At 40.7% G+C, this 106,558-nt stretch overlaps 4 protein-coding genes across 5 annotated transcripts; 1 reads left to right on the top strand and 3 right to left on the bottom strand.

The window, feature by feature from the left end:
* Positions 1 to 2,140: 2,140 nt before the first annotated feature.
* On the bottom strand, positions 2,141 to 11,628 carry ccnt2a (cyclin T2a). 2 transcript variants are annotated; one of them, XM_054615399.1, is made up of 10 exons: positions 11,441 to 11,628; positions 10,701 to 10,782; positions 10,455 to 10,583; positions 10,060 to 10,120; positions 9,420 to 9,482; positions 8,811 to 8,856; positions 6,370 to 6,533; positions 6,053 to 6,123; positions 4,445 to 5,723; positions 2,141 to 4,287 (listed from the first exon to the last, which is right to left on the bottom strand). In XM_054615399.1, the coding sequence occupies exons 1-10, from the start codon at positions 11,596 to 11,598 to the stop codon at positions 4,214 to 4,216; spliced, it is 2,127 nt and encodes a 708-aa protein (XP_054471374.1). In that variant the 5' UTR covers positions 11,599 to 11,628; the 3' UTR covers positions 2,141 to 4,213. The 2 variants fall into 2 exon arrangements, with proteins under 2 accessions (XP_054471374.1, XP_054471373.1); XM_054615398.1 differs by having other exon boundaries at positions 2,141 to 5,723.
* Positions 11,629 to 12,510: 882 nt separating this feature from the next.
* acmsd (aminocarboxymuconate semialdehyde decarboxylase) lies at positions 12,511 to 18,804 on the bottom strand. The gene is made up of 10 exons (XM_054615335.1): positions 18,633 to 18,804; positions 16,494 to 16,538; positions 15,620 to 15,716; positions 15,488 to 15,537; positions 14,349 to 14,585; positions 14,093 to 14,186; positions 13,506 to 13,601; positions 13,220 to 13,392; positions 12,941 to 13,039; positions 12,511 to 12,690 (listed from the first exon to the last, which is right to left on the bottom strand). Exons 1-10 carry the CDS (start codon positions 18,687 to 18,689, stop codon positions 12,628 to 12,630), a joined length of 1,011 nt encoding a protein of 336 aa, XP_054471310.1. The 5' UTR covers positions 18,690 to 18,804; the 3' UTR covers positions 12,511 to 12,627.
* Positions 18,805 to 23,147: 4,343 nt separating this feature from the next.
* Positions 23,148 to 82,714, top strand: LOC129105050 (transmembrane protein 163-like). Its single transcript, XM_054615919.1, has 8 exons — positions 23,148 to 23,343; positions 29,520 to 29,639; positions 69,313 to 69,356; positions 70,770 to 70,861; positions 73,017 to 73,113; positions 79,784 to 79,895; positions 81,717 to 81,858; positions 82,654 to 82,714. The coding sequence occupies exons 1-8, from the start codon at positions 23,148 to 23,150 to the stop codon at positions 82,712 to 82,714; spliced, it is 864 nt and encodes a 287-aa protein (XP_054471894.1).
* Positions 82,715 to 88,922: 6,208 nt separating this feature from the next.
* LOC129104864 (alpha-1,6-mannosylglycoprotein 6-beta-N-acetylglucosaminyltransferase A-like) lies at positions 88,923 to 104,669 on the bottom strand. The gene is made up of 18 exons (XM_054615724.1): positions 104,583 to 104,669; positions 104,344 to 104,428; positions 103,560 to 103,625; positions 103,091 to 103,276; positions 101,611 to 101,817; positions 100,994 to 101,070; positions 100,628 to 100,717; positions 100,417 to 100,479; positions 98,557 to 98,726; positions 98,307 to 98,435; positions 97,913 to 98,046; positions 97,661 to 97,794; positions 95,666 to 95,809; positions 94,570 to 94,716; positions 94,266 to 94,379; positions 94,048 to 94,122; positions 93,798 to 93,955; positions 88,923 to 89,124 (listed from the first exon to the last, which is right to left on the bottom strand). Exons 1-18 carry the CDS (start codon positions 104,667 to 104,669, stop codon positions 88,923 to 88,925), a joined length of 2,268 nt encoding a protein of 755 aa, XP_054471699.1.
* Between the last annotated feature and the right edge of the window lie 1,889 nt (positions 104,670 to 106,558).

Genomic DNA, 106,558 nt, shown 5'->3' on the forward strand with positions numbered 1-106,558 from the left:
ACGCTGGGCTAACCCTGGCGTTACCTGCTGCATTGTTACCAGGTGTACTGCGGCCTGACCAGCCAGGGCCAACTGATCGCTGTAAAACAGGTCAGCCTGGATGCCTCCGACCCCGACAATGCAAAGAAGGAGTACGGTCGTCTGCAGGGGGAAGTGGAGCTGCTCAAAACCCTCAGACACACCAACATTGTGGGCTTTCTGGGTACCTCCCTGTATCAGCATGTGGTTTCCATCTTCATGGAATACATCCCAGGAGGATCCATTGCCAGCATCCTACACAGGTTGATAACTTACCCAAAAGAGTCTGTTGAGACATTGAGCTTTGGAATATCTGAGGGTTCAACAATAACTGGTCGGTACTTATGCCCTTAACACTGTCCCTTTTACTGCCCTTAGGTTTGGTCCGCTGCCAGAGCGTGTCCTGGCTCTATACACCCATCAGATTCTTGAAGGGGTGGCCTTCCTTCATCTGAACAGGGTGATTCATCGAGACTTGAAGGGAAACAATGTAATGCTGTTGCCCACTGGGGTCATCAAGCTCATCGACTTTGGCTGTGCGCGCCGCCTCAGCTGCCTGAACCACACCGCTAGCAACAGCGGAGATCTGCTCAAGTCCGTCCACGGCACACCTTACTGGATGGCACCGGAGGTAGATGCGTCGAGATGGTTTTATCATCCGTTTTTCAAATATCAAAGTTCGGTTCATATTATCGTCACCTAACGCAAATTTGCCCTTTTTATGCCTAGTTCACACCACACAACTTTAGCCGTGATTTTCCTCTCGCTGACATTTCTTAGAGCTCCGACAAATGACCCGCATCAGAGGCAAACTAGAGCTTGAGCACTGTGTGAACTGTCCAAAGACACTAGACAAGGGGCTAGGCAGTGAATTACAGACACATTCCAGATATCTAGCATGCTAAATATCTGGAACTATCAGGGGGACTGTTTAGGATCTGCTGCTAGATATAGTTAAGGCTCGTGGAAACAGGCTATTTGTTGAGCTAGCGTGCCAACGACAACATCCATAAGCATGATTACAGGCAGAGTTCTGTGGATGTATGAACAAAAAAGGAACCTTGTCACAACTTGTGTGTTCTCATGACAATACACAGTTTGGAGACAAGTGCATCGGGGAATCCTCCAGGTGGAAGATCTTGTAGTGTGTGTGACCCTGACGCTGGTCAGTCATGTAGCGTGATGCAACGAGGACATTAAGACTCTTGATTACAAGAAAGCAAGTTGTGTAGCGTTAACAGTGCAGCAATCAGACAACTTTGGAAGTCTTTTAGTGTAAACTTGGCTTTAATCTTACCTGACACTTACCATCTCTTCCACTCCTCAGGTTATCAATGAGACAGGATATGGCAGGAAGTCAGACATATGGAGCGTGGGTTGTACGGTGTTTGAGATGGCCACAGGGAAACCACCGCTGGCACACATGGACAAGATGGCTGCCTTGTTCTACATCGGGGCTCAAAGAGGGGTGATGCCCGCCTTGCCAAATGGGTTTTCGGATCACGCCAAGGATTTTGTAAAAATCAGCTTGACAAGGTGAAATCCCTTTCATCCTTGAGTACCCTCTGATCTAACCCTAATTTAATTCTTATGAAAACTTGAGTTTAAGTTTGTAACTTATTGAGTTAAAGACTTTATTTAGTAAGTAAGGTCCCGTTATGGAATAATTCTCTTATCCAAATGTTTTCCTCTCAACTTCAGTGACCAGAGACTGCGGCCGTCTGCAGACCAGCTGCTGAAGCATTCATTCATCCCCCTACGTCAGACTGGAACGCACTCAAAGAGCTGCTGTGCTCACCCAGGGGGACTGTGTGGTTAACAAGTTACACTAAGAATGTTTTTGAGTTCCAACCAATTCAGACTTTTTCATTTCTTTAATTTAGATTGATGACTCTGAAAATTCAAGTATTCTTTTGGGATCCTTTGAGGGCATGCAACCTATCCCCAGTGATGCACTAGTAGAATGGTTGAGAGTATTAAGTTATCATAAAGAAGAAACTGTAGGAATAGCATACTTAAGCTGACATTGAAGAAACTACATGAGAAGCACTTTTATCCTTATTAACTTTAATACAACCTATTAAATGTGAACATAGAATATTTTCTATAGTAATCTTATAAATGTGCCAATCTTTGTACCTTAAATGTAACTAGGTCCCTTTGCTTTGTGATATATGTAGATTATGATAAAAATGTGTCTAACCCACATTGCAGCATGCTGAGAATGTTAACTACTTCCTGTTGGCTTTTCCACTGAGTTATTGAGGAATCAACGTGTAAAACTGTGACTAAGAGACATGTGATAAGAACTTGGCATTACTATAAGGAACTGTACACCAATGTCTCCTACTATTAAAATCAACAAGTTTCTTTATTCCTAGACTATAGAAAACATGGATAATGTAGAATAAAACGACAGCAACAACCAAGTTTTATACCGTGTCAGGGTAGTGGCGACTTTGAAGTTTATTTGTAATATTAAAGTGGAAAGGAAAAAAAAAAAAAGTTGTAAAGAATGGGTTATGCTTATTTGTCAACCTCTGCTTTTGCTTTGCATGCCCGACTGTAGGTCCCAAATGGGTCCAAATGGTCTCAGGCTTTTTAAGTATTTTGATTAACCGGGTCAAGAACAGAGAGGGTGGTCAGGTCAACATTTGGGAACAATATAGAGTTTAATGTATGAAACCGTTGTGAGATGTGTCCGGACAGGTACATGGCTGTAAATGTAAATTAAGACATCAGTGACAAAACCTAAAAGGGCGTTCAAACTGCAGATACTTGAGGTTTCCAAACGATATTCAGCAGGTCATGTTGCATATTTCCAATTGGTCACTGTTCTGACAACTGTTGCTGGGATGGAACTAAGCCAACAAGGGTCATTTTTTTTTCTTCTTCTTTGTAATACTATGTTAATGGCTGATTGAACAATACTTACATGAATCCCCAGCTGACATTTAAGGGCTACAGCTTCATGTCATAAAATGATGTCTGATGCACTTCAAAGTAAAAAGGGTTATGTAAACTTTTATAGCACACTACTACTGTCTTTGTCAGTTATTGTTTTCTTTTTGAGGCAAAACCTTTGGCATCCAGCTTAAGGTCTACTTATAGGTCCCCAAAAAATAGTTTTTGGTACAAATTGCATCGCTCTGATGTGGTAAGTAGGTGTCCGATGTGCCTGTGTTACTGAGGGCATAAACTGATATTCCCTGTGATGGAAAAGCACAGAACAGCGCCCCCTATAAGAAGGTTGTAAGAAGCACACACCACTGGAATGCTGCAATCATTCACCCGATGATGCCCAAACCGTTGATCAACAAAATAAAAGTATTTCATAGGTATTATAGTTATCTTGTTATACTTACAAGCAGCTCCAAACCTGAGTAGTCATGGTATAGCTTTTTTTTTTCTTCTTTAAACATACAAAAACGTATGTACATTTATCTCCACTTTCTGTAAACAGCAAGTACGCGTTCTCCTTTTAAATCCCTTTGATGATTGAAACATGCAAATTATACGCACAGTACTGAAGTATAAAAAGAAATCACGACGAGAATGAAATTGAGGAGATGAAACTTTACATCTAAATAAAAAAAATTTGCATCCATCAACAGTACTAAATGGAATGCCAGCAAACATAACTTGAACTCATCTCCAGCTGGCCACTGGCTTCCTCCATACAACCGCAGAAATGTGATTCAATTAAATTACTTGTTTAAAAAAAACAAAATGAAAAAAAAAGTGCACCTTCCATGCCTCTTATAGTACTTGTAATACTTTTTTTCCCATGTGGAGATCTGAAATGCAGGGAAGACTTCCCCCCCCTCAGCGGTGAAAACACACCCACTTTTTGCACATTCCTAGACTCATTTGAGGAGGAAGGAGAACTAAGCAGCAATTCAACACTAACAGAAAGACAGGACTGAGTGTCACAGCCCAGAGATCTGACAGTCAGGAAGCATAATTTTTTTTTTTTTCATCTTTCTTGTCTCTCAGAAACTGAGAAGTCCAACATTACTTATCTTCTTCTTTTTTTTTTTTTTTTAGATAAGTTTTTTTCTGCCTTTCAGTAAAGGGTTTATCATGACACGAGTTATTTCCTTAGGGCACTTAACAGGGAGGTGAGCATAGTCTGAGCTGTGTGGGTAGTCTGTTGCCATTTCCATGGGCTGGCCATGGCTGCAGAGCGGTGGACTCAGTGTCTCTGCTCTCCCACTTCATGTGGCGATTCGCTAGGAGGAGGGTACTGCTGAGAGGTCCGCAGCCCACCTGGGTATGACAGGAGGGGAGGAGGAGAAACAAGAATAAGGAGGAGGAGGAAGGGAGGGGGAGGGAGGTTAGCCATAGAGCTGCAAGCCAGACGAGACACACTGCAGTACAGGAGAGGAGCGAGGAGGAGAAAAGGGGAGAGAAAAAGATGTAGTACCTGCAGCACCAGTGCCACCCTTGGAGATTTTGCTCACTTTGGAGCATGAGGTGGAGAATGAGGAGGAAGGGTGGTGGTTGTGGCCGGCCTCGGGGTACACCCTCTTGCGCGATGACGATAAAGAGGTGGATCCGGGCGGAGGGAGCGCCATGCCTTCCATGCCGACCAGCCCTGGGGGACCCCGTAGCAGGCCTGCTCCACCGTTCCCGCTGTGCGTGTGTGGATGTGTGTGACTGTGCTTGTGGTGGCGGTGGAGGCTTTGATCTGCTCCACGGTGTTGTTTCTCCTTGATCACCAGAGGGCTGGAATGTTTGCTCTTGATGTTGTTGGCCGCCACGCCTTCATCTGATGAGCTGTGGCGCTCCGACGATGAGACTTTTATCTTCATCTTAAGCTCATCTTTGATTGGTTGTCCACTTCTATCCAGCTGGGAGCTGCCACCAGACCCAGGGACGGCCAGGCGGAGTTTGAGGGAGCCTTTGTCCCGTTTGTCACTGTGGTGACGTCTATCTTGCCCTGACGCCGAGGAGGAGGGGACTTTGATTTTCATCGGGGAGGCGGTGGTGCTCCCACCACCACCATGGGATGCTTGGTGGGGCTGCGAATGCTTTCTATGGTCTCCTTGGCTCGCAGAAAAGGATGATGCATAGGTAGAAGAGGAGGAAAATAACATATCCCCCCTCATATCACAATCCATTATTCCCCCATGCTGTTCCTGACTGCGTTTCTGCCCAGAGACTGCCAGCTCCGCAGCATGTTTCTCTCTGTATTTGTCCAGAGACAGCTTCTGAGCTGGAGACGGTTGCGGTGGAGGAGGCTGAGCTGGCGGGGGGTAGGTGGACTGAGGTGGCTGCTGATGCTTCCCCGAACCACTCCCACCAGCTCCTTTTTGTTCCTGTTTGACAGGGATGAAGTCTAGCGTTTTGTCAGTCCTGTAAGCCAGAGAGGAAGCGGAGGTCTGCAGGGACAGCGTGGGCTCTTGGAGAGGGATGTTGAGGGGCTCCTCTTTTATACAGGTGGAAGGATACCCTGCTTGGCTCTGGTTGCTCAGGGGCCACTCACTGTGGCTAGCTGGGTTATAAGTCCCAACCAAGGCGTCCAGGGAAAGGGCACCGCCTCCGGACTGGCCAGGCATGGCCACGGGGAAAGCGCCGCCCGCTTTGGAGAAACTTGAGTTGAGTGGTGCATCGCCGTGATCTTGAAGCATGGAAGGCCCGGGAAACGAGTTGTCGTTCAACTGAGAGCTGTCGCCCTTGGGCTTTTTGGCAGCTTGTGTTGCCTAGGGGAGAGAAAGAGATTTGTAACGCTGTTAAGAGTTTGGTTCCAATTAACAGTATGCTCTCTGAACAGGGTTTAACAGTGGGACAATCAATATAGAGGGTAGGTTTTTCTGTATATACGTGTGATGTTACAATGCCATCAACATTGCCATACGGTCATTTACCAAATTGGGGTGTAATTCATAGCTCATATACCTCAGATTATTTAAATTGTTTTCAGAACTTTTTTGGTGACACTATATACTTTGATACATCCTGAGCTTATAATTAAAATCAAATGGGCATGTCAGACACGTATTTCCAATCATGAAATAGCAACGCATCCTACCCTCCAGTTGCGTATCCTCTTTAACCGGCTGGGCGTCTTCTCCAGAATCTGCAGAAACTCGTGGGTCAACTCTGCAAGTACAAAGTGTGAGTGTTATCATTAAACCACCTCAAACTCTGCTGCTACAGACACAACGCACCCTTTTATCTTCTCCCCCTCGTTAAAATATGTGAATTGTATGACCTTTCTATGAGTAAACAATTTGACAAAACAGCCATATATGACACCTTCCTAAATATTAAGCAAGATGCGAGAAATCGCTGCAATGTCATTTTAAAAACACTATACAAAAGTAAAATGCATTGATTCAATTGTACCATCAAGCAGCTCGAGGGTGACAGAGTTGTCCACGTACTCCCACCAGTGTTTCCCATCAGTGGAAACTGGGATTTCCCAGTTGGACCACTTGCACGCCAGGTGGATGCACACGCAGGAGATCACTGTGGGCTTGTACTGGAGGCAGAAGGTGGTGAGGTGTAGACTGCATAGTCAGTGAGGGTATGCGCGTGTGATGAGTGTGTGTGTGTGTGTGTGTGTGTGTGTGTGTGTGTGTGTGTGTGTGTGTGTGTGAGAGAGAGACAGAGTGAATATTTCACATATGTGAGGTTATAGGAATGTGAGGGTATAGGAATGGGAGTGAGTCAATCCAGGCCAGGCGATGTCCCGATTGGTCCAACATATGTAGAAAAAAGAAAAGAAAACACAAGAGGGAGCGGACAGTTTTAATCTACTGCAGGCATTGGTTGCAAAAGATGAGCCATCATTTGATGGTGTTCATACATTAAACTGTCTCACAATGTAACAGTTTGTCATTTTAAAACCAAGTCACAATATAGGTGATGTCCTTTTAGATTCATGTAAGGACATAATTCACAGAGTGATTCAAAATAATAAGCATTGAATAGTGTCATGTGAGAACCTGTTTGGTGGTAATGTCGAAACAAAAAGGTAAGGAAATGGGGAAGGGGCCATGTGTAGTAGCAGAGTGTAGTCCCATTGTGCAACACTGAACACTGGGGCCACACATGTGACAGTTACATCATTGGAGAGTTAACCCACGAGGGGCTGCTACCACAACCCTTTCTGTATGAGTCTACAAAAAATAGTGGGCCCTGCAGATCAATGGAAACAACATGGCACCAGTGCTGACGGTGTGAGGGGTACACTGAAGTGGTCTCAACACTGACAGCCTTCCTAGATATAAATATCAAAGCTAATCTGACCTATTATGATTTAAAGGTAAAAGTCATAATTTTATAAGTGTAACATTATCCTGCAAAAAGGAAATTGGGTGGAGTAATACAAGCTTAGATCATAAATTACACAGTTAAACATATTCATATAGTATCAAATAAAATTAGACAAATGGTCGCCACCCAAGTACTTGCAAACTGCTCCTACACCACAGAACTTTGGTTCTTTGATATTTTACCTGTGGTGAACCATGTATGAATCAGTCAATATAAAACAAGCTTCAAGGTTTTCTTTTAGATTGAAAGTAGGTTCTTATACAATTATAGATCAGAGACTTAACCAATGAACAATGTTTTAAATCTTACTGGATGAAAGTAGAAATTCTGGAAAAACCTGATGACATGACATAGCTAGATTCATTGTCACTTTAACAACAGCATGAAGCCCAATAAAACTAAAAACAAGAACTAGCCATAACTTTTCCTTTCATCACTGCATTTAAAAAACACATTTGGGAAAGAGCTGGATGGCAACCTTGTAACGTGAGACAAGCACAACGTCTGGAGTCTGGTCTGTCAGATTACAGCGGCCTTACACAAAACTATCAGTCACAGCCAACATTTACAATCATTTGGCTGCAACATTTCAAGATGAATTAAAATAAATCAACTAGCAAGAATATTGAGCTATTTGAAGAACAGTCACGCTTGCACTCTTGGTAAGTGCTAGCTCAGTGCAAGACTTAAGCCACCGCTCAGAGTCAGCATCCAGACATTGTCAACTTATTAGAATATGTATTCCATTCTACCACTGTCAACTGTAACCAAACCCTTTAAGGACCCAGTTTTACAAGACACGTCGAGAGGAATATTTTGTCCGAACTTTAAAATAAACCATAATCACCAAATGCATTTTTAACAGTACGAGACATACTCAAATAGCTATACTCATTACATTTTCTGCAGGTCCTTAATGGGTCGCGATTAAGTTTTTCTTGTCACATGTTTTACATGAGCTACATATACGAAATAATGGGTAGAAAAGCTAGAAAATATGTTCATTTAAGGACAGGAAAATATTGCAAAAGGTGAGAAATATTTTAGGAGATAATGCATTTTGAACAATGGATATGAAAAAGAACATTTAAAAAATGTATTTGTGGTACTTACCGGAAAGACCTCTACGAGAAATGTTTACATCTGTGAAATCTTTAGCTGCTATTCAGGCTACCAAAGTGTCTTTCTTTTAGAATTATGCACTTTTTCGCAACCGAACAAACATGTGGGTTTCAAGCGCACCACTACACTTCACACCTTGCATTCAACCCATCTGTGCCAACACGTGGTCCCTTGTACAATACACCGCACTGCGACTGGGGCCGGTAACGCTACAAGCCACCCTGTCCCGCTCCCTTTGAACGGGGGAGGGGAGCCGCGGGGAGGAGGCAAGCATCCCAACAACCGCCAGCGCAACTAGGGCCCGTTGGACACTGAAAGGGTACCCTGCATTACAGGAAGCTATGGTGTGCAGTCAAAGTGCAATAAAGGAGGGGCAGGATAACAACCTGTTGGTAGCCATGAAATAGGAAGTCTGTGCCAGATCCTTGCTTGCTGTAGGAGAACAGACAGAAAAAAAGAGGGTAGGGAAAAAGGATTATCATTTTTGAAAGCCCAAAGCACATTATCATCATCATTAGGTAAGGAAGTGAATTTTGCACTGATTAAGCCAAGGCCAAGACAAAAAAAAAAAACTATGCACAGATTCTTGCTACATTTTTGACACTTGCAGCAAGCTGGATGATTGTTATGAATTAAGCCAGAACCTACAATTTAACAGTAACAACCATAACCAATATTTAAGGGGGTTCGTTTCTCAGATGCAAAATTAAATGGCAAACCCCCACAACAAAATTAATAAATTTCAGTCTTGGACTTGGCCCAATAAGCATCAACCAATGTTGTTTAAGTGTTATGTCATAGAATGATGTCATAAAGGTCATGAAAAGAGCAAGGTGTGTGTGTGTGTGTGTGTGTGTGTGTGTGTGTGTGTGTGTGTGTGTGTGTGTGGTCATGTAACCATTAAGTCAGCAAGGTTTTCACCCCCCTCCCCACCCATGTTTGAGGTGGGACAAATCAGAGCAGAGGGCACAAAGAGCAAAGAAGGAAGCCTCTACCTCGCACTAGCTGGGAACATTTCACCACATCAGTGTGTGGGTGATCAATAGTAATTTCAAAGCCTGGAACAAAATACATGACAGGTGAGTTCAACACAGAGACAGTTGGGAGGTGACATGTCATTTTATGATTGAACGAAAAATGTGAAAACTTGGGATGCATTTTAGGGCCGTCAATTAAGATTGTAGTAGTGGGTTTTGATTTGGTAAATGTGAAGAGTGTAACAATTTGATCTATTCATATATGTACGGTACAAAATAATCACTTTCACTCTGGGTTAAAGTATTGTATTTACTCAATAAGCGAGCACAAATTAACATAAAACATTGCCCAGCAGTGAAAGAGACTAAGTTTGTGAAAAAAGGACTTATTGAAAAATTCCACAGCCGAATCAATACCGTATTTCTTGACTAATTTCTGTAATGACAGAATGACATGTCACCTTTACATGATTTCTTGAAAATATGCATATGACAAAATACCCATACAGCAGCTGATAAAACATTTGACTTAACAGGCTGTGACGTATAAATTCAACAGTGATCAATAACGCTACTCCCTTAATGATAAAGATAAGCCAAAGAAAATGATAAAAACGCTATCTCTCTCAAGTCATCCACTCCAGTCACCACTACTTACCCAGGGTCTGCAGCACTATGGATTCAAGTATCACCAGCTCTTGAGCTTGCTGGAGGTATGCCTGAAGTTTGATAGACAGTCATTACAACACAATTGTAATGAGTCTATTAATCTATCCCCCTAACAACTGATTTCAAATGGCCAAAAACTCCAAACAGAGAGGCTCATTTTACTATTTACTATAGTTTGAAAGCCTTGTGAGGTGTAGTTGTGTGGGGTTTACACCAACATAGGGCCATGGCATTTAAAATTAAGCCCTTTGTAGAGGGCAAAGGAATTTGGCACAGCTGGTTTATCATAGGGGAAACCATGCCCACCGAGAGAACTGGAAAGTCAGATGTAGAAAGGGAAAAAATGCTCTCAACCATACAACATGTAGATCTTCTTGAACTTACATTACTCTTTGTGTCTAGGGGTTGTTCTTGGGGATTTAGGCAAGCGTGTGCCACTTTGATCACATGTTCGAGTTTCCGCGGTTGCTCTTCCACTTTCGCGGCCAAGAATAAGGTGGTTGGAGATATTATCTGCAGACACATCAAGACATTTCTCATAGTCACTTAAATGCAATTACTTTAACATTGAACCTAACACGTGATTGTGGGTTGCATGTCAAAGGTGGTATTATGGAACAGAATACTTACATTCCTATGGAATTTGGTGAAAGAGTGGTGCATATAAAATCTATGCATGTAAACAATGGCTGTATTTATTGTTAATTGAGAGCTGGAGTTTGGGTCAAGGGGAATAATTGAGTGAGTGTAACTGAGAACAACCTCAACAAACTAACTACATGTCATTATATCACAAGTCACTGAGCTATACACACTAAACACGTGTTCAGAAGAAGTTACATAACAGAAAACACAACACAACAGACAGGTTTCAACAGTTAAGGACCCTGTGAACAGGCTGGTTGGTGCTGGTTGATGCTAGCCTGGTTTAGCAGCCTAACTGCTCTCTCACAGGACACCGTGTCTGACGGTCCTCTCCGGCCTACGACCTGTCAGCAAACATCTGGTCTGAGGGTCATTGAGGTGGAGACATGGACACATGGAGACACTTAGTGGACGAGGAGCTCCGGACAGCTGCACACTGCCTAACGGCCTTCTGACGGCGGCCACGGCTATGAGAGCTAGCTAGCGTGCTAGTTAGCTCATAGCTTTAGCTTTAGCTAGAGACGGACCAGGGACTGTTGGTCCGGGTTAAGACCTGCGCAGTGGAACAGGAGGTTAAGAAACACGGAAACAAGACGTGCAGGCCGAAGATCCACGACTCCTGCTGTTAAACGAGCCCTCAGCCCTCCACCTAAAGCTGGCGGTGTCGGGCCCGCAGCGCCGTGTTGCTCCACAGCTCCACAGCTCCACCTGCTCACTAAGGATACACGTTGAGTCTCTGGCCCATGTCCTGGATGAGGTTGGCCGCTTGCTGTCGGTAGGAGAGCTCCCGGTCCGGCTCGACTCCACAGCGGCGGGACGGCGTGTTCTCCAGCTGCTCCCGGGTGAAGAACCATTTGGACGAGGATCCCCGGCACGCCGCCATCGCACTCCAACGCTCAGCATCGAGGAAACGGATGTGACGTCGTGTCGCACAGGAAAACACGACTTCTTCGGTGGTGGGCCAGCGTGTGATTGGTCGGTATCGGTCCTGTGGATCATCAGTCTGTCCCTACAGGAGATGCTATTTCTGTCATCATGTTTTCACATTTTATACAACATGGCGTTTGGTTGGGATCAATGCAATGTAACAACCTCACAGTCTACAGCTTGTTTCTATCCTGTGTAGACTGTAGAGTGAGAAATGTGCATTTCCCAGGGTTTGGCTTCAAAGTTGAGTTATTTCCACACAGTCAGTCACTGGATGCAGGATGTTGTGGTGTTACAGATGGAATGCTTTATCTCTATGAGCTGAGCCAGAGATGAGCATAGTTATTTCAAGTAAAGCTCATATTAGTGCAGTTTATTTTTTTTAGCGACTCAAGTGTATTCATTTTCAGGAAGTGAGGGATCACATTAACAGGATAGAACTTGTGGGGATTACATGTAGAAAGGCATCTGGAGCAATGTGTGTTCTTTGTCATACTCGGATTGACTGCAAATGTGTCCCTGAACAAACTGAATGGGAAGAGTTTTTTCTTTGTTATGCTTTTGGGACCTTTGGCAATTATCTTCTAATCAAACTAACAAAAAGAAACTCCCTTTTCACTTGCTAAAATAAAGTGTGGATAAATAGCATCAAACTAATTTTATTCACAATCCACAAAATGCTGAGAGCAAAATACTTTCTACAAAGAGACATTGCTGTTGAGTTTCTCAAATGTGTTTTGGTTTTTGCGCTTTTAGTGCCACAAGCCGAATGCTGTATAGTCACATTGTATTGGAGAAAAGGCAGACATCTCCATAACTAAGCAACTCACACCAAGACAATCTAGAGAAATGAATAGCACTATAAAGGCAAGAGCACAAATAATGATTTTGGTTGAACTGTCCCTTTATTCATCCAAATATGAATATTTGTTGAACACATTTACACAGCATCCCTGGGTGTGGCATTGTATATGAGATTTCCATGTCACTCAAATTGCTCTCGTTTCAGGTCCAAAAATTCCACTGCATTTCCAGCCAGCAATTTTTCCTGCAAAACAAAAAAAGTACACACAATATTGACAACTCGATTGGACTTGCAGTAAGCAATTACATTTTGAGAGCAGAATCAAAGATATTTAGAATGGCTTTAAACATTCTCCCAAATACTAATAGTGCTGTGCCCTTTGCACTACGTCTGATAAGCATGTTCTAACTGGCTTTGCGTTATAAAGTTAATTTATGGAAGCAATACTGTGGCAACAGCATTGTCAAAATGAAGGACAGGAAAATATTGTTACCTTTAGCGTGTCATCAAATTCATCCATGGACTCGATCAGTGATCCAGGCTGCAGCTCTCCCAGCGGGAATGGATAGTCTGTTCCCAGCATCACTTTATCCTGAAACAGGAATACATGTGTTTTAACTTGAAAAGCTACGCTATAGTCTAAAACATGTAGTGAACATGTGCAGATGTATACGTCCACAGTATCTACCCACACACCCAAAACTGGCAACACTCTTCTCAATTTGTGTGTTTGTTTGTGTGTGTGTTGGATGAATGATGGATACAAGCTCACTTTTCCAATAACATCAATGAGCAGCTTCAGGGAGATGGGATCGTGAACTAGGGAGTCGGTGTAGAAAGAACCAAGGTATTTCCTCGGACTGAACTTGTTGTCCACTGCACACAGGTCAGGGCGAACTTTGTGGCCGTGTTCAATTCTGCCAACGGTGAATGGAAAAGAGCCACCTGTAAACAGATGAACATATGCATTAATGGTCAAACAACAGTATGTGTAATTGAGCATGAAGTAAGAAAAAAAATCCTCTGCTGTGACTCTACAGCTAAAATCTGATATTCACCTCCATGTGCAAAGCAGACTTTAAGTTTCGGAAATCTCTCAAAGATGCCTCCGAATATCATCGAGCAAATAGCCATAGTTGTCTCTGTCGGCATGCCTTTGAGATGTAAAAGACAACAAAACAAAACATTTATTTTCAAAAGTGTTGTGTTATTATAAAACAGCATAAGTTGGTTAGTATGCTTTGTGACAGAAGCCAAATCTAAAAGTAGAGCATTATTGGTCCACAATGGCCAAAATCACAATCCGTCAAATGTGATGTGAAAATTACAATAGTCAAAGTAAATCCACACCAAATTGGGAGTTTTAAATTTGAGCCACAAATTTGACCCCACTGCCACTATAGCATACAATCCTGATTTCTATCAGGCTTTAAATCTAGAGCCCACGCTTCAAAAAGCGTTTTGAGCTATTGAGCCATTGAGCCATTTTCTCATGTTTGCCCTGTTTTTCTTTGCACAGATAACTAAACATGGTTCCATTTCAGTCACAAAAAGGTTGTTTTCAACAAGAAAAGTGTGTTTTATTTTCTAATGACTTGAGGGAGGGGGTATTCAATGTCTCCTGTTCCCACTCCATCTCCCTCACCCACCAGCCAGGGCAGCCAATACTTAGCCATCCTCCCATCCGTCTGCATGTCCCACGGGTGTACAAATATGGAGCAGCCCAGCTCCTCAGCTGCCTGCATGGAAAACACACCGCAAGATCAGTAATTCTACGTGAATGAGAGCTTGCACCATCTGAATACAAAGCATAAACTAAGTCCAACCAGCAAACAATCTATAACTACCAGAAACATGATGGAGTCATATTAGCATGTATACTGCAATATTCAGTGTCTCACAGCATAGAAAGGAAAGAGTTCAGCGGCGTTGAGGTCCCAGTCGTTGATCCGCGAGCCAATCTGAACCCCGGGGAAGCCCAGCTCCTTCACGCAGCGCCTCATCTCCAGCACGGCCAAGTCGGGGGCTTGCATGGGCAGAGTGCCCAGGCCCACAAACCTCTTGGGGTGGCTTCGCACCGTCCGGGCCAAATCGTCATTCAAAAGGATGCAGAGATCCAGTGTGTCATGAGGCTTGGCCTGTAATCCAAATATAAGATAAAAATAAGTAAATATATCTGTGAAATGTAACCATCTCTGTGATGCCCATTTCTACAGTGCATTATAAACATTCTTGAGTATAATTGCCTTTTTTTGTAACGGTCATAGCGTAGTCTAATTGTCATAGTTGTATTGCATTATAATCTTTTTATAAGGCATCATACCACTGTTTAATGCATTATAATGTTATTATAGGTTACTGTAATTGATCATTGTTTGCTATCAGTAAAGTAAAAAATAATTTTACACCTTTAAGTGAGTTGTTCTTGCATTTTAATGAGATTTTTTGACTTTTCTTAAAGTAAGCAATGCCCATTTATAGTGACTTATAATCATTATAATACATTATAATGCATTATGACAGTGATATATAATCTATTACAGCAATGGGAATTATAATACACTTTGATCCTTGCAAAAAACTGCTGGTCAGTGAGTGACCAGCAGTCATGAAGTATTATGATACTTGACCTTATTAGTCCTAATGAAATGCTTTATGATTATTGGTATAAAGCATTATAAATATTGTGTTTGTGGGTTTATAAATATGATTTATTCAGTGTTATAAGCAGATTGTAATGCATTGCAGGTATGCTTATAATGCATTTCAGACATGGACGTCATAGAAAGTATTACCAAATAAAATTTGAATAATATATTCTTCATCTTAGTGTTAATGCCTCTCTGGCTGAAGAAGGATAAAGAAAGTTAGGCAGCTTTGCAGAGAATAAGCTGCTGTCACGTTTTAATTCAATTTGCTCTAAGTTTCAGTGAGAATGGAGAGCTGCAGCTCACATTAATTTGGTGGCACAATGAACAACACAGCAAAAATACATAAGAATTGCATTGTTTTTGATCCATGTTGAATAGTGTGTGCTTACCCAGTAACTGAACATCACAGGAACAGTAGAAAGGGCCTGCACTGTGACACCTGAAGGGGTGGGAAACAGAAAGGCATCAATGAAATGAAAAGCTGTGGTACTTGTTGGCGTCTCACATGTCTGTGCATGTACCATGTTGATCCATGTCCCTTATGCGTGCGTCTGCATCCCAGCAGTTCTCTTGAATCACTCGGAACAGCTTCCCATCCTTCATCATGTTTGCTTCGCCCTGAAACACAACAAAATGATCAGGAGTCACATCCTCCTTGTTGATCTGACTGTGATTAAAAATGTCCAGACACCTTGGTAGCATTCATTTCTCGTGTTTAACCATTTCATTTCCAAATTTTTAAGCTGACTTTTGGGGACTTCATAACAACCACATGATGGCAGCAGACAGCTGATTCATGGAACACGTATGAGATATAAACTGCCTTTTACACCTGACACGGCATGAAAATGGCACGACGGACAAAATGTCTATGTAAAGGTGAATAGGTATATTCAAATGCAGATACAAACAACACCTGGACAGTGTTTTCCCCTGTAAATGGCTGTTATCAATAAAAAACTTGGGTGCATCTACTCTTGTGATACAATGTGACCTGGAATCCTCAGAGATCCTGTTTGAACATTGGCATCACGGCTCTAACAGATGCTCAACACCAGACACGGTTTACAGTTGAATGCATCAATGTGTCATAGTCAACCATTCGTCCTTATGTGCGGTCCGCTGGTGCCAAGAGCTCGACCAATGTCGGCTGCTGAAAGTTTCCTGTTCTGCTGAGCTGCGGCAGTATTTGAGGGGAATCTTTCCACTGATGCAGTGGCACCGTGCTGAGTCCTGCAGCTGCTCACATGTCGAGGACTTGAAAAGGTCCACAGGGTGGGGGGTGCAGCCGGGGAAGGTAACCCGTTGTTTCCCGAGCATTGTGTGCAGTACAGTTGCATAAGGGCTTGTGTACCCTATCTGTGCATGCATACAATAAAATAAACAACAACTCACCTTGCAGTGATGATGAAGCTGGACAAACCCATCATATCCATACCTCTGAAACACATGCAAAACAGGGATTATGCTTGATTATTGAGTGTTTTTTCACATTATATCCTGGACAACACATTGTGTATTAGATTATATCTCTAGTGTATTTAATTTAAGATGCCAAATCTGTAGAAAAGTAAACATAGTTTGGTATCCCACACACGTCCTGCTGTGGGAAAGCCTTGATTGTGTTATCCCATCTGCAAGGGTTCAATCTTCATCCTAGAGGACTATACACTCTGACGCCCTGGATAACTCAAACTGAGTGCCATCTGAGGCTGTTGAGTCTTTTGCATACAGATGAAGTCGCAAACATGGAGAACCACTGTGCGCACCATAAACAAAATCCAAACCTTCATCAATAACTGCCTTAGACAAATACTCCGTATCCACTGGCCCGACACCATCAGTAACAAAGATCTGTGGCAAAGAACCAACCAGCGACCTGCTGAGGAAGAGATCATCAAAAGACGTTGGAGATGGATAGGACATACTCTCCGCAAACCCGCCTCAAATGTAACAAGGCAATCTTTGAAGTGGAACCCCCAAGGAAAAAGGAAGAGAGGACGACCAAGAAGTTCCTGGCGCAGAGAGGTGGAGGCAGACACCAAGCGGATGGGCTACACGTGGGGACAGCTGGAGAAGTTATCGCAGGACCGGGATGCTTGGAGAACCCTTGTTGACGGCCTAAGCCCCAGTAGGGGTAAAAGGCGATGATGATGATGAAGTCGCAAAGGATCAATATAAGCGATGCAGCCAGAAATGCCCTATTACATATCCCCACACATTCACAGCACTGGGTGCATTGTTGAGTGTCAGCTATTAAACATGTGGGGTGTCTTCTATATACTGATACTTTTTGAAAAGTATCAGTCTTTGTCATTAAGTAGTTATTTTTTGGAAAGGTGCTTCAAATGAAATGCAAGCATCAACAGTGGAGTTTGTAACAAAGTTAACCCTGATGTTCTTTTTGAGGTTCTGAGTAACCAAGCCTAATTGTTATTTCATGACTTTTTTAGACTTTTATGATAACTTATCCTCAAAGTGAACAGAGGACATGTTTCAGAAGTGTGCTGCATAAAATGATGCATTACTTCTGTTTCAAGGGGTCAGAGACCCAAGTTGTAATCCTACAATTCTATAACAGTCTAAATGTATCTAAATGACAAAAAATTAGCAAAGTACATTCCTTTGTCTGGGAATGAATTTTTTGGCAAACAAATGGAATGGAAAGGGGGAATTTTTTTATAGGAAAAAATGTTAATTTTGTAATTATTATTTTTAGTATCACTATTATTTATTTACATGCAGCAGGGACCCAAACAATAATAAGTGATTTTACAAATATAATAACCAAAATAATCACATTCATCATATGATATGGATATGCAGATGACCTCAGTAACACAACAAATCGAGACTTACAGAATAAATCCTAGATCTGTCACTTTTGATTATATTAGTCTTAAGATTGTTTATCAAAAGTCATGCGGTAGTGGTGAAATCCAGTATTATTTCAGTGTAACACACAAAGTTTTGATTTGTGCCTCCCCCTGCAAAAAAATATCAAGTGGCCTTCAAAGCCAAAACATCTCAAATAGCAGATAAGCTACTTCCTAACTGATTATACGGCAACATGTGCAAGACAGGCCTGACTTATTATGTTACTGTATACATTTCCTTGGAAAAAAGAAAAGAGAAAGAGCTGTCCGGCACTGAACATGTGGAATCATTAGCCAAGGTCAGGCCTCCATAGTAACAAAGACATACGAGCAGGAACAGATAACAGATATAGGACAGAGCAGAGCAAGGCCAAATCCACCTATTGATTAAAGTTTAACCATCCATAGTGAACACAGAGTTATTGAGTGAGCTGTTAAACTCCCTGTCGACACTCAATGGAGAAACACCTGTACACTTCATTTTACTGGTTTTTAATTGCATTGAACTGAAGGAGAAGCACTGCCTGCTGCAGAACTGACACACAAAAAAAGAAGAAAAACCCAACCAATCACACATTGTGTGGATTTACTCTGGAGGCTCCATGCTGTTATAAAAACCTCTCAGATCCTCAATGAGCTTGTGTCTCTCTGTGCCTACCTGCTTCAAATCGGGCCACTCCTTTGGTAAAATATGATTGTGAATATCAACCTTCATCCTTATGATTACCCTCTGGAAAAAAAGTGGAGGTCTGCAACCAAAGATTACTCGCTGTGAGCGCAAAATCCAGCAAATTAACTCTCCCCCCTCCGCTCACTCAGCCAGAACCCAATGACCGACAGGTGGCTGGCTGTTGTTGGGACACCCTGGTCATTCATTACCTAGTCTGTAAGACAAGCAGAGTAATCATTAGTCTGTGGATGCTATTAAACCTCTTAAATATAGTTGATACCCTGAACCACTAAGTTAAATTACAGCCTCAAATATGATTCACTCCCTTACCCAGTTCAACTATGAACACACACACACACTGGTTTAAAGCAGCATTTCTGTGCAGCTGACTTAAAGTGTTTTGCTGAGTCAGAGTTTTTTGCTTATAGTTCCATAATGCATGTTAGGATGAAGTAAAATGATGCACTTGCATTATTATTACCTCTGGCTTTTGCTTGCAGTAAATTAACTATAGGCTGCTACACAGTTGAAGATCACTGACCCACACAATGTAGAGCAAACTAAAATGTGCATTTTCTAAAGAAAATGTGTTGGTGAGATTGCAAGCTGTTAGCTGCCTCTGCAAGCTGCTGGTAAACACCAATGTTTTAAATCTTTTACTGCCACCTACAGGTGAAACTGTATCAAACACTTCAGACTTTTTCAGCATCCCCATGTGTCCCACTTTGCTGAATTTGGTTACCATGGAATATCATATTAAAGAGAGATGACAGTTAATAAGTAGCATGCTAATTTTAGAGTTAAAAGTTGTGTTTTTTAAATGTTTTACCTGAATAAAGTGAACAGAATACATCAAAGCAGAAAAGAGAAAATAAATAGCCTTTTTAGTTCTCCAGTGTAACCATATTTTTTATTACTAAAGTTGGAATCTCGAAAATGAAATGCCAATATAATGTCACCTAATAATAGTTGTGATGCAATTGCTGAATGAAGCGCTATCTTAAGGGGACAGAAGCAAAGTTGAAGTGGAGGATTCTGATTGGCTGGACCCAAACCGCATACACTCAACCTGTGAAAACATAAACCTGTGCAACAAGCATGTACGTGCACTCACGTAGATGTGTATGTACGCAAATACAAAATCTCATGCACAGATACTCACTTGACGTACAAGAGGGGCCACTGCTGTTGCTACATCCATTAGTGAGGGCACCACCAATAGTGCTAAGAGAGATAGAGATGGTCCTGTTTCACATGAGATCTCAATAAAATACAAACCTAAACTGTTTTCAAATGAGATAAAACTTAGAAAGCTTGTCATAAAAGTACTCAGCAAAGGAGACACCAATTGGTAATACGGCACACAATACAACGTCGCCGAAGCTTATTAAAATAAACTCTACAATCATAGTTAAACAGGCCCTATTATGCTATTTTCCGGGTGCATATTTTTATCTCAATTTACAGTTACAACATGTTTACATGCGTTAATGCTCATAATCCGCCTTGTTTTTTCCATCAAAGCTGTCCTGCAGCACCTTTTCTCACCCTCTCTCTGAAATGCTCCGTTGTAGCGCTTGCTCCTCCCACCAGAAAGCAAAGTATGCTCTGATTGGTCAGCTAGACCGCTCTGTTGTGATTGGTCTACGTTTCACATTTCAAAAAACTCTTCCTCCGGAGCTTCAGCTCCGTCTCTCTCTTTTGTTGTTTGAGGGCGGGCCAAACTAGCCAGAAGGAATTTTCCGTGACTTCCGAAACATTATGACCTCATAAAGTTACGGAAGTGAAGGAGAGAATTCAATCGACCTGTTTCAGGCAGCTTAGCAGCAGTGATTCTGAGGGGGGGGGTTACTCCTTTTAGGCGTGGACTTCAGGTTTTACACTCTACGGACCTTTTACATGTACAAAAAAATATATATAACACATTGGAAGAGGGAAAAAGTGGAAAAGCATAACAGGGCTACTTTGACATAAATAAAGCAAATGCACATTAACAACACAAAAGGGCAAGGACCAAAAAATGGGCTATGGAAGATAGGTGAGAGTAATATACGATATAAACATAAACAGATTAATTATGAATTAATAAACATTAATTATTAGCCGTGTGGGGTAATGTCACAGTGCTGCTGAGCTCATGGCAGGTAGCTACATGTCTTGCTGTCAGTTGACAGTAGTCCTCCCTCTCTCCCAGTGGGGAGTAGCAGGATCATTTTTATTATTTCTGCAAACATTGGTCTCTAGACTTCGATATTGGTTGCAGTGAGTTAGGAAGGGCAGCTCTGTCTCAAGTTAGGTTGGGTGATTTCGAAATTCCCCTAATGACTATATCTCTTTAACAAAAACAACGATATACAAGATTATCGTCCAAAACAAAATCTTTCACTCCATACTAATAATGCTGGTTAATCAGACAACCTTATCTCCCCGATGTGAACACAGGGCGCTGCTGGTTTTTCCTGGGTTGCCAAAATTAACATAAATTCAGGTTTAGGTCAGACTGGCAGAATTGGTCTTATTCATAATTTATCAGAGGCTCCAATGGTGTGATTCCCAGTCATATCACACGCTACCAACAATTTACTGAAATGGTGGTTCCTGTGGTCATCTGAAACCTGTTAACCTTTCACTTGGTACATTCTAACAGCCAGATTGTCTGATTGTTTTTGTCAATCTCAATCTATCCTAAATTCAACCACAACATTTAATTTGTCTTTGAGGTGCTGAAGATACTGGCATCATAAAGAGCGAGCCACTTAATGCAGCATAGTGGTGAAAATTGGTACCATCAGATTGCACTTTCTAATGAAACACAAGATCCATTATGAATTCAGACAAGGGACAATCACCACATTCACTGAAAAACTATATATTAAGAGAGCAAAGCTTGAAAGGCCCATCTTCAAGCATAGAGGAGTCCACTAGAAGTAAAAGACATGCAAAAATGAATTAAAACACAGCCATTAACAAAAGTCATGTTGAAGTTACATCAATGATGGGAAATTCAAATTTAGGATTACTTGGGGAAATTAAATTTTAGTAATATAAGCACACACATACAAAAAAAATCCCAATTGGATCCCTTAGGAGTTTTTCTCCTGCATTTATTATCACTTAAACCCACCACAGATGATCTGGCAAAGCAGCAGCTGGAAAAATGGCAGCTTTTTCACTTTTTGAAGGGGTATGGAAAGAGATCTTTCAAGACAATGTTTCAGCTCTGTGTCACAGCTCAAAAACACGTCGCCATGCCCCGAATACCAGATGGATTCTGATCACAGGTGTGCAATTTGCATACCTGATTCAATATACTGTTATCAGAGGGAATTTCATCCATGCATTGTCAGGCTTTTTGCAAGTTTTCATGGCCCGTTTACACTAATTTCAACACAACAATTCTTAATCCAACAGGATGGTTTGACCTCCCTCATCTCTACATTATCTTCTCTCCGACAGCTCTCTGGCCCACATTGTTCTAATCTTCCACTACAAAACAACAGACATACATAAATACATAAACACATATGGGCAAACAACTATAAATAGTGCTCCTTTGCAGGGATTACAAAAAATGTGGTGTAATCCACATTTTGTGACAAATGTGTAGCTGATAAAGTAGACAAAAGGATACTGGTATATCATGTTATTGCAGTAACAACAGATGTAGGCTCATAGTAGAAAGTGTAAACAGCTTCACATCAGTGTTGCCAGATTATTATCCAACCCGCCCAATTAAAAAAAAAAAGCACATTAATAACTCTTCCAGAAACCTGGACATACAATAACAACATTAGCTGTGTGCAATAGAAAACACGCTATGAGAATATAAATGCATCAAACTGCCTAATATGACCTAAAGAAACTTTAGTGATTCAGGATCGATGTCACTGATTCTTTCATGTGGCCTGCATGAGGAAAAAAAGGTGCTGAGGTCTGAGAGGAGGAGAGAAGAAGGAGGAGGAATGGGAGGAGGAAAAGAATGAAGAAAAAACAAAAACTTGCTGGCACCGCCTGACACATTCACAGCGGATCTGAGCGACTGATCGCATCGCCGCATCTACCCGACCTGTGTCCAGCTGTCTCCTCCGACCTGTGTCCAGCTGTCTCCTCCGACCTGTGTCCAGCTGTCTCCTCCGACCTGTGTCCAGCTGTCTCCTCCGACCTGTGTCCAGCTGTCTCCTCCGACCTGTGTCCAGCTGTCTCCTCCGACCTGTGTCCAGCTGTCTCCTCCGGGCTGAGTCTCTGCTCCTCGCCTGCTCGCTTCTCTACAGAGGGAGTTGTCTCTCTGATGCTCCGGAGGATCAGTCCTTTATCTCCCATCTCCTCTGCGGATCTGAGGCAACACACCGCTGGATGGCTGCTGCACTTAGCGAGCCGGCGTGAATCTTTTTTTTCTTTCTTTATCATCATCATCATCATCATCATCATCATCATCATCATCATCAGCATCACTCTTTAATTGCCTGAACAAACTAAAACTAAAACCAGCAACAGCAAACAACAATGACAGACCCGGCCAACCAAGAGTCCTACCCTGTCCCGGACCCGACTATCGTGGACCCCTGCCCGGCGCGGAACGGCCAGTGCGCCCCAGAAGGCTTCACCAGTAACCATCACCAGCAAGCCAGATCCCACAGCCAGCCAGAGACGCTCACCACGGGCCATGAGATGAAGATCACAGACAGCGTGGAGGGAGAAGGTAACTTCATCTACCTCTGTAATGTTTGGAACAGTTTGTGTGTGTGTGTGTGTGTGTGTGTGTGTGTGTGTGTGTGTGTGTGTGTGTGTGTGTGTGTGTGTGTGTGTGTGTGTGTGTGTGTGTGTGTGTGTGTGTGTGTATTTGTTATCAGGGACCCAGATGGGAGGGGTATTTTTATCCATGCGAGGTAGCCTATTTTTAGTTTGATTTGAATAATTTATGATAGTCCTACATCAGCAGAATTCAGATCAGTGTGAAGCAAGAGTTGAATTCAAAGCGTAAGTCATTTATTCATTCATTCCAATTGTACACATTGCATTGCCTCTGGGGAAGGAAATTGCCCTGAGAATTAAATTGTTCCTTAAAACAAGGCACACAGACTTGGTCTGCTTTTGAAGCTAGATTCTGATACCAGTCACATGCATGCCAAACCTCTAAGGGTGCTTTTGCATTTGCTTAAGCAAACATGAGTGTGAGTGTTGGTGACCACCAATTTAATCCCATTCATCTTCTAATATGCATACAACCTGTGAAACATTCCACAGTGTATAAGAGGGCCTCAGTTATACAATCAACCCTCAGCCTGTTCTCCAGTTTGTATAAGCTTCCAGTTAATTTAAAGTAATGTGATGCATGTTTACTGGATCTGATTTCAAGGGATAATTGACATGTTAATTAAACTGTGTAGCTTTCAGTAGCCTTATGATACTAATATAAATGAGCGTGTCTTGAGCAATTATTAAAAAACTGGAATGGTTATTGTATTTAAAGTTGTGACAGCTACGTTGATTGGATTTGGCTTATTTTTAAAGGGTGGAATCAACCTACAGTATCTAAAAGATGCATTTAACTGGGATGTTCTCAATCCTAAAATTGATTTAAGACCATGGTCTTAAATCAATTTTAATTGTCAAATTTAATTGTCAAATTTCTTTAAGATGGGCATTCCATTGACTTAGAGTTGCACTTTCACAAAGTGTGGACACCAAGGTTACAATAATGTAACCCTAGTCCCATAAGCAGAGGCAGAGCCCTCTACTGGCCTCTATGGGTATTACTCTCCTCCCATCACGAGCATGCCTTCGGTGAAAAAGTGTCCAAGAGATCGAACTCTACAAACGGACAAGACATCGACCACAAAGCAGCTGTACATATGTCCTTGACACTTAACCAGGCAGCAACCTCTTGTTCTGAAGAGTGAAGCCAATGCAGAAGTGTCTTAAACTTGCATTCTGTCTACTGGCAAGCAGGGGCCGAAGCTTCTGGTTGCAAAAAGTATGCTTAATGCAGGGCTGCAAAAATAATCAAAGATGGTGATGGTCAAAACGCCGAACTCAAGGCTTCAAAGCATCAGTCCACAAACCAATGGGTGACGTCACGGTGATAAGGTCCACTTCTTATATACAGTCCATGTACATACCCCACTGAAGAAGGCCGACGACGCTGCCAGACTGCATGTAGAGTTTGCGCTGCGACAGCAAGAAGGACTCTACTAGCCTGCCTTTGGACTTGGGTGATGCACTCTCAAAGCCATCCTGCCAGGAGTTTCTTGGGTCGGGCTTGTTTGGTTACAGCTTCCCAGAAGCACACCAACAGCTGTTCAGTGCACCTGATGGGGGCCATGTTGTCAACATAAACTGCCATCGCACAAACTGGGCTTATCAGATGTAACTTTTCCTCCCTTTCCCCGTATGTGTTGGAAGACAAAAAGCATTGAGATGTATAACCATCGACCTGAAAGAACTCCTTAAGTTCTTGGTAACAAAGAAGGGATATGGTCTAAATGCAGGTATGCACGTTCATAACGAAGCAGCTAGCAACTGAAGTGAACCGACAGGGTGGTTAGCTTACACATTTACTTAGCTGAGGTTAGTTCAAGCAGCAGAACTGTCTTGAACAACGACACCGTGGAGAGTAGAGCTTCAGATGCTCAAAGGGAACCTTCAACAATGCTGCGATCACCAATGGCATTTCCCGCTGCGGCAAGGCCCTCACTGTCAAGATGCTCCCTCCCATAGTCTTTTTTGCATTGTTGGCCCGCTCCAAGCAGGATCCTCCTGCTGACTCAGAGTCCCCTCAGCCGAGGAGGCCCTGGGAAGTTGAGGCTGCCGTAGACATGGAGGCTCTATCCCACTGCCACTCACTCTTTCTCACTATTGTGTCGGTACTCTTTGCCTCAGCTTTCCTCTGAGGTTGAGCGAGCAGTAGATGACAACTGAGCTGGGATTTCTCCTTGTCCAGATATTCAAAGCACTGAGTGACAGATGAAATCGGTCCAAAGAGCCCACCCGGGATGATGCAGCATCCTGGGGGATCATCCTGGTCTATCCCGGAAGTGCTGTGAGCCCCAACTACACATTGTGATAGCCATAGCCATGACACTGCTGTTGATGCAACTCCATGAATCTGATTATTCATTTGGCCGATGCTACGGTCCAGAATGTTAGTCTGAGATGGCAAGCGGGGGCCTCCAGGGTTGGGTGATGCTAGCAAAAACAACCTTTAACACAATCAGGTATTTAGCAGCTAGCTATGCCCCTAGTTGAAATTGTTTGCCAAAAGTTGATTAACATAAAAAAAACTTATAGATGTGTCTTAACCAATGTAAGTCTAATGGAAAAAGTCCTTTTCGGCCCAGTGACACCTCGTGAAGAACTCGGAATTCTGAATTCCACAGTTGGGCCAGTAAGAAAAAGGGCTTCAAAGCCCGGTGCTCTTCCTAGGGGTTTGGAGTAAGCTCTAAAAACACTGGATCCTTCACCTCCCATAATGGAACTTAACAGTTTGTAACACAGAATTCTGTTAAAAAGCTGTAGTCTCTAAACACAACCCAAGGTAACCAGTAACCCTGATGACATCCATATGATATCACCAAGGTTTATTTTATCAGGCTTTACAAAGCTCCTCTAGAACCAAAGATCTCATTATGCAATGGTTTTAACAGGTTGAGTAGTACTAGTCACCACTCCTTCTCATTATGTTAGAATGTTATGTGTAATAAGTAAAAAAGCAGAAATTGCAAAAATACCGGTTATCTGTTCATGGCAAAAGCGCCCGCTTTAAAGATTACGATGAAAATGTAAACATAGGATGTAAATCTGTAAGTCTAATGTTAAGATGTGACAACCAGAACAGTCAGAAATGATAATATATCGTTTTTTAAGGTAAAGACAGAAATAATTTCACAAAATTTGTCCACATGCAGCGTTTGAACTAGTATGTGCAATGTTCATACAGCGCATTTTATTAGAAATATGCTCAAGTCCTATTCTAGTTTTCTTTATCCATTTACAAAAAAATCTGCAGTCTTCTGAAAATGCTTATTCATGCCCCTGGTTTCTATCCACACATCTAGCTACCTGTCAGTTAGCAAGACAGCTAATGTTGGTTCGGGGCTGGTTTTCAGATTATTGACAAAAAGTAATGAATCAATCTCTACCATGTCACAGTCCTCTGAGGAATTTTATATTCTATCATTTGGTTCCTGGCAAATGTGCAGCCTGATGTTAAAAATGTTTTGGGAAAAGAAAGGTGTCCCAGACAAGTGTTGACACACACACACACACACACACACACACACACACACACACACACACACACACACACACACACACACACACACACACACACACACACACACACACACACAAACTCGTGTGTGTTACAGAGAGATGAATGACGCTGTATTGAGCACATGCCTTCTGTCTGATCCCCCAGCCAGGGATCATGTGAGCAACGTAATATACCCATGCTGTCTCACTTCCCCCTCTGCCACACACACACACACACACACACACACACACACACACACACACACACACACACACACACACACACACACACACACACACACACACACACACACACACACACGCAGAAAAGCTTGTTAGATGGTTTATCTAAAAAGTATTTTTGATAAAATGGATGTCCTAAAATATAAGCATAAAATTACCCCATAGTATAACTTCTATTTTGAAGTTTTATGAACTGAGTTTTTGAATCTGCAGCTTTACACAGCTATAATATTTGTTGGAATATTCCACTCACTTAAGCTTCACTTGTGATCTGATCATATCTGGGCTGAAAACAATGCTAATGTCCATATAAAAACACTCACTAATATTGTTATCAGAGCGTGTCCAGTCATCATGATATAAGGCATGTGTTTTGCAACCAGTCAGCCTGTCACAGCCAATGGATCCAACCAACAAAACAAACTTTTAGTTCTGCCTGCGTGCTTTTTAAGTAAAAAATTGACAAGAAATGATCTTATGATTGGAAGTGTGTAATTGTGGCTCTAAAGTGTTGCTCCATGTGACTCTCACACACCACATGCACAACACAATACACATACCTTTTCACTTTCATGTATGCACCTATACTAACAGTTGTAGATACAAATTGTCTCAACCAAACTAAAGTCAGTTGAGGACTAGTACATTGCTTGGAGTGCAATGGTCTGGCTGTCCATCAAAAACAGTTGGCAGCTCACACTGGTGGGAAGCCAGTCCCAAGTCCAGGTCCCTCTGGACACTCTCCTACACCCACACTAGAGAAACAGTGGGAGTTAACAACAGCAAGGACTGCATGTCTGGTGAACTGTCATCCCGGAGAAATGCAAATATGCAAAGGAAAAAAATGAATAGAGGAATGATTATTAGTATAATTATACCATTGTTAAAAGGGCTGATTTATACAAGATTGTATTTTTTAATGGCACGAATGGTAAGGGTACAAAGAGTACTTAACGAGAACGTTACGGTATTAACAGGTACTGCCCCAGTAAAAAGCTTATCAAAAAGAATATGGATTGACAACATCTCATTGAAATTAATGTTGCTACTACGAAGAACTTTTGTGTGGATTTTGGCAGTCCCTGTGGCCAAAAGTGGTATTGTTTCCGAGCACTGGATTACCTTTAGAAAATATCTCGTTATACTGCAGAAGGGTCTGACCCTGGCTGTTCCCCCTGCCTCCCTTCCCTCCAGCAGCCCCAACAATGCGACCTGGGTCCCCTGCAGCGTGGTGTTGGTGTTGGGTCCCAGCAGGATTTAAAGGAGCCTCTATGTATGTTGTTTCGTCCTATTTTGCAGGAAACAGACCCATCAACAAGCATTAAGGATAACTATATAGAAATAGCCAATATTCTCGCTGATGGTCTCCTTTAGTTATGTAAATCAAATGAATGCATCAGTATTAAATTGAAAATGTTTCATAACTGGTTCAAATTTTTTACAAATACTTTAAGGGGGAACTCCACTCATTTTACACATGAAGGTCAGTTCTCAAGTCACGGGGAGCACTACTCAGAACTGTTGTATAAAGTCTTCTGTGGCTCTGGAGGAGCTTTGTCAAGCCTGTGAAAAAAAATGTATTTCACAATATACTCTTAAATCTCTAATCTCCGATCAGCTTGGTCCTCCTAACAGAAATCCTAAAGCATAACAAACCGCACGTTGTCAGATGTGGGCATGTACCAGACAGGAAGGGGAATCATGGGAAACGTAAGATCGAGCATTTTTGGAGCTTGACCAAAAACTAGGAACTTAAAGTCAGGCTATGTCTGCCTCTGCTGCTTTGATTACGACACTTCTTTTAAAATCTGTCTTTTTTGGGGAAGGTTTGCAACACTAAAGCACCATTTTTCTCCTTAAATTCTTCAAGGGTTTCCTCTAGATGAAGTGATGTGACAACCTGAAAAAAATTATAATTACAATGAAATATTTACAACAAAAATAACCCAGTTTGTGTCACATTGGACATGGAGAGGAGAGGTTTCTGCAATATTAAAAAATATATATTTTATTTTGTTTATTTGTTTTTTTTAAAGGAGGGATCGAAGATGCAAAGGTCTTCTTTGTGGAAACCTGTTAAAGTCTCTGTGCACAGCTATTCCTCTCCCATGACCTGTTATATGCTGCATGACCGAGGGTCCTCAAAAACGTAACACTGGCTCTAGACAGGAAGATTGGTATTTAGCGTGAGATGCTGCAAAATCCTACACACTGGTTTACTTAAGCGCCCCATTCCTATGTGATACAGGTGTTCAAATGACCACTTGTTTGCTGCCTGATGAGATCACACAATAAAACACTGAATAAAACATACATTACAAAACACAGACACACAGAAAGCAGGAGATGTCCTTGTAACACGGTGTGTTTGTCTCACTGCAGGTCTCCTGGAGAGCAGCATGCGCCTGAAGCCCCACGAGGCCCAGAGCTACAGGAAGAAGGTGCTCTGGGTCTCCTGGTTCTCCATCGTGGTCACGCTCATACTGGCGGTGGCAGCATTCAGTAAGTATTTAAAATACTCATTTATAGGCATGCAACTTGGGCTGAAGTGCTTCAAAGTACCTTGTTAACAGTGTGTGTGTGTGTGTAGTAACAAGACTGACGGTGGCAGTTTCTTTCTCACTTCCCTGTTGACTAAAGGGAGATGTTGTCATCTAAAGGTCTGTTCTAGTAATGGTTCAAACGTCTTTCAATGTGAGGTTGGAAAAATGCATATGGTCTGTGTTACATTGGTTTAGAATGGTAAAAAAACAGTTTTATCTCTATATTTGAAGTCAAATGTCACAAATGCTATATTTATATTTATTTGAACAAAGTTAACCCTAACTTACTATAAATTTAAATGAAATATATACGTTCAGCTTAGATTGAATGTTAGCAAAATTTGATGATGGTCAACTGTCCAAAAAAGCAAAAGAGTAGATCAGAGCAATTAATGTGAAAGAAGAGAAGTTGTGACATTTGGGCAAATGGTTTCTGGTGGTTCAACCGTTGTGTTTGATGGAGCATATTACACAAGTGAAACAGTGGAGGAGCGTGAAAGGGACATATTTCTCGTCCAAAAAGTGGCACAAAACAACAAGAGATGCTGTGAAACCGTACTGTTTACTGTGCGATGTAGAAGCTCTTATCACATTTGAAATAACAAACTGCAGACTAACAATAAACCTCTTAATGCGCTGCCTTAGGCCTGTCCTTTCAGTCACAGTCAATTAGCCCACCTCCTTAATTATTTAACTAATGATCCAACACCAAGATTTATCAACTGTTTTCCTCGCTCTAAAAGGATAGGAATCCATTCCTAAAATGTTCATACTTCCATCCTGAAAAATGTCATGTTGTACTTTCCAGGTTCGCTGTATTTTGTGTGGCAATAAGACTGATTACCTGAAGGTGAATTTACCTGAAAATATAATCTCAAAGTTTGGGGATTTACAGAAAGAGAGCAAAGATATGGGAATATATTATTGTCAATCTTGAATTAAGTATGTAAGGGGAACTACAACCATTTTAAAATTCATACATGTTATTCCTTTGATCTAAGACAAAAATATTAGTAATCATGACCAACTCTCCGACTTTGCCAAATCCAAAAACTAGATTTGCTAAAACTCAAACGTGGGATCTCATCAAGTATGAAGTCTGCTTCATATACAATTTATCTGGAAAGAAGTTCTAAATGACACTTGATGAACTGAGACTGCTACAGTAGAATGAAGCTTAATTGGTTAAAAAAAAGAAAACAACACAAAATCAGTCTTCCATTCATTGTCTATAGAGCAGCCAAACACTTTATACCTAATGACATTACAAGTTTGATTCTTCCTCCTCTGGTTTCTGGCTGTGAGAGAGAGTAGCTCATGTTCACAAATATGGATAAAGCTCTCCTAGGCCATGGAAATAGCATATTGGAATTTTTAATTAAGGCAGTGTCCCCCTTTAAGGTAAAGAGAAGAGAGCAGAATAGCACATCCCCTAATGTTTTATGTGTACAGTCTGATGTCCATGATGTTTCTCACTGCTGATATGTGGTAAACTGTGCCCCAGTAACCCCCTCTGATGTTGTGAAACCATGTGGCAACAGTTTCCTGCATTATGTTGTCTTATGATATGGAGGATGTCTTCGTTGTGCCGTGCTGTAGTGAGTGCAACCCATGGTGTTGCTTTGTCATCCTGGCTAAGCATCAGTTTCCATTCACGATATGTCCCAATCTATTCAGGCTTATAATTAATGTGCTGACTAAGCACAAACTTGATTTTTCTTCAAGCAATGCAGCTGCGTGGATTCACACTCTGAAAATACCATGTATGTTTAGTCAAAGCCTTCTTTTCCAATCTAAAACAATACTAGTTTAATTTGAAAAAAATATATCCATGCAATAAAATATATTGACCCAACCATAAAGGAAACTGATAATAATAAGTAAAAAGGTCCAAATATGTCACCCTTGATTCGGTCGCCACAGCATTAAAAATATGAATTTCCATTTTAGTTAAAGCTGCTCATATAAATATGGATTCACATGACCACTTGTATGTGAAGTTTTAGTGACAGAAGTTTATTTTTGCTTCAAGGTGTTATAATAGCATTTGCTAGCTCGTTGTTTTGTTCAGCTACATGCAACTTATGGGGGGCACTTTTTTCTTAGAAGATAGCAGAGACACACAACTAAGCTAAAGATGGTGAAAATGGGACTCTGTAATATTTGTCTGGTGGCCAAATGACTCAGAATGGAAGATAATGTTCCTTTTAGAGTTCGCCCAAATCAACTTAAAGAAAAAGAAAATGTGTCAGTGTGTTGTGTTCACAGATTGTTCCCATGGCCAAAAAATAATGGAGCAAGATGATAAACATTTGTGATGATGATGAATTATTTTAAGTTCTCCATATGCTACAACGGGAAAGATCATTTTTTGTGAATGACGTTCCTGTTGATGAGTCATATTTTTCATTCTCTTCAAGAGAAAACCAGTGCATGGAAGCATGGAAACAAAAAATTGAGAATCTTTGTCTGTGTGTAGGTGAACATTGTTTAACAGAGACAAAGAGTCCAACACAGAGACTTGAACAGACGATGACCCACAAAAATGTGAACTACTGGAAGCGAGGGAGACAGCCTGGCTACTAGGAGACAAAAAGGGAAGGAACAAGGGAGTGTGTGTGTGTGGGGGGGGGGGTTAAAGGGAAGTGTAGACAAGCTACCCTCCGCCAGTCATAACTGCAGCCTCTAGAGGACGGGTCGGCTGCACTGGGTCAGGAAATTAATAAATGAATGCGGCACTTTCCTCTTCCTCCGCCACACAACATGGAGAGGGGTAAAAAACAACATAAAAAATACGAGAGGCTGTGCGCTAAAAGAGGAGACAGCTTAGTGAAGGGGAGCATAGCGGAGAGACAGATGGAGATGGAGGTGTGGAGTGGAGCTCTGAAAGGTGCGATGGTACCAGGGGGACGAGGCAGGATGAGTCCTGGCAGGCGGCGTTGGGGATTTAGTGGTTGTGATGGCTCAACTTTAAAGACGTTTCCTCCCGCCTGTGCCCTAGTTTCTCTTTCTTTCGTCAGCTTGTTTCCTTACCCTCTTTCTTATGTGCTGTCTCAACATATCCCTCCTTTTTTTCCCCCTTTATTTTTTCTATATTAGTACTTAGATCCACTAAACTTTATGCAGGCAAAGTCAAAAGATGGTTTGATTCTCTGCAGCCGTCCAGTGTGTCGATCGTTTGTTATCGAGTTTTCCTCTGCTGGAAATGTTTTAGTAAAGCAGGGTAAAAACTCTTTCCCTTTTCCCCCTTTATTCTTTTCTATATCCCTTTTTTTCTGTCTCTAAGGAAGCAGCCTCTGCTCTTCCGTGACCTTTAGCAGTACTTTAACATTTAGAAGGGATGAGGGTTCAAGGCCGATCCCTTTCTGCTCCACTTGAATGTCTCGATCCTAACTGGCTGCTCCTCTTTAGCTCACAACCTTTCCGTGAGGAGCTGTCTTTTGTGCTCCCTTGGCTATAGCCATTCAGCTTTGAAAAGAGGCATGAGTCTGCAAGGCTTTATCTGACATATCAGGCTCAGAGAGCGAGCGGAGGCCACGCTTCAAGAGGTATTATGTTGGTATTAATACGTAGTCGCGTTTCCCTGATGTATTTATTGGTCACGTGAGCAAACACAGACACCGATCTTGATGGTACGCTCTTTATGTTGTCCTTTCTTACAAATAAAAATATTCATCATTTGAGGAAAACATGAAATGACAACTTCAAATGGTTCTGTACTTTAAATTAGATTAAAAGAAAAAAGAATAAGAAAGAAAAAACCAAAAAGAGATGCAGCAAAAGACACTACCTCCCTCCCACATATGCTTATTTCTGTTGTTTTATGTAAATAAGTAACAAATGTTAGTCACAAATATTTAATGCAGTTGGTAATTGAAATCTGGCATTCTAGCATACTGCATGCCTGCCAGCATTATATTATGTTATTAATTAGGGATTCAATGTCACTGGCAGTTTGGATTTTTTTTTTTCCTTAGGCCTACTTCTTTGTGCCCTTTTCTGTTGAAAATCCCTGTGAAATATGAAATATAAGCATTACTGCACAACAAGTTATGTGGATAGTTATGTGGATAGTCTGCTGACTGGAACTACTACAGTTACCCTAATATTTGATGAGTTGGGAGTGACCTTCCTCTATCTGACCCCCCCCCCCCCATACCAGAATGATAATATGTGGATCCAGACCTTTCCTTTCCTCAGCAATGTCTACCTCTGTGCTGAACTATAAAAAGCCTTCTTATTATAAATCCCAGCCTAAGGAATGTGAGTAGCTCATTAGATACTGTTTTATTATTAGGTATAACGTTTTTTTTTTCTTTTCGGAATTGTGTTTATGTAATGCATTTATTGTGCTTGCTAAGTGGCCCACAGGAAAATATGTTCCATATTCAGAAAGGGGCATGGATAGTACACCAACAAGGATGATTTTCAGATTTCCATTACAGACTGTAGGAGCTGGCCTGTGCACTAATAGGTTACCGCACGATCAATCAGTGGCACTGCCAACAAGCATTTCATGTTTGAGCAATGAAAGAGGGTGGGAGTATAGGGAAGGATGGAAGAGAGGGACAAAGCAGAAGGAGGGAGGAAATGGGAGGGAGTGTGGCAAAGAAAGAAGGAACAAGAAGTACAGTGGAGCAGGACGGCAACAAGGGGAACACGGGCAGTAGAAGAAACTAGAAGTTGAGCGTAAAAGAGGAAGAAAGCAGAAAGGACTGACTAAGTGAAGGAATATAGAGAAAGTTACAGAGAGGAAATGGCAAAAGAAGGATGGAAATAAGGCCAGATGGAAGAGAAATGATTAAGCACTGTAGAGCTAAAAGACACAGCAGGACAAAAGAAAGAAACCAAGAAACCACTTGGCCAAGACATTCCTCTCTTTTTCCTCTCCTTCTTGTTTGCTCTCTCGTGTCTCCGCAGTAGAGATGTAATTGCTGTGATTCAACCCAGATACATAAAGTACACAGTTATAAATAAACCATCATGTTATGGATATCTATCTGTGCCGAGACTTTGTAGCTGGAGATGGAAGGAGCCGGGCCCAGAGAGTGTATTAAAAGTTTGACACGTGGTAAGAAGGGCACAATAATGCCCTTGTTTGACTCGTAGACGTAACGGACTACTGTCACACTTGATAGTCTGGTTGTATCCAGTAAGTAAAGTCCCAGTTCAGTGAGTGAAACTTTCTATTTACAGTGGAGACATAATCTACATCTATACTTCTAGCTTTCATTTTGTGTTTACGTCTACCTTAGACTTATTTAGAAGCTAAGCATTTTTGTTTTTCAGCCTCCATTTTTGTTAAAAAACAGACTCGGCTTTTTTTTTTTCTTCTCTCTTTTCCACTCAGTAGTTGTATTTTTCTTGAACAAGAGTCTTCACCAGTTATGAAAGCAGTATTATATGATAAACCAGCATTTTTTATTTTATCAATGGTGTGAACCCGACTCGTCCTGGACGTGGAACAGCGGACCAACTCTTTACCCTTGCAGGTCTGTTAGAGGGTGCATGGGAGTTTGCTCATCCAGTCTACATGTGTTTTGTGGACTTGGAGAAGGCCTTCGAGTTTCCGGTTTGGGGACCTCAGAATCACATCCCTGCTTTTTGCAGATGATGTGGTTCTGTTGGCTTCTTCAGAACGTGACCTTAAGCACGCACTGGGGCGGTTCACAGCCGAGTGTGAAGCGGTCGGGATGAGAGTCAGTACCTCCAAGTCTGAGGCCATGGTTCTCTTCCGGAAAACGGTGGATTGCACCCTCTGGGTTGGGAGGGAGTCAATGCCCCAAGCGAGGGAGTTCAAGTATCTCGGGATCTTATTCACGAGTGCGGGTAAAATGGAGCGGGAGATGGACAGGCGGTTCGGTGCAGCGTCAGCAGTGATGCGGGCGTTGTACCGGACTGTTTTGGTGAAGAAGGAGCTGAGCCGAAAGGCAAAGCTCTCGATTTACCAGTCCATCTACGTTCCAACCCTCACCTACGGTCATGAGCTTTGGGTAGTGACCGAAAGAATGAGATCGCGAATACAAGCGGCCGAAATGAGCTTCCTTCGTAGGGTGGCTGGGCTCAGCCTTAGAGAGAGGGTGAGGAGCTCAGACATCCGGAGGGAGCTCGGAGTAGAGCCGCTGCTCCTATGGGTTGCGGTATAAAGACAAGAAATGTCAACAAAAGCAGCAAAGGATTTAAGGAAAATCTGTTTTGCAGAGGTTTTATGCATTCAACATTTGTAAGACCTCAAGGAGGCACATTGTGTGATTTGTGATCAACAATCAATGTAAAGAGGAACTTTGTGGGGTTTCAAGAAAACACCAAGAAAGCTGCCCTAGCTTTAAGTACTTGCATTAGCTACTTATATACTCAGTGTCGAAAACATCTTTAGTGAAGGTTGTCGTTTACTCAATGCTCAAATTTACTTCTGATGTCATGCAATACATATTTGGCCATTTATATGCACCACAGAGCAGAATTGCTACACAAATGACTTGGTTGTTTGAACTTATGTTTAAACACATTTTTTATTTTCCCCTTAGAAAGTAAGACTGGCTACATTCTAGCCAACAAGACCAAAACCTACAATGAGCTGGTCCCTTTAACACATATTCTCTGTGTCTGGTATAGCTTATTCCATCAACGAGCCGCACCAATTTGTTGGCATTAATCACCCCATAGCCCCAACTACTTATGTGCGGTGCCATAAACTCAACTAGCGCACCCAATATGTTTCAGTCCGTGGGTGAAAATAGTCCCCAAGAAATCCACTATTTACTCTTTAGTGAGTAACATTAGCTAAAAAAAACTACTGTGCTCAGCTGTTCTTCCTCATCCTCTTCCTCTTTCTACCTCTTACATAATTAAACTTTATACATGGGACTCATTTCAGAAGATTAATGTCTCCAGAAGAAACAAATGAGCTTGAGGCTACTGAGGAAAACACTCAGGGACCATATAATGGATTGTTGGTTTTTGGTCTTTTCGTGGGATTTATTGACAATAAGAAAAATGATGGAACGACAGCAGCCTTACGATTTGAATAAAATGCGACTTGAAGAGTTTTCAGAGTGACGTACATTTAGATAGACTGTGATTCACACCATTAAATAATGAAAGACTTCTGCTAGACAAGAATGAACACGTTTGGAACTGAGACAGAAGATGTCCGCAGCCGTGACAGAACACATGATAATAATAATAATTTATGCCAACGCTGTGATAAAGTGCTGTAACATTACCAGGATTCATTTGTGGTCATTAGAGAATCATCTGCTGACTCCTTTGCTGCTTCCACTATCTCATTTGCTGGATCTGAAAGAAAAAAAACATAGCCAGGGCCAAAACAAATGATAAATCACGGAAGGCCGAGTGTACACAATAGAGATGTTTGCATTCAGCTGCATGTGGTACCTGCAGGCCATTCATCATATCTGGACGGTCACTGCAGAAACACAGTCGTACCAATAACCACCTCCACCCCCCCCACTCCCTCTCCTGCTCCAATTACACCTCCCAAATCCCTCAGTCCCGCTCATTTTCCCTCCTTTCTTCCTCTCCACCCAAACCGCCTGTCACTCTCCATCCTTCCCTCCCACCCCCCGCTTTAATCGTACACCCAACCCCACCTACTGTCTGTCTCGGGGTAGAAAACACAATCATTTATTCATTTGTTTTCCCTCCCGTCCCTGTGCAGTCTATTTCTAGTGGTAAATACCTAGTTACCAACAGAGAAGGCCAGGGTTTGTGGTGTTAAAATTAAAAACAAAATAATGTACTGCCTGTTTCTCTGCAATCATTTTAAAAACGCTTTCGCTTTTTTGTTGTTGCTTTGCCTGTGTACCTATTACCGTACATACAATAGGTCTTTTAATGTTGTTTCACCTTTACCAGTTTCTATTTATATGTGACTTTCCAGGTGTGTATCATTTTTGTGATTTTGGGCTGATTCTAGTAATCGGATAAGACTGAATCCCCCAGACCAAATGGTCATTATGTGTCATTGTGTTTTCACTCCAACCAGCAGCTTTAGACTCTGTTGGTCATTTCCAAAATGTCAAAAATATTCCTTTCGGACTAGGAATCTATAAAGACTGTATGATCCTGTCAATTTGAGGTCAGTTTTGCTGATAAAGCATGCCTTGCCTCTTATCCCAGCTTTCATTCCCAATTACATTACTTTACATTACATTACAGTCATTTAGCAGACGCTTTTATCCAAAGCGACTTACAGTCAGTAGTATGTTACATATCATTCACCCATTCACACACTGATGACAGGCTACCATCAAGGTGCCACCATCAGACTCTAACTAACATTCATCATCAGTCCACACCGATGGCCTTCAGGAGCAACTTGGGGTTAAGTGTCTTGCCCAAGGACACATCGACTGCCGAAGCCGGGTATCGAACCAGATTGAAATGACTGGAGCATTTGTCATTGTACTACCTGCTTTGGCTACAAATACATGAAGGTGGACTTACAGCAAAGGCACACTTAAATTACCACATTTTTCAGGTCAATTTACATCCACAATATAAATAAAGTAACAAACATACTTATTTTAAGCCAAACCATGATGTTTTACTGTGGCCATAGGAGGTGTGTCTTTGTGTGGGTGTGAAGGAGACATCCTGAGTGAATAAATTAGTTTTTGTATGTATATGTGTTGGCAAAGAAACAAGCAGTTCACTGACTTTCCCCTTCAGACATCATCTTCTTCATAATTAAATGTTTGTTTACTTCAGCATTCTGGATCCATCCTGAGGCACAGAAATTAGTATACCGATGGCATACTTGCCAAATTTCAACATATGCCACTTCAACTTTCAATGGAACAAAATAGTTTCTTGTCTTTCTGTTTAGCAGCTAGGCACCTATGAGGATTACTTTTCCTGACACCTTTGTCCAGCTGCTACTATTTATTCTGTGTCTGCTGGAGCTGATTTCTTAACCAAGGTAACCAGTTTTAGAGATACTGTCCTTTTCAGATTTTTGTCAATAGCTGTCAAATTGTTTTAGTACACACTCCAGATGAAATGAACATTATTTTGGCATCTTGCAATTACACAACCTCTCCCTTCAAGAAATATAAATGCGAAATGCAATACACATGCTACACCAATAATTGATAGACACATAACGGTTGATGACGATATGCTGTCTAATTAGAGGCAATGTCACAACTCATGACCTACCTTTTCACCAGCTTTTGTGCAAATCCATTCATAACATTCATGTTTAAAAGACGAACAGACTAAAGGAATTGGACTAAGTACATCATACTTTATTACATACATCATATTGTATATATATTTATATAAACTGCAATTGATTCTTCTTGTGCCTCTAGAAAATGTATATAATTTGTTTGGTTTTGCTTGCAGTCAATGCAACGTGTGAATGGCCCGTTAACGCAGCAGCTACGATCCCCATAGCCGGGTATGTATATATATATATATATATATATATATATATATATATATATATATATATAATAAGTGCATTCAGCCATGAGGATACAACCCCAAAATCCCACGAGTCATGCAGCAAGATCATCAACTTTATCAACTATCCTGAACTGCTTGTAATGCTATCAGATGGAAAGGGTGTTATTATCTGCCAGCTGCAGAAAGAGAAAGCCATTATCACTCTAAAAGATGTCTATTCAAACTGGATTACTATTATCAGATGACCTAGGAATTTGCAGTGAATAATCAGCCCTGAATCCCTACTTTTTAAACAGGAATTACAGACGTGCACGTTATAGATATGGCAGATCAAATCACTACTCCTCCTCACAGATAACTCCTTTGATTACATCCTAATACTCCACATGCCTGCTCAGTGTTCAGTGACTACCCCGGTCATTTACTCTTAAGCAGAATGGGGCCACAGACTGGCTGTTGACTGGTATGTTAATCTTTAGTGGTTAAACGTCTCATTCTTTGCTCATTGTGTGCTAAGAAGGACAATGCTGTCTTTTAAAACCCATGATTTCACATGTGCTGGGACCGTTATTTCCTTTTTCTATGCAATAATGACTAGCAATTGGTCTGTGTAAAACGTACTGGCTTCAGCAGCACGGAGTATCACAATGTAGTATCTTACTGTTGACAGATTGGGGACAAGGGTACTTTGACTTCTCAGGGATTGAGTGGGGTTACTGAGGTGTTAGCTGCTAAGCGTAGCTACCTCTCTCAATGATGTCAGTGACATGATATTTTGTGTTGTATGACCTCTATATTATGAGAAGACCTCCACAAATAAATTGAAAAGAGTTGATCTTGAGCCATTTTCGAGCCTTTCCTCATAATCCATAATTTCTTTGAAAGCAATTTGCCTCATCCAAGACAGCCCAGTCTGTGTCACCTGTAAGGTGACCAGACGGCCTGCTTTGTCCATGAATGTCTGGGATTCAAGCTGGGTATCTCGAGTCCTTACAAATATCTGTCAAATGCTTAAATGTTGAACCTTCACTACTAGTTTTCATCACAACACCTTAACACTGATAATGCAGATTTACAGTCATCTAAAATATCCAATGAATGAGTTGCCTTTATGTCCATATCTCATGTTTACTCTTTAGTCTTGGGTCATACGTAATTATGGTTATGGCCTTTGATTTGGACCAACTGAAACATACTCATTGATTTTCTGCAACTTTGTTCCAGTCGTCACTTTTTATAATTTCAGATAAATCCACTGCACCAGAGTCCCTGTAATATGCTAATCAGAAATCCACTCACCATTACTAATATGTGTCCTTGCAACCAATTTGTTCAGCTCTTGGAAAAAAAGGATGAGGGGCTATTGAATATTTAACTTGTTTATTCTTAATTCATTCTAAATGTTTTTTTGTAATACAGTACAGTTATGTGTTAATGCGTTAGGGCGTTTGAGTCAGTCACTTGTAAGATGTAGCGTGACTGCTATCTATGCAGCGATGCCGCATTATAACTGCATAGTTTTCTGCAGAAGAACCACACCGTCACAGAGAACGGATCCACTGCTATTCACACTCTGAGAAGCTCCTCCGAGCGCAGCAGTGTGTTTGTCTTCAGCGTTCTCAGTTTCTCACACCAGATGCTTCATTCACACATAGATGTGCCGCCCTTGCACGTTTCAGGCTAAAGATATGAATACATTTGTCATATCAGGAGAATTGCAGACACTGAGATCGGGTGACCCTTATTTGAAAGGCTAATAACAAATGTAAAGTTATCTTTTATACTTGCAACAACTCTTTCATCGGTATTGCATTTAATGAATTCAGGACATGCAAATCTTAAACATTAGTGACTGAAGTGTCCACTAGGTGTTTACTGACTGGCATATGTGCATGAATCTACAATATATACATATGTATGTGTATAACACTGGGTGTGTTTGTGCTCAGGCCCTTGTTCTGTATGTCTATGAAGTCGCTATAATGCTGAGGATAATGTCAGAGTTATAAATCACAGCCTTAATGTTCCCCAAGCAGACATTTTTCTTCTTCTCTATTAAAGCCTTTCCACAATGTTTTTTCTTTTTTTTCTTTTTGTGAATTTCGTTTGCATGTCAATACATTTGTCTAACTTTTGTTTCGCACAGAACACAAATATTATGTTTTGTTTTCTGAACAAGGTTGATTTTTTGAGCTTTCGTACAGCAAATAATAAAGGCATCAACCAATCACATTGCAGGTATCGGGTTGAGTTGAGCCTATATTGATATAGGCTCCGTTGTCCGAACCAGTACAGCAAACTTTATTAATCCTTCAATCAAAAACTCCTACTGTTATCATCTTTCAGAAGAACAAATCAGGATATATAATATCCCTTTTTTCAGTTTATTCTACTTTTGGACTTTTCTCCACATCCTGTAGTGGATCATGTCTAGGCCAGGCCGGATTGAAGTCTTATTTTAATTGCAGTTTTTCCTGTTGTTATATATTATATTATACTTCCTATACAATCGTCCATTCATGCATTGAAATCCAGAGGCCTGAGGGAGGTGAACAGAGGGAGGTAGACCATCTCTAACTTTGTGAGATCTATCAGTGACTTCACCATTTAAATGCACGTTGCAGAGTACAATCTAGTCCAGGACTACGGCAGCTGTAAGGTTGTGTATCATTTTGAAAAGGTTCTGTACTGCTGATACGACTCTGGAGTTTTGTAACCGATACCAAAACAATATTTTCTCCGTTACCTCACTTTCAGGAGTAGAATTGTATTTTTTCATTGCCATATTTAAAAGAGGTGACACAAATAGACACTAAAAAACTAAAAACTAAAAAAAGCACATACGTGACTAAAGAGAAAGTTAACAAGCCTACAAATCTGAACTGACATGCAGGTCATTCAATGATCAAACCCTCAGTTGATTTCAAGTTGGGATGGATACAAAACAGAAGAGTTTTACTTTATCAAAGCAGAAATCACTCAGTTTGCACCAGTGCTCATTCTGTGGTTGTCTGTAAATGGTATGGGAATAATGTTGGGCTTCCTCTGTAGTACAAAGCCTTTGAACGAGAGTGTGTGTGTGTTTGTGTGTGTGTGTGTGTGTGTGTGTGTGTGTGTGTGTGTGTGTGTGTGTGTGTGTGTGTGTGTGTGTGTGTGTGTGTGTGTTTGTGTGTTTGCATACACCTGTGCTGTGCTGTGAACCCTTGATGTTAAGGGGACACCATGTGGTCATGCACGGTTAGTTACACAGCTTCACTCATCGTATCTTGTGATTAAACTGAATCAATGATGAATGCGGGAACAGGCACATATAGGGACACATATGCGGGTTGTGCAACACGCAGCTAGCTAATGTAGCTTACAGCGTAAACACAAAGGAATTGTCCTCTCCGATCCAAGACTTGTTTTTTAAAACGTACATTTTTTCGTGCTAGTCCCGCTTAAATATTGCATCTGACTGTTATTCATAGATAGAAAGTGTTTAGTGATGACTTTACTTGTGTGGTAATTCTGACCTTCTCAGTGTCGCTGCTCACCCTTGTACTCATGCTGAATGGATTTCTGTTCATGTTTCACACTACATTAACTGTCTGATCCCACCTGTAGATTGTGACAGATGGTCAGACGTCACAAACCATGCTGCTTTGTGGCTTTGGCTTGGTTAATGACTCAGAGTGACTCCATGGCCGCTTTTCCAGTCAGGTCCAGCTTGGTTTTATTAGAGTACATGATTTGAAAGTGGCAACAGACATTTTGCTTTTGCTTTAACTTATCATTAGGAAGTAAATGATTGCATAAAGTAATGGCTATCGAATGATAACACCATTGGCATTAAGATTGGTTCCCAATAAGCCTTGCCTGACACTGGGGTCGTGATCTTCCCGGAAAGGAAAGCTAGATTTATGGCTAAAAGGCATAGGATAGTGCTTGAGTTGCATCTACACTTATGAAGGTAATCAAATCATAACAGAGAGGCCAAGTAATCTAAACAGCGAAGACGGCAACGTTTTTATCACCCCCACAGCTTTGTGTTTGGGCGGCTGTGGCGTAGTGGAGAGCAAGGTAGTTCTCCAATCAGAGGGTCGGTGGTTCGATACCCGGCTTCGGCAGTCGATGTGTCCTTGGGCAAGACACTTAACCCCAAGTTGCTCCTGAAGGCCATCGGTGTGGACTGGATGATGAATGTTAGTTAGAGTCTGATGGTGGCACCTTGATGGTAGCCTGTCATCAGTGTGTGAATGGGTGAATGATATGTAATATACTACTGACTGTAAGTCGCTCTGGAGAAAAGCGTCTGCTAAATGACTGTAATGTAATGTGTTTTCCTTTGCCTTTATTACACAACTAAGATCGTGGTTTCTGTTCAGATTTGTATTCTAACAGTTGTTTTTTGCTTTGGACAGTACCAAGTATGCTAGCGGTAGCCATGTTGCCTACTGTGTTGTTGTTAGTGGCTAGGTTCTGAAGAAAATGAAAGCATATCTGTTTTATTTGCGACAGCCGCATCAAATAATACCACTTGGATATGCTAGAGGGTTATGATCTATTCCCACTTTGATACTAAGAGCACAGCATGATTGTTTAGGATGTTTTTGGTGGTTTGAATCAGGAAGAGAACCATTCTCCTCTTTAATGTCACATATTTTTGCCCATGTGTATTCATTTCTTGTATTAATACTATATTTAAATCATTTTTGCACACAGGAAGCTAAAAATGTAAACTCATGTGTTGAAATCAAGCAATCCAAACTAAGCAGTATGAGCATCCCCACATACGTACATATATTCCTCATAGAACATTTGGGTTGAAGTTTGGTTTTGCAGTTTATATTATGTATTTATGTACGGATTCAACTTCAAAAATGTACTTGTTTCTACATTTGGTGCTGCCAACATGGGGTCAGGATCTACCTCACTGCAGTAATGCTACACTATTGATCCCCTTCTCAACAATAATTGTTTTGAAAATCCTGCAGGGCTGATACAGACCAAGTTTTGAAATTTGTTTTATTCCAGTTGAGGACCTACGTGTCCATCAACTCTCTGTGCTTTTGAACTTATAAATAAAGATGAAAGACAAATGATATATACAAAAAATATCTGTTGGATTGAAGGTATGAACGCATGGTGGCCCTGAAAATGCTCAGAAATGGTGCTGACTGGTGTTTTGTTTTGGATTAAATCATTGCAAGCATGTTCTTTTAGTACTTCTCTTGCACACACTTCACCTTGCTGTTGATGTGTCAGGGAACTCTGTGTAGGCATTTTTATCAGAAGCTACAGAGTTGTTTTATCTTTGCATTTGCTTGGCTGTCAGAAACTCTCCATCTGCATCATAATTATAGGACAGCCTCTCTAGGCAGCCTCACACCATCTTTTATCAGTCAGCACTTGACTATTTTTACTTACTGCATGAGAAGTGAAGGTGTGATCAGATGTAAACGTCAGAAGAGAATGTCTGCTTGTGAGCGACTGTGAAGATTTGAGGGACTGTGAACGTGTGTGTGTGTTTAGGATATTTCTAGTGAGTCACACGGTGTTGTAATGTTCTACCTCTCCCGTGTCGAGGTGTAGGGTTTCACAGCTAGTCGAAACAGCTCTCTGCAGCTCAGATGTTTATCGCTGCTGTAGATGGAACAGAATTGATAAACTTCCTGGTGTTATTTTGTGTTTTCTGTACATCTAATATGGCTGCCGCATGCAGCAGATCTATTAGGTTATGGCAACAAAAGAACTGGGTTAGCTTTAGGATAAGATTGTGGTTTCGGTTAAAATAACTATGAGTGTTTCGTAAAACAAGTGTGCTACGAAACTCAGGTCCTCAAACTACTGTAAATATGTTTAATTGTACTTGGTTTCACAGGAACAGTGATCTGCTGGGTGAAAGTCCTGTGTTTGTTGAACCAATCCATTCTCCCTTCCCAACCCACCTGTCCTACTTTGACTTTCTTGGTCTTCATACTAGCACAGTTTCTCTGACCATCTGACATTGACAGGGTATTGTTTACATTGGAGCTAGTTAAAAATTGGGTCCGTCTCATACAGACGCTAAAGGTTGCACCTGGAGCATCGGTATCAGAGGCCGAGGGGCACTGACCGCACTGGCATATTTGACGAGTTGGGATTGAGGTTTTTCTGATATTCATCTTGTATCATCGCTCTAGTGCGGTTGCATGTGACCCACAGTATACATGAGAGGAACAGCCTTGTGAATGTCATTAAATATTAATAGCAGCTCAATTAATCGCACTGTACCACACAAGTCTGCTGTGATGTGTTCAACAATGTGTGAGGTACAGAAAAACAAACATCTTGTTAAAGTGCACTTGGTTACATAACGAAGAACAAAGTAGAATTCCCCTGCATTTGATAATTGTACCTATACTTGCACCATGCCACAGCTTGAACTCAATGTGCAGGTGCATACCGAGACTAATAAGCCTTGATGATATCTCTGGTCACCTTCTGATACACTGTGCAGATCCATTATGTTTTGTTTTCCATCTCATATTAAGTTCCTTAGGCGCCAATTGTTCCTTGAATGTAGAAACAGTCAACGATTGTAATGTCTGACAGCATGACCAGGTCTAACAGCGTGAATAATTATTTTATCTCCCAGGCCACCAAACGCTTAGATACTCATGATGGATGACTCAGCGATTGATTAGTTTCCCACGTCACTACTGTCATCTGTTTTCCTTGATGGCTAATCACACTCTAGGATTCTTGTTGTCACCTCATTTATTCATGTTTTATGCATTTTGTCATATTTAAGTACCTTAATCTCTCTGTGCTCTATGTGTTACATACACACCAAGACAAATTTCATCTGGTCAGAGCTCCTCCAGATCCCCTAAAAGACTTGATGCAACCGTTTTCATAGTCTGAGTAGTACTAGCCACAAAAAGTATACTGATCCTGATGTGTAAAATCAGTTGAATGCATACCAGAAGACATTGTAAGAGGAACAGTCAAGGCCAACCAGGAGTATTGCAACCTGACAGATGATCTCATAATGTGAATATAACTGTCCGTTAAATCCATAGTCTGCTTTTTTCCGCTTTACTGTGCCCTGCTTTTCATACACACTGCAGCAGTCACTCCACTACTTGAGTCTCCACCAAATCAAAGAGCTTGCTGCAGCTCATTAAAAATCAGACACAAAGACCCCCACCCACGTTCTCTAGCAGTTTCAAGAGCATCCCTTTAATTTGAAAATGGTTCAAGAATCGAACGTTATAATGGACTGTTATTGAACTACTAACTTGCCCTGCCTCATGCATTTGGGGAACACAAAAGAACCAGGCGGTGAAACTCCCAGAGCAGCCAACAGCTGGTACCACGGTGATCAATGGTAAACTGATGCTTGCAATGGATCCATTACTGAGAGGCCTGGGCTGACTCATAGTGTAATTTGTTACCTGGGAAGAGATTGCATGGTGGTGAGGGTGGCCTCGGGGAAAAGGGACTGGGAAAGCCTAATTTTCCCCTTATTGCATTACTTTTTTTTTCATATTGAGCCCTATGTTGTAGGGCTGATGGAACCTGAAATAAGAAGTGGGGAGGCTGTAAGGGGGTGAGGAAGTGAAAGCAAGAAAGAGAGTAAGGAGATCAGGACGGTGAGAAAGACAGATGGACATGTAATTTATCTTCATTCCACAAGGTAATTTCCATCCCAACCTTCATCTTTTTAGAAAGCAGCAATGTATAACCAGCGAAACCGTCTTTATCGTCTTTCTTTCTCTCTCTCCTGCATCCTTACACACAGCTTTACACCATCCAAGGTTTTTATTAACAGAGAGTAAGCCGAGAGAGAAACGGATGAGTGCACAGGCAGGGAAGGTAAACAGTAAGGCCAGGTAATGGAATCAAGTGGAGAAAAAGGAAGAGAGATGAGTGACAGCAGACAGAGACAGTGAGAGGTACAGGAGCGATGGAGTTCACCATGGCGAAGAAGAAGAAGAAAGCCAAAAGAGATCCCCAATCTTGCTGCCCATGGAGCAGCTGAACTGGAGCTGTTGAATGGCTGGCAGCGTTTCTGTAGTGTGTTGATATTGTTATTCAAGAAATAAACGTGCTCAGATTTGATGTTAAGTTGGGATATGTTAGGATTTGTTTCTCAGATCTATAAGACAGGCTGTCTGCAGTGGCATTTGCAAGTAATCAGATCGGATTTGTGTGTCCGGACATCACCTATCTGCATGGGTTGCTGTGGTAACAATGTCAGTAACTAGGTAGCTAGATTGGCGACGCGGCTTTTTCACAGAAGCATGGGAAATCGAGGTTCACCACTTCGCCCTACAAACAAATGCGCTGTCAAGTTGTGGTTCAGAACTCTTGCGTCGTGAGTTTTTTGTTGTTGTTAACCTCTACGTTGTCCTCCATAGCGCTCTGCTAGTAGCAGCATGGATACTGATCAGCAAATCCGTCACTCTGGATTCTACGTCGGCACAGTTGGGAGTGATGCAAAAGACACTTTGAAATCCGATGTGAGCGTCCAGAGCTTCCAGACCGAGACAAATCAGTAGAAATCCCATTGGATTCACATTCCAAACAATCTAAAAATATAATTTGGATCTGTTTTTCAAAAGTCACTTTTTCAAGAGTTTTTGGGCTATCTAGTCTTTATAAAATCAATCTGGATACAATCTGGATATGACAAAAAACGGATTAGGGCTGGCAGTCTGAACAAAGCCTCAAAGTGCAGGTATTGATCTGACAACCACTTTTGAATTGCAATATACCATCTGTTACAGTAGTTCATTCAGGAGAAAAGAAAAAGCTTAAATCTGTTTAAAACTTGAATCTACCCTTTACCCCTTAGCTTGCATGCTCTGCATTCTCATCCTTAACAATAAATACATTCAAAGGGTCAATATACAGGATCCAGAGCATTAATATAGCAGCAACAACTATTAAAGATATAGGCGAGTGTTGTCTAGGTGAGCAGAAAATGAAGTCGCTCTCCCTCTGTGTGTGTTGTAATCCGAGCTTCTCCTTGCTTCATTGACACTGCTCACATATGGCGGTTGCAACTAATAACCCCATCCAAACTGAGTAAACACTGTCATCCCTTTTGCCGTAGATTGTCCTATAAGCGCTGTTAGAACTGGTAGCACTATTAGCTGCAAGCCGCGAGCCCAACTGTGGATATATGCTTCATATCAGGAGCATATATGGAGTATGATCTGGAGTATGATTTACTCCATTGCTTACTTCATTTTCCCAACACATAGCCCCTTTTGAAACAGAATTTGTATGAAAATGGATGAAGTGCTTTTGGTTCCAGTGGAGGCATTTATGCAGTTCCAGCAGGGGTGGAGGGAATACAAAGGGAAGAATTGGCTACCCGTACATGCCCCCTGCTAAATGCTTATTCATCCTCGGTTTACACAAGTTACTTTTGTCAGTTTTTGGGATCATTTGTCTTCTCCGCCACTGAATCATAGTATCCTCTTGTGAGCACCCACTCATGCTAGGCTGGCATGAAAACAAACAAACCCTCCTCTGCGCTCAAACCCAGTCAAAGCATTGACTAATGTGGATTCTGTCAGGCAGACATGATGGAACCGAGGCAGTCAGACAGAATGGGAAGCATGAAGACAACAGGGAATGTGTATGTGTAAATAAAAAGATCACAAGCATGCAACAATCAGTCCTTATGTATATGCAGCTGAGGTTTAGATATACAGCAAGATCCATGTAGTATCTGAGTGGTGTTCTTCCTGCTCTTTATGATCCAGTGCAGCCCTGTTTCAGATTATGTCTTCGCTGCAATTTTAAGGCTGAGAGGTTACAAGTGTTTTGTCTTGATCTGTCTGTATCCCCTAAGCAGAAGGCAATATTCACGACCATGTCAGGACAACACACACACACACACACACACACGCACGCACGCATGCACACACACACACACACACACACACACACACACACACACACACACACACACACACACACTTGAGACAGAGTACCAATTTGCACTCAATTTTCACCACCTCTCAGTGAGGCAGCCGAGGCAACTCAGATGATTCCTGATGATGTGTGTGTGTGTGTGTGTGTGTGTGTGCGTGTGTGTGTCAAAAACATGGTACTAGCTGATAAACCAGAAAAAGATTTTCTTTCACTATTTCAGCAATCTTTTCTGTCGGTGACTCAGGATGTTTTACTGAATGAACAGCCTGCAGAAAAGATGTCCCGCTGCACTACGACACTGAGTGGATCATGTTCTGTAGGTGTGTGTGAAGACAGAGAAATGTTATGAACAGGCTGGGAGATACCGGCAAGGCATTCATTTTGGGCAGCAAACAATAACCAATTGACCTCCAGTGAGAAAAAAAAACACCTTGTAACACTGCTTCAAGGATTGTTCCGTCTTGCATGTTTCTGCATTTTTGACGGCGTGTCAATGGATATTGGTGCATCTAGGCGTGGTGCATGCCAAATCTTTTTCGTTATTATTAACTGGTTGTGATGTGAGTAATGGCGCTAAACATTGTCCATGTTTTAGGATCCATCTTATGCATAGAAACTAAACAGTAAAACAATACCAGATGAAATTCAAGCTGTCCGTTGTGCCCATCTGGTGCCTGCACAGCTGTAAGCCCTGAAAGCACATACTGTATACAGTAGCAGCCTCTCACTGAGCACAAACTGACACTTTACGATATCTCCAGCATTTACAATTTTCAGACTCAGAGCATAAAAAACAGCACATTGGAAGTGTTTTTTGCACCTTGATGATCCCTTACTTGTTTATTTTTATTTTTTACTTTCCAGTGTGACAGGTAGTGACAGATAATGTTAGCAGTACAGTCTTTGTTTCACACATGAAAAGGGTTGGTTTTTTATTAAATTAACAGCAATAGTTGGACAGAAAATGCTACTGCCCTCAACAAACCTGAACAAAGTGGTTTATATTCATAGATGGGAACTGGGAACACATTCCCATCTGCCTTTCTATACGTAATCTATGTACAGTATATGTTTTCAGTGGATAAAAGGAAAGAGATCTTCATCAGTATGTTAAAGGATTTGTTTTTTGGACGAAAGCTGATCACTTATTACTGCTTGTGCATACTTTGTATTTAGGACTAAAGTTTTCTTTTGTTTCTAAATAATATTTCTAATGAGTGATCGCAGCAGGTTGTTAAGGCCTGTGTCTAAAGATGTTGTAATTCTTGTAACACGTGTCACGAAAAAGGATTACAAACACAAAATACAGTTAAATATAATTGATTTAATGTAAACATCATTTAGATTAATAATGGGATGATGAAGTCAGCAATAAAGACCTCCATGCACTGCAACAAAGTAAGCAGTGCCAAAATAGTGTCACTGTGGTGGCAAAAAGGAAAGGAAGAGGAAAAAGAATTCAGGCTGGCACTATAAACCATCTCACTAGCATATCCAGTTATTGCCTTGAGCAATAAAAACTAATGCTTGGATTTGTGAGTTACAGTAGGCCTTTAGTATCAAATTTAGCAGAAGGGAAAATGCACGGTAGATGCCAACGAGATAAAGTGTGACGTAGTGAGCTCTCAGCCAATGTCAGCTGAGGGGCCGTAGCTGACCTGGAGAGACCGAGCCTGAATCCTTACCGCAGCCGCCCCGGTTCCAATCTGACCTATGGCCCTTTGCAGCATGTCATCCCCTCCCTCTCTAGCTCCGCTTGCTCGTCTATCTGTCCTATCAAGCTTCAAAAGGCAAATGGCCAGAAAATTAATTTTATGAATAATACTCATCATTTCTGGTTAAAGACTTTCTCCACCCCCTACACTTCCCAGCTCTTATATTGAGTGTAATTAATTTTCCCCAAAAAATACAACATTTGCAATACAGCATTTGCACTAATAATAAGCAGTGTGCAGGTATTCAGGAGCATGATTTTTGCTATTAGATGTCATCCACACTACTACTGTGTTAATAACTCATGACCACTTATAGTAGTGCTAATTAAATGATTTGGATAAAATCAAATACAACAGGGCATTTTTAAAGCCAACTAGTTTCCCTTATTGTTTTCTCCATATGGATGGATACCGGCTGTGTAGCCGGACGTAATCTGTTGCCTGTCTCTGGCTGTTAACTCTCCCAAGAAGCAGAGATGCCGGTAATAGAAAGTGACAGCACGGAATCAAAATAGATGGAGATAGTTCCCGCTCATGACTCGCACCTCATTCATTTTTTAAGCAAGACGAAAGAAACGGCTTGTTGAGCGCTGGAGATATTCGAATGAATGAAACTGGGCTGTGGCTGCTCTGCCCGAATGTGGGTTAGCTCGCAGTGAACACGGTTTCTTCAAACAGGGATGATGTTTTGTGTTGAGACGAGAGCATGCAGGATTGTAGAAGACTTTTGTCACCACGTCGTCATGACGCGACAAACACCGCCCTTGCTTCTTTGTAATTTAAACATAGTCACATTTGCTTCAGTGAATCTTCTCATCCCCCAAACGATGCTGAGTCCAATACATCACGCCGTGTTTTCAACCGAGAAGCCTATCAGCGCCTTCTGTGCTCGTGTTACCACAGTGAATGGTGATGAAGCAGGAGGCCCGTTGCCATGACAGGACTGTTTGACAGAGTGTGCATCCAGAAACTCCTAACCCGCCTCTTTTTATGAAGGAAAGAGAAAACACATAAAAACAAGCAATAAAGATGTTGATAACTGAGACTGGAGTGGCAGCTAGAAACACTGTTTGCCCCCATACATCATCCACTGACATAATAAGTGCTATGATTCAAGATCTGGAGACGTAGCTTTGACAAATCTGCTGAATACCTTCCTGTCAGTGACACTTTACTGGCCTGAAAGTAGCTGAAGATACTATTGTTCTGTAAATGATAGCATTCAACATTCATTGTCAGATTGCATACCAGTGGCTCCCCTGTGAATGGTCATTATTCTATATGAATTTTCTATAGGACATTACGTGTGAACCCTATTGTGACTCTTGTTATTCCATGTATCCTCATACAACGGTTAGTGTAATATCTTATGAAAAAGTTACTCCTAATTTTTCTTGGGTTTTCCTAAAAAAGTCCAGCAATATTTGCCATTTTCATTTGTTACATACATACAGTCTTTCCAAAATAAACTTCTGTCTTCATAGAAAACAACTTAATTAGGTTTAGGCAACACAACTACTTGTTTAGGTTTCGGAAAAGATGGTGGTTTGGGTTAAAATAACTACGGAAGTGAGTTTCCCCTAAGTACAGCAGTTATCACTGTTGACTTCTTGTCACACACAGGACACAAACAACGGTCTCCTGGGTGAAATATTTTTTGGTTTGCTATCTAACGGCATAGCATCCTTGACAGCACATTTCCAGCGCTGATCAAATAAAGCAGAAAACATCAGAATCTTTTCTATTTATTACAATCATGGTTGCGATCTACAGAGGTGTTTTCTTGTCACTTAACAGAGATAAGCTTGTTTTGAAGTCTGGGGAAAATTCAGTTACTTGTCAGAAAAGGTAGATGCTGTGTGATATATGAATCACTGTGTCTCTCATGTCACCAACTAGCAGCTGGCGTGTTTGATTTAGGTTTTATTCATGCTACACCTAGTTTCCATAATGAGACAGTAGCTGGGAGAAACAGACGGAGAAGAAATTAAGGATAGAATGATTCAATAGAAACAGCTGAGTTTTTCTCCTTTAACACAAGTGTAAATTTATATTTTAGGGGTGACCCTGGATAGTATAAATGTTATATTTAACGAATCAATTGATGGATGAATGAGATGGCTGCTTATCTTACAGTCGAATTGTCGCAATAGTTATTTAAAAAAATGTCAATAGATCATGATACATAGCCTGTTTTGGTTTAAATATCAGCCTATTAATAATACTGTTCATAAAAAATGTGAGAACAACTAGTTCTTTCAATCAATCTCCTTAGCGAGTGTGAATAAATCTGCATGCAGACTGAAATACACAATCCAAATGTGCGCAACCGTCGGAGCACCATGTCGGCGACGGCCTCACAAAGGGTTAATAACAACAACTTCATAAGGCTACGGTTTTAAAAAACAAACATTACATTTATTAATCAGAGCCCTCTTGTCTAGCACTGTCAGAGCGCAAGAGGGTTTTTAAATGTACGATAATCTTCTGTTTTATTGACTGTCCCTTCACTTCCCTATTGTTTCTTGTCTGTCTGTGGGTTGCTACAATGAGGGGAAATGAACATGATTTGATAATAGGAAAGACTTGACTAGTCAGATTCAACTATGTAAATTCTTAGACGGGACACCCCTAGAATATCAACAAGACTGGCATGTCTTGGTCTTTTTAAAAATCAGTATTCAACACGTCATTGCTGTAGACTCAGATTTTATACCACACAATGACCCGTTGACAAATACTATAACATAGACAAAATAAAAGAAGCAGTGTAAAGGTGGGGCATGAGTTCCACTCACTCTTTACCAAAATACATCCAGGTTAGGGTGTAAGTGCTACCTTTACACACTCGTATAGCCTTTTGCATTGCCTTTTTTCTGGAGAGTTAGATTGTATATTTGACTAAATTAAATCTTAACTTTTTGCTCTCTGGCTATGTTGCCCGTGATTGCATGGCTACATCGGAGAGAGAGAAGACTCCATAGAGGAGCACACTGACAGCGGATGAGAGTAAACAGAAAATGTTCAAATGCTTCAGATTCTTTCAACTCATGTGTTTTTTAACACAAACCATCACAATAATTGGTGTTTGACAGCTGAAATAATCTTCATACCTCACACCGATAGCAGCCCACATCGCATGTGTGTGCATAACAGCCTGTGTAGTATTGTGTGCCCACTTATGCACGTGTCTCAGTGTCTCTGTTTCATTATGCAGCAGTCTCCACGGAGCTCATTATTAAACTGTGGGGGAAATGTGATGTGGTCATTTTCAGTTAGCCTTCAGTTACGAAGACAAAACTCTGTGTGCTTCGCTCCCTTGTCTTCTACATGTGCATCCAAAGTCACAGTCACCCTAACAATGATAGGCAGGTATACCAATGTAGAAAAACCTTCCTTACTTACCCATCGTCACATACTTACCTTACGCCACACACTTGATTTACGCCACAAACTTAACTTATGCCACACACTTAACTTAGGCCACACACTTAACTTAGGCCACATACTTAACTTACTCCACATACTTAACTTACTCCACATACTATACTTACGCCATATACTTAACTTACATTCCTAAGTTACATTATAAACATTCTTATTTTAACCCAAACAATGATCAAAAAGATTGCAACCGTTGCACAACTTGCATCAGTCACTGGTTCTCCTTGGGAGTCATTGGCAAACAACTTATTCTGTCATTTAGGTATGAGGACGTCTCGTCATTTTACCCTTGATGCCTTAACCTGAATGTGCCTGAATTGGGTGGTTTGGTGTTTTCCTCTGCTCTTGACTGCAAGCCAAATTTCCTCTGGCGTAGTGCAAAAGTTGAAGGCTTTCAGAGTTCGTGTTTTAGTATTTCAGAGTGTGGAATAACTGGCAAGGTGATGCCCTGAAGACACTTTTGAATCAGTGCTTGTTTATGATTCAATATGTAAATTCTCCCATTATTTCACAAAATAGCTCCTCAAAATAACAGTAGGGGAAGAGAAGTTGATATAACCTGAAATAGAATATACGTCGCAGGTTATATGTGAAGTCAACAATGGTTTCAGGTTTTTTTCTTATACATAAACAAAATAGGCAAATTGCACTCCACAGCAGCCTATATGAGCTTTTTACTGAATTGAAAGTGAGGATAGAACTCTCTTATGAAATTAAACCAGCTTGACTAAGAGACCGCAGGCAGCAAGCATCATCTTACACGCCAAGAAATACAAACATGCACTGACTTGAAGGCTACTGGATGAGCAATCTGAATGTGTTACATTTCCCAAAACAATTTGCTGCATGTCTATAATACCAAGAGTGATCTGCACTTACCATTTGCTTTTATTTCCCTGAGTTGTGAGCAGCCTTTTCATTTTAACAAAGACATATTTATGCAGTTTCTGCAGCAAAGAAGAAGACCGCTCCCAGGCTCAGGTGTCGTGGGAAATTGACAGATAGTGATAAAAAGAGAGGCTGCTGAGTTGCATAAAGGATCATTGAAGATAAAGAAAGAGAGAGAAAGAGATAGAGATAGGTAGTGTGGTGGCTCACAGATCTCCACACTGCAGGGCTAAAACACTGAATCCCCTTTTGGCATGAGCAAAACATTATGTCAGGAGCACTTGTATGTGTGTGGTCATTTGGTGTCCTCAGACCAGTGTGGACCTCACACGGTGCGGACTGACTGTGTATCTGAGTTTGAGCCCCAGTAGCCAATCAGGTTAGAGCAGTTAAGCAGCAGTCTTTGAGTCTCAGTGAAACTGTTTAAACGCTCCCCCTAACCCCTAACCCTCTTCGGTCCGAGTTAACCGCAACAGCTGTCTGGTTTGGGATAATGAAGCTAGGTGATTTCTGCTAATTTAATGCTCACTGTTATCCTGCCAGGGAGAGCTGGAAGTCTTGAGATGTATCAAAGCTAATTAATTAGTTATGTAAACAGTAAACAGCAGGGAGATCATTTCATGCTCCCACCAGCTGGAGCGCTGATGGACCCAGAGGAAGCACTCAGAATACTTGTGTTTGTTTATTTGTTATAATTAAATGCGGGCAGTAAAAGGCATGACAATGAAGTTATGTAACTTTGAATGTTGAAGAAAATGGGTTTTATAAGTTTTTTAAGCTTTTGATGAAGCAAATAAAAGAAATAGCAAGGTAGAAAAGGGTAAACAGAAATCAGGTTTTGCTAGTCAACGAGAAGGGTTTTCATAAAATGTTTATTACTTCTTATAGACTTAATACTTTTATTCTTGTTTTAAGTCTTATATTGTAATTTACTTTTTCTATTTTTGTTTTATTATTTCTACAATGTTTATTTTACCACTATTGCTATTCTATTTTGCACTGGTGTAAGTATTACTTCTTATACATTTTTATATCACATGTATGACTCTATTATTTATATTTATCGATATATATATATCTATATATATATTTATTTTATTTTATTTTATATTTTGTTATTCTTATTATTCTGTTGTTATCTTAGATCAATCTTTGGCACAAGAGTTTCCTTTGGGATTAATAAAGTCCTATCTTATTTATTTTTATCCAGATATGAATCCGGCATAGACTTGGTATTTTGAGTCTGATGTACTGTGGCCTGCTGCAAAAAACAACAACACATATTAAGCCTACTACTGGGATTTCTCATATTTTGTTTTGTAGTCTTATTTTGCGCTCAAATGGTCCAGCTTTAACAAAGAATTGCCAGGTTGGCAAAAGAACCCGCAAACAATAATAATAAAAAAAGAAACATTCTGAAAGTGGCAGTTTTGCCATTTGGAAGCTAGTTCAGTTTTGGCAGAGGTTTTAGCTCTAACAAGTGCCTTTTAGTGTGAGATTGTATCTTGGTAACGAGGTGACACCCTAATTTAGAATGAGCAGAGAAAACATTTAAGGAATTGAAAAGCAAGGTGCAATATGTGAGATCGGGCCGGAATTTTATTTTATTTAAAAAAACACACAAATAACAACAACTTTATCAAATGATTGTGAAGACGTTATGTCAAAGGCCGAAATGTATTTTGTTACATAGATATCTACTGAAGTTAGCAAGCTAACCAGCTAGCCACAGCCCATCCTGCCTTGTAATACCACTGGCGCTATATACCTTTGCTGCAGAAGTTTGGAGCAGAGATGTGTTTGAGTAAGATCCACATTAGTCTTCATATGAGTTTACCTTGAACTATAATAACATTTTCCATTTGAATGAAAATGAGCAAGCTTGTTCGTCTATGATACTGCTTATTATTGAAGCCATAACTGCAGTACAAGCCACAGGGATTGAATTAGACATTGTTTATGTTATATTCTAATAAATTATACTTCACTTATAAAAAGCAGTGCCGCTAAGACAAACGAGTATTATGTTTTAGCATCATTTAGATACAATATTAGCTTCTTTCAAAAAGCTGCTTTTTTATAAGGTATAAATAAAATCAACTGGGACAAATACAACTTTAGATTTGTGAAACCAATGGATGTATCATATGGCCTTAAAGAGGCGGTCCTAGTGTGCACATCACTATTGAAACCAGCTAAAAAAAAACACAGCAATGTTTGTTTAGACAAATAATCCGGTCACATGATCCATTCGTCAGATACGGTAGAGAAACTAACACCTGCCCTCAGCTCAACTCCAGCTCTGTCTGTCGCAGTGATGTAGCCGAGCACAACAGCAGCAGCAGCAGTGGAGACCTTGAGAGGATTTCTCTGTGCTGCTAATGAATTCCCTCATAACTCTGTCACGTTTGTTTGCCACAAGATGTCCTTCTTGCTAACCGCTTCAGACACTAAATGCGAGGACATTAAGGTAAAACAAATAGTCAGTGGATGTGTCTTCAGCGGAATCAGTTCATGACTCTGCTGGGCTTTTCTGAGTCATAATTCCCGCCTAATTGTGAGGCCTGATGTTTAAAGTCTTATAACTTATTATCACCAAACACATGTCACTTCTCTATTGATATCGGAGCAGAGGTAGAGAACTCCTTCTACCGATTCAGTTTTTGGGAAAAAAATCCTTGAACGCAACCGGACGTTTTTCTTAAGCCGTTAAAACGTTTCCAGAATGAAGCTCTTTAAAAAAGCTGCAGGTGTCTAGGAAGCATTAGCTCAATCCACCGTGTGCTTGTCCTATAGCTTAATCTCCACATTTCCAGCCTTGGTGAGTCCCCAGTGCCAAGCATCTCGCAGATGGCACCTCCCCATCGACTGCCCTGCTACAAATCAATTCTGCTGGGCTACAGCGAGGGGGAGAGGGCTGATGGAGCTACCACAGAGAGGGAGGGTTAGGAATATAGGGGTGTTAATGGAGGAGAGGAGAGAGGGAAGGAAACAGAGGAGACGGATTGAGGAGCAGAATGAAGGGGATGGAAATAGATAGATTGGGAAGGGAAGGAAAGAGCAAAGGGAGGGAGGATGATTAACAGCGAAACAGAAGTGGGATGAGGGAGGGAGGGAGACGGATGGGAGGGTGAGGAAAGCGAAGAGGACAGAGAGACGGACAGTAAAAAAAGGATGTCTTTTAGAAGACATGCAGGGGCAGAAGGGACTAAGAGACCCATCCACAGGGGAAGGAGAGGGTGAGAAGGACAGTATAAAAAAAAGTGAGGTTAAAAAGGAGGAAGGAGGGGGGAGGAATGGAGAGAGAGGAAGCAGCCCAGTAGGGGTTTCCGCAGGGTGAACTCAGCCAGAGAGAGAGCAGAGCTGAGCGGTAGCTCCTGCATTATTAAACACAATATTTTGCAGCAAACAGCCGCGGCCATGTCGGACGGATCTGCTAAAGGGGCAAGGACTGTGTGGGTTCATGCCTCTCAGCTGTTAGGAGTGTTCACATGTGCCTTCTGTGATTGAACGAAGCTCAGTTCCTGCTATTTGCTTAACGGTTTTATTTTTTGATATTGTGTGCGGTTGTTGCCTTTGCGAGCTTGTTTGTCTGTTTTTCTGTGTGTGTGTGTGTGTGTGTGTGTGTGTGTGTGTGTGTGTGTGTGTGTGTGTGTGTGTGTGTGTGTGTGTGTGTGGTCATCAGATGGAGGGTATGCCCATTTACAGCCACTAATTAATGAGGAAGCAACGTCCTGAGGGCCTATGTTTTAACTCCCTGCCCCAGTGGAGGGCAACCAGCAATTTGAGACACACACATACAAAAAGACACACACACATGCATATGGTAATAGGTTCAGACAAATACCCCCCATTTACACTTGTCATTCAACCGTGTCTCCCGGATAATTACAGTTGAATAATATGGAACTGTAATAATGAACGTCTCTTTGTGTAGAGTGTAATTCCTACCTGGAAGATGTTCAGAAGCTACGTTTTTTTTGAATGAATGAACTCGTGGTGCATTCAATGTGGGCGTAGAAAGCAGGACTTGCATCGTGCCTCTCGTCTGAGTTTAGTTTTAGGCATCAAAAGCACTTCGATTGAGGTTGAAACTGATTCGTGACTTATCATTTTCTGCCCTTGATACGATACTACATCCTACATACACATAAATATTAATAATATTAAAGGGATGACAAATCAGAAACTTGTGTGCATATAGCATTACAGCAGATTATGATCCAGTACATCCATGATGTTTTAACCTGCAACAAGCTCAGCTACTGCTGAAAAGACAAAATAAAACAAACTTTTAAACATACAGACAAGTACGTTTTATTCAACATGTTATTGTTAAGTAAGTAAGATAAAAACAAAAAAGATAACCCATCCATCCACCCTGACCTCCTCCCTAAGTGGTTTTTGGATGCTAAATGGACTTGTACTTTTACCATAGTGGTTTTCCGACCACTCAAAGCGCTTTAGCATCCATACCTTCAGAACTATCTAACCATGCATACCCAAACATACCCCGAAGATATTTGGGGGCAATTTGGGGTTAAGTGTCTCGCCTACGACGACCCGCTCTACCACTGAGTCACAGTCGCCGATATGACGATATGACGATATGATCCAACACTGGTATCCACTTTACATATTTGACTGGGGTCACTGAGAATTATGGAGGAGAATTCCCCCCCTGGCCCTGTTATGGCTGTAAAGAAGCTAGTTTGCTATGCTAGCATCTTTAGCTTGTTAAACACTCACGGTGCTTTAAATAAACCATTCAACATTTAAGCTACTTCTAGCGGGTAATAATAATCTGTGTTACTGTATATGTACTGCTGATTTCTAACTCTGCATGGTAACCATAGAAACCACTAAACACTTCCTCTATTCAACGTCCGACACAAACAGTGCTTGATCAAATTGAATGTGTGTGTATGAAAACATCTGGTGGTAAAACACAGTCTTTAGTAACGCAGCAGACTCAAGAAGCAGCCACACACATTGTTGTTTTTAACTCTTTTGATAGGCTTTTTTATAAAAGTGTAGATATATATTCCCCTACACAGTCCTTGCATTTTTATTTCAAATATTCCTTTTTGAAATCCTTATGAAGGAGTTGTCGATTTGCCGATGCACTCCTATAATTCTCTTATTACTTTTGAACTCATGTATAGAAATCTACCAGTACTTTATAGCCTAACTGCTGTGCACTTGATTCATTCAAGGTTTTCAAAACATTAAAGGACCTTCAATAGCAATTAGCATTCCTACACCTGCATTCCTACTGCTCAACCAGCACTTCATATAGATTGCCTTGGAATATATTTATATTGTATGCAAATTGTATGCAAAAAGAGCTTTGATATTGCATTGCAGTAATTGTACATGTGCGTTGTGATAAGCTGCTTGCACAAGCCACATATAAGTACATTTTTTTCTTGGAAGACTGTCTGTGTATAATATAAGATATTTTGGCAGAAAATATGTGATTTACCTTGTCAGTGAACATTTTACTGATAGGTCATTTGCCTGATGCGTTAATTAAGAACATATCCTCATTATTTTGATAGAAAGTGTAATTCTGACCAAATTATGTTCCTTTTCAAAATGTTTATGCTGTTGCAAATGAGTTGTTTATAGACTTTCCAGTAGACAGGGTTGTCACAATACATTCATTTAGCTGATGCTTTTATCTTAAACAATTATTTGCACACAGCTGATCACATTAACAGTTTTAAGTTATTTTGTTTTCATATTCAATATCAAAGCTTTGAAAGCAGCATTGGGTCACCTTGCACATGTTCAGTCTAACATGGCAGGGAAATTAGGATTCCTCCTGCTCAAGAGTTCAGCTCTTGTAACCTTCAGTGTCTGGATTTACACCGATGGGATATTCTTTTCCGTTCCAGCCGTATCTTGGCCCCGACAGGTGTATTTGCATAAATATCTTGTTTAGTCCGGCTCTAATGATACATAATTCCTCCTCACTGAGCCTCTCCCCTCCTGTCTTCCCTTCTCCTTATAGTTCTCCTAATCCTCTCTCTGGTCTTTTCCTTACCCGCCTTTGCTTATCATCACCCGTCTCAGCATTACACTGTGTAAATAGCAGCTCCATCCTCACTGCGTAGCCAGGAAATATAATGAACTGCTTTTGAACCACACCGCTATGCTTCAAACACTTTGAATCCCTCCCCTCATCTTGGGACCATTAGGTGTTTTTTTTCCTCAACTTCATTAAATGTGTCTATTGGGAGATTTCTTTTTTCAGAGCACTAACGCAGATGACTCGTCCTGGATTGGATGGAAGCTCAGAGAGTCACTGATTGGCAGTGTGAGAGTGGCTCTCACACTTTATTCATCTCCTGCCTACCATGGCTTTTATGTGATGTCGTCGTTTTAATGTTTCATTTTCATTTGGTCTTAGTATTTTATCTTATATTCGTTTACTATATTTAACCTATTTCACTTGATTTTTTTTATTTTGTTCGTTTATTTGATTGTCACTTGTTATTTCATTTTGTTTCTTTGTTTAGTTTTATCCTAACCATTGTTCTTAATGTTTCTTCTATTGCACTGTTTTGCTGGCTTGCCTGTCGAAGCACTTTGTAAACCTTGTTTTTAAAAGGTGCTATATAAATAAAGTTATTATTATTATTATTATTACATTACATTACATTATATTACAGTCATTTAGCAGACGCTTTTATCCAAAGCGAATTACAGGAAGTTATTACCCGTCTCTGTCCGTCTGTCCATCTGCTCCTCTGTCTGCTTCTGTCTTCATCTCTCTCCTCCCAGATTATTCCTTTGCTCCTTGTGATGTAATTGAATTTCGCATCCCTGAATTGAGCTCTTGCCCTTGAGGAACAGAGAGGAGGTTGTGATTACATTTCGGTTTGGCTGCAAATCATTCTGCTAATTCGATATGGACTTTTTTTTTTCATACAGTCAACAGCAGGGGTGCTGTTGACTGTACGGGGGATTTAACAGGAGAAAGACAGTGTAGAAATGTTCTTTTTGGACCTACTGCACCTGTCAGCAGACAAATGGACAAAGACATAAGCATGACCTCAGTTTATCAGTGGGGAGTTTGGCAGATATCCTCAGTGATATTTAACACATATAGAGTTGACAGTGTTGGTTTCTTCCATATTAGATTTAGAGCAGTTGTAGTCTTTGAAAAATCGTAGCTGTAGAGTTGCAAATAGTTTAGTTTAGGAGACTTATTCAGTGCAGTGATTTGGTTAGTTGTAACTGCAAAATTGGCACATCATCCCTCTCTTTCTCTAAAATGACCTGAAGCGGGGGCCATAATGACCTCTACTCTAACTATCATGTCTGCCATATTGCCTTGTAAGTCAAACTGTAGCTTAGGTGGTAAGAATATGGATGGCAATGCCAGAGAGATTGGTCCACCACTGTTTTGAAAACATAGTTTACAAGAATCTGGCTACAACAAAATCATATTCTATAACTTTATTACCAAACAGATGAAAGGACAAACTGTGACAATGTATAAACGATAATTGGTTTCATCTGGCATTCGTCTAAAAAGCTACGAAAAATAAATGATTTGCATGTTATCCACGTAATGAACGAGGAAGGATTAAGACCGCAGCTCATGACGGAAGGGGAGGTGGATTGGTTCAACAAACCCATACAGTATCTTTCAGCCAGGAGACGCTGTTTGTTTCCCATGTGAAATGAGATGTCAACACTGGATGTTTTGTCATGTGACTTGCATTCTTCAGTAATTGCACTTTTAACCGAAATAAGATAAGATAAGATAAGAAAATTCTTTATTAGATTATTAAATTTACAGGATTTACAGCAGCAAAAACAAAACTAAAATGATGATCTTTTTCTAACCTATTTAAGGTGTTTTGTTGCCTAAACCCAATTTTGAGTTTCTAGTGAAAATGAACGGTACTCATGTAAGCGGAAATTATCTTGTGTTGCTGGATTTTGTTGAAAAACACACAAAACATTTTTTAACTTTCCGTAAGATACCATACAAACCATTGAATGACAGACTTACATTTTGTACAGATATTCATGGTCCCCAAAGGATGAATTCTTCTGACCTTGGTAATCCTCTGACATTTCTTGCAATGATGAGGTTCACAGTTTTGATCTTTCGTGAAATGCCACAAAAAGACTATTGGATGATTTATGATTTTTGCTAATTAGCAATTAGCTAGCATTACTAAGGAGGTAAACAAGGCAACATTATACCTGTTAAACATCAGCATGTTAGCTGTGTTGCTGTGAGCACGTTAGCATGCTGATATTAGCATTTAGCTCAAAGCACCACTGTCCCGAGAAAGCTACAGCCTCACAGAGCTGCTAATGTGACTGAAGAGGAGAGTGCATGCTCAGATACCATTTCACTTTTTTATATTTCTGTGCTTTGAAAACCTGACTAGTGAACCTCATTTCAAAAACAGACAAAATGCAGAAACTGAGGGAAACAAATGACAAATGAGCCCTTATAGGGCATTATGTGAATATATACAGAAAATGTGTTGATAATGAGCTACTATACAGATTTCTTGAGTATGAGAGTATAGTCAATTTTGGATGAATTGTATGGTGTATACATAATCCCTCCCCTCATCGTCTCAAGGACAGAAAACCTGAAGAACCGCTAACACAAATATTAAAGATGCTTGCATGTCGTTACATACGAGGTCCTCAACATCCACAACAGTCAATAGTCTGGCCTGGAATTACTATCCAATCAGCTGCTGCCTCATCCATCTTCTGCTCATCATCAGTGCCTAGTGAACACTGAGGAGAGACAGGGAGAGGGAGAGAGCATGGGTGTTGAGTGTTGGCACTAGCCCCGGTTCATTACATAACTCACTGACAATTAGGGTTTTACTGCTGCCAAGTCTCAAGCACTGCTATGGATATGCAAGGTATTGGCAGGACATCTGAGTGGACTATGGGGAGCATAGAAAATAATGGAGGAGAATAATAATTCCTAGAAATAGACACAAAGGACACACTGGCCTCATGTTTGACTGCCGTAAACTGGTGTAATCGATTTATAAGGGTTAGGATTAGTGCTTTCTTATAATAGATCAACATAATACAGACACACACAGAGCACACTGTTGTTTCCTTTTTATTTGCTGCTCCTTCAGTCTCTCTCCTCTACTCCTACAGCCCCTCCTTGATTATCACACTCTCCTTCTGTTTCTCCTCATCCTCCTCTTTGAATTCCCTCCTTCTTCAGTTCTTCTTCCGTCTTCCCTCTCTTCTTTACTCCCTCTACCACTCCATCTTCCCCTCCTCATCTGCCTTTCTCTCCTGTTTCCCCAGTCTTGTTAGCAGTGGTCACGCACACTTGCCTCCCTGATTAACTAACAACTCAAAGGATGTTGCCCCTGGTATAGTGTCTGCTTTCCCGAGAGAGAGGCATCGATTTGCTGGCAGGCGGTAGCAACACAGGCGGCTGGCACATCGAAATGAGCTTGAGAGAAGAAACTGGAAAAATGAATGGCTGCCGGCAGAAGAAAAAACCCTCTATTTTCTAATTAGTTGACGATATGAAATCGAGAGAAAAATACAGTGTTTTTGGCCCAATGACCACATGCTCGTGACACCTCTAACGTTTTTAAGTAACTGCATGTTTAAATGAGGGCAGACAGTAGGAGTAGACTCCAGGTGATGAAGCTGGTGATGAAGCAGAGGGGTGTTAAATGTTTCCCTTATGAGTTTCTAGACAGATGACACAGACACAGAGAGAGGACATCTGTTCTGTTGGGTACTGAATACACATTGAGCAAAGCAGTATGTGTGTGTGTGTGTGTGTGTGTGTGTGTGTGTGTGTGTGTGTGTGTGTGTGTGTGTGTGTGTGTGTGTGTGTGTGTGTGTGTGTGTGTGTGTGTGTGTGTGTGCAAAAATGCTTCCTCGGTTGAAAGTGTTGATTAACATTCCGGCTGACTCACTGCATCACTTTATGAAGACAGAGGGTCAGATAAACAATTTATTACAGAATAAGAAATTCAGAGAAAACGGTCAGACTCACATGGACGTATTCTCCCCAGAGAAGCAGTAAATATATATATTTTTTAAATACATTGTCTTTTTACGGCTGGTTTATTCTATCGTCTTTGCCCTTCTCTGGGAATTTTTTTTTCACTTTATCAGACTAGCCCTAATTGCAGCCAATAGGGGAGTGGTGTCTTGGGTGTCTTTCTGATAATGCGACAGTTTCCAGAAAGAGTTATTTAATTGTGGAACAAATCACTTTATCTGATCACAACAACAAATTTCCTAGTAATGGTGAGTCGGTGTGATAATAGGATCCCCACATAAATTATACACAGTGTTATGAGAAAAGGTTACACATGGCCTTGAAGTTGCAAAACGATGACATGGTTTTCCCTGCTAACGAACACGCTGTAGTCACAAGTTTGGAGCACACAGACATTATGTAAGCCATAGCCACAATGTATTTCTCTATGTAATAGGAATACACATTCTGCTAACTCAGCATTAGGCGCTTTATGATATCCACATACCTCTGTGTGTCGATCAGGCATAACTTGGAGTTGTATATGTTCTTGAGCTGTGCATTGTACTGAATGAAAACCACAAATGTAGGCTAAACCCATGACAGTTTATGGGTCAGAGCTTCTCTGGCAGCGGGTTCAGCTCTCAACTTAGAGGCTCTTTGGAATGTAGACGGTCTCTCACACACAAACACACACGCACACACACACACACACACACACACACACACACACACACACACACACACACACACACACACACACACACACACACACACACACACACACACACAAATGCTTTTAGATCTAGGACACAATTACAATCAAGGGCACAACCACATCACTGGATGTATGAGTCCAGACAGGTTTGAAGAAAGAAGGGAGAAAAGAGACAAACTTTATTTCACTTTACTTCAAATTATGCCTTCGATTTAAGGAAGGTACCAGCTTAACTCCTTTAACAACTAACACGTCGCTGAGCAAAGAACTAAGCATTAAAAACTAGCCACCAGGGTGGGATTATGTTTGACAAAGGCAGATATTTAGACAAGAGAGGGGCAACTAGCTGGATACTAAGAGCCAGAAAATACCAAACTCTCAAGCAGCTACACACACACACACACACACACACACACACACACACACACACACACACACACACACACACACACACACACACACACACACACACACACACACACACACACTATCTGTTTGTATATTGTGTGTTGTATTTCTGAATGGGTCAATACATGTCATCCGCCTAGGAGTCAGTTTTCCCTATTGGCATCCTGGACCGGCACATGAAAAGCCAGTGTCTTTTATGCCAGACCTGATGTCTACAATTTGTCACTGAGATCCCAACATTACATGCACACTAGGAGATGTGACACCCAGACAGGTCGCTCAACAAGAAACATATCATAAAAATCATATTTGGTTTTAGAATATTTCTTAAAATGTGCTCCTTAAATCATTATTCCTCATAAACGTCGTACTGTAGGACTTCTTATCTGGCCCTGTGACCTCCATCGGCATATGGGACGGATCTCGAATCATATCAGAGACATTTTGAAAAGAGGATATCTTTAACTTATGAAGTGATCTCAAGCAGACAGTGCACCTCTCTGCTTTTATTCTTACAAAGGTTATTCACTCTTCAAGTTCTTCATGTGAATAAAACATTGCTTTAGAGCTTGGAACTGATAATTGGCTCTTTTGTTACAATTGTAAAAATTACATTCGACATAATTTCTACATTTTCATAATATATTAATTGTTAAAGTAATTTCCTAATCAAAAATGTCAGAAAGTGCTGCATTTCAGACACTCATTTACGAAGACTTCCATCCTTTCTCTGTTTTATATCATGTCAAACTGAATATCTTTTGGTTTGGACATTTTTCTTAAAATTAAAGACGTTTATACTCTACGATTAATGGATTGATATGGAAAATAACGGGCAGATTAATCCATTGTGAAAGTAAAAGCTAGTTGTAGCTGTATACAGCACTGATATCTGCTGCAAGTCATCAAACTTCTTCAGGAATATTAGTATAATGAAAATAAAAGGAAACCCATGTAAAACTACAAACAAGTGGAGATTCTTTACAGTCTCACGGTGCATTCATGGTTTTTGATAGACGTAATCAATATGCAGCCCTTGGACTCATTTCATTGATCAATACGACCAGCTAAGAAGCAACTTTATTTGATGTCGCTTAAAGTGATAAAAGGACATTTGTTCAAGCATCGAGACAGGTGCAGTGAAGAGCGGAACTCAAACCTTCCGTTTCCCCTGTATTTGGTTCTTGAACTCATCTTAGAAGCACTCACTCGCTCAGTTTGGCTTCGTCTTCGGACTCTCCAGATGGGTCGGAAGGCCTGGTGGAGCTCCAGAGAGACAGCTCACCCTTCTGTGTGTGAGAGAGAGAGAGTTTGTACGTGTTAGAGAAAGAGAAAGAGAGGGAGGCTCTGGGTGACAGCCTCCGAGATGGAGCGAGACAGAGAGACAGCATATGTGTGTGAGTGTGTTTGGGGCAGTCATGTGTTACGCACCCAGCCTGACTTGTACCATCTGCCATGTATCAGGGCTCGATCTGGGACTGCCCTCTTAACTTTATTCCATTCCTCCGTTTTCATCCTTTCTCCATCGTTTCTTCTTGTTTTCTTCCTTCAAGTCCCCCCCCCTTCTCTCTTGTGCTTCCCTTTGAATGTACCTGCTCACTCTGAAGCTACTCTTTTCCTCACATTAGTGACACTATAAGCATTAAAACCTAATGCACTGTTCGTATCTTTAGTTGATATAGTTATTAGCGGATGGCAAAATGCAACGTCATTCGTTTTCTGCGAGGCAGAGAGCTCCAACGAGAATGAATAAAAGACAAAGGCCACCACTCAAAGATGTGACAAGACACTCTGAGATAAGTAGGAAGGGAAAGAAAGAAGGTCAGAAGGAGATATGTTTCAAAGGAAATCAGAATCTCAGAGAAAAAGACAGGAGAGGCGACAAAGACAAAGAACGGAGAGGGGAGGAAGAGAGACCGAAGATGAAAGCTCTGTAGTTCAAACTATGTCCCAGATTGGCCTTAAATCTCCTGTTACCATGGTGATTAACTGCCGATATGCTGTCCCCCAGAGACACTGTCCTGAAAACACAGGGGTGTGTGGGGGGTAGAAAGAGAGAGAGGGAGAGAGAGTATGGCATCCAAGGGCAGGCAGAAGGGCAAAAAAGAAAAAAAAGGACTGCAGGGACTGCAATGAATGTACAATACCATCTCTCCCGTTCAGAAAACATTCAATATCTAGTCCATTAAATGAGGCCTTCAAAAGTTAACATGTGGAAGGTGTATTTCCCCTCAGATCTGTAGAGTTATTAAAGTATTTCAGCTCATTGTTTTGGTTTTACACACCTTGCTTTCAACTCTCTTGTAGCAGCGAACAGCAGACTTAAAATATGAGCAGCTAACAGGCTAACATAGTGGAGCATTTAGCTGCTAAAAAGGGAGTTGTTGGTGACCAAACTAAAGCTAAACAGCGAATGAACATTGGCATGGCCAGAAACACGGCTCCAAACGGATACAAATGTTACTCCCTACCGTTTGGATGTGTAAATAAGCAACTCTAAGAAGGTTACATGTCTCTGGTACGTTTACTGGGGGGTTTTGCCGTACACTATCTTGTGTGGTACATTAGAAAATGATTTAGTTGATGAATAAAGAGGAAGGGTTTCTCATCGTACTTCACCTGCAAAATGTCTCACAGATTGTGTTTTATGGACTATTAACTGTGTATAGAATACCTTGAGAGTACTACTTTCTACTTTCTAGGCGTAAACAATACATGAAGTGAACTGCCAATATGAATTATCCACCAACCAAAATAACACATCAAACATTAGACGGATGTACATTGGAAAATATCCATGCCTTGTTTAGTATTCACAATGGTACTGTGTTCTCTTGATATCCTTATGATGTATTTTTTACATATTGTTATTCACCGACACTTATTATCATGTAATGTTTCATCATGTAATGGTTTTTGATTTCGCATTATTGTTTTTCTACGCAAAAGACACATCATGTTAATTTTACATGAAAATCAATATGTATCATTAATGTAACATAGTAGCTTGTATAGTAGCAAACTGACTACTGAAATAAAAACTAATCAATCAGTACTGCTCTCTCTCTCTCTCTCTCGCTCTCTCTCTTCACAGCTGTATCGTTCATGAGACACAGCTCGTCATCCTTTGGATTTGGCGTGAGTTTCACCTTTCTTCTCCCCTCCATTTGCATTGATCAATTAGTCATAACTTTGGTCTCTGTGATTTATTAATGTTTCCCGTTTCCTAAGTGAGGTCCCTTTGTTTCCAAGGTAACAAGGCAGAGGAGCTCAGGTTGAATGTCAAAAGGTCTTTTGTGGCTGCTAAACATGTCTGCTGTCTTTCCCCAAATAAGGCACTTTAGTGTAAAAAGACTTAATAGGAGTGAAGTGAAAATGAAATCCTCCACACCCGAGGCCAGTGAGGGAAAATGTGATTAGCACAATGTGATTAGAATATTATTAACCATAATCTGCAGTGCTAGCTATCTCTTTATTAAAGATTAGGTTTTAATTAGCAAAGGCTCGGCTATCTATGTCCGTTTTAATAAAGTAGCAAGACAACAAGTTGATATAACCCAACGCAGAGGGGCTAGAGCACGACGGCTTGAGCTGCTATGATGTGAAAAGTTTAGCTTTTACAGGTACATGGTGTTACTAAGAAATGAAATGATAATGTTCATGCCATATTTTATGTGCTTAAGGATGGATAGGACTGTCCTAAGCGTTCTTTAATAGAGGATAACTGACTAATGTTTATGGCCTTGATTTCCCTTTGGCAACAAAACATCAACAGTCTTTCAGTCATGCAGTACATTTTAAAGTAGTTGTTTCACACCATATGAATATTATATTAATATACTAATATTCATTAGTTCTATAGAACCAAGAGACATCTTAATTGATACACAGACTATCTATGGTTGAGCGGCATGAAGCAGTGTGTGCAAACTCTCATCCCCTTACTGTTGGCGCAGAGTAGCATATCGGAGGTGCAGAATGTGAGATTTGCAGTAGACAGAAATAGAGATGCACACTCACTGACGCACATATGTACACATGCGACCGATCACATCATCCCCCTGGCGGAATGAACAAGAGATTTTTCAACAGGAGAACTCAGCTTACTGCTTTAATTGACTTCATTTACCATCAGCACTGGTTAGGCATCCACATAAGACTTTTCCCTTCGTGTGCACTTTTAAAGTAACATTAGCATTTTTTCACCAGACAGGATTTTTTTATTGAGATAATCATCACAGTATTCATGTATTTCTTTATTCCAACACCACAGATAAGATCAGGATACTTACACTGTAAGCCGCAACACATTTGATACCTCTGAGCGTGGTGGTGGATGCAGTTCTCAGAAGCATATCAGCAGCACTACTACACTATCATGTACCGCTACCATATTTTGAGAGCTAATAATTAAGCTGCTATTTGAAACACGCTTTTTTTCATTACAAAGCTGCCACTATTGAAACAAGTTAGATGAAACTACTGTAATAACTTGCAACTTAAGACCATTTCCTGTCTTCCTTTGACGCTGGGTTTCTGTTCCTGCCGTAGTTTGATGCCACGCTGGACGTCCTGTCGTCTTTCATCGTCCTCTGGCGCTACAGCAATGCAGCGGCTGTGCACTCTGCACACAGAGAGTATATGTGAGTACCAAATAGCGTGCTGAGTTCAATTTATGTTTGACGAATCTATGTGGTGGGATGCAATTTGACTTTCTCTTCTCCACTTGCAGTAAAGCAAGAAAGCTCCTGCATTAATATATCCATCTACAGTATTCATCCATCTGTCTGTCTTTCCATTCATTTTTATTTTGTCTACGAATTCCCCCTGATCTTGATTTACCTTTTGCAAAGATGCTAATTCAACAACTAAATCTAGAGTTTGAAATTTCTTTTCCTCTCTGAACTGGCAGTATTTTAATTGTTTGTTTCACTGGTAACGACTAACAGCAAATGGTGATTTAGGTTGAAGGCAGCATTAAGTTGAGCTGAGTACATCAAAGCCTTGTTCTTCTTATGACAGCGCCTCTGCTTCGTTCAGAGGATTGAAGGCCGAGCTGCCACTCTAACATCCATTTACACACACACACACACACACACACACACACACACACACACACACACACACACACACACACACACACACACACACACACACACACACACACATACCTGAATGTACAAAATCATTAAAACTGTAAACACAAATTTGTCTTTGCTTCTTATTATGTACTTAATATTTTACAATGAAAAAAACACATAACACATATGCATACTGTACATGTATACACCCCGAGAGTGAGACGTTTTATATACACATCTTATTTGCTGTAGACAGACAGAAACTAAAGTTTGACCAAAGCACTTTGCGCTCACGATTTGTGGAGGAAGGCAGAGCTGTGAACTTCCTGAAGATTGATATCGTACATGTCAGTTTGTTTTATCCGGTAATAGATAAAACATTTTTTTTAAATAAATAAGAATGTAGGAATGAGTCAGAATGAGATTATCAGGTAACAGTGCGTCCAACTGAAAGTTTATGGCAAAAAAAGCCATTTTGATCGAGACTATCTTGAATGGGGAATGTATTAAGGCTAAATATGTATTAAGTGGCTATGTTTATTTTTTTATGCCACGCCAAGCGAGTCTTGTTGATGCACCAGTTTCTTGTTAATGCATGCATATTTTTCCATATATAATAGCTGGAACTCAAGTGAAGCAATTTTTTTAGTGTAGCTTGGAGAGACTCATGCAGGCTTCAAATGTTGACTTTTCTCAGCGGACTCTTTTGTTGTGACTGACCACCATCCGAATCAGTAGGACAAACACAACCTCACTGCATCTGTCAGATACTTTATTTCTCTGTTCTGTGTGAGATAGATGGGCCCAGCGGAGGTGTCGCAGAAAGGATAAAGTGTAAAAACTCTGCAATGCAGAGGTGTCGAATCTCATTCCATTGCTGCCAGAGCAGTTGATTGTTATTTGCATGCATCCTGTAGCCCCAACCCAACCAAACACACTGAACAAACATCACAGTGCCAACCTCGAGTGCTACGACAGAAGTTGGCAACTTGTTTATTCTGGTAGCACACACAGTGCCCCAAATACATGAACAGTCTTCTGACAATCTCCCAAACACTGATTATTATTTTTTAGATTAGATGTATTATCATTAAAATCAGACATAAAGAGGCCTTTCTGTTTTACGACAGATTGTGTTGTAACATCATCCATCATGCACCGTTCCAGACGCTGCGTCATGCGGCTAATTCTGCCCCCTAGCCTACAATTTAACCTCAAATATTTAGTGGAATTGAAGGGAATTGACGTATCAGTAGGCTTACCACCACACTGCTATATCGCTTATTGCTGACTTATGTCATTTTCAACGGTCTGGCTGTATTTCAAGCCAGTGAATAGGAGGTTTTAATGGCTGAATGTGTTTATTATTATTTTTTCAACTATTCCTATAATATTTCACAGTAGTTGGTAAAAAACCTTTCCTAGTTTGCCAGACGGAGGGCCTCTGCCAGTATCACTCATAACAGTTAAATACTGTGAAAGACTGCTTGGGACTTATCTGCAGCAGGAAAAAGACAAATGATCCTCATGCAAATGCAAAATTGAGAGACAGTAACTGGGAGACGGTGTGACTGATCTTGAGTCGGCTACTTTATGTTATTGCTTTGGTTCAACTATACCTAACTTCTAAAGTCTCGTGGCTGGTTTTTGGAAAGAGATGACACTAGCTGAAGCTCCTAAAAATCTCTGCTCTCTGTCTGTTTTTTTCTGTCTGCAGGGCATGTGTGGTCCTTGGAGTTGTGTTCATTCTCTCCTCCTTGTGCATCGTTGGAAAGGCCATCCATGATCTGGCAACCAGGGTGCCCCCGGAAGTGGTAAGACCACACACACATATACACACACACACACACACCTATGCACACACTATTTGTAGGAATATACAATATGCTAGAAGACAGATTGATGTCCATGCCAACATAACTGAATGCCTAATTTTACGTAGAAGGGCTGGTTTTCTCCCAATAAATTATAACTTTTAGTCTATTTTGGAAACTAATTAATATGCTAGCACCCCATAGGACCCGTGAAAAGCACTATACATATTTTGCGTAAGCCTCAAAATGGAAAGAAAACAAAAATTGAAAGAAAACATTTAGCATCAGACCACTCACATAGAAACGTATCACTAGTAGAGCTCTAAATATTTTCATGCCTCTGCGCATGCCTGTTTTTGTGTTGTCCGTCCGTCCTTTCTATTATATTGAATGGGATATCCCAGGACGCCTGAGGAATTTTCAGAATTTTCTTATTATATTATGACAATCACACAAATGTGTAATTGGATAAAATGATAAACTGCAACATGACTGGTTGACGGAGGCATACAACAGTGAGGTGGTATTTCTAGTTTTGATTAAATGAACAATTCTTTGTCAAATAGAAACAGCTGTTTATGGCTTGCAGACCCCCTCACTTTCCTGTCGTTTCCCTTCTGTCTGTGGATTACTACAATGGAGGCAATTAGGAATAAGAAACAAACCGACACATGCACTCCCTAACCCCAACAAACAGTGCTGTCCCAAAGTGGCACCAGGCCAGGAAAAAATGGATGGAATGTGACCTATTTTAAAAATAAATCCTTTTTCCAAGTCAAGAACACAAATTGTTTGATTGGGTGTTTGATTGGCTCTTTTGTTTATCTTAGAAAATGTAAAAGTTAATGTTGCAGATGAGAATATAGATCAATGAGAAAAGAAGAAAAAAAAAGACGATCAGAGAATTGACTATGTAGTCAGGGACACCCTTCCTAAGTAGTCCCTTTTATGGGTCAAGCTTCAAGGAGGCTGGATCCTACACTTCCCATAATGCAACTCAATAGTGCCTTTCGTTAGACCCACCTCTTACTCTCCTTGTCTGAAGTTTGTTACACAGGCTGTCTGTGATAAATACTATAATTATTTAATAAAAAATGTAAGTGCTAAAGCCTGAACCAAAAAAGATAACCCTGATGTCATGTCATCTGTTTTTTATTTATTTTTTATCAAACTTTGTAATGCTCCTCCTGAGTCAAAGTAGACCTCATTCAACTGTTAACTGAACAAGTTAACTGGATTTCATGTGTAAAAATGTTGGAAATGCTCCTTTAAAGCATTTAATTAAACTGAATATCAGACTGTAAATCATTAGTAGTAAAAAAAGGTGAGGATTTATGTCTATAATATTGGTGTCTTTAGGCACTGGATTGCAGGGGGCAATGTTTTTTCCCATTCTGCAGTTCTGATCAGGGCAGCTCTTTTTTATTGATGAAGTGCTGTTAAATTCAAGGTTAAAACCTGCCACGACGGTGAGACAGTTTAAATCTTACCTTGGGCCTTGTGATTTTCTTCAGTGTGTTATGATAAAAAAAAAACACAGCTCATTAGCGGCTCATAACTATTCCTCCCCAACAACACAAACAACCTGCTTATGAGAAAAGTGGCAAACACAGGCGCACGTGTGTGAGCCAAGGGCACAAATGACCCCACATACACATTATGTGCGCATCATATGCATACTACACATACAAACAAACATGGCATAAGTAATGAAAATCTACAATAGCTTTGAGTTCCATATGCGCTCCATTGCAGTCAAAACACACTCAGTACTTGTACACACACATCGCTCATTGTTGTGAGCGAGGTATCTTTTTATAGCCCTCTGCTGTAGCTCCTCTGACGTCAGCGTTCTCCTCTCCCTCCACCTGACTATTCTTCCTTTTCTCTCGTTGACACGCACACACATGCACACACACTTTCTTTTTAATGTCAACATTTCACTCCCCTCCCCCATCCTCTCTTTCTCTCTCTCTGGAGGTGTTAAGACTATGAATAAGATTCCCCGAAATAGTCTCGTCTTTCTGTTGCCGGGGCTCGGCCCAACCCTTCCATCATCACGCTGTTTTGGGGCGCGCCCACACGTCGCATCTTTTTTATTTCAGGTCTGTGCTTTGAACCCTCCTGTTTTGGTTTGTAAATGATTTAACCTTGGCCATCTGTCCGTTCAGAGATTTGTACACTCCAAGAAGTCACTCATCCCTCTTTAAGATTCCAAGCTTCCTAGTTTCAAAGCTCTAAAATGCACTTCTTGATTTTGTTATTGAGCCCAGCAGCAGATCTTAAAATATCTTCATATTTCACTTCCACACTTGAATTTTAAAGCAGCCTTGAGCTGAGGGGGAAATTTGAGACTTGGAGGCATTATTGGGCCCTCTAACCAAATCACGTTACGCAGCTTACCCTGTGGAGATTTCCTGTAAACACATGAAATTGCATTGTCTTTATACTTGGGGCCGTACAAATGCGCTGAAGCCGCTGTAATTTTATTCGCCCCAAACAGTCAGTGTACAATCAGTTTGACTGTACAGACTTTACAGCTATAATCTGTCATGCTACAGTCTTTCTCCCTTTTCCTCTTGTACCTGTATGTCAATAAAGCAAATTCGTAAAGCTCCACGATAGGTATGAATATTCTGATAAAGTTGAAACAATGTTACATAGCTGGGACGCAAATTAGGTTCTATGTATGCCAAATTATAACATTATGTATTTAATCATACCAGTGCCAAACATTCACATCACCTGGATAGCAAATTTACTAATTATTAAAATCTAGGTAGTAACTCACACAAATTTTGACAATAAATTCAACAAAGTGAGAAAAAACAGATAGTGGGCAAAAAGAGAGTGTTGGCATTCATGTAGAAATACTTAGATTCAAAGGATGTATCGATATGCAGAGTTCCGATTAAATATAAACATATCCGTTCCAGACAAACCAACTGTGTGTCCTTTTGGATATTTTAAGTGCATGTTTGATGGTGTTAAAAATGAGTCATTGAGGCCCCTTTGACCACAAATCAAAAGGCGAGAGGCTGAAGTTGGTGGGGAGGCAGGTTGAGGGCAGTAGCTACTCCGTTTGATCCTCCGCTGCCATTATGTTGATAGAAACTGGGGGTGTGAGGTCTCAGAGGAGCTTCCTGACACCAGCCAGAGCCTATTACCACTGTCTGTCTCTTTGACGTTCTCTCTCTTTTCTTCACCATCCAACTCCCTTTTTTTTCCTACTCTATCTGCCTTGTCTTAGACTTCACACTCTGTCTTTACACCTGATTGATTATCAAGAATAATCTGTATTTTTATGTAAAATATTTCCCCAAGCGATTGGGCTTGGTGAGGTTTTGTAGATGCAGGACTTTTTGTTTCCCTTCCATCATTATACCCAGACTCTTTCTCTATCCTCTCCCTACAAAATCACCTGTCAGTCGCCCCCCCCCATTAACAGGCCATGACTCATGTTTTTCGTCATTCATATGGCCTCCCTTTCTTTGTATCCACCTTTGGGCTTTTTTTCTTTCTTTCTGTGTGGCACAAACAGGCTTGTTCATTGAAGTCTCCATCAAACACAAGTCAGAGGTGATTTATCACACCCGCAGTGATCTGTGCTCATGTGCTCTGTTTGTATGCCGTGTGTCTGACTGAAAGAGCCAGATAGAGATTATGAAAAAGGAAATGAAAAATGGAAGGGGGAGATCTGTCCCTGGTTTCTTCCTGTTCGCGTTTAAGATAGAACGGCCAGAAGAGTACAGCAGAACTACAGTGTGGACGCCGTAAAATGTTGCCCACCTTGAAGCATCAGGCTGTAAAATCACATTGAGCGGACAGAGAGCGAGGAAAATCAGGAATCCCGATTCGTATCACGTCCTGGGTCGCTGCTCTCATGGCGGGCCGTCTGTGTCTAGTGCCTGATTAAACACAGAGAGCTGAGATTGGCTCTCCCTGGACGGAGAGAGAGGGCAACGCACACCGATGCAACAAATACATACACGCACTCGTTTTTACACAGTTTCTTCTCTGATGGTGAGTCTTTCTCAGTACAAAATACCTTACAATCTAAATAAGGAACTGCCTGTACCTAAAAGGGTCCTTTTTTTGCATTTTTCTGCCTACTGAAAACATGCAGTACATAAACAGCACAGATGGATCATTTTATGACACTGTAAAGCAGACAGAATACTGAACACGAGCAACAGCCAGCCAATAAAGATTTGTGTATGGAGCCAAAGTTATTTAAAAAATCCAAAACTACAGTTTAGTCAGCTTTACAAAAAAAGGCGCACTGATTAAGCACGAGCTCCTCCTTATTCTTCCTCCAATCTCATTCTAGTAAAAAGGGTTTAAGGGATTAACAAGTTATTAGCTGACCAGCAATTCAAGAGCTCAACTGACAAACAAGTGCATGTTGGTTTACGCGAGCATGCATGCTGATGCTTCTTTGGCAAGTGAAAAACATCATTAAACTACAAGCAGTGCAGCCTCCACATTTTTTTCTGGCATTTTTAACCTTTTCCCCAATAACCTTTGTGCAGAGGTGATAACTTTCAGAGATTTTTCTTAACCAGCTACAAATTATTTGAATGAAATACAAGCATATATACTTTACGTTACCTTTTAGTTTATGGTTTACCATTTACAATGTACGCTTCCATTGTTGTGGGACATCAGACAAACAGGAAGTGAAATCACTTCACCATATAATTCACTGTATACCCTTAACCATTTTATTTTAGCGTCCAAATGTTGAGTGTGATATGTATGCACAAGTTGATGCCCTCAAAATTCCCACAAAGTAAAGAAGTAAAGAAGGAGTGTCCATGCCATGCACTTTCTCTTAACAATCCCACAATGCAATTGTGCCATATCTTCTGTGAAAGTTGCAGTTTTTTAACTCTACGGCTGTCATCAATGTCATGACAACTGTAGAGTTTATGTCACGATTACGGCAAACGATGATGACTCTTAGGTGTCTGAAATTAGCTGCACACTATAGAGTTAACTATTGAATATCTCTGCTCATGCAACTGTTCATACGTATGTTAACTCACGTAAAGTAATTCCACATTTTTTTGTGGGTATTCCTATAAAAGCCATTGACACGCGTCAATTTCCGCTCGTTTACATGCATAAAGTCTTTCCAACATAAAATCAATTCACAAATAACAACTCGGTTGGATTTAGGCAACAAATTCACTGAGTTAGGTTTAGGAAAAGATCGTTGTTTGGGTTAAAATAACAACTTCAAACAGCAGTCTTCTGAGATAGAGATCCGTGTTTGTCGGACCCATTTTTGCTGTCTTTAAATTTTCATGTTCATGATTACGTGGATAAGAAATGATTTGAGCGATATTTATGAATAGGTATAGGTATAGTATGAATGATGGATAAGGCCTGAATATCTACATAATATGTAAAAGCACATTTGTTACTAATAGCCTTACATCCAGTAAGCCATGACAGTGGGACTGTGATCCAGCATAAACTACAGCAGGACCCTGAAACTGTAGCAGCAAAATGTCTTTGGTGAAGAGGGCCAATTCCCTTTGCACCCATACTCACCTGCATTCTGGCTGGACAAATGCTGGAATAACACAATGTCACCAAACATCACAAACCAATAAAAAATATAGGATGTAATAAAAATGACATGTCTATCAAGCACAGTCTTAACGTGTCAACACAGTCCTTACAAAGATACTGATCAGGCTAATTAAGCGAAAGCCCCTCTGTGGGTGAACCATGTGTGTGTAGTGCCTTGAATAAGTACATACTGTTATTAGGCCTAATGTTATTAATTCATAACAACAACTTCACAATTTAGTGGAAAAGATGGAAGCAATGTGACATATAGGAGGAGACACCAAGAATATCAAGCTAAAAAAAGCACCAAAATAAGAACATTTTTCAAAGTGGACGTTCATATATGAAGAAAAATAAAAGCTTTTTAAAAGTTCCATTTAGCTGCTTTAGTGTCAGGGTCCTGCTATTGTGAGTGGTGGCTCCGCTTCACACTGTCATGGCTTAGTAGGGCAAAAGAACAGAGAACAGAGAACTGAGCCATTGTTAATGTTATTAGTGACGCCTGAGCTTTTTCCTACGATGAGTCAATAAATATGTCAGCTGTGGCCTATTGGCCTATTACATCTGAGTAGAAACCCACACCAATGGATATGTCGGTTGGTTTGTGAGGCCGAATTTCATCTGAATACGTTATAAATAGCCCTGACCAAAATGCCTGGTGAAGAAATATAAAGTCTGACGAAAAACAATAGAGTTAGATTCTTCTCTCATGTGTGTCCTATCGTCCAGTTTCTCTCTACTTTTTCTCTCCACCTTGTCTTCGTCTTTCTCCCCCCTGTTGGCCCAATTAACTCTGATAGGGGGGCCACTCTGGGGGCCGAGTGCAGGTTTTTTCGCTGAGTGTTTGACACTCCAAAACTCTCAACCCTAACATCACTTAAAGTCGAATGACCTTGGGTTGACGCAGCAAGTCAAGTCTGTATATCTATTATTGATGGTTGAGCTGAGACGAGCTTTGTGGGTCGTTCTGTCTGGCGCATAATGTCGGTGCTTCTCAGTGTTTGCTCTGCATGCTTTGCTTTATCGTTAAACACACTCGGTTTTTACCACCACCTATTATACATCTTTTCTCTTCCCTGTCTTTCCATAGGATGACTTCCTCTACAGCGTTGCTATAGTGAGCGGACTCACATGCGCTGTGCTTGCTGTGGCCAAGTACATGCTGGGAAGAGTGCTGACTAGCCGTGCACTCATCACTGACGGTACACACACACACACACACACACACACACACACACACACACACACACACACACACACACACACACACACACACACACACACACACACACACACACACACACACACACACTTCAAATAAATGAGGAGGAATATGGCCTAAAAATTATTTTAGAAAAGATTGAAAAAGACAAGAAGATGTATTCAGATTATTTACTTAGGTAAAACTAGCAACACCAATATTTAAAAGTATGTAAGTCATATCAGCATCAAGGGTAAAATTACTTATTATTCAGCAAAATGGCCCCTGTTTCCCCTGAGTTATGATGAGATTATTGTATATTGTTATTGGGCTATTAATACTGTTGCCTTTGCCTGTCATTGGCACATCAGTGTTTTAGCCGATCTAGATGGAGCCAATTTTATTATTCTATTTCCTATTGGGAAGTTAAATAAACTATATAACAATACTTCAATTTTGTACAATATTTTCCTCTGAAATAGGGTGAAGGATTCTAAAATAGAAAAAATAAATGAAATACTCTCAATGATAATGAACCAATTGTAAAAGGCCGGGTAAATGTAAATGTTAGGGTGCTTTAACTCCAAACACATAACAGGTGTAACAGCCAAAAGACTCCAAAGTATTAAAACCAAAGCCCCCCAAAAAGTGTGTGTGTTTGCGTGTGCGTGCATGTTTCTGTGAAAGAAAGTTGCTCTCACAACTGGATGGAAAGAACTAATAGGTTATGACCCTGACTGGCTGCTCATAGACACATGTGCAGGTGAACAAAAGGACAGCACACACACACACACACACACACACACACACACACACACACACACACACACACACACACACACACACACACACACACTGCACACTGCTATCCCCAGGCCTCTGAACGTGCAGGGCATCAATCCAATAAACCTGAGGTTGCTGTTCTCAGAGACTGGATTTATTTCCCACAAGACTCTACACTTACTGCTGCCGAGACAATAACCCATTGTGCCGGCTTCCACACGAGGAGAAATGTAATTATAAAAAACACATCAGCTGCTTTACAGTGAAACGCAAATACAATAGATTTAGTCAACAATGATGTAGCATTTGTAGCCATTTGTGTTTCAAAGGAATTCCAAGAAGTCAATGCGATTGGCCAAGAAATATTCATGGACATAACCCTCCATAAAACCACAACCTTTTGGTGTTCATTTTTTTATTTCATTTTTTATTTCATTTTCACTGTTTCCCCCACATCCCTTCTCATCTCAGATAAACAGATTGCTGTTTATGTTCAAATCTGTATACCAGTTTTGATAATAACTGTGTAAATCCTTTGATGATTGATTATCAGGATTAGTGAAGCGTATTTACAGGGACAATTCACACCAAAATCAAATATATTTTACATCTTACCTGTAGTGTTACCTTTTTGTGAGCAGTTTCATGTAGGAACTATTTTCTTTCAACCATAGTAGCTACATGAAACTGCTCACAACAAGGTCTGGATTATCTTGAGTAACGGGTCCATGATTCCTGGAAAGAGGCATAGCTGATGAGTTTTTCAAATGTATTTTTTTGGGCCACTTGAGCACCACAAGGCAAGTGCCATCTAGTCTCATTATATTGGAGAGAAATATCTTTACGTCTGATATCTCCAACACCAAGCAACACACACCTAAACAATCTAAACTGATAAATAGCATTAGCACTATAGCAAGACAGAGTCATGTGTATATTTGAGTGTCCCTTTAATTTTAGGCAACTGAAACTACTCCATTACTCATACATACAAAACATAAACAAACATGACATTTTTATCCATTTTTATGTGTTTCAGGGTTTAACTCTCTGGTCGGTTCCATAATGGGATTTTCCATTCTGATCAGCGCTGAAGTCTTCAAACACCATGCTGACGTCTGGTTTCTGGATGGCACCATCGGAGTTCTCATTGGACTCATCATTTTGGCATATGGCGTCAAGTAAGATATCAAACCCACAGTCTTCCTTGCTTTGACCTATTGTTTTGAAATATTTCCTAATTCCTATATCCTTAATCTATGTTTTTTATCCAACAGATTATTCCTCTTCAATCCATATCTGTTGGCATTTAGCCTTTCAAAAAACACATTTTGTCTGCGGTCAAAAACTGTTAGCTCTTCTGCTGGCCACATTGACATAAATTGAGTTTCGCACTGATGAGTTAACTATCAGCTACACATCCAAGAAAAGATACATTTTAGAAGAATATGTGGATATTAAACATAGGCCTATTTAAATACCATTTATATTATGCTTGGATGGAGTTATTTTCACAGGACATAGTCTTCTCTCTCTCTTGTCTCTCGGAGCAGGAAAACCAAAAGGCTTTGGCAAGCATGGGCTGCATTTTAGTATTTATCAGAGTAGGGTGATTGATATTACATCATATATCCTTTATGCCTATGTTCTTTAACGGATAAACCAGTGTGTTTTCTTGCCAGATTTGCTGGCATCTCACAGAAAAAATAGAGCAGACAGAAAGCAAAACTACCGCTGCAGATGGCGAGCCAGCCTTTTGTTGGGGTCAGCTGTAACGCTAAAGAGCGTGGGAGAAAGTAGGCAAATTAGTTCTGAAAACAGTTCAAGTCAGAACCGATGAGTCATCTGATCGGCTTTCATAGCTATCTAGAACAAATATCGGGCGATAACGACCAGTGGACGATCTCTCGGAGCACCCTTTATTCCTGCACACTTACACACTTTTCTAATGAGTGTTTCCTTTTCTGCGCCCACAGACTCCTGAAGGACATGGTGCCCCGTGTGAGACAGACGAGGAACTACGAACGCTTTGAGTGAGAGTGTGTGTTAACCGGACGAGCAGGTTCAAACGCACGCACACCCACACACCTGGCTGCCTCCTGCCCTCCGCCCTCCCCTCCTCCACCCTCCGCCCTCCACCCTCCACCCTCCACCCTCTTCTCTCTGTCTTTCATACACACTTTGATACACATTTCACCTGCACATGCAGCACACACAGAAGCTACACACCCATGTTATCATACACTCAAATATAAATACACTGTACATAGCGCAATCACACATTCGGACATAACACACATGCATGCACGCACAAACACAGATGTGGGAGAGACTTCGAGGGAAAAGGACGCGATTGAAGATCGCATCCTGGAGAGAAAACACTTGAAGTTTTTTTTTTCTTTTCTTTTCTGCTCTTTTTCACGTTTTGTTCATGAAACCATCCGTTTAGAAATGACACCTAGAATAAGGAAATAGTGCTGAATCTCCTGTCTTCATGCAGGAGCTTTGGATTTGCTCGACCAAAATGGAGATACAATAGTTGCTGCTTAGTTGACACCATTTATTCACGTCATCACAGTTTTCCACACTACAGGAGACTACAGTATTTCAATTTGTCCTTATGGGTTCATCTATTCATGGTGTAGATAATGGGGAGCAAAAATCAAAAATAATCAAATGGTGATTTTACTTAAATGAGGCCGACACAAAAGACACAGTATTTTCCCCACGTCATTTTCTTGAGAAAAATGTAGCTTTTTACGAATTTCCTTGCCTCCCGTTTGTATGATAATTAAGAATATATACTCCAAGATGAGCTGAGGGGTCCTCACCTAATTTTATTTATTTTAGTTTTATTCTGTTTCTAGTTATTGTTAAGTACAGGCGATGCTTTCCTAAAGACAGAAAGTTCCTAACAAAACCTCCCCAGCCTCCTTTCTTTGAAACGGCTGCTGTACATCCCAATTTGTTGCTGAGAGAGGAAGAAAAAAGTGGACTTAGTCAGAGAGCATACGAGCAGTGCCGAGTCAGCAAACACTGCTTCATCCTAAAGGTGAAAAAAGCATCAGCGAAACACGAAGACATCAGCTTTCATCTGGAAACTGGTCAACTAAAAGCAAACAGCAGTAAAGAGCACAGGAGAGCACAAACATTTGCCATAGGATGGCTATAAACCTAAAGTGCACTAGTGGTTCATACACACTACAGAGCCTACTGTACTGTGTGTAACGTATCCAAGCATAGATTAGCTGACTGTCCTTCATCCGCCGGTGTTTGTTGCTGACAGTTTAGCACAGTGCCCGTTTTAATACAGCGGGTTATTAATATCTAAGACATGATTTGATGGTATTTGGTGTGTTTTGTCTCAACTGCTGTATCCTACTTGTTTCATTGCCATATATTGTGCATATTTTATGATTTGTTTAGAAACACACACACATACCTGGGGCAGTAAATTACTGGAATCCATTCAGCAGCTCTTCTAACAACTGAAGAATATTAACAAAATCCAAGTTTTTTAATAGATGGAATAAAATAACTCAATATTTATATTGTATTTTTTGTTGTAACATCTTGTAACGTTCGAATTATGAAAAGATGTAAAAGCACTCAACTCTGCAGGAAAGTCTCTGGTACTATTTTCTATAATCCTAATATTTATCATTTTCTCTATGGAATGTTATTTATTGCTTTTGTTTGTATTATTTCATTCATGTTTCTTCTTTGTTTTTGCCTCGTGTTGACTGCAAAGTTCATGTGGATAGTTGGATGACAAAAAGTTTAAAACCTAAGAAACAAAGCACAACGACAAAGATAAAGCAGCCGGTGGGATCATTGCATATCATTTACAGAGATGGTGATTTCCTCTGTCTGCTTACCTTCATTTGACTCATTTGTTCTGCATGTTACCATTGTTATCATCCTTCAGTAAGTGCAATGAACTGAATGTAAATACAAACCACACAGTCTGTAAAAATGTTTATTAAACCTTTCGGGTTCATCAGTAGCAAAAAGTCACAAATATAGTCGTAGTACTTTATGGCCGACATAACAGGCTTTTTTGGAATAGACAGCATATCGTTAAAGTGCAGGATGATTAATGTTGCATATAGTTAAAAAAATGTTTACTCTGTAGCGCTTATACTGTAAATGTTGTTATACATATAACTGTAGATTATTGGTGAAATGAAATGATAAGTCTTACTGTAAATGTTTGCACTGTAAGTGAAAATATCAGACTGGATGTAGGCAGGATCTGACAGTGCTGCGCTGTCCAAGGCTCCGACATCACTTTTTCAGAACTGTCAAAAGAATAACTGATTGACAAGCAAATCATTTTTTTTACATTTTGGAACAGGACAGCTACAATTTACCTGCTGGCACAAATCAGTGTTGTTATACTGAACTTTAGTCGGGATTACAAGCTCAGACATATAATTAGCCGGAGCATTTTTAGAGAAACACTACAGATATAAACACTAAGGAATTGTATGGATTTAATGAAATTAGATTCATGAAACTGAGTTCAATTCATGGATTGATTTTATACAAATCTATTAGGATGAACAAAATTTAAAATTAATTGATACAAGTAATAAATTGGCATCTAAAGGCACACAAAAACAGACACAAACACATATTGAATGAGCTGCTACCCATGATCAAAAATACATTTTCACCATTTAACGTGAGGTAAACTGCTACATGACTGTGGCCTGGTTTCTTCCTGTAAATGTGGATCCAGAGTGCCGGTGTGCCCCCTTGTGGCAGACAGCCACGTGACAAGAGATGTAATTAGTATTCAGTGCACTAGATCCAAGGGAGAGAGTCTAAATTTATCCCTGGGCTGAAGACAGCCTTGGGCAGCGATCCTGGACGTGCCTACATCCACTCTACACTGTAATTATCAACTCTCAGTTAACATACTGGACAAGGTGCAAAAATTCTTTAATTGTTATCTTTAGTTTCATTGTGTGAATATTATATAAACCGTAGGTGTGATTCAGCTCACACCGCTAAGACTCACCAACAGCACACTGATTTGTAATGTTTCCCCTCTGATGCATAGAAGACAATCTCTACGATGACTTTTACAAGCAAAGCACAGTGTTTACATGCTAACAAACACCACAACAGGCACAGAACAAACTCATCGTTACTCTTAGTAAAAGTACGCTTTAGCGGCTCCACTGCTCATATGGTTAACTATTATGTGTTCAGATGAACTGGATACTACTGATATCTTGGCAACGAAATCCTTTCTACCTCTCCTCTTTGCACTTTCTTTTATTTTCATGCCACTTTTTCTTGTGCACGTTCACGCTACATTAAATTTAGGCCCAATGCTGTGATTGCGGCTCTGGCCAAAACCTTCCACACCTTAGTAATGGGTGATCCTTGAAGCTGCTGCACCCACTGTTGGGTCAGTGTAGCAGCTGAATACCCCCCCCCAACAAAAATACCATTTTGAACCTGCCTGTTATGATGACCCTTCCAGGTGTAACCCATTTTTTCCATTTAAATAACTCAGAAACGTGTCAAATTCTGCACCTTGATGAACTGTGCCAAACCATCGAAAGCATCCGTCCTCTCTTCTGACTTTTCATTTAATTTGTTTTTCATTAAATTATACTCTACCGTTCATTTGACTTCATTTCACAAAATTATTAAGCAATTAAGCAATACTTCCCTCTTCTCTGTTGCTAGTCTGCTTTGCATGGGCGTGTACAAACCCTCACAGCTTCAGTGCATTGCAGCCACACACACACACACACACACACACACACACACACACACACATGTACAAAACATAACACACACGGTAAAATGTAATTGAATTTCCAATAAATTTGACTGTAACAGAATATATCATTTGTCTGTTTGTACAGTAATGACATCAGTGGTAACAAGATGATGTAAAAACATTGTTTATTTATGTAAAGGAACTATGAGGTAAAGTTTTATTGAAAAATAAAGTTTTGTCCAGCTTAATGTTGAGACATGTTATCTTTTTTTAATCTTTTCAACCACACAATTGTCATGGAAGGTTTGGAAGCGTTGTTGCTGTTAGCAGATTTAATAAAGAATAATGAATTGATATCACAATATGTAACTAGTATCAATAACTCTGTTTTGATTTATAAACCCATACATTAGTGTAAAAAAAATATGGCACCTGGACTTACCACCATCAGTTTAACTAACATAGGATTTTAATCAATTAAATTCTAATCGCAGGGTTGCTACGGAGTTCTTGTCAAGGTGTACAGTGACCTATTATTTCATATACACACAAATCAAATGATCAAGTTCTTTATAAATGAAATATTTGTTAGACTAACTACATAACTGAACTGTTAAACAGAAAATAAATGAATAAATGATAGAATAAAAAACATAAATGGAAAAAAATGAAGATTATATGAAAAATACAATGAATACAGATAAACAAATAAAATGAATGAATCGGTGACTCATATCATTAACTGATAAATTAAATTTGTCGATTGACGTTTTACATAAAACTTTGTCCGAATGATTCTTTTGCTCTGTTCAGCAGCTGAGAGTTTGAGAAGCACCAGTGAAGATTGAGAAGCACCTTTATATAAGTTCTAATTTAAATTATATTTAGATCTTTAAGTCGAAGATATTTCTATCTAAGATTATTTTATTACGTGACTAAAACTTATTTGGCCTAGGAACATCAAAGTTGTTTACATCTGGGAATAATATTATTTCACCGGCGGCTCTGATGGGCAGATTGGAGGTAAAGCTGCATGGAATGGTGGCTGTTCCTCTTTAGGCCTCTGCATCTGGTTGGATGATTGTAGTTTCTTGAATCACACTCTTCCATCTCTCGCTCAGTGGCAGTTGATTCGGCTTGCTCTGATGTCTTCGCTACCTGGTTGTCTTCTTCGTTGAGGTTCGTCTTAAAGCGTTCTTCCTCGTCTTCATCTCCCTCAGCAGGATGCTGAATCACATTATCACTCACCCCTTCGTAGCAGCAGGGGTCATTAAGGCACCTCTTCCAGTTTAAAATGTCTTTCATATAAGAGTATCTTGCTCTCAATAATTGCTGAAATAAATCTTCAGCACGTTGGTGCATCGCCAGTCGGAGCTGCATTGCACATTAGACAACACAGGAGGGCCAGGTTTACAGCCTGCAGATGGACAGAAACTGCCATGAAGATCACCCTTCAGCATCAACGTCCAGATTTGAAGTCATGTGTGGGAAAGTTTAAGAGCAGCTTCTTCTTGCTGCTTTATCTTCTTGAGAAAAGGAGTGCTTTTTTACAAACCATTCCCATCTTAAAAGTATCTTGATTATTTAATCTACCTTACTTTACCTAACCAACAATAGTTACTTCTACTAGTAACTAGTTACTACTAATTCCTAAGATATTCTATAGAAATATTTTCTTTCTTCTGTAAATATCAGTCTACATTAGCTATGTGGAGGTGAAGTTAAGCCAAACTGACACAGACACATCATCCAACAAAGCGTCTGTGAGGTATTTATGGTCACGGAAAATCGTGTCTTTGTTTTGTCTTTGTTTATAGTTTAGTCAGTGAGGCTTACTGCTAACTCATCTCATCATCTCCATTACATTGTTTACGGTTGCTAAGTAACAGCACGGCTGGCCTTGTCCACATCTGTGAAAGGGCCCTTTACATTTTATGATTAAAAAGTGTTTCTCACCTCAGCGTGTTCTCTCACCTGCCATGATTCTATTTCCCACTTTTGCTTCATCATCTCAGTTCCTGCCCTCTCGCTGCATTGGAAAGATAATGTACAGTAAGAGCACCTCCATGAGATGGCTGGAAAATTGGCATTCATCCCCTTTTGTGTGATTCACAGGAAACTGTGAAAAGCCCCGGAGCGTTACGATCATTATCAGATAAGAATCGGCTGCATTATTGTGTCTGGATCATGGCATTGCAGACTAATTCTCACCCCTATTAGTTGGCAAATTGAGCGCTTAGGAGAAGTGAATGAGTGCCTAAATGGTTTGCGGACTACATGAGGACTAGAATATATCTTTTAATTAATTCTGCACCAGAGAAATGTTGAGGAAAGGTAGGGGAACGTGTTCCAGTGTAATTTACTTCCTTAGTCATGACACCTTGGTGTTTGTGCCATTGTAAGGAAACCTTTAGAAAAGCTCTAGTCATGGGTCAGGAAATGTTGTGTAAAGGCCACATGAATACAGTTTATTGAAAGAGTGGTTTGTTTTTTATCCAAGACTTAGATACATGCTTTGCATAATGCTATCTGTTGCTTAATATAGTCTCTACAGGGGCAGATGCGGATCAAGGACTGGTCTGATCTCACGCAGCTGAAGAGCAAAGGGTCGGACTGGAACACACAGTGTTTACTGCTGCTGTTGTAGGCCGGAAACACCAAGTTGCTGTCAGAGAGCTCTGATGTTTGACAATCTACGTTGTGGCTGGAAAAAGAAAGAAAAAAAATAATAATCGTCAGCACTTGTGTATCAAATTGTGATGTCATAAAGTATGTCATTCTTATGGTGTTGGAGAATTTCAACTATAAATCAAGCAGTGGATTTAAATGCACTGACTGTCGCTCAGGAGCACAGACTGTTTGACAATAATGCTGAGGTAACTCCCGGGCAATGATGACACTATCCGTGTCCAGTGTGATAAATTAAAGATTGACAAACGTACGTTGACTTAACGGTTGATACATAAAGCTGTCATGGTGAATGGACATGCAATTACAGATTGTGCAAGTCAACATTTACCCTATTCATACACACATACAGGCTGCCATGCAACGAGCCAAACTACCATTCAGGATTTAACTTAATACACACACTCATTAACCAATTTCAGCTTTTTGGGTCAATTTTAGGGTTCAGTATATTAACCAAGGACACTAGAGTCGGGCTGTTAGAAACTGCAGGCTGTTTGGCCCTCCTCTCCACAAGAGGCACCAAGTGGTGTTCACTACACTTATGGTAGAACCTGTGTCTGTGTTCCATGTGTCTTTTGAATTACCTTCAATGTAAGTAGCAATTTATTTATATTATTGGATTTATGACATATTTCAGATGATGAACGGATCATCTTAGAATCTAATTTACTTGTAAGATGACTTGAACAAGATGTTGTAATCTCTTTCTTTCTTTGTGTAGAACCATGGAACCATGATCGGCAATAACCTTCAAAATAACTTCCTGGCAAAATAAACGGCATAAGTGACTGCAACCTTGTTTCCTGGTGGTTTGTGGCTCCAGTTAGAACTTTAAATCCGTAACAAATGGTCCTTCGAGCCGGAAACTGAGCCACACTCCGCACAGTGACCTAAAATGGCTGATTCAGAGACTGACGGCATTATGCCTACAGATGAGGCCACTACTGAAGTTAAGGCTCCTTCAGTTAGGAACATGGATGAATCCCAAGGTGTAATTGACTCAACCCACCTCTACATGGAAGAGGCTACCCCAGAATTGTCACAAACCACACCTAGGCCATCTCCACCTGCTAAAACCCTCACAAAGCCAATCAGCCATGAACCAGGGGCTAGACCTAAACGAGATAGGTGCCCCCCTGAGTCACAGCAGAAGACCATTTCACGATCCCATGGCTCACGTAGTTCTTACAGTAAGAGGACTCATTACACTAAGTCAGCCTCTAGTCTCCCTACACACTCTCATGTTAGTAGGGGTTCCAGGAGCAGCCATGCTTCTAATTTAAGTGATCTCCAAGTCAGCATTCTCGAGGAGAAATAAAGGAGGGATCAACCGGAGGAGCTTCGAAGACAAAGACAAGAAGATACGGAGCTTGATGAGCAATGTAAATCAATTGATGAGAAAGCCAGAGCAGCTCAGCATAGACAAGAAGATGCACACAAGGAGAGAGAGAGAATTGTCAGACAGGTTGATATGAACTGACGCATTCGTATCAAAGAACAAGAGCTTGAGTCGGCCCAGCTAGTTTCGAGTTTTATTAGACAGAATCTCTCTGAAGACGAAGACTTTGCTGGAGCCTCTGCTCCTATTCCCTCATCTCATCATGGGAATGGAGCTACCTCTTCCTTTTTTGATCTGCCTCCCTCCAGGATATTCACTCCTGCCCCCCCAAACCTGATGTATGCTGACTCTCATTCTCATTCTGCTTTAACTCCCGGAGGACTACTTAGAGCCTCTCAGACACTTCCTATGCCCCAAACAATACAGCAGAGCTTAGGGCCTGTCCAGGCTCACTCTTTGCCCCCTGTAGCCACTGCTCAAGCGCCACTGTTATCTATTTCCCATGTGTCTGCCCAGACTTTACCCTCCTTCAGTCACCATACATCTGCCAAGGTAATACCTTCTTCCCTGCCTTTTCACCGTGTACCTGCATCTCCGGTCACTGTCCAAGCCCCTAGTTATGTAGCATCGATGCCTGGCCATGGACAACCCACTTTCACTGGTACTCTTCCTCCAATGCAAGTCATGTCATCCCAGCAGCCACAATCTGTCTACCCACATTCTCAAACACCCAATGTCATGGATCTGTTCATAGCCTCTGCTTATGGAATCCCAAGACCTTCACTTCCGGTGTTTAAGACTGGCTGAGAGAATGATTTTGCCCTCCTTAAAATGGCTCTGGATAACCTCCTTGACAATCATCCCCATCTAACTGAGCAATATAAATACCAGGTTCTCTTAGAGCACCTTAAGCACCCAGGAGCAAACAAATTCATCATGCATGATACAACACCATATTCCACTGCTCTCCTAGCACTTCAGGAGAAATATGGTCAGCCAAGGCTTCTTGTTCAGAGTGAGATTGGAGCAATATTGAATTCCCCCATTATCCGCATTGGTGATGTAGAAGCCTTCGATGATTTTTCCCTTTCTGTTCATGCTCTGGTTGGAATGTTGCTGTCCCTGGAGGGCCCTAACGGGTCTGAACTAAGATGTGGCTCTCATGTCGACAGACTCCTCAGTAAACTCCCTGTGCAGTATAGAGATGGATTTGTTGAACACTGTATTAATCGTGGCATTCTGACTGGGCAGGCAAACCAAACGTACTCCCTCCTTGACCTTTCGACCTGGCTACAGAAAAAGTCAAGAGCCAAACGCATATCAGAGAGAGCTGTCGAGCTCCACAAACAGGAAAGACAACAACCTAGGAAGGAACGGCAGCCCTCCAGACAAGTCTCCTCTGTCTACCTATCGACAGCATCTGAGAGAGATAGCACACCAAGAGCCTACACCGAAGGAAAGGTAAATGTTAATAAGCCTTACTGTCCCTACTGTAATGTTAGAGACCGTTTCCTTTGTGCATGCACAGAATTCAGAAAACTATCCAAGAACGACATTAAGGAATGGATCAAAGAGAAGGGGAGATCCAATAAATGTGGTAGAATACACAAAATAGACAAATGCACCTTAAAGAGGCCATGTAACAACTGTAACGAGCTTCACCTGACCCTTCTCCATGTGGCAAATGCAAACAAATCAGCCACTGTGATGTATACTTCCTCTCCCTCAGAGCTCCTTTACATGGACAAACCTAATCGCTCCCATAAAGTCATGTTGAAAATTGTTAATGTATGTCTCTACAATGGAGAAAGGATCATTGAAACCCGTGCAGTACTTGATGATGGCGCAGATGGATCTATTCTGCTTCCCCAGGCTGTTCAGCGTTTGGGCCTTCCAACTCGGCCTGAGACCATCTCATTGCGCACAGTGAGACAGGATATTGTGCAATTAGATGGAGCGTCTATATCCTTTGAAATTTACCCTATCAACCAGCCAACTGAAAGGCATGTGATCAATGGAGCATTCATTGCAGAAAATCTTGGCCTCTCAGAGCACACATACCATGTAAAGCAGCTCCAAGAACAATATCAACATCTCAGAGGTATTTCAATACAGTCTGTTGACCATGCATGCCCTCTTGTCCTCATCGGCTCGGACTATGCTCATCTCATCACAGCCACAGAGCCAATACTCATGGGCAGTACACACAAGGCTAGGATGGGCTCTCCAAGGGCCAGCCAGCTTCTTCCAAACCCAGCACACTATCACCTTCAAGCTTACCTGCTTCAAAAGCGAATTGCTAAGGAATGTTGAAAGACACCAGATTGACACCTTGCCCTACATCAACGAAAAGACAGCCACAACGTCAAAGCAAGACAAGCTCGCTCTCACTCTACTCCACTCCAAGACAGTAAGAGTACATTACATTTACATTACATTACATTACAGTCATTTAGCAGACGCTTTTATCCAAAGCGACTTACAGGAAGTGTATTCAACATAGGTATTCAAGAGAACTACTAGTCACCAGAAGTCATCAGTGCATCTCCTTTCTTAAACAAGCATCTAAGAGCATAAACCAGAGCAAAAGTATAGTGCAGAGGCAAATTACTACGAAAACAATAATTGCAACAGACTAATACGAATATAATAAGTGCTACAAACTACTACGAATAAGTAGTAGAGTAGATATAGTTGGTGTCATGCGCTACACTACTACGAGCTCCCAACATTTCCACCTTTCAGGCTCCAAAGGAAGCTGTTCTGCCCCGACTCTGTGCTACAGAAAGATGCCTATCTAACGATCCCAAACTGGCTGATGAATACAGAGAGGAACTGATTAAGCTCGTGCAGTCTGGCTTTGTTCAAAGAATTCCCAATGAGCAGGTAGACCAACCACAGGAAACTTGGTATTTCCCACATCACATTGTTGAACATAACAACAAAAAGAGTTAGAGTCAGAGTATTTGACTGCTCCTGTGAATACATGGGACAGAACCTAAATAAATGTATTTTGCCAGGACCAACACTGGGTCCTTCTCTCCTCGGGGTTCTACTCAGATTCCGGCAACACACAATTGCCATCTGTGGAGATATCAAAGGTATGTTCCATCAGGTACGCCTTTTGGACGAGGACAAACCCCTGTTGCGTTTTATATGGTCCAGTGTTGGTCCAGGCTCCAGTTAGAACTCCAGTTAGAACTTTAAATCCGTAACACAGTGAGTAAACCGAAGATTTTCCGACATTTTAAACCATGTTTATAAACCCCACAATAAAAAACATGAACACAAATTAGGATTCATGTGACTGAATTCATGTCTATGCAAATGAACATGTGAGCACTCACGTGGCAAGATTGTTGGCGCTGTTGAGATTTGGGAAGAATGCAGGTTCACAGATAAGCCCCGCCTTCTGGCACGCCTGTTTACAGGAAGTGTCCGCCCCTGCCTTCACAACCTGGAGCGCGCTCAGGGGGGGCCAGCTCCCTGTGCTTTTACATAAGTCCTGAGGTAAAGATGAGATCGACATGAGTCCCTCTCTAATAAAAAAAAAAAATCAGACCCTTTTCCAATCCCTAAAACCAACATTCCTCCAACCTGTTTCTCAATCAGGATGTTGACCCTCTGGAGCATCCCTTCGCAGGAGAACTCATATGGAAGGTAGGGCTCAATCTGGAATGTACATGCAAAAAAATACCATTATAGATAGAGAAAAATTGCAGCTCTGTATTCATTAAGCTGATCGTTGTCTGTATTTTCACAGTGTTCTTTGGGGAAAAAGGTAGATTTGTCACCGTATTTTAAAAGGTACTTGCAGTCTTATTGAGGATAGCAGTGAGAGCTCTCTCCACATCTGTGGAATTGTGCATGTCTACCATCCACACGTAGGGCTCTCCTATTGCCTCGGCATAAGGATGCTGGGATGTCACCTGCAGTACAAACACACAACAGTAGATTGCATTGCCTGTTTGATCAACTAGATCATTATTTAATTTCTTATTGTTCATCCGTTTGAGGTTGAAACTGATTTCTGTACAGTGTGTGTTAAGTTTTACACGTTTAAATTCGTTGAACTATCAGATCATGGTAAGTGCCTCAGTTTTGATTATGAAGCCTGACCTCTCTGATGTTGGGCTTTCCCTTGAAAAACTTTGAGTTCAGGCTACTCTGCGGAGGGTGTAGCCTGGGGTTCAGGAAAGCACAGCCGTTGGCTATGGCCTCCAACGGGGCGGGGCCTTCATATGGGAACGACAATCCAACAAAAACCTACAACGGACCACAGATAACAAAAAAAAAGAAGTTTAGAACACCATAACCATCATAGGCAATGGGGAACGTTTCCACATGCACTGCTTTACTGTCATCACACGGATTCTGCCAACACCAGGACATTAAACTCGGGATTCAGCTCAGTGTTCTCACAGCATGAGCAGAGAGGGTTGTCATTAAAATGTTGTGTGAGCCCACAAAAACTAAAAGTTAATGAATAATAAAGATAAAGATAGAATTTTCTGTCTGTAAATTTAATATTTCAGTTATTGTTGATTTTCTACTGTTTTTTATTACTTATTTATAATACTTTTTTTTTATCTTTAATCTTTCTTTTACTATGTCTCTTGTGTGCACTTTACTCTATGCTGCTGTAAGCCTGCAAATTTCCCTGCTGCGACTAATAAAGGATTATCTTATCTTATCTTATCTTATAATCTTTTGTTGTTTTGAATGATTTTGAATTCACATAGTACATAAAATGTTGCTTAATATAAAATGCATAAATAAAAAAGTGCAATGCTGCTTACATCATGTCTATGTTGGATCTCAGTTGATGGTTAAATATAGCAGATTTACATTATATATGATGTTGACAGTACTTTTTAGACAGCGCTCCTTTTTGGATTTGTTACTTTATTTGGATCTCCATCCATTTATATATTGTACACCATTACATACAAACACATTCATGTAAAACACGTAATTCAATTCAATAAAACAAGGTACAGTATTGTTTTACTTTCTACACAAATTAATAGCAGATTACACAAAGACAATTGGTTGTCTTTCTTACTCCTAACTATATACTACATATAGGGATTTTAATAAGTAGTAACGTAGAATAAGTACTATTATCATGTTCTACACGTACAGCAGTGGGCTTTATGATGAGGAACAAGTAATTCAGAAGTCAACCAGGATCATGTAATGGAGACACGCTCACCTTGCTCTGTCTCAACAGGACCTGCACCTCGGTGCCTCTGACTATGCCGTGGTTTATCACATATGATGGGATCCTATCGGTGCGGTCCGCCGTCCCATGGATCTCCAGGTGCTTGTGGAGAACCTCCAGGTATTCTCCTTTACCCTGCGTTCAACAGCAGAGGAAAGCGAAAGTCAATGGATGTCAATGGACAAAGGCACTATAAACTACTGTCCATTGGCAAGTGTGTGTTTAATGGGGATGTCTGAATAAAAAGGGGATCCAGCAGACCATAAAGCCCCACAGACTAATCCAACTAACAACCAAAAGGTTAAACCAGGTGGAATAGGCCAGAGGTCAACAGGGGTCGTGACATTTTTGGTTGATTAGACAATTTTTCGTATTTTTTTTACATTTTTTTCGCCCCATTTTTTCCCCACACATGTAAATGTCTTTAAGTACACATCAACATGAATCCAACATGTTGTAGGAGTGGATAAATGGAGGCAGAATATGTTATCATTCATCACACAGACTCTCCAGCCGGGCACCGCTCCACCCACAGAGAGAGACCGGCCTGGACCTGTCACTCAAAGAGGAGGCCCCGCCCCTATCGCCACTGAGCCAATCACGAGGCCGCATGTTACGTGCTGGCTCTGTCAGGTTCCCCGTGATTGGCCGAGAGCCTCTTCAGTCCCCAGCTGACTAGGATCCCAGACACAAGGACTCACGCTGCAATATTATGTTTATGAAAAAACATTTACTTCACCCACGAATCCTTGTGCAATATATTCCTGGCAAAAAAAACTGTCCCACTAAATGTATGTTTAAAAAAACCCCAACATGAATTTTTTTTTTTTTACAGTCATTTAGCAGACGCTTTTATCCAAAGCGACTTACAGTCAGTAGTATGTTACATATCATTCACCCATTCACACACTGATGACAGGCTACCATCAAGGTGCCACCATCAGACTCTAACTAACATTCATCATCAGTCCACACCGATGGCCTTCAGGAGCAACTTGGGGTTAAGTGTCTTGCCCAAGGACACATCGACTGCCGAAGCCGGGTATCGAACCACCGATCCTCTGATTGGAGAACTACCTTGCTCTCCACTACGCCACAGCCGCCCCTTTTGATAGCTTGTATGCATGATTATCATGCAATTGACAGACAATGTTGATATTGGCATTGGTATCAGTTGACAAGGTGTGTTTATGAATGGCAGTGGCACAGCCACCCTACTCACTGTACCTTGCACATGTTTAAAATAAAAACATGAATATATGAACCTGTGTATTATTTGAATAGCTTAGCATTTAATGCACAATAACAGGGTATGTGGTGGCTGTGGCGTAGCGGAGAGCAAGGTAGTTCTTCAATCAGAGGGTCGGTGGTTCAATACCCGGCTTCGGCAGTCGATGTGTCCTTGGGCAAGACACTTAACCCCAAGTTGCTCCTGAAGGCCATCGGTGTGGACTGATGATGAATGTTAGTTAGAGTCTGATGGTGGCACCTTGATGGTAGCCTGTCATCAGTGTGTGAATGGGTGAATGATATGTAACATACTACTGACTGTAAGTCGCTTTGGAGAAAAGCGTCTGCTAAATGACTGTAATGTAATGTAATGTTTATATATGGCACTAGGCCCAGTTTAATATAAAACACAATTTTATACAATATATATAGTGCTCTATCAGTTTGGGGGTCCTTGGCCTGAAAAACGTTGAAGACCCCTGAAATAGGCATTTTAAATGGAAAAAAATAATAATAAAACTCTGCTCCTTAATGTTGAAAAAATACAAAAAAAGTGCCTTCATCATTTCCTCTCCATTTCATATTTGGTAATTGCACAACTTTCTGTTTTGAAAAGTTTTTTCCCCTCTTCAGCCACACCTAACTATATACGGCATTAAGGACCTGTATACGTCTTTAATACCTTCTCAAATAAATACTGCTGAAAAAATGTTTATAGAATACTATAACAATAATATGATGTCAGTCCATTGTTACCTCCCAAAACGTGGCCCTCTTGCCATACACAAGTGCTCTGTTTTGCCTTTTGGTAGACTTTAGCCGCTCAGTTTCTTCAGCGCTCAGCTGGTGCTGTACCACAAAGCCCAGGAATGTGTTGTCTGGTGTATGAGCTGCTCACAGTGAGAGAATGCACATTTAATAAGATAATATTTTTGTCGGTCTCAGATCAAGCAATTATGTAAATCACACAATTGGCTGTTGGAAAAGAAAAAAGAAGCAGAAACATACGGAACATGGTGTAGAACTGCGTTGGGATCATGTTCAGGCTGCCAAATGGACTCATGAAGTTGTGCTTTTTGGCCCAGGCTACATGATTGAAGTCTGGCTCCGTGCCGAAAGTGTCCAAGATACGAAACTTACACCTAATCAACAAACACAGGTACCCAGTTTAACACATTATTGAGGGCAAAATGCAGAATATGTACACCCTGGACACTGGACACACGAAAAACACCTGAAAACACCTGAACATTACACCCTGTGTGGAGTGCCAGCATGCTCATGCCAACATGGTTTTCTGGTGATGGGGTTGCACACACATATGTGCACAAAGACTCACTCTCATACAAATCACAAATACTTTAAAATAATATCAGCACCAGGATCCTGATACTGGACTCACCTGTATTTGATCCAAGAAGCCTGCAGTACTGTCTTTATCTGTTTAAAACCGATAATGTCTGTATAGATCAGGTTTGCTTCAACATGTAAATGAGGAGTTGGGCAGCCACCTATCTGAGCCCCTAGAAAACTAGAGAGAGATAGAGAGATAAAACAGAGGTATGGATAGACATAAATTGAGTTAATATAATTGAAATGAGTGAAAATGAATGTTGGTGTATGCAAAAGGCTCATTTTGTGTGCATACTCACAGCTTGAGGTCGGGTATGGTGACAGTGAGGTTAAGATGGTGACCCAGGATGTATAGTGTGGAGATGAGGTCACTCCACTGGACTAGTTCCCCAAGGGGGCCCCCATTAAAGGCACTGTCTGTTATTTTAAAACCTGATTCTTTTGTCAGTGCTCCAGGATGCACCAGAATCTGGGAAATTGTAAAACTCCATTGACAAGATGCAACAACCAATGTTCTATCTCCTTTTTATTAAAGTCAGTTTACGCCATAATTCAGCCAATGTAATTCTTCTTATTCTGATACAGTTCAAATACTGTTATTTAATCGAGTGAACTGAGACCACATTAATTGTTGAGATTATTTTGCCCACCTGTCGAGCATAGATCCAAAAGCAAATCATGTTTTTTAAGATTTCAAAGTAATATTGTATCATATAAAAAGCCTTTTGGACATCTAAGAATAGAGGGGTTTCATCTGATGGCTCATTTCCTGCATAGACGAATTAAGTACCCTATTATGGAAGGCACGTCTTTTTTTTTTAATTTAGTTTCACTGAAATGAGAACCTAATTTAAGGAGGAAGGGAGGCCTAAAAAGCCAGCCTAAAAGCCTTGTCTAAAAAGAAATGAAAACGTGTCCATTCCATGTGCATCATTATCAAAAACCCCCCCCCCCCATCATTCATATAAACTCCATATGTGCCATGCGAGAACACAAGGCATAAAAATAATATCTAGGGGTGGAGGGGTAAGCAAACTGTCAACTAGTATTCCAATCAAGCAATGGGGAGGTATACATTACCCGTTTAGCTTTCCTCCCTGTGATGTTGTATTTGGCTGAGAGAGAGCGTCCAGCTTCGACCCAAATATTATCCATACTGCGAATTCTTTGCTCAATCCAACGGAATTCGACTCTCTTTTGCAGAGATGGATACAGATCTGTTAGACTTTCCCTAACCACTGCAGGTTCAGTGGTAGGGGGACCTTCCTGGAAAAATAAGGCAAACACAGGTCAGCATTCAGTTTGAAAATGTGACTTTTTTGGACCATGAATGCCACTCCGAGCATTTTAGTTACACTTTAACCATCAGGTTCTAATTCACACAGGTTTTGCCCTCTATTGGACTCAATGGGTAATACCCTCCAACAGTCACTCATTTGTCCATTGGAAAACTTGCGTAGCCGACTGTTCAGCAAACTGCAATTTTTCCCACTGACTTTTCATCTCCACGGATGGAGTTGCTGCTAAAAGAACCTCATCAATGCCCATCACATTCTGGCTTCATTGCCGTGACGGATCTTCACAACCCCTGCTTCAAGTGCCTCGACGACGACCACACATAGCGATGATAAGCCCATCTCTGCACAAGTTTCGACCCAAGCAGTGGCGGGGTTACTTCAGTGTGGTTGGGTGGGTGTAATATCAAGGTTAGGGTGTGCATTCCACCCATGCCATCCACTGTGCCTTCAGAGTCAAGTAGAGAGTGGATCCTGTGAGTTGGCACAATGGTTACGATATTGTAACCCTAGTTACCCTTTACTTAATAGGGACTAATGCTTCCACGCCACTCACTGAAGATGATATACGATAGACGTGAGCTGCCATATATACTGTGGGGTCCGAGTCTACACCTATTGTAGTAGTGTTACCAAGTAACCTTGGTTATGTAGGCAACTTATTTGGAAAATCAGTTTGACAGTGAACTATAGAAAGAATTATAAGTCAGTGGTGCAGTATCAGGGTGTGTTCCACAGCTCTCAGCTGAAAGAGACACAACTCTGGTAAAGCCTGCTTTACCAGAGTTGTGTCTCTTTCAGCACTGGTTAGATACATTTATTTTGCTATCCACAATAACACAATAGCCTTTGCCTTTACTGTACCTCTGGGTTTTCAACTACTACAGGAATCACCCGGCCAGGAAGCCCTGGACACCAAGTCTCTACCTTATCACAACACAGAAGGAAAGAGGGGGCAGTTACACAACCCATACACTTTATCATCCTTTTGCATTTGCAGAATTGAAAAAGTGGGAGGGCGTCTTCACCGACCAGTGTTACTGTGTGATATGACAGCTTAAAACCACTCAGGTACCTCACTCAGGTAGATAAGGATGGAGCACAGAGACCCATTCACCCCATAACTGCTGTAGCAAGGATCAGTCCTCCATATATCTTCCATCACCTGGAAAAAGAACAGTTTGCCATAATCAAAAAACAAGTACATGATCATTATCAACAAACTGCTTTACACGGTCCAAGTATAACACAACGTTAACATAAACTTTCCAAGAGCTGGATTTGCTGCAGTATCTTCCATAGTTTTACCTCTTTGCAATACATCAATAAACACAGAGAAACTGATGTTTTTCAAAGAATTCTGACAACATGTAACTGTATTATCTTTAATAAAGGGGTGTCAGTGATAGGTTGCTTTGAGAATTATTAAGTCATTTGTTACCTTAATTGTGTCCTTACAGTGTGGGTATCCATCCAAGGGTGGCAGTGGGCAATTTTCATCCCCTTTGATTTGTTCATCTACAAAACACACGAATAACAGCACACTTGCTTGTTCATATATGCTCTAATAATTTAAATGCATTTATTTTGATTAGTTAGTCCAATTAGAGATATCATTAGAAGAAGGACTGGAGGAGATTGTTTTATGTTCCTGCTGCATGATGTATTAATGAAGTGTGAATAAATGCTGATAATGTAAATGTAATAATAAAGGCATTCATTCATTGGAGGTTGTGATAAAAAAAATGTTGAGGAAGACAACCCTCATGTTTCCACAAACGTACTTAATGCTGAAGCTTTTGCAGAAGCAAACTAAGGATAAACAGTGCAACCTGTTTCTCTGGGTCTATGAAATAGTGAGCATGGGCTGCATAGCAAATGATCCATTCTTACCAAATAGCTCTGAAACTCTGCCCTGCAGAGCAAGCACATTCAGACTGTTTTAATATATTGTTTTAGAAATTAAAGCATGTGTACTGTGTGTCTTTTCCTCCTGTAAGTTCATCATGTTCAGTGACATATATTTACCATTCTTAATTTGATGAAGAGTATGTTTACCAGTTTTGACTTTCTTCTCTTCCTTCTCTTCCTTTGGCTTCAGGAGTTTCTCCACAAAAGACACCTGATGCTGCAGTTGGAGTTTATCAGAGCGCAGGTTCTTAATCATCTCATCCTTCAGTTTTTCTTTCTCTTTTTCTGCCTCCATTTTAATCTGGAGGGAATGCAATTCTTCTTTGTAGTCCCCCAAGGGAGGCGGGGGAGAGACTTAGAGAGAGAGATGCAGTGCTAATGTGAGTATTTATCCCTCTGCTTTGAAATGTGTTCAAGAAACTTGCATCTGGAAAGAGCTGTTAAAGCCATCAGCAACACTATACAATCAATACTCATGTACAGGGGTGCAAACTCATCAGGGATGAAAAAGGTGACAAGGATCCGAACCCCCTAGGGGGGTCTGGGGCATGCTCCCCGGGGAATAACATTTTTCAAAGATGTTCATGTGCAAAGTATTCATATCAGCATGTTAACGTTATATGTAACTTATTAGCAGCTAAACTCCGCCGAAAGCTTGCGTGTCATGATGACATGGGTTGGCCAAACGAACAAGCTTGAAAAAAATATTAGATTCATGACAGCTTGCCTTCGCAGATTACTTGGAGGACGAATCACACAAATGACCTATTTTGGATCAAAAACGGCGAATTTCGCCGAAAGGTGACGAGCTTGCACCTCTGGTCATATAATAATAAATTCAGGAAATATTACCAGGAAATGAAGATGTAATGCTTCTTCACTGAAAATACATTTTAATTACAATAATTACAAGATATTAACTGAGAAATGTGCCATAAATGGGTATTTGCGCAGCAGAAAAAAATAATCCCATGAAAAGACCAAAATACACAATGACTTATCTTTCATCAGGTATGGTGTTTGTAGATTAGTGCTCCATTGTTGTCCAAATATTATTAAAAACACAACAGTGAGCCACACCACATTCCCTGACATCTTCCTTCATTATGGTGAACCTGGGCATCGTAGTTTATTCTGACTCACTTCCACTTATGCCGTCTTGCTGATGTAAATTCATAACAACACCAAATGTGTCTGAATCCACCGCTGAAAATAGTCCCTTACAACAGCACCATTTACTCATGTTTAATGAACTAAACCCCTGCTGTTTTGGGAAAGCACTTTTTTGAAAACCAAGTTATATATCTTTGACACATTTGTTAAGATATAAATCTTTAGTAGAGGGTTGGGAAATTTAAAAAATCTTTTGACTTGTCATTGGACTTGTTGACAATGAGAAAAACAATAACATTAATACAATTATTCCTTATTATTTCTAGCCAATAAGGGTTTTCTGGCCAATGTTTTTGCTCTATAAATTGTTCACATCAACACATCTGAATTTATGCCTTTCGTGCTTTGTACTGTATTGTCATGGTCTGTTTTCTCTTTGTTAAAACTGGCTTCTCTGGGAATACTGTTAGAATTTTTAATTTGATCAAGAGTAATTTTACCAGTTTTTACTTACCAGCTTCTTCCTGTAGCTGCAGAAGTTTCTTTAAGTGAGCCACCTCTTGCTGCAGTTGGAGTTTATCAGAGCGCAGGTCCTCAGTCATCTCATTCCTCAGCTGTCCTTTCTCTTTTTCTTCCTCCATTTTAATCTGGAGTGACTGAAATTCTTCTTTGTAGTCCCTCGAGGGAGGCGGGGGAGAGTCTAGGAGAGAGTTTGTAGTGTTATTCTGAGGAATCATCCCTCTGCTTTGAACATATCTTCGAGGAGCTTGCATCTGAAACAAGCTGCTGTTGCAATCAGCTCACTGTACAATTATTAATAATAGTTGTATAATAATAATTCAGTTAGCCAACACTACCAGGACATTCCTATTTCCATTAGATGTCGTGCCTCTTCACTGAAAATGATGTGATATTTATTAGGAGCTGCGATATAGGAATGTATTGTCCTGTGCAAAAAGTTCTTGTCTGGAAAGTTTGCTCACTATTGTCAGAGGATTCTACGAGGTCCAGGAGATCATCCACAACCTTGATAATACCCCTCCTCATTGCTATGAGAGAAAAGGGCATGGGGTGAAAAAAGGAGAGAGAAGACAGACAGAGTTGAGCAGGAAAAGAAGGAAGAATTAATACAGAGAAGAAGCAGATGTTGTGACAAGAAATGTCCTTTTAAAAAAAAAAAACTATTAAAAGTGCAATATACAGGATTCAGAGCATTCATAAAGCAGCAAAATAATTCTTTCTATATAAACATATATTAGATTATAGTGGAGCAGTGCCGGCCAAATATGATTTTAGTGCACATCAGTGCATGTGAGCGTGCTCGTATGGCGCACTGCACTGCACTCATAAGAGGAAGCATAGCCTACCTACAGTTACCCCCCTACTGTTCCCCCTCAGGTAAAAACTCCCCACCACACATATACACATATACATACGTACATATACATATATATATACAAACATATATATACATATATATATATATACATACCTATATACATATATATACATACATATACACACACATATATACACACATATATATATATATATATATATATATATATATATGTGCTCAACACTGGTGCTTTAATGGCTACAGAAGAGTGTCGCTCACTGAGATTATGTTCTTACACAAAGAGACACGTTTCATGAGCTAGTATACAGTAGTATGTATACTTCAATTAAATCCTTGCGCTGCTCCATCACAACCTTTTTTTATGTCTTTTTTACTTCTGACTCCCATTATCTCTGTGCTGTCTGTACCTTTAGGGCTTTTTGTCTCCACTTTGTCATGCTGCCTCAGTCTGTTGTGACCGGTCGTGCTGGCGGCCAGCTGTTCACTGTTGCTCTAAAAAGACAGAGAAGACGCACGTTACAAAACAAAACGCTATGGTTAAAAAAAAAGATGCATTTTTGTCCATTGTGAATATAAGAAGATGTGTAGTTGGGTGATTAAATGACTGAATGAATGAATGAATTAATGAATGAATGGTGATACAGACCAGGAAGACATATGACAAACTCAGGTACCAGATGAAACACAAGCCAAGTAGCATCAAAATGATCCTCCCAAAGGTGTCTTTCCTCATGGTGCAAGTGATTCACTAGATGGATGATGGATGGCATGGGCCAAATACGGTTATTATAAGTTAAACGCAACGTTTCCTTAACACACCCTGTATCCCATCGTCAAGCTGGGTGTAGAATGAGTGAAAGAATGTGTCCTGCATGTCAGAAAGAGAGAGAGAGAGAGAGAGAGAGAGTGAGAGAGAGACAAGGAACAATTTTAACATGATGTTCTAGATGTTCTGGGGTTGTGGTTGTTGTTCCTTAGCGTCTATCTATATTCGTTGAAACACACATCTTATCATTAGCTACATTGTTTTATATCGGACAGCTCCAATTTCCACAGTTAAAATACAAAACTTTAACACTTACCTGTAGACCGTTGAGTTATCCTTTAATTTTAACCAAATTAACACACTGTGTCAGCAGACTGTGGTTCCGCAGTATCTCCCTGATGCAAATAATCTTCAAAAAAAGAACCGCTCCAAATGCTCATGTTAAAGCCAACCAGCAAAACCAGCTTGAAAACCAGCTTGAAAACCAGTTTGTTCGCCTAACTGCACTGACTGCACTTTGCTTTGAGCCATGTGAAATATACTGTATATCATCTCTACCTGGTACCAGTGCATAAGTGGTCCAGTCCCATACTGTGTGGCCTTGATCAGCTGGGTACATGTTTGCTTTCATTACTGTTTTGGATTTCTCTTATTTTAAATCCACTTGACATCTTTTGAACTGCTTGTATGAAAAGGCTTTGAGTGTGAATAAGTCAAGTAAAGAAAAAAAATGCCCTTCAAGGCAAACAGCCCTCTGTTCCCCTTTCTGTGCATGGAAGGTCCTCATGCACTTTACTCAGGGTCCACTAGAGGTCAGTCTTCTATGTTTGTGGCACAGAATGAAGGCAATGGTGTGGGAGTATGTGAAAAAGTTTCTTGTTTGAAGTTTTGCATGCGGTCAGAGCATTAAGCTTTCAGCATTATTTTTTATTTTGTTGAGCTTGGAGGTTCATGACAATATATATATATAAATAAATATATATATATATATATATATATATATATATATATCATAAAATGTGTAAATATTACCATGTTTACCAAGATTCAAATAATTGTGTGTGTGTGTGTGTGTGTGTCACATCTGGAAAGGCCCTGCCATTTTGGGTAAGCAATGCAGAATGCAAGTCCAACAGATCTAGGCGAGGGAACATCTACCTCTCGTAAATCTTCATCTTCTTCATCTTGATCCACAGACTCAGGGTTATTGTCAAGAGACAAGCATTCTCCTAAAGCAAAGCATTTTTAAGTCTCATACAGTATAGCCTTCTTCATTCACTGACATGTGTGCAGACACACACACACACACAACACACAATCACACACAAACACATGTTACTCTGCTGACTGAGCAATAACCTTCTGTCTTTCAAACCTGAATGAGGGAACTGTGTCCATTTCTTGTAAATATCAGTGCATGGTAAAGTTAAAACATTGACTGTTGTCATTATTATGCATCAGAGCACCTGCCTGAAAAAAACTGTCCCAATGCCTTAATAATAGGGATGTTTGTGGCAAAAAAGTAGGAAGTAACCTTGTGTGGCTCAGTACAAAAAATAACCTATTATACCTAATATAGTTTACCAGGTTTACATTTTTTCATTTTATTCTTCTTTTTGAACAATTAAGCCTAGCTTTAAATTAATTTCAAAACTAGCTTCAGAACTAAAGCTCTTGTTATTACTCTTCATGTTGTCAAAGGACCTTGTGAATGCAGTAAAGATTGAGGCCACTAGCACATCATTCTTTGCCATCTGGTTGTATTCAGACTCGCTGTTCAATCGGTGGAACAAACAAACTGGTGCATCCCTATTTTTAGACTCTAATGAAGCCACAGCAGATGTTCATAAGAGCAT

The sequence above is a fragment of the Anoplopoma fimbria genome, chromosome 16 (assembly GCF_027596085.1).
Source record: "Anoplopoma fimbria isolate UVic2021 breed Golden Eagle Sablefish chromosome 16, Afim_UVic_2022, whole genome shotgun sequence".
Lineage (NCBI taxonomy): Eukaryota > Metazoa > Chordata > Actinopteri > Perciformes > Anoplopomatidae > Anoplopoma > Anoplopoma fimbria.

Bases quoted from the DNA above. Each gene is read 5' to 3' on its own strand.
- ccnt2a (XM_054615398.1), bottom strand. From the start codon at position 11,598: ATGGCGGCGTGCCGGGGATCCTCGTCCAAATGGTTCTTCACCCGGGAG. The intron at 9,483-10,059 runs GTAAGTAGTGGT...ATTTTGTTCCAG, and splicing joins CATAGTGCTGCAGACCCTGG to GCTTTGAAATTACTATTGAT. The intron at 5,724-6,052 runs GTAGGATGCGTT...TCTCTCCCCTAG, and splicing joins AGAGGATACGCAACTGGAGG to GCAACACAAGCTGCCAAAAA.
- acmsd (XM_054615335.1), bottom strand. From the start codon at position 18,689: ATGAAGGTTGATATTCACAATCATATTTTACCAAAGGAGTGGCCCGAT. The intron at 16,539-18,632 runs GTAGGCACAGAG...CATGTGTTTCAG, and splicing joins AGTGGCCCGATTTGAAGCAG to AGGTATGGATATGATGGGTT. The intron at 13,393-13,505 runs GTGAATATCAGA...ATCTGTTTACAG, and splicing joins AGTCTGCTTTGCACATGGAG to GTGGCTCTTTTCCATTCACC.
- LOC129105050 (XM_054615919.1), top strand. From the start codon at position 23,148: ATGACAGACCCGGCCAACCAAGAGTCCTACCCTGTCCCGGACCCGACT. The intron at 23,344-29,519 runs GTAACTTCATCT...GTCTCACTGCAG, and splicing joins AGACAGCGTGGAGGGAGAAG to GTCTCCTGGAGAGCAGCATG. The intron at 73,114-79,783 runs GTAAGACCACAC...GTCTTTCCATAG, and splicing joins CCAGGGTGCCCCCGGAAGTG to GATGACTTCCTCTACAGCGT.
- LOC129104864 (XM_054615724.1), bottom strand. From the start codon at position 104,669: ATGAGGAAAGACACCTTTGGGAGGATCATTTTGATGCTACTTGGCTTG. The intron at 101,071-101,610 runs GTAAACATACTC...TGTGTTTTGTAG, and splicing joins AGAGAAGAAAGTCAAAACTG to ATGAACAAATCAAAGGGGAT. The intron at 94,380-94,569 runs GTCAGGCTTCAT...TTTGTACTGCAG, and splicing joins GAAAGCCCAACATCAGAGAG to GTGACATCCCAGCATCCTTA.